General features: G+C 38.9%; 1 protein-coding gene, 1 non-coding gene and 1 pseudogene across 2 annotated transcripts; 2 read left to right on the forward strand and 1 right to left on the reverse strand.

The window, feature by feature from the left end:
* Window positions 1-34,326: 34,326 nt before the first annotated feature.
* LOC110539608 (arylacetamide deacetylase-like 2) lies at window positions 34,327-52,453 on the forward strand (annotated as a pseudogene).
* LOC132652692 (U6 spliceosomal RNA) lies at window positions 51,432-51,538 on the reverse strand. The gene has a single exon (XR_009590269.1). It is a non-coding gene; the product is annotated as a U6 spliceosomal RNA (small nuclear RNA).
* Window positions 52,454-62,022: 9,569 nt separating the features above from the next.
* LOC110542032 (arylacetamide deacetylase-like 2) lies at window positions 62,023-101,678 on the forward strand. Its single transcript, XM_060376937.1, has 5 exons — window positions 62,023-62,160; window positions 81,478-81,700; window positions 94,284-94,353; window positions 96,630-96,801; window positions 101,076-101,678. Exons 1-5 carry the CDS (start codon window positions 62,023-62,025, stop codon window positions 101,676-101,678), a joined length of 1,206 nt encoding a protein of 401 aa, XP_060232920.1.
* The last annotated feature ends 4,382 nt before the right edge of the window (window positions 101,679-106,060 follow it).

A 106,060-nucleotide genomic window follows, 5' to 3' on the forward strand; every position in this document is an offset into this window, starting at 1 on the left:
TACTTAAACCCTTACATTTTCTGGAATCGTACATATTATGTCCATCAAGTTTAAACTTTTGGTGAATTTAATTACTTCTTGTTCTAGTTACTTTCTCTTTTAAAGTAATTCTCAATCTTTCTGTGCACAGATGGTTTGTATGTTCTTTGTGTTACTAAGGCCCCAAAGTAAATTTTGATTTGAGTACATTTGTCAGTATTAACAATATGATCAGTTTTCCCTGTAATGATGATGTTATCATTATAGGTTAACACAGCGAATGTAGTATGAAGTAAATGGAATATGTTTTAATAACCTGCAGCAGTGACAGTGGCATTTATTCTATTTTTCAGATCTCTTTACTACATTTATTTGTGGAAGATACTTGACTTTCCTGTCTGAATTTGCAATAGTCTATTTTCATATCCCATCTGTAAAATCTATTGGAAAACTGCACTGTGTACTTATGAGCAGAATAGATTTATTTTTTAGCTGAAGTGCATATTTTTGACACACTTAGTGATGTGTCTCAAAGACCCACAGTGGTTCAAAAGCCACTTCTTGTGATCTACTGCTGTCATATTTCTAGGTTTTAAGTTGCTGGAATTCAGACTTTTTTAAATGGAAGGGTTATGATTTGAACACAAGTCTACCAAAGAGAACATACCAGGTTACTCTTAACCCACATATAATTTTTGTCTGGAAGCCTTAGGGATATAGAAATAATAGGACGTTTAAGTAGAAGAGAGAAGAACTCAATGAATGGCAGAGACACAGAATGAGTGGCAGATGAGGAAAATGCTACCTAATAAAGAAAGGGTGCAGAAGCCCTGGGAACTTTCCCATGTAGACATCCAATACTTCATATTCTGAGGGTCTGTCATTGGGTCAGCCTAGAAGTTTTCTTTCTACTAAATCATGTTTCACTTCATTTACTGAACAAATAGAAGAGGTGTTTGAACCAGTACCTTTAAATAGAGAAACTGCTACATCTTCCATGAATCTTAATTATGTAATGGCTAACACATTTTTATCAATAATAGTTTATTCTGAAAACACAAAATATTAAAATTGAGATTTACTTTCTCAAGTTTCAAAATAGAATAACATGTAACTATATATGGCTTTTCATATATATGCATATATAGGAAATATAAGTCTTCTTAAAATGGTCATCCTAGTGACTGAGAAACTCTCACTTGATTTTAATCAATATTTATTTCATCATTGCCATAATGGAAATATAGTAGCTCAGTTAATTTCCATGTAAAATACATTTTAAACACATTTTATGAAATAACAATTATTAACAAAATAACATACAAAAATGAAGTACTCAGCAGCAATCCATCCAAGTTACATACAGCATGATATAAGCAATGGACATAAGCTTTGTCTTTTTAAACTTTTTTTTTAAATTTTCAGATTATAACACAATTTTTCTCTTTTTCTGCTTTATCTACATGGATTCCAAAATACCTATGAATGTTCTTTTCATATTCATACTCATATTATTTCATGCATGTGTGATATATATCTATATTCTTAAATATAACCTGTTCAGTCTATATAATACCACTTGTATGCATGCTTTAAGGTGGAGAATTTGGTAATGGATTCACAATTCTTCCCCAGGTAATACCATCTTTACTGCTCTCAGCCTTTTGGTTACTAGTAGCTGTTTTTGTGCAGTTGATGCCTGTGAGCTTTATTATGTTGACACTGGCATGTCTACTGGTGCTATCCTTGTTGGGCAGATAGGCTGAAGAGACACTTTACTGGTAAATATACAGCCATTACTAGGATAGACAGTCTTGCAGAAAACTCTCTGATTTTCTGGCTCTTTAAATATTTCCACCTCCTCTTCCTCAATGTTCCTTGAACCTTCAGTATGGAGATGTTTTGTAAATACATCCATTCATGCTGGGCTCCTCAATTCTGCATTTGCATCTTTGTGGTTTTCTGTAGCGGTATCCATATGTGGCAAAGGGAATTTTTCCTGATGAGCTGTGAAGACTATACTTGCCTGTGGGTATGAGATCAAATGTTCAGACTATTGGTAGGGATTGTGCTAGCTAAATAGATTCTCTTCCAAGATTCATGGCTTCCATTGTACTGAGAAGTTAGCTGGGTTTTCAGAATCAATTATGATTTCCCTCTTACTGAGTGGGCCTTAAGTACATGGAGAGCCTGAGTTATTGGCTACTGCCAAGGTATGTGCATCACCACTACCCTTACGGTCATTGTTCCATGCTGACAGTTGATGTGGTTCATATGCATCATGTGTGAGTAGACATCTATTTTTGCCTCCCTCATTTGGAACATTGTGTGGTGCCTTCTGGTACCATCAAAGCTAGTTCTCAGGAAAGACACATTCAGGTCAGTACCAGCTCAAGGCTTCTGGGCCCTGTTTCTGACATTCATGATGTCTTCAGCCACAGAGTCATTCTTTCTACTGCTTAAGAACAATCAAAGAGGAGTCAAAGATGGCTGTGAACAGCTCACAACATATCTGAGTGACACAGGATCTGAAATTCTTAAATTTGTGAGGGGAGGGGCAGATCATTGACACTGAGACTTTCTGGGCAAGAGGGGACAATCCATGAGCTGGTACAGTCTGGATCCAGGTAACCTGCAGCTCTCTCCATGGACTGAGAGTTGTGAATATTCAACCACCCTGCACTTCTCTCTACTCCAAACATCAGCTTCCCTGCTCAGTGGATGTGGTTGTGTTTGCCCCAAGCAGGAACCTTTGTGCTGGATGACTGAGACAGTAGAAGCGGCGGCAGTAAAGGCCTTTCAGGCCCAGGGCTGCGGCAGGCAGTTGTTCTGGCTTCCCAGGTCAGCAGCTGAGGTTACCTCAAGCAGGAACCTCATTGCTCTGTGGGTGAGACACAAGAGGCTGCTGTCCCAAGTACAGGTCTCCTTGTTGGGAAGGCAAACAGTGAACACCACTGAGTGGATGGATCTCCAGCACTCTCAGTAACCCCTGTGCACCCAAATCTGAGAATAGAGAACAAGGGGTACAGCTGTGCTTTCAGATTAAGCTTGTGAGCTAGTGAGGGTGTCTTCAAGCGATTGCTTGCAGAGCCACAGATCTAGGGTCTTTTTTTTTTTACTAGCAACCAGACATCAGATCCCTCCCACCCACACATGCACTATGGGCAAAACAGTGATCCTTGGGATAGTGTTCTCAACACTGAAGCCCATGTTCTGTGTGTCTACCAGTGGAGTCCAGACAAAAATTTCCTGGAGCCCAGACAGATCTGAATACCAGGAGGACAGTATTACCAGCCTATAGGACACTGAGATATTTAGGACACCTGCAACCTGTGCATGCACTTTGCGCCCGTGAACATTGCCAGCACTCCCTCATGCAATTAAGCTCCACCCTTCCAGGCATCTGCATGCTCTTGCAACCTGTCCCACAAGGCACACTTCCACCCAAACAACCACGCTTGCACACATGCTCCAGTGACCTTTCTCCCTTAGCTACAGCTGAAACACCAACATTCACACTTGGACTGGTGGACCTCTCTTATCTTTCTGAAAAATACTCCAGATACCAGAGACAGATGGACCCAGTCTGAAGTACAGACTCAAAGAACAAACAACAAAGCAAATGACTAGAGGTTGGCATAAGAACACTTCCTACAAAAATCAGGACATCATGGCTTCAGCAGCAAATCCAAAAATCAATCGATAAGCTATTTCATCAGAAAACCAGAAAAATGATTTTAAAGCTCTGTTTATTCAGTTATTATAGGTACATAAAGAGGAAACAAACAAAGGTCTCAAAGAAATACAGGTAAATACAGCCCAACAAATAAAGGAACATATAAAGGAAGGAAATAAAAAATAGAAGACATCATGGAAAGACAGGAATCCACATTAAAACAGATGAAGAAAATGGTGCAAAACATGAAAACAGAATTAGAACCAATAAAGAAAACACAAACAGAGAAAACCCTGGAGCTGGAGAACTTGGAGAAAAGATCAGGAACAAAGATAAGCATTGCCAATAGAATTCAAGAGATGGAGGAGTCTCAGATGCTGAAGATACAAAGGCAGAAATTGATACATTTCTCAAAGAAAAAGTAAAATCGGAAAATTCAACCAGAGAACTCCTTCAGCTGATAAGTACCTTCAGCAAGTGGCTAGATACCAATTTATCTAAAAAAAAAATCAGTTGCCCTCATGTATACAAAAGACAAATGTGTTAAGAAAGAAATTAAGGCAATAATACCTTCAAAATAGCCACTAATAACATAAAGTACTAGGTATGACTCTAACCAAGCAAGTGAAAGACCTGTTTGAAACAAAACAAAACAAAACAAAACAAAAAAACAACTTCAACTATGAAGAAAGAAATTAAAGAAGATATAAGAAGATGGAAAGATCTCCCTTGCTCATGGATTGGTAGGATTAACATAATGAAAATGGTCATCCTGCCAAAAGCAATCTACAGATTCACTGCAATTCCCATCAAAATACCAACACAGTTCTTTACAGACCTTGAAAGAAAAATTCTCAATTTCATATGGAAAACAACAACAACAAAAAAAACCCCAGAATTTCCAAAACGATCCTGTACAACAACAGGTCATCTGGAGGTATCTTCATCCCTTATCTCAAAGTATACTACAAAGTAATAGTAATAAAATTACATTTTACTGGCATAGAAACAGAATGGTGGATCAATGGAATTGAATAGAAGACCCAGAAATAAACCCACACACCTATGGATAATTGATTTTTGACAAAGAAGCCAAAAACATACAATGGAAAAAAAGAAAGCTTCTTCAACAAATAGTGCTGGTCTAACTGGATGTCTATGAGAGACCAAAGGATTAATAATCAGTGGCTATTATTTTAAAGTTTAAAGCACAAGCCTGAACTCAGCTAGGTGGAGACATGTCCAGCTAACTGCAGGGAAGAACTAGCCTTACTGCATTCTTTTCCTGCCCACTAGAAATACAGTTGCTAGGAAACCGGTCCCTGTCCCCTAGGAAAGGAAGCGAGACCTTTAATTGTTTGGGGACCTTCCTATAGCCAGTCAATTCAAAATGCAACATCCCCTTTTGTGTTTCCTCCAATACATGCTTGCAAGGCAGGAATTCCCTTGCTTAGGGCATGCTGGGAGGGACAGGAAAATTTAAATCACCCAACTAACCTGAGTATGAGGCTCCTGGCTCTCAGTGCTTTGGTGGTGAAAGTATGTGAGCCCAAGCTGTAGCTTGTAATAAAAAGATCCTCATGTGTTTTGCAACAGACTTGACTCCTGGTGGTAGTCTTTTGGGGTCTCGCAAATTGGGCACAACATCTACTTGTAGAAAAAATGTAAATAGATCCATATTTACACAAAACTAAAGTGCAAGTGGATCAAATACCTCAAAATAAAACCAGACACACTAAATCTGTTAGAAGAAAAAGTGGAGAAGAACCTTGAACTCATTGGCACAGCATTCATCTTCCTGAACAGAATACCAACAGCACAGGCTCTAAGATCAATGGGACCTCATGAAACTGAAAAGCTTCTGTAAAGCAAAGAATACTGTCATCTGAACAGAATGACAACCTATGGACTGGGAGAGGATCTTCACCAACCTTATTGGAGAGAGGGCTTATATCCAGTATATATAAAGATCACAAAAAGTTAAAAAACAATAAATGAAGTAATCCAATTAAAAATGGGGCACAGAGCTAAAGAGAGAATTCTCTTTAGGGGAATATCAAATGGCAAAGAAACACTTAAAGAAATGCTCTACATCCTTACCTATTAAGGAAATGCAAATCAAAATGACGAGGGGTTTTCACTTTACACCCATCATAATGGTTAAGATCAAAAACTCAAGTGACAATATATGCTAGACAGGATGTGGAGATAAAGGAACCCTCTTACATTGCTGGTGGGGAGGTAAACTTGTACAACCACTTTGGAAATCAATCTGGTGCTTTCTCAGGCAATTAAAAATAGTGCTTACTCAATACCCAGCAATGACACTCCCTGGTGTGGATCCAAAATGTGCTCATGTATACAACAAGGACATTTGCTCAACCATGTTCAGGGCAACTTTGTTGGTAATAGCCAGAGTCTGGAAACAACACAGATGTCCCTCAATGGAGGAATGGATAAAGAAATTGTGGTACATTTACAGAATGGAATACTACTCAACAATTAAAAACATGGATATCATATAATTTGCAGGCAAATGGTGGGAACTAGAAAAGATCATCCTGAGTGAGGTATCTCAGAAGCAGAAAGACACACATGGTATATACTCACTTACAAGTTGATATTAGAAATATAATATAGGACAAACATACTAAAATCCGTACACCTAAGGAAGCTAAGCAAGATGGAGGACCCTGGGTGAGATAATCAATCCTCACTCAGAAAGGCAAATGCAATGGACATCAGAGGAGGGAGAAAACAGGGAACAGGACAAGGACCTACCACAGAGGGCCTCTGAAAGACTCTACCCATTAAGGTATCCGAGTAGCTGCTGAGGATCAGAGCTACATTTTTGGCAGAGTGCAGGGAATCTCATGGAAAATGGAGATAGAAAGACCTGAAAGGGACAAGAGCTCCACAAGCAGCGGAACAGAACCAAAAAATCTGGTCACAGGTTTCTCTAGCTCTTGGGCTGTTAGCTGTTGGCTTTTTCCTGCTGGGATGTCAGCTGAGCCAGGAAGCTTTTACTTTTAGCTTTTGGCCTTTTCCTTCTAGTATGTGAGCTGAGTAGGAAGATCAGCTGGGTGATTTCTCTGTCTCTCTGAGTTAGTAGGTTTTCACCCCAGCATCTGGCCCCTGTGTCTCCAGTGATAAAATATAACTATTGAGATTTCATTTTTTATAGCAACAGTAGTACCCATGTCTTATGTTGGGGCTTTTGTATATAACCTTTGACTCTTGAAAGGATCATTGTCAACCCAGATGAGAAATGGTCATTAAATTTTTATATTTATATTTATATAATGAATTACATGTACCCTATATTTTAGGTAAATAATTAATAGCATATTTCTTTATGGCCTTTTCAGATATCTTTATTGTTATTTCACGCTCACCTCTACTTCTTCTATATTTCCCTCCCCAGTTTCCTATTTCCTGTACCATATTACATGTACCCTGTTATTTTCCTCCTTTCTCCTTCTTTATTTACTTATCATTCTTTCCATAAAGAAAACCCATTTCTACATAAGCATTAAATGGTGTTAGATATTAAACAGTCAACACACACACGCACATGTATATATACATGTGTTTGAGTGTGTTTGTGTGTGTGTGTGTGTGTGTGTGTGTGTGTGTATGTATATAGCACATCCCTGTAAAGACCAGGGTTTAACCTTCTATGTTGCTCCTTGGATGCTATCTACCTTGTTTTAGCCACTTGCCCTAGAATTTACTGTTTGGATGGGCAGTGAACTCCTTAGAAATCTTCTTGTCCAGGATTACAAGTCCCATCAGGCCCAGCTTTCTACGCTGGTGCTAGAATTCAAACTTGAGTCATCCTGTTTGAACCACAAGTACTTTATTGGTTGAGTTACCTCATCAACTCCTGGAGTCTTATTTATAAGGGAATTAATCTCATTAATAATTAACCCACACCCAGGAACTAATCATCTTTTCAAGTTCAAGCTTATGGGGGAATGTAGGCAGAGTTCCTGAGATTGGGTGGCATTGCTTAATTCAGAGGGAATAATGTTACTCACAGGGACTCAGGAATTATATTAAGAAGTTCACCAGCTTCAAAACCAACAAAATAAGGAGGGTAAGAACTTCAGGGTGATAGAACATAAAAACAGGAACTGAGTGGAAAGATACTCAAATACTTGGATTAAAGATGACTCTTCCAGGACAAGGACAGAGGATGGAAGCACATTAACATTACTGTGAGCCATCACAGGTTATGCTCAAAAAGAGAGGAAAAAGAGTGAAATGATGCTTTCTTTACATTTTTTCTTATTTTCTTGCTTTCAAGGCCTCTGATGATACCAAACCATATCTATGAGCCAAGCTACCAACTCAAACATCATTCTCCCCTGGAAACACTTTTAGAGGCACAGCCAAGAACAATATTTTATTAACACTGGGCAGCTAATACGTGTTGACTCATAAATTTAAGTCATCATATCATCAAATCTTCTAAAAACTGGAATGTTTGCTAAAATACTTGTGATAAACTTTCTGGTAATTCTGGTTCAGGCATAATATTCTCCTCGTTGAATGATAAAACTTGAACAAGACTCTACACCCCATTTCTTTCATTTTTGGTCCATACCAGGCAGGTTTGTTAACATAGGCAACAATCCTTAGTAATAATGTTAACATTTATTTTGACTAAATATCAAGTAACATTTTTATAAACCCATTATAAAATATTGTAGCTAGAAAGATTACTTCAAAATTATATAATGCTTGCATTTATGTCAGGATTTCCTACAACTATTTTGTGCTGATGTTAGCACCAGAGAATGAAGGAACACTGCATGGAGTTCTATTTGCAAGTTAATAACAGGTATCTGATCTAGATGAATTTCAACATCTGCTTCAGAATTATACTTTTGCCAAACAAGTTGGAACTGACACTGCAGTGTATAAATTAAGAATCAGCTTCACCTTGTGAGAACAGAAATCATGAAATTTTCAGGTAAATGGTGGGACCTGGAAAGGGTCATCCTGAGTGAGCTGTCCCAGAAGCAGAAAGACGGTATATACTCACTCATATAGACATGTAATATAAGATAAACTTACTAAAATCTGTACATCTAAAGAAACTAAGCAAGAGAGAGGACCCTGACTAAAATGCTCAATCCCCATCCCAAAAGGCAAAGAGGAAGGACATCAGAAGAAGAAGAAAACAGGAAACAAGCTAGAAACCTGCCACAGAGGGCCTCTGAAAGCCTCTGTCCTGCAGACTACGAAAGCAAATGCTGAGACTTATGGCCAAATGTTGGGCAGTATGCATGGAATCTTATGTAAGAAGTGAGAAATAGTAAGATCTGGAGAGGACAGGAACTCCACAAAGAGAGCAACAGAACCAGAAATTTGAACACAGGGTGTCTTCCCAGAGACTCATACTCCAACCAGTACCAGGCATGGAGATAACCTAGAACCCCTGCACAGATGTAGTATATGACAGCTTAGTGTCCAAGCGGGTTACACAGTAATGGGAAGAGAGATTGCCTCTGACATAATCTGATTGGCCTGCTCTTTGATCACCTCCCCCTGAGGGGGAAGCAGCCTTACCAGGCCACAGAAGATGACAATGCAGCCACTCCTGATGAGATCTGATAGACTAAGATCAGAAGGAAGGAGAGGAGGACCTCCCCTCTCAGTGGACTTGGGGAAGGGCATGCATGAAGAAGGGGGTGGGAAGGTGGGATCGGGAGGGGAGGAGGGAGGGGCTTATGGGCGGATACAAAGTAAATAAAGTGTAATTAATAAAAAAAGAATAAAAAAAGAATGAACATTTGGAAACATTTTGATAAAACTACTGATATTATAATTTTCAAAGGAAGATTATCATTTAAAAATATTATTAATTTGCTTTTCACCAGAGTTCTAACTAAAATAAATACTGGTCCCATAATTATCTTACTCTATAAAGACATGAATCTTTCCATTTATTTATTTATTTTTATTTATTTATATTATAATTTATTCACTTTGTTTCCCAGCTGTAGCCCCATCCCTCATAACTTTTCAATCCTGCTGTCCCTCTCTCTGGTTCTTCCATACCCCTCCTCAAGTCCACTGATAGGGAGGTCCTCTTCCCCTTCCATCTGACACTAGCCTGACACAATCTGATTTCATCAGGACTGGCTGCCTTGTCTTCCTCTGTGACCTGGTAAGGCTACACCCCCTCTAAGGTGGAGGTAATCAGAGAGCCAGCTACTGAGTTCATGTCAGAGACAGCTCCTGTTGCCATTACCAAGGAACCTACTTGGACTCTGAGCTTCTATGGGCTATATCTGAGCAGGGGTTCTAGGTTATCTCCATGCATGGTCCTTAGTTGGAGTATCAGTCTGAGAAAAGACCCCTGTGCCCAGTTCTTTTGGTTCTGTTCTTTTCCTTTTGGAACTCCTGTCCCTTCTGGGTCTTTCATTTCCCACTTCTTTCACAAGATTCCCTGCACTCTGCCCAAAGATTGGCTATGAGAAAGACATGAATTATTGATAAGCATAAGTGTTTGATATTAAATGAAGACTTTTCTTATTTGTTTATCTCCTGTTGTCTGTATCCAATTCTAAATTGCTGAAATTCTGAGATTATCTTAGAATATGCAAAATGGATAAAATTGAAAAAGCTGTTCTCCTATAGTCAGAAACTGGCACTTTGATGATGTAATATGTATATGCTTTCATTGTGTATACATAAATCTCCTATAATTCTAGACTGTCTTCTAACCAAATCAGTTTATAGGACAGGAAGAGCCTATTCAGAAGAGTGCATACAGGGAGAATGACAGCTTTAATTTGAGCCCCAAACTGCCTTTATTCAAATGTGATTATTTATGTGCCAATGGGTATCTCCCAGAAGTGCCTTTGAAAGTTGAGAAAGTTGGAGGCTGAAGTTCAGAAGCAGCAGAGTTAGTAGACAATCAATAGTTATAACAGTCCAGGATTTAAGAGAAACAGGCACAGTTCTATGACACAGCCATCGCTAGCTGCTGATCTCAGAGTCTTAATATCCTCCTCCCAGTTTTTCTATAGTTATCTTTTGTTCCAAATGTTCTGTTTCCTTGAATGAAGAAAGGCTTCATAAGCAAGCCCACATCTGTTCTCTTTTAATTATTTCTCATGTAAGTAAACCTCTGGGTGACAAATATCCATGTTTTCATCAAAAGCCCATTACCTATCACAACATCCCATTCTAGAAATATGCTGGCACCCTTTCAATGAATTGGATCCAGGCAAAGGTAAAGCCCTTCTCAGGCTTAATCATGGAAAGAAAGTTATTACAGTGGAACTGATACTTAGTAAATTCTTTCCTAACCAGTTTGTGGTGGCAAAGGGGCCTGTGCCTTCCCATGCTGAGGACATAACTCAATTGCCTATAATCCCCATCCTTAAACCATTCACCCTTCCTCCAAAGAGGCACCTATTGAATTTTGAAAACCAATAAAATAGTCACAGCTTTTGGCTAGCTTATTGTTTTGCTGATTTTTCATTGTCCATGGATGGAACCAAAACTAATGGAAACTGGCAGCTTATACACAAGGGGGGAAGGAATGGCCAATATAGAGAAAGGAACATCAAAATCAGTGTAGACTATTGGCTATAAGACAAACTTCTAGGAAAGCAAAAGGAAAATTTCTGTCTTCTCCAATTCGTGGAGGTGTGCAATGGTATAGTATATGGTCATCAAAACCAAAAACCACTAACTGGCAGATACATGGCAAAGATATCTAGTCACGGGAGGCATGAATGGAGATGGCAAAACCCAGGAAAGCTTAGTAAAGATGTCAAATTTTATAAAGCTCATACAAGCAAGTCAGACAACATGTCTGGAAATAAATAGTGTGCAAATTGGCCGCATGTTTAAGACTAGAAAATTAAATTTTTCAGGGAATAAATTCAGAACAAATCAGCAAGAATGGTAGCCCACGCAGTTGAAACACTTGAAAGTTTATCCTAACATTAAAAAAAAGGGTAAATACTGAAACAAGAATCTTTTGATCCTTAGTCAGAAGATTCTTGCTTTATCCATTGTGCCACTGGCCCAATGCTAAGAAGAGGGCCCCAGAGCTCTTTATAGATATTTATGAGCCACCATGTGGTTTCTGGGAATTGAACTCAGGACCTTTGAAGGAACAGCCAGCATTCTTAACCTCTGAGCCAGAGGGGATAGGAACTCCAAAAAAAAAAAAAAAAAAAAAGACCAACAGAGCCAAAAACAAACAAACAAACAAACAAACAAAACAAAACACCTCAGCCCTGAGGTCCCTGAAGAGAATGATACCCCAACCAAGGACAATGCATGCAAAGGCCCTAAAACCCTGGCTCAGATGTATCCCATAGACTCAGTATCCAAGTGGGGTCCCTAGTAATGGGAGCAGGGTTTTTCTCTGGCATGAACTCAGTAGCAGGCTCTCTGATCGCCTTCCCCTTGGGAGTTTGCAGCCTTGCCAGGTCACAGAGGAAGACAATGCAACCAGTCCTGATGGGACATGATAGGCTAGAGTCAGAGGGAAGGGGAGGAGTACTTCCTCTATCAGAGGACCTGAGGAGGAACATAGGGGGAGTAGAGGGAGGGAGGGTAGGATTTGGAGAGGATGAGTGAGGGGTCACAGCTGGGATACAAATTGAATAAATTGTAAATAATAATAATAATAATAATAATAAAAATAAAATAATTTTAAAAAGTAGAGAACCAAATTAAACCAGGACAACCATATGAGAATAACTCTTATAGGAATCCATAGCCAGGAAGGTGGTCACACATTTTGGGAGGCACATGCCTTTCATCCCAACACTTGGGAGCCAGAGACAGGCACATGCAAATTACAGTGAGTTAAATTTAAGCTGACTTAGTTCTCCAGCTTGCAACAGTGATTCCCCCACCCACAATTTCCTTTTTCTCTGCAGGTCTTCTATCCTCTAGACCCCCACTCCTCCCACCTCAGGTCTGGTCTCCACCCATATTTCTCTTTCCACAACCTCTACTAACTTGTTGCTTCTCTTTAACCACTACCTCTGTCTATTCAATTTCCCCTTCTTAGTAAGATTCAAGCATCCTCCCTTGGGTCTTCTTGGGGTCTGTGCATTGTAGTATGTTTATCCTGTACTATATGTCTAAAAGCCACTCATAAATGAGTGCATAAGATCTGTGTCTTTCTGGGTCTGTTTTACCTCACTCAGAATGAGCTTTTCTAGGAGGGTATGAGGGGTACCCTAATGAGCCTCCTAGTAGCAGGGACAATAGAGACTGAAGAGGAAACCCTATAACTCGACAAGACTCTTGGTGGACAGAGAAGAATACCAATCTACCCACAAAATCTTAGATCCAAAAACTTACCCTGCCTACAAGACCTGCTGGGACAAAGATAGAAGAGATAGAGCAGAGATTAATAATTTTTAAAGTTTAATTAATAGATAAAACTTTTTCTGTGTAAAAACAAAAACAAAAATAAAACAAAACAAACAGACAAACATTTTGCCCTAGAAAAGATACAACCTGCCGAAAAAGAAACCCCCTAGAGTTAGGGTTTTATCTTTCCAGAAGAATAAAAACATCCAACCAAGGAATTTGGAGATAATCAGAACACTGAATATCTGAAGAAAAAGCATGGATCGCCAAGAGAATATGTCTACCCAAAAGCCCCCCCCCGCAAAAAAAAAAGAGTGACACGGCCAAGTGATATCACCTACCTCTAGCTTATCTCTGCTGTGCTCTCTAAACATGTAAGTGGTAAATGGTGTTTATGTGGTCCCAATTCAATTAAAAATAAAGGCTGGCTTAATGGTTGGAGTGAGGCTATCTCCTTCTCTAAACCCATGCATGCTTGTTAAAGGAAAGTCCAAAATCTCTATCTCATATCAGAAAACTCACCTGGTATGGGACAGAGGAAAACAAAAAAGGGAAATATTCTATTGCCATTAATCTTATAATTTTTTGGTTTCCATTTGACTCTTCAAAACTTTTCTTTCATCATCATCATCATCAATACAAATTGTAGCCTGGCCATAGCCCCTTCCCTCATCCTCTCCTGATCCCACCCTCCCTCTCTCTTTCCAACCTATGTCCCTTCCCCAGTTCACTGATAGGGGAGGGCCTCATTTCCTACTATCTGACCCTACCACATCAGGTCTCATCAGGACTGTCTGGATCCTCTTTCTCTGTGGCCTTGCAAGGCCATCTCACCTGGGCATGAGATCAAAGAGCAAGCAACTGAGTCATGCCAGTGAATGCCCTTGTTTCCCTAATTAGATAATCCCCATGGAGATTAAGAGCCTATGGGCTTCATCTGAGCAGGGAGCTAGGTCCTCTCCATGCATAGTCTTCAATCTGGCACATACTCAGAAAATTAGGAATAGTGCTACCTCAAAATTCAACTATACCACTCCTAGGTTTATTTCTGAAAGATGTAAAATCATACAAGGACATTTGCTCAACTATGTTCATAGCAACTTTATTCATAATAGCTAGAATCTGGAAACAACTTAGATGTCCCTCAACTGAGGAATGGATACAGATACTGTGGAACACTTACAAAATGGAATATTACACAGACATTAAAAACAAGGAAATCATGAAATTTTCAGGCAAATGGTGGGAACTAGAAAATATCATCTTGGGTGAGATAACTAAGAAACAGAAAGACACACATGGTATATGCTCACTTATAAGAGGTTATTAGACATATAATATAAGATAAACATGCTTAAATCTATTCTCCTAAAGAAGCTAACCAACAAGGAAGACTGTAGGGAAGATGCTGTGAAACATGTCACAGAAGTCCTCTGAAAGACTCTACTGATCAAGGCATCAAAGCAGAGGCTGAGACTCAGCCAAACTTTTGGCAGACTACATGGAATTTTATGAAAGAAGGGAGAGATGGAAAGACCTGGAGGGGACAAGAGCTCCAAAAAGAGACCAACAAAGCCAAAAAACTAATCCCTGTCGCCCCTGAAAGGAATGATACTCCAACCAAGGACAATGCATGGAGTGCACCTAAAAACCCCTGCTCAGATGAATCCCATAGATTCAGTATCCAAGTGAGGTCCCTAAAAAGGGGAGCAAGGGCTTCCTCTGGCATGAACTTAGTGGCAGGCTCTTGATCACCTCCCCCGGGGGGGGGGGGTGGTATATAGCCTTGCCAGGCCACAGAGGAAAACAATGCAACCAGTCCTGATGAGACCTGATAGGCTAGGGTCAAATAGAAAGAGAGGAGGACCTCCCCTATCAGTGGACTAGCAGAGGAGCATAAGGGGAGAAGAGGGAGGAGGGTATATTAGTATTACCATCACACTGAGGCCTATACATTAGAAAGAGCAGTTAACAGGTGTCTTCAAGACAGCAGAAAGAGACTCAGGTCATTAAGAACTAGTAAAATATATGCCTTTGGGTCAGATGTACACATTAGACAAATGTTTTTAACATGATGAGAAGTACCTTTAAGTCTATCTCCAGAAGACAATCAAAAGGAAATTTAAATCTCAAGCTTGTAATTGGATAATAAGCAGTCAGTGCTTCATCAACTTATCAAAACTCTAGTGATGAATGTCAAAAGTCTGAACTTCTGAAATCTTATAGCAACATAATCACAACACTAGCAGAGAGGAGGGAGAAACTGAAATATCTCCCATTTTAATATGCTTTAATTACTTTTTATCTCATTACAATTTACATTCACATACCTTAAAACACCTACTTAGACACTCCAATCTTCTTTGCATTACCAACTTTAAAACATTTTCCTAGACCCTCAAACAATTTTTTTAGATTCTCATTACTTAAACTTTTATGTCCTCAGACCTTATATAAACTTTATATCTTTCAATAGAGTTATTCACCATTAGACATAGACAACTAACATGAAGCCTGTGAGCAAGGCAAATCTGTTTGCCTTTCTAAATAAGAGACCTAGTACCTGGTAGTTATTCCTAATGAACTAACAGTGGATCTAAGTTTCTGCTTTTTAGCTGCAAAGCTACCATTAGTTTAGCTTTGCTGTCAATGTGATCAGAGACCTGAGAAGGAAAATATAAGCCAAATAAATGTGCCAATCCAAATGACAGAGATCACTAGTCAGCCTACCACATAGGCAGTTGTCCCTGGCTCCTGTGGTCTCATGGCATCATGAACAGAGGTGGTCCAGCCATTAGGCACAGAAGATGAGAGACTGTTTCTGTGGAAAAAGGAACATTAGAGATCGACATCCCCTCATCTTCAGCAATGTGAAACAGTGACTCTGCAGGTGTACACAGCTATGTCCACAGTTTAGGATGGGCCCTGGTGATGGGCCATTTGGGGCAGTGTTGCCCAGTGATTAGCATACCACAATCCAGAGTCATGTTGTCTGTTGTTGTACCCAGATCCTCTTGGAGGCCTTGGAGAGCTCTGCCAGGTTTTTGGCACTCTCTGTCATTATAACCTTACACATGTTAAAATGCCATATTCATCAGATCTTGACAAGCTTGAGGGCCAGCATATCTGAGTCATTCTTTTTCTATCTTTAGTTATCTCCTCTAAATTATGTCCTGTAAAACAGAATGCCATAATCTATAATTCTGGCATATTCCTCAGATAAGTGTTTTAAAACTTTATCTATTTTGAGTAGATCTACATAGGCAAACTTTGTAGTTACCCATCCTAGACTTAATCTTAAAAACATAAACAAAAGACAGGTCAAGCTCAATCTTGCAACCAACTGTAGTCATTAACATAACTTTAAACATATTTCTGAACTAAAATTAAAGCAAAGCTTTCAGTCAGATCCAGTTCATAAAAGGCCTAGAAAATCTTGCTGATCCTACCACATTTCATTAAGACTGAACAGCAAAAAGCTTAAAGGACAAAAGTATCACTTAGCACTAAACAGGGAACTGAACACAGTGGAAGCCCTCAACAAAGATGGCGGTGAAACCACAGGTCCGCCTTCTTTATCTCTGAACCAACATGGTGGCTAGCCACATGTTGCTACAGGCTGTGGCTGGCAATCTAAAACTTAGCCATTAGATATCACTGATTGTGTTGCTACCTCTCACAGTATAGCAAGCACTGTTGACTATTTTAGTTTCCTGCGACCAAAAGTTCTAACATTGCAATCAAATAAGGTTTAGAACAAATTGCATAATAGAAGAGTATGGAACAATTTTAAACTGTACGTGAACTATTCTGGCCATATGAATCCTTTCAGCCAGAAAGGAAAGTATTAATCCTTTCATACAGTGGTTAACAATGAGTTGAATACAACCCTGTACAACCCTGGCTAACATACAGGCTGCAGTCTTCTTCCCCCTTTAAAGAGCATAAGAAAACATTTCACATTGAAGAATCACCAGCCTTTTAAATGAAGAACAACATATTTTACAGTTTTTTTTTTTCTCAAATCATATTTGCAGGTATAAAAAACCAGAGCAAATACAGTTCATATGCACTCTGGCTTTCTCTATATAATCTGACCTTCCATAACATGCTTCATGTGATGATACATTGTAAAAAATGCAGTTTTCTTAATTGGCTCAAACAGTATGGCTTGCCTTCAATGGTAAAAAATTAATAAAATAAATACCAAAGTCTTTTGACCTCCCCAAAAAGGACTGAGAAACTGTTCCAAATTCTTTGTTAGACTGCCCAAGGTCATTATTTAAAATGCCTGATAAACTTTAAAATGTTTCATAGCCTTAAACATTTAAACAGTCTCCAAAACCTGTTCTTGCAATATCAAAGTATTTTTTAGGAGTGAAGTAACAAATCTAACCATAATTTTAAAAGTCAATACCAAATTTTAAAACCAAATTTTACCAGTACAAATAATCCGTTCTCTAAAATCAATACCAATTTAAAATGAGACTTGATTTCTTAGTCTAAAAGGAAATAGGATGATAAATTTTTTTTATAACTAAGAAGTACTATAATCTTTCTGTTCCTTTTCTCTGCCCCACACCATGTGGCAATTTCAAGATGGCAAAGTCACATCACATGGTATGTTAAGCCACAAGGTTGCTATTTTAAAACCTCTGTGCATATATATATATATATATATATATCTCATACAAACATATATGCACATATATATGTTCTAAAGGAGAGTTTAAATTTAACCTTAAAACATAATCAATAACTGTTTATCTATAACCAAGGCACACAGACCATATTAACCATTTAAGATCAGTCAGAAGGAAGCATGTAATGGCCTTACATACATTTAAACAAGTAGACAAAACTTTTCTTACTCCATCCAGCCGTAATTTCAAACACTTTGTCCCATCAGCCTGGGTGAGCTCACGTACCCCTCTCTGCCCTTGGGAGTTTGGGACTTGCTTGCAGTGTTCCCTGTGTGCCACATGATGCAGAAACCCCTTGCCTGCCTCCTGACCTCTGCCCTCTCATGCCGACCCTGGAAGAGTTGTCATTTCCCCTCCAGAAGGCAGGCTAGCAGAAGTGGAGCTCTTCTAAGCAGCAAGAGTTCCCTCCCTCTACCCTCCAGGGAGAAATGCACCCATCAGCCTGGGTGTGCTTGCTCTACCTGCCCCACAATGATGAAGGTGCATACAGCTCCCTCAGTCCTGGTATACGGCTAGCACTGCTTGCCTGGAGCTGTAACACTTGGGGGGGATAGCCCGGTGCCATGCCACCCCTCCCCCGCAGCCACCTTCCCCAATGGGCTTTCCCAGCATTTCTGGAGCTGGTTGCTGTGTGCTGCTATGAAAGAAATGGTGGAAGTGCATCCTGCAGAGGACTAACAATTTCTTTCCTGGCTCCACCCTCGCATCTCCACCCAACCCTCACCAGCTGGTCTGCTGCCGTGAGAAGCAGGGGAAGAAGAATATCTAGTGGGTGGAGGGCTTCGGAGAAACAGGGAAGGGTTAGAGGAAGTCTCTCCCATAGTGTCCATCAGAGTCCAATACAAATACAAGGAACAAAATAGACAGACAAATGCCCCCAAAGTAGCTATTCCACTACTGAAAGCAGAAATAAAAACAAGCTCTTGGCTCCCACTCATGGTGGGGAAGGCAAAAATGGCACAGGGAGTTGAGGAGTCGGGGAGGTCTTGCTTCCTTTGTCAAAAATTCCTCCAGAATGGGATCAGGGTTCCCTTCGGGGGAGGTGAGATATCCACCCTGAATAGATTTCTCATAAACACTAGGAACAAATTAAAAAGAGAGACCCAGACTGAGTGGCCTTGTAGCCATATTGCAACTGAAGCTCAGACCCACGGACCTTCAAGTATCTGCCCTGGTTTCCCTGCCATGGAAGCCAAAAGAACAGAAAGGAGAGTAGATGGTGGGATTCCATGTCCACCAAAACTCTCCAGTTGGTGCTTTGGCTCCCCTGACAACCCCCCCAGAGCCAGGTGTGTTCCCTCAGACCCCAATGGCTGTGACCACTGAGCGCATCTATTCCTAGTAACGTCTTGCTGTTTAAACCAAAACCTCAAGTTTTTTTTTTTTTTTTTTTTTTTTTTTTTTTTTTCAGAGAACAGAAACTATAACCACAGGGACACTGCACAGGGACACTTAGACATTTACCGTCAGCATAAGACCCTCTGGGTTAGGGTCTTGGAGTCTTAGGGATCCCAGACAAGCTCCCAAATGTTATGCCCAGTTCATGAGACTCTCAAAAGACCACCAGGAACCGACTCCACTGTAAAAGAGATGAGGCTTTATTGGATACGAGCTCATGCCCCAGTTCACAAAACTTCCTATGGAAGCAGGAGAGGAATGTGGCGGGGTGGTCTAGGGGAACAGGGTCTTTATAGGAAAAAAAAAACCACAAACAGGGAGTTACATGCCTTGGCATTATATGATTGGGAAAGGAAAATTGACTTTTGAAATGATTGGTTTACTTAAGGCACAATACCATAAAGGGCTCTGGCCTGGCCATCTGAGAGAGCTGGTCTCCTAGCAACTGTATCTCAAGTGGGCAGGAAAAGAATGTTGTAAGGCTAGTTCTTCCCTGCAGGTGATTGGACATGTCTCCACCTGGCTGGTCTTTGTTCAGGCTTTTGCTTTAAACTTTAAGCCAATACCCACTAATTTTTAATTCATTGGTCTCTCAATATATTCCCACTTAAGATTATGACACATCTATTCATAGAGTCTTCACATGACATTAGTACCAGATATGAGTTTCATGTTGTGGATCAGAACTTAAATCGAATCAGAAAGTACTTGGATACTTTGTTGATTGTTGCACCAGTGGGCAAATCTTACTGGTACAGATGTTAGTGTAGTTCACAATAGTGGGTTCATAGCTGAGTAAGACTTATAATTACTTTTATTCTTCAGTAGCTTGCACAACACATTCTAGCACTTTAAAAGATAGGCAGTAGAGAGTCTAGCTTCAATGTCAAAAAAAGCTTGATATCACCATACTCTGTGGCTCAAGTCTATTGTTGTTTTTAATGATAGTATCTTTCCATCACGTTCTTGAGGCTGACAAAGAGTAATGTCAATAATGTGTTTTGTGGTCTGTGGTAGTTTGAATGAAAATGGCCTTATAGGCACATAGGGATTCACTGCACTAGGAGTTATGACCTTTTTGAAGGAACTATGTCAAGGGGATGGGCTTTGAGGTTTCAGATGCTCAAGCCAGGCACATTGTCACTCTCTCTTTCTGTTATCAGATGTGGAACTCGTAGCTATATCTCCAGCACCACGTTTGCCTGCGTGTAACCATACTTCCCTTTGGGACTATAGCTGACTAAATTTTGGAACTGTAAGCCAATCCCATTTAAATGTTTTCCTTTATGAGAGTGGCCATGGTCATAGTGTCTCTTCATTGCAATAGAAACCCTAATTAAACAGAAAGTATTACCAGGATTAGGAGGGTGGGGTGAGCTTTTTTTTTTTAATAATGTAGACATTGGGGCTCTGGTTTAGAAAAGCAGATGAGTGCTTTATGGGGGCCTTAATGGGTCATCATGGGAGAAATATGAAAGACAGTGCTGCCAAAGGTGATTTCATCGGTGAGGGCTAGGCTTAAGGGGTTTCAGAGAAGAACTTAATCACCAAGAGCTCCAAAAAGGTAAGATATTCCTGCCACCAGAGTTTGTATTCTTAGCCTGTTGTGTGTAGTAGGGACATTTTAATTTAGTTATTGAATGACTCTGCTTAAACGATGCATATATAACTGGGATTATTTAAACACATCTTTAATTCTAGCACTTGGGATGTAGAGGCAGGCTGGTCTTTGAATTTGAGAATAGCTTGTCTACAGATTTAGTTCCAGAACAACCAAGGCAACACAGAGAAACAAAACTAAATAATACATAAATAAAATACTTATACTTATATATAAATACTGTATATGTATATATACATATATATTAAACATCTATTATAGTGTGTAGTTTCCATATAATATTTTCAAATAGGTTTTAGTGTTATTTATTTTTTCTGTATTTATTCCTCTACCTTGCTCTCCCATCCTTCACACCAATTTAAGTCTTTCTGTTCTGTTTTTCTTTTATCAGTGAACTCTATATCCCTTCCTTTTGACTCATGCCCTATGTCCCCTTATTAGTTTCCTCTCTTCAATGGCTATTCCAAAGGAAACATATGTAGCCAAAGACTCAAATCTAATATGACAAAGTCCCTCCCTACTGTTTTTCAGAAGAAGTCCTGCTCTGGTGTAGGAGCAACATTATTAGGAGATGATGCAGGAAACTCAATTGTTTAAAAGATTGGATGAATTGATTATGATTACCAGTGGAATTGTCTCAGTCATTTTTTATTTCATTGAGTTTACACAGAAAACATGTGGTATGTCTTTTGTAAGTGGGTCCTCAGGAATACCATCGTTAGTTTAGGAGAGGTGTCACTTTAAGAAAACAGCAAGTCCAAAGTTCAGCAAAGAATTGTGATAGAGTGCATGTTAATGAGCCAAAATTGAGTAGATAGCCATTAAAGTGTCCAAATACAAAATTTAACTTTTAAATGCATAAAAAAACACTGTTAAATTTGCTTGAGAGTTCAGCTGTGACTCATTGAAAAGAATGTTTGACTGACCTGAGAGTTTGTTTGAGATTCAAAAAGAGGAATATATAACATCTCAGGGATGTGGATTTTAAGATTTCTGTACCTAATTATGAAAAACAAATTATCTGCTCAATTATTGCTTTTGTTTTGACTGGTGGTGCTGTCTACATGCTAAGTTTTAGGGCCTAGATGGCACTTCCATCATATAGTCAGTTATGCTAAGGTCTAGGGATGTCCTAAGTTCTGAAGGCCTGTTACACTCAAGAGTTTGGTTGTAGCTATGCATGGTCTTATATGATAGGTTGGTGGTGTCCAAGCATCAAAGGAAAACAATGGATGGTTTCTAAGGCCTCATTCCAGTTTGGTTCACTCATTACTCTCCTTAAGAATTTAGAATGTTCAAGTAGGTTGGTTCCTAGGATGAAACCTTCTGCGTCCTTTGATTGGTACTAGGGTGTTACAGGCTAGCAGATGGATTATTTTATTTACCATTAAAGGATCAATAGACAGGAAAACAGCATAATAATAAGTTAAAGTGTTTACTGCCAGGTGTTTCAGAATCCTGGGTACAGAAGGTGCACCTAGGGCATGGGAAAGCATTATCTGTAAAGGTATTTTTTTTTTTACTTTAGTTTAGGGTGTCTCATTGGCAGATTTTCTGCTCTCCCTTTTTTTCCCATGTGTTCTTTCTATGGTGAAGACCTTATATCTTTTGCTATTCACAAGCAGTGAAATAACTAAAATGTTGACTGACTGAAGTGAGACTGGGTGCCCTAAAGTCCTCTTTTCCTGTAGTATAACAGTCACAGAGATGCTATTCTATGTGAAGAAAAACAAGCTACTTTTAGAAAGATAGAAATTTATTGCCATTGACAAAACAGACAAACATCCACTAAACCTTACTGCCTCTTGCTGGAAGCAGACAGTAATTATTAAAGGACTTTATGTTTCCCTTTCTCCCATCCTAAGGGTCCATCGCCTCATTCTGAAGTGCGCATAATCAAACTGAGGGACAAAGATAGTATTAGTGATGAGTAATGGAATGAAATTAGTTACAACGTTGTTTAGAGACTACAGTTGTCTTCCTTACCATTTCTTGCTCCATTTTTCTTGCTCATCTCTATGAGTATAGAATATGTCAGCAATCTTCCCCCCTTCCATTGATGGCAATGATTACATGAGACAGAAAATCACATTTAATTCACTTTTTATTTTTACCTTTTTTTTTTTTAGAAGCTATTTGACTTCAGGAATGATGTTAGCTAGAGACACAACTAACATTAATTGCACCTGTGTAAGGGGTCACACAGGCTAGTATGTGTTGATTATGGAAATTACACACACGTCATCCCTTTCAGATGAGCAGATAATGAAGCTTCAGTGCTTCGTATCCTCTCATTGAAGCAGTGGTGACTAGTGATGGCTTTATTTTATTGTTGACTGTACCATGAACTACAGAAAACTGCAGCCCACCCGTCAAGACTTAGATGCTCATTCATCATTTATTATAAGTTGTCCTTAAAGCTTGAAGACCAGAGGACATTACTGAAAAAAAAATGAGGGAGTGATTACATTGGCCGAATTTTAGGACTTACTTGATAGAAATTTGATGTAACCAGGAGCTTGGTTATCTGGAGAGATCCTGAGTAGTAATATCAGAACAATTGTCAAACTGTCTCTGATCCCAAAATGAACTAATGTCAAATTCAGATGTGATATGATCTATCATTTAATGACCTTTTATCAGACATATACTGCTTTTTCTCTGTTCCTTTGAGATTTTTCAGGCTAGATTTATTTATTTCATTATGTTTTATTATGGAATTTATCCATAATAACTCTTAGGCTTTTGGCTTATATAATTGTCTTTTAATATATGTGCATATTATGGACTGGTTAATTAAAAATGATAAACATTTAAATACAACCTTCTGTAATATTCATGTTTACAAGTAAAGTCAGCATTGTTATTTCCATTTGGTTTTTGAAAATTTTTCTGTAATGCTGCCAAATTATTCTGTGCATTGAAGACTGCTCTCACCACACCCATCACTCCAACCTCTACTAAACAACACTTTACATTCTGTTACGAGGTCAGGTTTTTGTTTTGTTTTGTTTTGGTTTGTTTGTATAGGTTTTATAGCTAAGGGCACGAAAGTGTTTGCATTCTAGTCAAATGTTCTGTTACAAAGTTAAATCCAGTGTGGAATCTGTCTGGAATTTTACTTGACACAATGTTCTCCTTGTGAAAATTATGTCATGTTTCATATTATTTTTTTTATTCATCCAAAATGGCCACATACATTGATTCCATGTACAGATAGAGCTTTAAACTACATCTTTCTTATACTTTATTTACATTCCCAGAAACTAGATTTTTATATTATGTAGTAACTCTTATTCTATTTCTAATTATTTGTGGAATGTTTAAACCAGTTCCCATAAAGGTTTTATTCATTTTTAATTCCCACAAAAGAGAATGGAGTTTTCTTTTTCTTCAAACTATCACAAACATTTTAGTTTTTCATTATTTTCATATATAGAGAGTGAAATTCTATTGTTTTACTTTCACCTTAATTATTAATCTATTAATAATTATTCTATTGTTTTAATTCCATCCTTAACGTGTTCCTGGCAGTATTCAAAATTTTTCTTCACATTACCTTTGTACATTCATGTCTTCTCTGAAAAACATTCTACTCAAGTCCCTTGACCCTCTTTAAGGTAAATTATTTTCTTTTCCTTAAGGTGATCCCCTTATATATATTAGGCATTAATCCCATCTTATATAGGCTCATTTTAAATTGGTTATTAACTTTACAAACTATTGGAACAGAAAACTCATCCAGAAAACTAATACATAAAGAGATCTGCTCTTTGCAGACAGGCAACAAGGGACAACAGAGGCTTGAAAATAATTGTACATGAGTTCCCCAGAACTAAGGAAATGCCGGGAAGGATCAAGAAATTACTTACATGTTTATTAGCCTTGTGGTCAAAAGACTATAAGCGGTCCTGTTTCCTGGGGAAAGAGGAGGTGGTACTTTAAGACACTGAAGTATAGGTGTTCATTAGGAATATTGCAGAAAAATCAAGATGATTTTCTCAAGATTCTCCTACTATTACCTTATCTCAAAATACTGCTTCCAAAGTACATTTTATAGTTATACATGAAAATTAAAAAGAAGAAATTGATAGAAATCTGGAATTGTCATATCCCAGTGGTATAATTCTGGACATAATTCCTGCCCTGCAATTAATTAATAAAACAAGTGGGAAACTGGGATGTCCCATCTATTTTCATATTTTCTCCACTATGATTTCCAGTTAGGAGGTGAAGTGTATAAGACTGTCATTGACACCATCTGAATGAAACACCATTGACCTAGAATCAGAATACACTTTATTGGGCTTGTTGTAACACCTGTTATATGTTGATCAAATCTGCCTAAGGCAGTGACCTAACCCATGATCCTAGAATATTCATGTGAGCAGTTGCCAAAGAGAAGATAATTTAAATTCACTGAGAAGACGATGCACCTGTTTCTAGATCACCTTTTTCTGAGTTTTGACAATACCTCCTAGCTATCCAGGTGTGTAAAGAGTTTTAAACAAAAACATATCACTTATGCTTGCTGCAACAGTCTAGAAAAAAACTTTTCTAGAGAAAACCTGAGAAAATAGAATGTTTCATATATACCAAAACAGTGAAAGTGATGAAAAGAAAATATGTCACAGAGAGTGGTGGGTTTCTCAACATTTTTCATCTGCACTAATTATGGTAGCAAAAATCTCAGAAAAGTTATAAACTCAGAATCAGTTAAAAGCCTGACAGTGCTATGGTGGTTTGTTCTAATTTCCACAGTGATAGGATCTGTGATCACTTAGGCGATAAGCCTCTACAAGCTGTGGTCTTAGACTGTATAAAAAGGATAAAGTGAGCTGAGCACAATATAAATGCCTCATATATCACTGTTTCCTGATAATGGAGATGATGTAAATAGCTTCTTCAACCTCCTGTTTCCTTTATTTATCTGCTATAAGAGACTATAAACTTGAACTGTGTATTTAAACTAAACTATCCTCTGGTAGGTTGTTTCTCGTAAAAGAACTATTTTTTTTTTTACTTTTTATTTTATTTTTTTGATTACAGTTTATCCAGTTTGTATCCCAGCTGTATCCCTTCTCCCATTCCCTCCCAATCCCACCCTCCCTCCCTCTTCTTCTCGTATATCCCTCCCCCAGTCCAATGATAGGGGAGGTCTTCCTCTCCATCTGACCATAGTCTATCAGGTCTCATCAGGATTGTTTTTGTTTGTTTCTTTGTTTTGTTTTTGTCTTCCTCTGTGGACTGGTAAGGCTGCTCTCCCCTCCGGTGAATATGGTGGATATGATCCAAGAGCCAGTCCATGAGGTCATGTCAGAGATAGTCCTTGTTCCTAATATTGGAGAACCCTCTTGGATACTGAGTTGCCTTGCACTACTTCTGTGCAGGGGTTCTAAGTTCATAGTTCTCTATGCATGGCCCTTGTTTGAAGTATCTGTCTCAGAAAAGACCCCTGTGGCCAGATTTTTTGGTTCTGTTGCTCCCTTTGTGGAGCTCCTGTTCCCTCCAGGTCTTTCTAGCTCTACCTTCTTTCATAAGATTCCCTCCACTCTGCCCAAAATTTGGCTATGCATCTCAGCATATGTTTTGATACCCTGCTGGGTGAAGCCTTTCAGAGGCCCGATGTGATGGTGATCTGTCACTCATTGATCACCAGGGTTTATTAGGCTGCTCTAGCTGGCTAGGCTGGTGTCCACTACCTCCCTCACAGCTCCATGTACATCCCTCTCGAAGCTGTGCTCCCGGTCGAAGAGGACAACCTCCCTGAATAGAGGAGGACCAGTCTTCAGTCAAGGGTATATGAGTAGCTGAGCTCCCCTGCTAGAACCTCAAAACAAGCTCAAGATCTTGTAAGAAATTTTACCATTAAAAGAGGAAAAAAAAAAGAAATCTTAAGATGGATGTTTAATAATCTTTGTATATAGCTTCAGTCTACTGACCCAATAGTATTTTCCGGTTTTCCATGAGCACACAATGTAAGGAGGATCTTACCATCCACAGTTTTCCAACCACAAATGCCACTCTTATATACCTGAATTTTTCTGGACACTCCATAAGGAAAGTTGTAGCTCCTTTCCAATTTATTGTTCAACAGCAAGCTCACAACTGAAGTGATATTAACCATTAAGTGGTATAGCCATCTTTTCAATCAGTTGCATTAACTCATTGTTTCCCATATGATATTTAATTTCCACTCCTTCCTTGATATCCCAAAGCTATGGTTCTGTTGTACCTCTCTTTTGAACTACTGATGAAATTCACACCAGAGGGGTGAAAGAGTCTATTGCTGGTAAAAGAAAACCCTATCAAATGGCAGTTCTAACATTTTGTAAGTTCATTTGTGGTAACTTAACAAGAGAAGAGACTAAGAAACATGCCATTTTCACAATTTCTAAAGTAATATTCTTGTAGATGCAGCAACTCACTAGATTAGTCCCCTATTTCTGTTATAATTATTCTCTACCTATCAGTAGCAGTTAGGCTGAGCAGTTTTAGTAACCTAATCAGTCTTTCTGTTCATGCTGCAAGGCTATTGTTACTAGTCAGTACACAATGCTTTATTTGGTTGAAGCAGACTTTTGGGTTCCTAAATTTGCCTGGAAGGATGACTCCGTAATCTTCTTACATGCTCCTCAAGCTCATTGTTTCCCTCCATGTGCTAATTTATACTTCCTTTTTGCTAGAGTTTCGCTCTTTGTTATCCATTGAGTTCTAGAAAGACTTACAATTTTGATAATCTCCCCTTATTTTCTGTGTGTTAGATGTCTTATTATAAAACTTGCTGCTCTTGTTAAGACATCACAGTTTCTATCCTGACATCCGAGTAATGGATTGCTCTTTAAGCAGTAGTTGCCTCAGGTAACTCACATGTTCAAGAACTAGATGCAGAGATGTTAGTGTATCTACATCCATTGTTCTGTGATTAAAGATCTCATTCAACACACAAACTTGTGTGCCTATAATTACTTTAGACCTACAAATACTAAAAAGTATTTGAGGTCATGACTTAAACATAAGAGATTCCCGAAACCTGCTGATGTAAAGGCTATCATTTCAAGACAGAAACTTTGTTTTCTTTTTAAAAGGGCTAAACACATGCTTGGATGAGGTATATGCTGTTTCCAGGGATTGTGAAAACCTTCCAGACTTTGCTCTCCATTTTATTTATGCATTTCATTAAGTGTAAAATATACTTTTGAAGCTGGTTTCCGCCTTCCACCTTCCTGATGGTGAGTGCTCTCTGTCACAAACAACTCCATATTTGGCTAAGGCTGAGGATCTGGCTTACTTCCGTGTATGTGGACCTATCTGCATTGCCCACGTGGCACGCTGGGGTTGGCTACCCAGAGGCTATTTAAGCTGTGGGCTGGCTTTCCCCAGGGTCAGAAGATTGTTCAAGGTTCCTGAATAAACTGCATTGAGAAGAGAAATATATATATATATATACATACATACATACTATCACTTCATGGTCAATGCTCTAAGCATTCAACCAGTTTCTATGCCACTTACACACACACACACAAAGATTAACCACACTACATTTAAACCAAATTGTGGTTTTATGGTAAAGTAGGTCTTTCAATAACAAAATATTGTACTCTGTGCTTCCTTAGACCTAATCCTCCAGTCTTGTCCTAATATTACAAGAGAATACCAGCTGAAGCCTTCTCTACCCACTGCCCACATCTTTGTTGATTCCCACAGATCGTCCCTTCTAATCTTTTTGTTGCTTTGTTCTAGGCCCCAACTCTAGCAGACACCACCTACTAAATCACTGGCCATGCCTGTCAGAAAGCTAGGTAAGGTTTCCACAGACACAAAGGTTTCCCAAACCACACAAAGGCCAAAAGAAGAAAATAGTATAGACCAATTCCCCTGAGACATAGAAAAAAACAAAAAACTTAATAAAATACTTGTAAACCAAATCCAAAAACACATTAAAAAAGAGCATCCACCAAAGAGACTAGGCTTTCTCTAAGAGATGAAGAAATAGTTCAGCAGATGAAAATCAAAGAATGTAAACCACCATATAAATAAATAAAGTAAAATAAAATAAAAACAGGATCATCTCATTAGATGCAGAGAAGGCCTTTGAAAAAATCCAACAGCCCTCTATGATAAAGTCCTGGAGAGACTAGGGATATTAGGGACATATGTCAATATTATGAAGGCAATTTAAAGCAAGATCATGTGCAATATCAACTCAAACGAAAAGAAGCTAAATCAATTCCAGGAAAATCAGAAACAAGACAAAGTCATCCCATCTTTTCATATTTATTCTATACAGTATATGAAGTTTTGGCTACAGCAATAACAATGAAGAAAATCAAGGGGATATAAACTGGAGAGAAAGAAGTCAAATATCTCTTTTCAGATGATAACAGTAACATACATAAGTGACTGTAAAAATTCCACCAGCAGCTCTTACAGCTTATGCACACTTTCAACATTTTTTAAGTGGATTACTTGGTTTGCTGCTTTTCAGCTTCTTTAGTTCTTTATATGTACTGGATATGAGTCCTCTGTCAGATAAAGGGTTGGTGATGATTCTTTCCCAATCTGTAGGCAGTCGCTTTGTTTTGATGACAGTGTCCTTTGCTTTACAGAAGCTTTTCAATTTCATGAGGTCCCATTTATTGATTGTTGCTCTTAGAGCCTGTGCTGTTGGTGTTCTGTTCAGGAAGTTTTCTCCTGTACCAATGAGTTCAAGGTTATTCCCCACTTTTTTTTCTAGCCGATTTAATGTGTCTGGTTTTATGTTGAGGTCTTTGATCCACTTGGACTTCAGTTATGTGCAGGGTGATAAGTATGAATCTATGTTCATTTTTCTACATGTAGACATCCAGTTGGACCAGCACCATTTCTTGAAGATGCTATCTTTTTTTCATTCTATGGTTTTGGCGTCTTTGTCAAATATCAGGTGTCCATAAGTGTGTGGGTTTATTTCTGGGTCTTCTGTTCCTTTCCATTGATCCACCATTCTGTTTCTATACCAGTACCATGCAGTTTTTATAACTGTTGCTCTATAGTACAGCTTAAGATCAGGGATGGAGATACCTCCAGAAGATCTTTTATTGTAGAGGATTGTTTTAGCAATTCTGGGTTTCTTGTTATTCCATACGAAGTTGAGAATTTTTCATTCCAGGTCTGTAAGAATTGTGTTGGCAATTTGATGGGAATTGCATTAAATTTGTAGATTGCTTTTGGTAAGATGGCCATTTTTACTATGTTAATCCTGCAAAGCCATGAGCATGGGAGATCTTTCCATCTTCTGATAACGTCTTCTAATTTTTTCTTCAGAGACTGGAAATTTTTTTCATACAAGTCTTTGACTTCCTTGGTTAGGGTTACTCCGAGGTACCTTATGTCATTTGTGGCTACTGTGAAGGGTGTTGTTTCTCTAATATCTTTCTAAGCCCTTTTATCTATTGTATACAGGAGTGCTACTGATTTTTTTGAGTTAATTTTGTATCCGGTCACTTTGCTGAAAGTGTTTATCAGCTGTAGGAGTTCCCTGGTAGAGTTTTTGGGGTCACTCACGTATACTATCATATCATCTGCAAATAGTGATAATTTGACTTCTTCCTTTCCAATCTGTATCCCCTTGATCTCCTTCAACTGTCTTATTGCTCTAGCAAGGACTTCCAGAAATATGTTGAAGAGATATGGAGAGAGTGGGCAGCCTTGTCTCATCCCTGATTTCAGTGGAATTGCTTTAATTTTCTCTCCGTTCAGTTTGATGTTGGCTATAGGCTTGCTGTATATTGCCTTTACTATGTTTAGATATGTGCCTTGTATCCCTGATCTCTCCAATACTTTAAACATGAATGGATGTTGGATTTTGTCAAATGCTTTTTCAGCATCTAAGGAGATTATCATGTGTTTTTTTTTTTTTCTTTCAGTTTGTTAATATGGTGGATCACATTGATGGATTCCCGTATATTGAACCACCCCTGAATACCTGGTATGAAGCCTACTTGGTCAAAGTGGATAACATCTTTGAATGTGTTCTTGGATTCGGTTTGCAAGTATTTTGTTGAGTATTTTTGCATCAATGTTCATAAGGGAGAATGGCCTGAAATTCTCTTTTTTTGTTGAGTCTTTGTGAGGTTTAGGTACCAAGGTGACTGTGGCTTCATAGAATGAGCTTGGTAATGTTCCTTCTGTTTCTATTTTGTGGAATAGTTTGAAGAAAATTGGAGTTAGCTCTTCTTCGAATGTCTGGTAGAATTCTGCACTGAAGCCATCTGGTCCTGGGCTTTTTTTTTTTTGGATGGGAGACTTTTGATGAATGCTTCTATTTCTTTGGGGGATATAGGACTATTTAATTGATTTACCTGGTCCTGATTCAGCTTTGGTATGTCAAATTGATCAAGAAAATTGTCCATTTCATTTAGATTTTCAAATTTTGTGGCATATAGACTTTTGAAGTAAGTCCTAATGATTGTTTGGATTTTCTCAGTGTCTGTAGTTATGTCCCCCTTTTCATTTCTGATTTTTTTGATTTGGGTGGTGTCTCTCTGCCTTTTAGTTAGTTTGGCTAACGGTTTGTCTATCTTGTTGATTTTCTCAAAGAACCAGCTTTTGGTTTCATTGATTCTTTGAATTGTTTTATTTGTTTCTAATTGATTGATTTCAGCTCTGAGTTGTTTCTAATTGATTGATTTCAGCTCTGAGTTGATTTCCAGCCATCTACTCCTTTTTTGGTGTGTCTGCTTCTTCTTTTTCTACGGTTTTTAAGTGGGCCATTAAGTTGCTTGAATGAGCTGTCTCAAATTTCTTCTTGAAGGCACTTAGTGCTATGAACTTTCCTCTTAGCACTACTTTCATTGTCTCCCACAAGTTTGGGTATGTTGTGTCTTCATTTTCATTGAGTTCTAGGAAGACTTTGATTTCTTTCTTTATTTCTTCCCTGACCCAGCTGTCATTTAGTAACAAGTTGTTCAGTTTCCATGTGTGTGTAGGCTTTTTGCTATTTCTGTTGTTGTTTAGGTCCAGCTTTATTCCATGGTGATCAGACAAGATATAAGGGATTATTTCAATCTTCTTGTATCTGTTGAGGCTTGCTTTGTGACCAACTATATGGTCTAATTTGGAGAAGGTTCCATGAGGTGCTGAGAAGAAGGTAAATTCTTTTGTGTTTGGGTGTAAAGTTCTGTAATTGCCTGTAAGGTCCATTTGATTCATGACCTCTGTCAGAGATATTTTTTTTTTGTTTAATTTCTGTTTTGTTGACCTGTCCTTTGTTGAGAGTGGGGTGTTGAAGTCTCCCACTATTAATGTGTGGGAATCTATATGTGGTTTGAATTTTATCAATGTTTCTTTTACAAATGTGGGTGCTCTTGTATTTGAGGCATAGATGTTCAGGATTGTGATGTCTTCCTGGTGGAATTTTCCCTTGATGAGTATGAAGTGTCCTTCCCCATCTCTTTTGAGTAATTTTGGTTGAAAGTGTATTTTATCAGATATTAGAATGGCTACTCCTGCTTGTTTCTTGGGTCCATTTGCTTGGAAATTTGTCTTCCAACCTTTTACCCTCAGGTAATGTCTATCTTTGTGCCTTAGGTGTGTTTCTTGTATGCAACAGATTGCTGGGTTTTGTTTATGTATCCATTCTTTTAATCTGTGTCTTTTTACTGGAGAGTTGAGTCCATTGATGTTGAGAGAGATTAATGACCAGTGGCTGTTAGATCCTTTGATTTTGATGTTGGCTGTGGTCATAAGGTTATGTGCTTGGTTGCTTTTTGTTTTACTGAAATAAGGATAATTATTTCCTGTGTTTTCTTGACAGAAGCTAATTTTCTTGGGTTGTATTTTCCCTTCCAGTGTCTTCTGTAATCCTGGATTTGTGTGTAGGTATTGTTGAAATTTGTTTTTGTCATTGAATATCTTGTTTTCTCTGTCTATGAGGACTGAGAGTTTTGCTGGGTATAGTAGCTTGGGCTGACATCTGTGTTCTGTTAGGGTCTGCATGATATCCGTCCAGGCCCTTCTGGCTTTCATAGTCTCTGTTGAAAAGACAGGTGTGATTCTAATGGGTTTGCCATTATATGTTACTTGGCCTTTTTCCCTTGTGGTTTTTAGTATTTTTTCTTTGTTCTTTATACTTACTGTTTTGATTATTATGTGGCGGGAAGATTTTCTTTTCTGGTCAAATTTGTTGGGTGTTCTGTTGGCCTTATGTATTCTTATTGGCTTCTCCTTTATATTGGGGAAATTTTCTTCAATGATTTTGTTGAAAATATTTTCTGGGCCTTGGAGAAGGAGTCTTCTTTTTCCTCTATACCTATTATTCTTAGGTTTTGTCTTTTCATATTGTCTTGGATTTCTTGGATGGTCTGTGTCAGGAATTTTTTAGATTTAACATTTTCTTTGACAGATACATTGATTTCTTCCATTGTATCTTCTACACCTGAGATTCTTTCTTCCATCTCTTGTAGTCTGTTGGTTATGCTTACCTCTGTAGTTCCTGTTTTCTTCCCTAAATTCTTCCTCTCCATTATTTCCTCCATTTGTGTTTTCTTTAATTTTTCCAATTCTACCTTTAGGTCTTGAATTGTTTTGTTTACTTCCTTCACCTGTCTGATTGTATTTTCCTGTTTTTCTTATAGTTCCTTCAACTCTGTTTCTTTTATTTCTTTCAGTGATTTAGTTATTTCTTCTCTGAAGGCCGCAAACTGTTTGGCTGCATCTTCCTGTATTTCTTCATGGATGGCCATAATCTGCTTGTCTTTAACTTCCTCCATTTCTTTACGGATAGCCATGATCTGTTTGGTTCTATCTTCCTCTAATTCTTTACATATTTTATTTGTTTCCTCAATTATCCTCTTCATCAGCATAGATGTAAGGTCATCTTCTTGATTTTCTATTATGCTACGTTGTCCAGGGCTGTTCGCCCCTGGATGGCTGGGTTCTGGAGATGCCATATTGCTCTGTCTTTTGTTGGTTGAGCTTTTATGCTGACCTCTACCCATTAGGCTGTTTTAGGTGTTGGCTGTTAGTTTCTGTGCTTCCTGGAGTCCTGAGGTAGGGAGAATCCTCTTGGCCGGAAGATGATTTTTCCTGGAGTCCTCCTCTGCTTTTTGGTTATGGTCACTGTATGGCCAGTGTTTCTCAGGAATTGCCACTGCTCACCTCAGGTGTATAGACCTGAGTAGTAGCTGTGGTCTTTGTTAGGCAGGCGGGGGGGCTCTCCTCTTATCCGTAGAAGTTCTCAAGACAGCTGCCCCATTACTGGTTTTCTCGTTGTAAATTTAGTGAGCTGCTGCTGTTGTTACAGTTTTCCCAGGTACAGTCCTCTTGAAGAACCTGCTGATTCCCTAGCTGTGGGGTTTTCTCCCAACAGGGAAACTCAGCCTGTTATCCTGGGGCACACAGTTCTGTCCAGGAAAGTGAGAGGAGTGCCCAGCAAGTCTCTGGGCCAGAGGCTGAGTGTTCCACTCTGGGCCTGGAGAATGTGCACCTAGGTTGAATTAGCACCTGGGGGTGCTGCTCTGGTTTGGAGGCTGGTAACTGAGGGCTCCACTCTGGTCTGAAGGCTGGGTGCCTCAGTCTGGACCGGAAGCTGTGTGTCCCTTTCTGGGATGTCGGTTGCAGGTACTACTCTGGTCTGGAGGCTGTGGGTACAGCCCTTTGGAAGGACCAGGGATTCCCACAGTTTTGTCAATCTAGCTAGGGATAACTGGTTGATCCTTGGCACAGTATCTGAGGGCTGCTGTAATGGCTCTCTGGCTTTTGTAGGTCTGAGGATGCAGCTGTGTGCCCCAGTGCCCTAGGGGTACTCAATAATGGTGGCTGAGCACTGCGCTCCTGCCTGTATTAGAAAGCTAGAGCCTAGAGTCTGCATGAATCCAGAAAGTCTTTTTGTGCTGGGTGTACTGAGCGTTAGACCTGATGATCACCCCGCTGTGGGGTTTCCTCCTGCCAGGGACACCCAGTCTTTGCTTTGGGGACAACCGTTCTGTCTGGGGTGGCGAGTAGAACCCACAGGCACAGAAGCCCGCCTGTGGCTCCGCCTTTCTGGCCTTTGGGAGCCTGGGCATCTGCCTAAACTGGGTAATTTTCCAGAGACCTTCTCGGGATGGTGGTATCAGCTGAGTGCTCTAAGATCAGACCAGCCGTTTCCCTCCCTGTGGGTTTGCACTGACAGTGAAACTGAGTCTCTGGTGCCCTGGGGCCCACAGTTCTATCTGAAGTCGAGAATCAGGTGTGCAGGCAGGGCTCTGTGCAGGCACCTGGGTCCCCGGCTCTGGCTCCAGGCTGGCTCCTGTGCCGCCCGTGGAACCAAAGTCTTTTCCAGGGGATGTCTGGGTGACCTAAGGTCGGTCCCAATCGTTTCCTGCTCCGTGGGGTTATCTCTTGACTGGAAAATCCATTCTGTGATGTTGTGGGCCCACAGTTTAGTCAGGGATAGTGACCAGATCATGCTGGCGTGTAGCTCTGGGCTGGCGACCAAGTGCCTTGCGGAACTGGGATCTCTTCCGCAGTCTAGCTAGGTGAGTCAAAGCTGACTGAATTCCCCACAGTGGTGCATCCTCTCACCTGGAAGACCCAATCACCTGTGTTTTATGGCCATGAGTTCTGATTGTTGGTCACTGTGCCGATCCTGTTGTGCTGTTGCTCAGAATGAGAGTCCTCCTGGCGCCGCCATCTTGCCGCACCCCCCACCCCTCCCTTCTTGACTCCAGTACCTGAAACCTCTAACCACAATCCACTCTTCACTGTAAGACAGAGGTCACCAGGGAGCTTGCCATTATTTGATAAGACTTATGATTCAAAGGTCATGAAATACATCAGTGTATCTTCTGGAGAGAGTGAGATATTTACTTGCATAATTTTAACAAGTGCTTTCTAGAGTGTTCACTTTGCTTCTTTAGGATAAGTCATTGAACCTAGAGTTCCCTGATTTGAGTAGCCATAGCTGGCCGGCTTTTCTTGTCTGTTGAGTACAGGTGTTATGGTTTGTTTCTCACGCCCTTCATACGTTTACATGTCTACTGGGTATTTGAATTCCTGCCCTTTTGCTATTGAGTGCATTCCCCACAGAGCTACCTCACCCAGAGTTTTTTTCTTTTTATTCTTTCTTCTTTTAATTCTTCATCTTCTTTTATTGCTCTGTTTAAGTGTTCTAATGATATTTAAACATTGGAGAGAAGAGAATCACTGCATCGTGCCAGACACTTTAGAAAGTACATTCACCTTTTAACCAGGTGACCATTGCTTTGTTCTTTGCAGCCACTATTGCCTTGTGGTACATTCCAGTCTGATCTCTTTCTAAGTTTGTCATGCAATTTACCAACAAGTTATGGAAAATACTGAGTACCTTAATTTTATCAACTTAGATAATGATATTTCCATTATTAATTTTATTTATATGGAATGCATTTTTTCATTTTTTTCCTATATTGAGATAATCTTGTATTTGATTCCTAGCATTAAACTGAAAATTATGATTTTAATGTAGACTTGAGCTTGTTGTGCATTTATTTAATTCATAAAGTTTAAATATATTTTCTATAGGGAAAACTCATTTGTATTTACATGCTTGTAAACATGAGTGCTTGTGTGCTTGTAGGAGTGTGTGCTTATATGTATGTGTGTGCATGTGTGTATAGGTATGGGTGTCTGCCCATGTATTTGTGTAGAGGTGTATGTGAATGTGTGTGTGCCTGTAGAAGTGTGCATGTCTGTGTGGACATGTACGTTTGCATGTGTGTGTGAGTGTAGTGTTGCATGTGTGTTTGAGGAGGTGTGTGTGTGTGTGTGTGTGTGTGTATGTAGTATGTATATGTATGTGTGTATGCTAGTGTGGAGGTATGTTTTGAGTGTTTGTGTGAGTGTATTCTTTTGAGTATGTATGTGTGGTTTTGTGTGCATGTGTGTGCATTTATGTGTGTGTGTGTCCTGGATTTATGGAGTTAGTATGGAAAGGCTGTTTCCCTTTTATAATTCTTTTTTTTAATTTTATTTTTCTTTTTAGTTACATTTTGTTAACTCTGTGTCCCCGCTATATCCCGCTCCCTCATTCCCTCCCCAACCCCACACTCCCTCCCTGGTCTCCTCCCTGCCCCTTTCCAAGTCCATTGATAGGGAAGGACCTCCTCCCCTTTCATTGGATCCTGTTTTATCAGGTATCTTCAGGGCTGGTTGTAGAGTCCTCCTCTGTGACCTAACAGGACTGCCCCTCCCCTGGGGGGGGAGTCAAGGAGCCTGACCTTGAGATCCTGTTAGAAATAGTCCTTGTTTCCCTTACTTTGGAAAACTATTTGGTTACTGAGCTACCACGGGCCACATCCAAGGAGAAGTTCTAGGTTATATCCATAGATGGTGCTTAGTTGAGTGTCAGTCTCAGAAAAGACCCTGTGCCTGGATATATTTGGTCCTTGTAGAGCTCCTATCCTTTCCATATCATACTAACTCCCCTTTTTTCATATGATTCCCTGCACTCTGCTGAGGGTTTGGTTATAAGTCTTAGTGTCTGCTTTGAAACACTGGTAGGTAGAGTCTTTCAAATGCCTTTTGTGGTAGATTCCTGTCATACCTTAAATGCACATCCCATTTGTCTTTCTAAATGAGGATTGATCATCATCGCCCATGTCCACTTTCTTGATTATCTTCTTTAGGTTTGTAGATTTCATTATGTTTATCATATTTTGTAGGTCTATATAAGCAAGTATATACCATGTTTGTCTTTCTCCTTCTGGGATACTTCACTCAGAATGATCTTTTCTAGATCCCACCACTGAAATTTGCCTGCAAATTTCATGATTTCCTCCTTTTTGATTGCTGAGTAGTATTCCATTGTGTAAAAATACCACAATTTCTGTATCCATTCCTCTGTTGATGGACATCTGGGTTATTTCCAGGTTCTGGCTTTTACAAATAAAGCTGCTAAAAACATGGTTGAACAAATGTCCTTGTTGTGTACTTGAGCAAATTTTGGGTATATACCTAGGAGTGGTATAGCTGGGTCTTGAGGTAGCACTACTCCTAGTTGTCTGAGAAAGCGCCAGATTGACTTCCAAAGTGGTTGTACCAGTTCACATTCCCACCAGCAATGGAGGAGGGTTCCCCTTTCTCCACAACCTCTCCAGCATGTGTTATCACTTGAGTTTTTCATCTTGGCCATTCTGATGGGTGTAAGGTGAAATCTCAGGGTCGTTTTGATTTGCATTTCCCTAATGGCTAATGACGTTGAGCATTTCTTTAAGTGTTTCTCTGCCATTCGATGTTCCTCTTTCGAGAATTCTCTGTTTAGCTCCGTTCCCCCCCCTTTTTTTTAATGGGATTACTTGGTTTGTTGCTTTTCTGCTTCTTTAGTTCTTTATATATACTGGATATTAGCCCTCTGTCAGATAAAGGGTTGGTGAAGATTCTTTCCCAATCTGTAGGCTGTCGTTTTGTTTTGATGACAGTGTCTTTTGCTTTACAGAAGCTTTTCAGTTTCATGAGGTCCCATTGATTGATTGTTGCTCTTAGAGCCTGTGCTGTTGGTGTTCTGTTGAGGAAGTTGTCTCCTGTGCCAATGAGTTCTAGGCTGTTCCCCACTTTTTTTTCCAACTGATTTAGAGTATCTGGTTTTATGTTGAGGTCCTTGCTCCACTTTGACTTTAGTTTTGTGCAGGGTGAAAAATATGGATCTATTTTAATTTTTCTTCATGTAGACATCCAGTTGGTCCAGCACCATTTGTTGAAGATGCTGTCTTTTTTCCATTGAATGGATTTGGCTTCTTTGTCAAATATCAAGTATTCATCATTGTTCTTAGACTTAGTTTTGTTTCCATAACTTGATAATCCACCAAATACAGTTTTGTTTTTATCTCTTTCATTTCAGAGATTCAGCCCTATGATGACCTGAACCTATGGACAGCAAACAAACTTGATGCTGTTGTTGTGGGAATAGAGTAAGAGAATGACAATTTTCATGCTGTGATCATACCTTTCCAGACTAGGCTTGATTTACAAAGCAAGTCAACTAAGCTTCAGTCATGGCTGGATCCCTGTTCTGAGCTTAGGTTTAACTTATTTTTTTCTTACCTAGAAAAAGCAGCTACTACAGTCTTGGGATGTGTTTAACCTGAGGTACTAATAAAAACACTGTAAGTTAGATTTACTCATGGACTTAGTAATATTAGATGATCAATGTTGTGACATTCAAATGTTCTTCAATTAGAGTTTTCATATATCATGATTTTGACCCAAATTTCCATCATACACCAAAGATGAGAAGATACATATTACATTAATATTTATTGTGTGTACTCTATATTTATGAAATGTTCATCATGAGGGTGAATGTTTCCTGCCAACTCCATAGTGCAGAACGGGATTTACAGAATTATACACTTACCAGAATACTCTAAAAGGAATCTCTTCACTGCAAATGTAATAGAATCAGGTAAATATACTGGAAGGGTTGGTGATGTCCTTGTAATCCTTGAAGCAACTAGAATAATTATATTTTCAGAAATATCTGACTTACAATCTTTTTAAAATTTTTTTTATTAATTACACTTTATGCGCTTTGTATCCCTCCTGAGGTTCCCTCCTTCCTTCTGTCCCAATTCCTCCCTTCCTACGCCCTCCGCATGCATGCCCCAATCCAAGTCCATTGATAGGGGAGGTCTTCTTTTCCTTCTTTCTGATTCTAGTCAATTAGGTCTCATCAGGAGTGGCAGCAATGTCTTCTTCTGTGGCCTAGTAATGCTGCTCCCCCCTCACGGGGAGGTAATTAAAGAGCAGGTCAATCAGTTCAAGTCAGAGACAGTCCTTGTTCCTAAAATCTGTACACCTAAAGAAACTAATCAAGATGGAGGACTCTTGCTAAAATTCTCAATCCCTATCCAGAAAGGCAAAGAGGATGGACATCAGAAGAAGGAGAAGAGAGGGAACAATTTAGGAACCTGCCACAGAGGACCTCTGAAAGGCTCTGCTCTGCAGACTATCAAAGCAGATGCTGAGACTTATGGGCAACCTTTGGTCAGAATACAGGGAATCTTATTAAAGAAGTGAGAAACAGTAACATCTGGAGAGGACAGGGGAGCAAGGAGAGCAACAGAACCAAAAATTCTGAAACACATTGGTCTTTCCTTAAACTGATACTCCAACCAAGGACCATACATGGAGATAAACCTAAGACACCTGCACAGATGTAGCCCCTGACTTACAGTCTTAAGGATGGTCTGGCCTTCTTGTTGTTATTTTAACACTGTCTAGCACATTATTATTTTGTAGAAGATTTTGAAATGGTTTGTTATATTACATTTACATTAATAATTGTATAATTTATAAGGTACTTGTTATTATTTACCTTGGCATGTGTTCATATTTTTAAATTATATATATATAGTATGTAAGTTATATTTTATTATTTTAAAATATTTAGATACTATTTGAACTATAAAAACCCATGAGAACTACATAAATAACATTACTTATATAACTGAAGAATTCTAATGCTTTAAAATGATAGAGATAAATAATAAGACATCTCAATTGAGGCATGTTCCTGTAATACACACAAACATACGCACACACTCACAGAATAAACCATCCAATAGTATATTCCCTTGCTAATAAATTTACAGTGTTTTAGGAAGACCCATAATACACTTGAATAATATTAGGATATCTTAATTATGGAAAAATATTTAAGTATCACTATTAAATAGTTGTTGTTGTTATTGTCTGTGTTTTTGTTTAAATCTACAGGCTTACTCCTCAGTATCCATTCCTAGCTGCCCTTGAAGACTGTGTTCTTGTGATCAAGTTTTTTCTTCAAGAAAAAAATCCTTGAAAAGTATGGAGTAGATCCTGCTCATATTTGTATTTCTGGAGACAGTTCTGGGGGTACATTGACAGCAACAGCAACTCAAATTGTATGTTGAATTTCTTTACAGGTTTGACTATTCTGCCCTTGGTCTGAGATGCTGAGGCCTTCACTTCTGTCTGTCCACAGGGTTTCTCCTTGGCTGCTTCTAGTCTTTACATCTCACTCTACCAGCTGCACTGGGCACCACAAGCAAACTTCCTTTTACTCTTTGTGTACCTGACTCTACATCTTTGAAATAGCTAATGAAATTCTATGAGGTGGCCTACAAGACAGATCTATAAATAACTCAAGCATTTACGACACGACATTTGATAGCCAGATCACATCTTTGCCAGACCACAGCTTTTTTGGTTGAAGAGACATGGCTTAGCTATATAAGTGTAGCACTTTCCTTCCAACATTCTAGAGGCCATAAAAGTCTCTTTGTATCCTTAGAGTTTAATAACATTCAGATATTCCATGGTAATAACTACAGTCTTCCCAAAAGGTGCCAGTGTGACTCCACAAGGGCTGCTGGAAAAGGTAAAAAGCAAAGGTTTGTTATAGATCCACTTCTGTGCCCTGCAATTTCAAATGATCCTGGTCAGGTGAGACTTGTTATCCATCTACATGGCCAACACTGAGACCTGTGAAACTGTTCCTAGGACAGCTCTTAAGTCCTGGACTAACTCAGGCAACAGGAAGTTTTCCATAAATGCTGTTTTATAAAAGGGTCTGAGCTGGAGCTCCTGATCATCAGAGTTTCTCTGAGAGATTTGGTATATAATATTCTGGAAGAGTTTCAGTGCATTGGGACCTACTGTTTTAGGTGTTTAATAATAAAGAATAGTAGTATGAATATACAGTATGAGGTACAGACAGATATTTCTGTCATAAAAGTTCAGTAGCTTTAGTACAATGGGTATTGAATAAGAAAACCCAGTGTCTCAGGACTGCATTGTAATACTAACATTTTGATCTCAGATACTGTTCTTCCCATTATTCATTCCCTTTAAGGCATCAAGTTTAAGCTAGCATGTTATTATTCAGGCATTTCTTTCTGCTTCTTTTGATTAAACATGTGGAAATTTGACGTACTGTTAAAGGCCATTATTCTTGCTCATTTTTCTAAAATGTGAAGAATTTAATTTATAATTCTTTTCTATTTTGTATAAATGTGTATACATGAGTGCTGGTTCATGCTCAGATGTGTGCTCAAGCATGTAGACATCCATACTTTCTGTATTTACTTTTGATCTCTTTTGAAGTAAGCTGATTAACTCACCTTAAGCTGCAACATTCTGAAAAACTAGGTGGCCAGTGGAATCCAGGAATGCACTTGTCTCTACCTTACATTTGCTCACCTGTGTTCATACCAGCTTCATTCATAATAGCCAGAATCTGGAAACAACCTAGATATCCCTCAACGAAGGAATGGATACAGAAATTGTGGAACATTTAAAAAGTGGAATACTACTCAGCAATTAAAAACAAGGAAATCATGAAATTTGCAAGCAAAATTTAGGAAGTAGAAAAGATCCTGAGTGAGGTATCTCAGAAGAAAAAAAGACACACATGGAATCTATGCACTTATAAGTGGATATTAGACATATAACATAGGATAAACATACTAAAATCTCTACATCTGAAAAAGCCAAGCAAGAAGAAGTACCCTGGGTGAGGTGCTCACTCCTTAGTCAGAAAGGCAAATGGAATGGAAAGACAAATGGCAGAAGAGAAAGAAAACAGGGAACAGGACAGGAGCCACCACAGAGTATCTCTGATAGACTCTACCCAGTAGGGTATCAAAGCAGATGTTGAGACTCATAGCCAAACTTTGGGCAGAGTACAGAGAATGTCATGAAAGAAATGGGAGATCTAAAGACCTGGAGAGGACAAGAATGCCAAAAGGAGAGCAACAAAAACAAAAAACCCAGGCCCATAGATCTTTTTTGACTATGATAATCCAACCAAGGACCATGCATGGAGATAACCTAGAACCCCTTCACAGGTGTAGCCCATAGGAGCTCAGTGTCCAAGTGGGATCCCTAGTAAGAGGAGCAGGCACTGCCTCTGACATGAACTCAGTGCCCCTCCACCCGCCATGGGTTGCAGCCTTACCAGGCCACAGAGGAAGACAGTGCATCCAGTCCTGATGATACCTGATAGGCCACGATCAGATAGAAGGGGAAGAGATGCTACCTGTCAGTGGACTGGAAGAGGGCATGGGAGGAGAAGAGAGAGAGAGTGGGTTTGGGAGGGGGTGAGGAAGGGGGCTACAGCTGGCATACAAAGACAATAAATTGGAATAAATAAAAATATATAAATAAATAAACTGAAAAAGAAGAATCTATTTGGGATCACCCCACCTTGCTTATGAAGAAGCCATCACTTGAATCTCCCTCTGTTTTGCTTTCATGTACAATACTGTTTTCTCTCCGACTCTTCTGATAATACTGCATTTCTTTTTTTTTTTTATCAAGAGACTGTATAACATTCTCTTAGGAAATTATTTCTCTCTTTAATTTGTGGAATCTTGTATCTATTGTGTGTGTGTGTGTGTTTTAGTTGGCCAGATACTCTTTCTTATATTTTCTTAAAATTTCAACTAATCCTCCCATTATAGATAAATTAACTTCTTAGATGAGGGCCTGTCCTTGACCTAAACAGATCTTGAACTCTCTCATGGAGGGCTGCAGATGCAGACATCTGTGGATATGGTATTACTGTAGATGCACATGAACTGCCTAAAGAATGACCCTACAAAACTCACTGCTCATTCTTGCCTGAATTTGCATAAGTAGAAAAGGAAAGGAAGGAAAATTTTCCTACATCTGCAAACTCAGAGCATTTTCTCTTTCTCATAAAGACAGGGATATATACACCAACATTCCACATCTTTTTCTGCTTTATTGATTTTGTAAATTACCCTGTGTGTTTCTCCAAAGTTAGGATTCATGTCTGAATTATTACCTGTAACATGTTAAAGTTCCATTTTAATTTATATGTCAAATTTAGGTTTTTTACACATGTTGTATTTGTTCATACATACACATTATACATGTTTATGATGTGTGTGTGTGTGTGTGTGTGTGTGTGTGTTTTAAGCTAGATGAACATGGTGACACATACCTATGACTGCGCACTTGGGATGCAGAGAATGGAAAACAATATATTCCAAAGCATTATGGTATATACAAATATAGTCTCCTCCTTTTGTCACACAGACACCCCCACACACAATCAGATACCCTAAAATGATTTTATAAAATGTAGTCATTTTTGACTGTTTTAATTTTTTATTAATTATTTTATTTTTTATTAATTACAATTTTGTTTTCACTTTGCATCCCCACTGTAGCTCCTTTTCCTCCCTTCCCAAACTCATCTTCTCTCCTGCTTCCCTACCGGAGCCTTTCCCCTAGTCCACTTATAAGGGAGATCCTCCTCCCCTTCCCTCTGATCCTGGTCTATCAGGTCACATCAGGAATGGCTGCAATGTCTTTCTCTGTGGCCTGGTAAGGCTGCTACCCCTTCAGGGGGAGGTGATCAAAGAGCTGGCCAATCAATTCCTGTCAGAGACAGTCCCTGTCCCCATTACTATGAACCCACTTGGACGCTGAACTGCCATGGGCTACCTCTGTGCAGGGGTTCCAGGCCATATCCATGAATGGTCCTTGGCTGGAGTATCAGTCTCAGAAAAGACCCCTATGTCCAGACTTTTTGGATCTGCTGCTCTCCTTGTGGAGCTCCTGTCCCCTCCAGGTCTTACTATCCCCTACTTCTTTCATAAGATTCCCTGCACTCTACCCAAAGTTTGACTATGAGTCTCAGCGTCTGCCTCAATACCCTGTAGGGTAGAGTCTTTCAGAGGCCCTCTGTGGTAGGCTACTGTCCTGTTCCCTGTTCTCTCTTTCCTCCAAAGTCCATCCTCGTTGCCTTTCTGAATGGGGATTGAGCATCTTAGCCAAAGTCCTCCCTCTTGATTAGCTTCCTTAGGTGTACAGATTTTAGTATGTTTATCCTATATTATAAGTCTAACATCCACTTAGGAGTGAGTACATACTCTGTGTGTCTTGTGTCTTTCTGCTCCTGGAATACCTCACTCATGATGATATTTTCCAGTTCCCACTATTTATCTGCAAATTTCATGATTTCTTTGTTTTTTGTTGCTGAGAAATATTTCATTGCGTAGACATGCAGCACAATTTCTGTATCCATTCCTCAACTGAGAGGCATCTGTGCTCTTTCCTGCTTTTGGCTATTACTAATAATAAATGGCTGCTACAAACATAGTTGAGAAGATGTCCTTGTTGTATACTTGTATGTCTTTTGGATATATGCCTAGCAGTGGTATAGCTGTATCTTGAGGAAGCGCTATGACTAATTGTCTGAGAAAGCACCAGGTTGATTTCCAGAGTAGTTGTACAAGTTTACATTCCCACCACCATTGGAGGAGGGTTCCCCTTTCTCCACATCCTCTCCAGCATGTGTCACTTAAGTTATTCATCTTAGCCATTCTGATGGGTGTAAGGTGAAATCTCAAGGTTGTTTTTATTTGCATTTCCCTAATGTATAAGGATACTGAGCATTTCTCTGCCTTTTGATATTTCTCTATTGAGAATTCTCTGTTTATTTCTGTACCCCATTTTTAAATTGGATAATTTGCTTTATTGATGTTTAACTTCTTGAGTACTTTATATAGTCTAGATATTAGCCCTCTATCAGTTATAGGTTTGGTGAGTATCCTTACCCAATCTGTAGGCTCTCATTTCGTTCTGACAACAGTGTCTTTTGCTTTACAGAAGTTTTCAGTTTCATGAGGTCCCATTTATTGATTGTTGCTCTTAGAGCCTGTGCTGCTGGTGTTCTGTTCAGGACGTTGTCTCCTGTGCCAATGAGTTCAAGGCTCTTTCCCACTTTTTCTTCTAAGAGGTTAGTGTGTTTGGTTTATGTTGAGGTCTTTGATCCACTTGGGCTTCAGTTTTGTGTAGGGTGATAAGTATGGATATATTTGCATTTTTCTACCTCCAGCTAAACCAGAAGCATTTGTTGAAGATGCTATCTTTTTTCCATTTTATAGTTTTGGCATCTTTGTCAAAAATCAGGTATCCATAAGTGTGTGGGTTTATTCCATTGATCCACCAGCCTGTTTCTAAGCCAGTACCATGCAGTTTTTGTTATTTTTGCTCTATAGTACATATTGATTTCAGGGATGGAGATACCTCCAGAAGACCTTTTATTGAAGAGGATTTTTTTTTAGCAATTCTGGGTTACTTGTTATTCCATATGAAGTTGAGAATTTTTCTTTCAAGGTCTGTAAAGAATTGTGTTGGTAATTTGATGGACAGTGCATTGAATCTGTAGATTACTTTTGGTAAGATGGCCATTTTTACTATGTTAATCCTTCCAAGCCATGAGCATGGGAGATCTTTCCATCTTCTGATATCTTCTTTAAATTCTTTCTTCAGAGACATGAAATTTTTTTTCCTACAAGTCTTTGACTTGCTTGTTCAGAGTCACAGTAAGGTTTGTGGCTATTATAAAGGGTGTTGTTTCCTTAATTTCTTTCTTGGCCCTTTTGTTTGGTATAGAGGAGGGCTACTTTTTTTTAGTTAATTTTGGGTGCAGCTACTTTTTTTAAAGGTGTTTATTAGCTGTAGGAGTTCCCTGGTAGAATTTTTGGGGTCACTCAGGTATACTATCATATCATCTGCAAATAGTGATACTTTGACTTCTTTTTTATTCTCCAATTTGTATTGCCTTGATCTTTTTTAATTGTCTTATTGCTCTAGCAAGAACTTCAAGAACTATATTGAAGAGCTATGGAGAGATTGGGAAGCCTTGCCTTGTCTCTGATTTCAGTGGGATTGATTTAAGTTTCTCTCCATTGAGTTTGATGATGACTATAGGCTTGCTGAATACCGCCTTAGCTATTTTTAAGTGTTTGCCTTGTATCCCTGATCTCTCCAAGACTGTCTGTCTATTTAAACATGAATGGATGGTGAACTTTGTCAAATGCTTTTCAGCATCTAAGCAGATTATCATGTGTTTTTTTTCTTTCAATTTGTTTACATGGTGGATTGCATTAATGGATTTTTGTATCTTGAACCACCTTGCATACATGGGATGAAGCCTTCTGAGTCATAGTGTATGATATCTTTGATGTGTTCTTGGATTCAGTTTGCAAGTATTTTGTTGAGTATTTTTGCATCAATGTTCATAATAGAGATTGGCCTGAAATTCTCTTTCTTTGTTGGGTCTTTGTGAGGTTTAGGTATCAAGGTGACTGTGGCTTCATAGAATGAGTTAGGTAATGTTCTGTTTCTGTTTTGTGGAATAGTTGGAAGAGTATTGGTGTTAGCTCTTCTTTGAAGGTCTGATAGATTTCTGTGCTGAAAACATCTGGCCCTAAGCTTTTTTGGCATGGTAGAATTTTGATGACAGCTTCTATTTACTTAGGGGATATAGGATTATTTAATTGATTTACCTGGTCTTTCTTCAGCTTTGGTCAGTGGAATCAATTAAGAAAATTGTCCATTTCACTTAGATTTTCAAATTCTGTGGCATATAGCCTTTTGAAGTAAGTCCTAATGATTGTTTGGATTTCCTCAGCATCTGTTGTTATGTCCCCCTTTTAATTTCTGATTTTGTTGATTTGGATAGTGTATCTCTGCCTTTTAGTTAGTTTGGCTAAGAGTTTGTCTATCTTGTTGATTATCGCAAAGAACCAGCTCTTGGTTTCATTGGTTCTTTGAATTGTTTTATTTGTTTCTTATTTATTGAGTTAAGCCCTGAATTTGATTATTTCCAGATGTCTACTCCTCTTTGGTGTGTCTGTTTCTTTTATCTTTTAGGTGAGCCATTAAGTTGTTTGAATGAGATGTTTCAAATTTCTTCTTGAAGGCACTTAGTGCTATGAACTTTCCGCTTAGCACTGTTTTCATTGTGTCTCATAAGTTTAGGTATATTGTGCCTTCATTTTCGTTGAATTCTAGGAAGACCTTAACTTCTTTCTTTATTTCTTCCCTGACCCAGCTCTCATTTAGTAGTTGTTCAGTTTTCATGTGTGAATAGATTTTTGCTTTTTCTGTTGTTGTTGAGGTCCAGTTTTAGTCCATGGAGATCAGATAGGATACAAGGGATTATTTCAATCTTCTTGTGTCTGTTGAGGCTTGCTTTGTGACCAACTATATGGTATGTTTTGGAGAAGGTTCCATGAGGTGCTGAGAAGAAGGTAAATTCTTTTGTGTTTGGTGAAAAATTCTGTAGATGTCTGTTAGGTCTATTTTATTAATGACCTCTGTTAGAGTATTGTTTCTTTGTTTAATTATTTTTTTATTGAGAGTGGAGTGTTGATGTCTCCCACTATTAATATGTGTGTGGGGGGGGCTATGTGTGGTTTAAGTTTTATTGTTTTTCTTTCTTTCTTTCTTTTCTTTTCTTTTTTTTTTTTTTTTTTTACAAATGTGTGTGCCATTGTATTTGGGGCATAGATGTTCAGGATTGTGATGTCTTCCTGTAGAATTTTCCCTTGATGAGTATGATGCGTTCTTCCCCATCTTTTATTAGATGTTAGAATGGCTACTCCTGCTTGCTTCTTGGGGCCATTTGCTTGGAAAAACATCTTCCAGCACTTTACTCTTAGGTAATGTCTATCTTTGTGACTTAGGTGTTTTTCTTGTATGGAACAGATTGTTGGGCCTTGTTTATGCATCCATTTTGTCAGTCTGTGTCTTTTTATTGGAAAATTGAGTCCATTAGTGTTGAGAGAGATTAATGACCAGTGGCCATAAGATCTTTTGATTTTGGTGTTGGCTGTGGTAGAGTGTTTGTGTGATTGGCTTCTTTTTGTTTTGCTGTAATGAGGGTATTTATTTCCTGTGTTTTCTTCAAAATAGTTAGTTTTTTTGGGTTGTATTTTTTCTTCTAGTATCTTCTATAATGCTGAATTTGTGTGTAGGTATTGTTCAAATCTGTTTTGTCATTGAATATCCTTTTTTTCCCCAAGTATGAGGACTGAGAGTTTTGCTGGGTATAGTAGCCTGATATCTGTGTTCTCTGAAGGTGTGCATGGTATCTGTCCAGGTCCTTCTGGATTTCATAGTCTCTGTTGAGAAGTCATATGTGATTTTTATGGGTTTGCCATTATATGTTACTTGGCTTTTTCTCTTACCACTTTTAGTATTTTTTCTTTGTTCTGTATACTTACTGTTTTTATTATTATGTGGTGGGAAGATTTTCTTTTTTGGTTTAATTTATTAGGTGTTCTGTAGGCCTTTTGTATTCTTATAGACCTCTCCTTTAAGTTTCTTCTATCCTTTTATTGAAAATATTTTCTGGGCTTTGGAGACAGGAATCTTCTTTTTCCTTTATTCCTTTTATTCTTTGGTTTTGTCTTTTCATGTTGTCTTGGACTTCTTAGATGATTTGTGTCAGGATTCTTTTTTTGAAAATTTATTTGGTATATTAAACACCAGACAAGAGTCCATTTGAAAAGACTGTATGACTCATAAACCAACACAGACCTGCTTCCTTCAGAATCTGGATTTGAAATCTAGAGGTTCCACTGGCCTGTTGTCTTTTCTTTTCTTTTCTTTTTTTCTTTTCTTTTTTGTTTGTTTGTTTGTTTGTTTGTTTGTTTCAGAGGCATCAGACACCCTTCATAGATGGTTGTGAGCCACCATGTGGTGGCTGGGAATTGAACTCAGGACTCTGGAAGAGCAGCCAGTGCTCTTAACTATGGAGCCATCTCTCTAGCCCCATGTCAGGAATTTTTTAGATTTATGTTTTCTTTGATGGATACATCAATTTCTTCTGCTGTATCTTCCATACCTGAGATTCTTTCTTCTGTCTCTTGTAGTCTGTTGGTTATGCTTACCTCTGTAGTTCCTGTTTTCTTTCCTAAGTTCTCCCTCTCCTTGATTTCCTCTGTTTGCGTTTTTTTTTAACTTATCCAATTCTATCTTCAGATCTTGAACCATTTTGTTGATTTCCTTCACCTGTCTGACTGTATTTTCCTGTTTTCCCTTCAATTCCTTCACCTGTTTATTTGAACATTACCCTGTTTCTTTTATTTCTTTAAGTGATTTAATAATTTCCTCTCTTTTTTAAATTAATTTTATTTTATTAATTACTCTTTATTTACTTTGTATCCCCCCATAAGGCCCTCCCGGCCCTACCCTCCCTCCTCCTTCTTCACACATGCCCTTCTCCAAGTCCACTGATAGGGGAGGTCCTCCTCTCCTTCCTTCTGATCTTAGTCTATCAGATCTTATCAGGAGTGGCTGCATTGTCATCTTCTGTGGCCTGGTAAGGCTGCTACCTCCTCAGGGGGAGGTGATCAAAGAGCAGGCCAATCAGATTATGTCAGAGGCAGTCCGTCTTCCCATTACTGTGTAACCTGTTTGGACACTAAGCTGTCATAGACTACATCTGTGCAGGGGTTCTAGGTTATCTCCATACCTGGTACTTGGTTGGAGTATGAGTCTGTGAGAAGACCCCTGTGTTCAAATTTTCTGGTTCTGTTGCTCTCCTTGTGGGGTTTCTGTCCTCTCCAGATCTTACTATTTTCTACTTAAGATTTCCTATTTAGATTTCCTACTATTTCCTACATAAGATTCCATGCACTCTGCCCAACAGTTGACCATAAGTTTCAGCGCCTGCTTTGATAGTCTGCAGGGCAGAGCCTTTCAGGGGCCCTCTGTGACAGTTTTCTTGGTTGTTTCCTGTTTTCTTCTTCTTCTGATGACCATCCTCTTTGTTTTTCGGGATGGGGATTGAGTGTTTTAGTCAGGGTCCTCTCTCTTGATTAGTTTCTTTGGATGTACAGATTTTAGTAGGTTTATCTTATGTTATATGCCTATATGAGTGAGTATATACTGTGTGTGCTTTTCTGCTTCTGGGACAGCTCACTCAGGATGGTCCTTTCCAGGTCCCACCATTTACCTGCAAATTTCATGATTTTCTTATATTTCATTGAAGAATAATAATCCATTGTGTAGACATTTCCTCTCTTAAAGCCACAAACTGTTTGGCTGCATCTTTTTGTATTTCTTTACAGATGACCGTAATATGTTTGATTTTATCTTCCCTAATTCTTTATACATTTTATTTGTTTCTTCCATTAACCTCTCATAAGAATAGATGTAAGGTCATCTCCCTGAATTTCACTTATAGGCTGTCCACAGCTACTTGCCCCTGGATATCTGGGTTCTGGGAATGCCATATTGCTTTGCCTTTTGTTGGTTGTGCTTTTATGCTGGCCTCTACCCATTTATCCATCTCAGGTGTTGTCTGTTAATTTCTGGTACCAAATGGAGTCCTGGGGTGGTAGTATCCCCTTGGCAGTGTTCTGAAGGAGATTTTGTCAGCTTTTGACTATGGTCAACTGAATGGTGGTGCTTCTCAAGAAGTGTCACAGTTCACCTCAGGCATATGGACCTGTATTATTACTCTGGTGTTCAGGAAGGCTCTTCTCTCATCAAGAGAAGACCTGGAGATGGCTACCCTGCTGCTGGGTTTCTTGCTCTGAATTTAGTGAGTTGCAGCTGCTGCTGTTAAGCTGTACTTGGTGGATACAGCCCTGGTGAAGAACCACTGAGTCCTGTGGTTTAATCAATTTAGCTAGAGATAACTGGTCACTCCTTGGAGCAGTATCTGAGGGCTGCTCCATAAGCTCTCAGGCTTTTGTAGGTCTGAGGTTGGAGGGGTGTGCCCCAGTACCCTAGCCATAATCAGTAGCAGGTGAGCACAACACTCCTGGGTACAGAAGAAGGCCAGAGATTAGGGCCTCTGGAAACCCAGAAACTTTTCTGGAGCTGGTTGTCCTGAGGGTTTAAACCAATGCTTACACTGAGTCTGTGGAGTTTGGGGCTCTAAAATATGGTAATTTTCACAAACTTGCATGTCATCATTGCGCAGGAACCATGCTAATCTTCTCTGTATCATTCCAATTTTAGTATATGTGCTGTTGAAACGAGCACATAAGATGTAATCTTAAGCATAGTTTTTCTGTCATCTTCTCTGGAGCCCCATGCCAATGTTTTATTTGATTACCATCCTGTGAATAAATGTCTGTGAGTGGGCTAGCATGCTCTATAATTTCATTGGTGAAGGTAGAATGACTCAGTCTCACATCTGCCAAGCAATGAGTAAATATGGGGAGAATAATCACTAGTGTTTATAGTTTATGGATTTATTTACCCTAAGTTAATAAGATAAAGCTATGAATACCATTGTATAAAAATTATTGAGTATTGTTTCTATATTTCTAGCTCCAGAACAATCCAGAGTACAAAGAAAAAATTAAGGCGCAAGCCTTGATATATCCTGGACTACAGTTTATTGACAGCTTGATGCCATCTCATCAAGATTATGAACATGGTCCCTTTCTGTCAAGGGAAATGGCAATTAAGTTGGCAAGACTATACTTGACTGAAAACACATCCCTGAAACAGGCTTTACTGAGAAATGAGCACATGCCTGAAGGATCAGGACACCTGTTCAAGTTTGTTAACTGGAGTGATTTTCTTCCTGACAAGTATAAAAAGAACCATATTTACACTAAACCTATTCTTGGCAAACTAAATGCTTCCTACCCAGCACTCTTGGATAGCAGGCTCTCCCCTTTGCTAGCCAGTGACTCCCAGTTACAGAGTTTGCCACTGACCTACATCCTCACTTGTGAACCTGACATTGTAAGAGATGATGGATTTATTTATGTTGCACGGCTTAGAAATGTTGGAGTTCAAGTTACTCATGACCACATTGAAGACAGAGTCCATGGAGCCATAACACTCACCACACTACCATATAATTTACATTTAGGATTAAGAATAAGAGATAAGTATATTAATTGGTTAGAAAAAAAATTACAAATCAAGTGTGCATGTAGTTAGTTAGTCAGTGGTAATTTTAGGTAATGTTTAGTCAACATGATTATACCTTGAGTTTTAGATAAACCAAAATTTAGTTTAGTGTGAAGATCATTGTGGTTCCTAATCTGATAAAGAAGGACCCTGAAGGGAGAGAAACCCCACAAGGAGACGAACAAAGCTTAAAAGGATGAGGCTAGGAGGTACTGCCGAGACTGATGTTTCAATTAAAGATCATGCATAGGGAGGACCTAGACTCTTTGCTCAGATGTAGCCCAAAGAAATCTCAGTGTCCAAGTGTGTGCCCTAATAAGGGGAGAAGAGACAGTCTCTGACATGAACTCTATTTCCTGTTCCTTGAGTGCTTCTCCCTGGTGGGATGACCTAGCCAGCCCACAGAAGGAAGATCCAGGCATCCCTGATGGGACCTGGAAGGCTAGGATCAGAAAGTAGGGAAGGAGGAGGACTTCCCCTATCTGTGGACTAGGGAAGAGGGATAAGGGGAGAAAGAGGGAGGGGAGGTGGGACTGGGAAGAGATGAGGGATGTGTCTACAACTGGGATGAAAAGTAAATAGATTGTAAATAATAATAACAATAATAAAAAAATAATAATAATGATCATTGTTTATGATGGAGAAATATATTTAACTCTTTTAATCTTAGTCACTGAAGAAGTGAAGGCATTTGCTTATTATTCCCATTACTATCATATATTGTATAGCAATAGATAGTCTCTAAGAATTCAGAAATTCAACTGTCAGGCAGAGTGAATGGAATTTTATGTAAGAAGTGGGAAATAGTAAGAGCTGGAGAGGACAGGAACTCCACAAGGAGAGCAACAGAACACAGGGAACTTCCCAGAGACTCATACTCCAACCAAGGACTATTCATGGAGATAACTTAGAACCCTGACAATGCAGCCACTTCTGATGAGAACTGATAGACTAAGATCAGAAAAAAGGAGAGGAGGACCTCCCATATCAGTGAACTTGGGGTGGGGCATGCATGCAGAAAGGGGAGGAGAAGGAGGGAGGGGCTTATGGGGGGATACAAAATGAATAAAGTGTAATTAATAAAAGTTAAATAAAAAATTAAAAAGAAAAAAAAGAATTCAAAAATTGTAGCTCAGTGTTGCAATATTATATATATGCAAAAAGACATGGCAGTTTCCAGGCCATGATAAGAATGGAATGATAAGGAGGAGAATGTTTAAAGGAGAAAACTTGAAATGACAGTTGTATGGAGTGAGTATTTCTTTGCATTCTTGGCAAGATTGCCAATTATGTGTTGTCTGTACATTAATTCTATATGCTCAATACAAATTACACTCTTTTATTTCAGACCTTCTGAAATTTCTATACTCTTTAATAAGCCCTTCTTTATTGCAGAAAATCCTATCACCTGACCTGCAAATGTTTCCTGTAGTTTAAATATGTGAGCCTTATTTATATTTTAGCAAAATGAAATATAAAGGGAATTAAGTGAACTACATCAATTGCTACACAGTGATTCATAATCCATGGTGATATCTAAGTGACTATATGTGGCAGTCAGATTATTCATGCTGTTTTTATCAATTTCCAAAGTGAGTCATTAGCACATGCAAAGAGTGTACACATAGGAAGTTATATAAGCTGACAGTCTCTAACATATTTGCTTCTTTGTTTGATGAGACCTGCACACTTGTGAGCTCACAAAAACTGCATAGTAAATAATTTTTCTTTCTTTCTGGGAGTCATTAAAAACATTATCTAGTTTTCTGAGATTCCAGTGAGTGGACTGCTTGCATATGATTTCTTTTACTTGGTTTGAGCCTTATCCTACTGCTGAGCCAGATTTTAAGAACATACTAAACTGTATTTATGGATATGATTTACAACCAATCCTCATTAAAAAAAAGAAGAAGAAAAAGAAAGAAAGAAAGAAGAAGAAAGAAAGAAAGGAAGGAGGAAAGAAAGAAAGAAAGAAAGAAAGAAAGAAAGAAAGAAAGAAAAAAGTTTTATTTCAGCTTCTGTTTGAGAATTTGTTCTGGTTAATTCACCTATAATCTCCTAACTAATCTGTAAGATTTCATTATAAGAGTCTCTCCTGATATTTAAACACTGGCTATTTCAAGCAACCAGGGTTCTTTGCTGTTGCTTTTATCATGCCCCTACGATATTCTCTGTGGGGCTCATGGACTGTGCCTCTAGAAAAACTGGCAAGGAACTGCCAAGGTACAGCATGTACAAACCCACGAAATCCCAAATTTGAGGTTACTGTCTAATCCTGAGAACAGACGGTGAGGGACAAAGCTCTCTCCTGCTTCTGTGTCTGCCTCAGGAGCATGTGACACAAAACCCAGGTGGCTAGAGGAGGTCAGTCACATGATCTTCTCACTGCTTATCTTTCCCCAGACAAATAGAGCATTGCCAGCATCCTAAGTCCCATAACATTCTTCCTCAAAACCTCTCTCCATTGCCCAAGGATTATCAATCCCTGTCTCACATGAAATAAAGTGTGGAGCACCATCTGCTTCACCTAAGTACATCTGAGACTGGCTGCTCATTCTGAACTGTGGCACTTCCTCCTAAAGGATTCATCACTAGACCCTCAAACTGGACTCCCAGTCAGTCAGTCACACAGAACTGCCACAGTCATTGCTAGAGCTCAGTGGCTCTGTGAGCTTCTGCTTCTCACCTCCCCCTGCTGTGGTGCTGATCTGCAGGAGTGAGCTGTCAGCTTTCCCTCAGCAGCTAATGGACCCTCCTGAGATTTTTTGCTGCCTGGCTTGTTTGCCAGAGCCCTGAGCTCCCAGAAGCCACCTGGAATGGTATCAACAGGCCAACTAAAAGAACAAGAACACTTATTACAGAGAATATCCCCTTTTTCTACACCCCCAACTGGAGCAGAACTTAAATATTTTGATACATATTTTATTCTGAGTCCTGTCCTTTTCCACCTTAGACCAACAATGCTTGGAATTTCTGGAGAAACTTGCACCTATGGCTCAGTGCCCAGCAGGTTCTCTGAGGAACTTGGAACCACAATTCAACATAACAATTCTTTTTTTGATTTATTTATGAAAGACAACGGTCATCAATTGACCTATGCTGAACCAAAATTGAATAAATTTTTTTGAATTATCCAATAATCATTTAATCATACAAGTAGGCAATATATAATAAAGTTACACATATATTACCCATAACAATTCACACAGCATTATTGAATGTTTTGACAATAATTTAGGCTCAAAAACCACATGATACACAACTCTAAATGGGAAGGCTCCATCAAATTCAGGAAACCCTGAGGATGAGGAGGCAGGAGTGTGGGAACCAGAGGAGAAGCAGGAAACAAGGAGAACAAATCCCTCCAAAGCCACTAAGCAAAGCTCATGTGATCTCACAGAGAAGGAAGTAGCAAACAAGGGGCTTTCACGGGTCTTCACCAGGTCCTCTATGTATACATTAGAGCTCTTTATGGGAATGCTGAGTGTGTGAATGAGTGGGTTTCTGATTCATGTCCCTTCTCTTAGGGCCATTTTACTTCTCTTGGTTTGACTCATCCTAGCTTAGTGTGATGATTTTTGTTTCATGTTATTATACATTATATTTTTATGTTTTTTTTCTTTTAGAAGCCTGTTTTTGTTGTTGTTGTGGTCATTTGTTTTCTAATGAGAGATTGAAAGAGAGTAATAAGGAGCAGATCCAGATTGGAGAGAAGGTGGAGAGGGACCTGGAAGAGTAGAGTGAGAGGAAACTGTGTTTAGGTTGCATTGTATGAGAAAAGAATCTATGTTGATTAAAAATGGGAAAATAAAATAAGAAACTGCAACATCTGATTTTTTATAATACAAATATTTTGACACAGATCGCTTTAGAATTAAGCATATCGGTGATTAGAAATAAAATGTGTGCCAAATAAAAAGTCTATTTTTTTTAAGGCTGTACAATTTTAAACAGCAGGGAAGAATACAATGGAATACTACTCAGCAATTAAAAATGAGGAAATCATGAAATTTGCAGGCAAAAGGTGGGACTAGAAATGACCATCCTGAGTGAGGTATCCCAGAAGGAGAAAGACACACATGGTATATACTCACATGTATAGACCTATAAGATAGGATACATATACTGAAATCTATCTACCTAAAGAAGATAAACAAGAAAGAGGACCCAAGGGATGATAATCAATCCTCACTTAGAAAGATAAATGGGATAGGCATTGGATGTAGGAGCAAACAAGTAACAGGACAGGAGCTTAACACAGAGGGCCTCTGAAAGCCTCTACCTAGCAGTGTATCAAAGCAGATATTAAGACTCATAACCAAACTTCTGGAAGAATGCAGGGAATAAAAAAAGGGGGGGGGGCTAATATTACCTGGAGAGGACAGGAGTTCCACAAGGACTAAATATATCTTGGCACAGGGGTCTTTCATGAGATTGTTTCTCCAAACAAGGACCATGTATGGATGGTACCTGCTCAGATGTAGCCCTTGATAGTTCAGTATTCAAGTGGGTACCCTAATAAGGGGAACAGGGACTGTCTCTGACGTGAACTTGTTGGTGGGGTCTTTGACCCCCCCCCCCCGCAAGGGAGGAGCAGCCATGCTAGGTCACAGAGGAGGACTTTGCAACCAGTCCTGAAGACACTTGATAAACCAGTATCAGATGTAAGGGGAGGAGGTTTTCCCTTATCAATGTACTTGGAAAGGGGCAGGGAGGAGATGAGGGTGGGAAGGTGGGATTGGGAGGGAAAAAGGGAGTGGGATACAGCAGGGATACAAAGTTAACAAACTGTAACTAATATTAAAAAAAAAATAAAAAAAGAATAGTTTTTGCCTCCTGTATTGAGGAGGTTTGTAAGTGGGCATGTGAATTGGTATTGATCTGAGTATGAAGCTTGTACATTTCCATGGCCAAGTCAGAATTATTCCAAACTCCTCACGCAGGAGCCTGAATTTGTTCCTATGTAACCTCAGAGCCACTGTAAGGCAGCGGAGTTATATTGATTTCTTTATAATGGGCCTGACATAAACTGGTAAGCCTGTTCTTAATATTTTGGATTTGAGTTCCCATATATTAAATAGGTTCCTAAAAAATCATTGACTCTGTATGACTTTATTTTTCCAGAGTAATCAACACCAAGAAACATCTCTGGATAAATTATTACCATGATCTGCAGTATGTACTTGTTGGGCCAGGTTGTAATAGACACAGACATAGCCCCACAATATCAATCAATGTCACTTTGTCTGTATAAATCTTTTTATACTTATGCCAGGCTCTTACTACACAGATACTTGGTCACCTATGTTCATTACTACTTTATTAACAATAGCCCCAAAATTAAAACATCCTAGATGTCCAAATGAGCAATGAAAAATGGAAATGTGCTGCATATTATCATTGGACTAATATTCACACGACTGCTAAAAATGATAGTATAAAATATATGGACCTGATATAATCATTTTGACTATTATAATCTAGATATAAGAAACAAATATTCTACATTTTCCCTCACATATGAAGGATAACTTTGAATCTTTAGATATGTATATTTAATTAGACTACCTTTCAAAGTCATGGAACTAGTAATGTCACACATGGGATTGCAAGCGATGGGTGTTAGAGGATAGTTATTATAAGACTGAATTGGATACATTGGAACAAGATAAATGAAAAGTGCTGGAGGATGGGAAATAATGGCCTGCTCTTTGATCACCTCCCCCTGACGGGGGGAGCAGCCTTACCAGGCCACAGAAGATGAAAATGCAGACACTCCTGATGAGATCTGATAGACTAAGATCAGAAGGAAGAGAGGAGGACCTCCCCTATCAGTGGACTTGGGGACGGGCATGCATGCAGAAAGGGGAGGGAGGGTGGGATCACGAGGGGAGGAAGGAGAGGCTTATGGGGGGATACAAAATGAATAAAGTGTAATTAATAAAAAATTTAAAAAAATGTGCGAATGGGGATGACCAGCAGTTACTAAGCATATGACTGGGCACTATGGAGCTGGAGACATGAAAAAAAAAGAATAGAAAAATGGTAGATAAAATGATCATAAATACTAAAGATCCTTGAAATAGCTATATCATGCTGCTAGAGCTTGGAGAGAGGGCTCAGAGGTTGAGAGGACTGGCTGCTCTTTCCAAGGTCCTGAGTTCAATTCCAAGCAACCACACGGTGTCTCACAACCATCTGTAATGAGGTCTGGTGCTGTCTTCTCCTGTGCACATGTACATGCAAGCAGAACACTGTGTACATAATAAATAAATAAATCGTAAAAGAAAAAGATGATCTTAAAGAAAAGAAATGTGCTATTGGAAAATAATTTCCTGAAATATACACACATGTATATATAAATGTTGTTAACCTATACCAGAGGGTCAGTGCTTTCTCCAGACAAAACCAGTTTTGCAATAATTAACCCAGTGCTGGAAATGTGTCACCTCTTCTGGAGGTGTTGGCCAATGGGGTCTCCTGCACTCTCTAAACATTGCAGACTGTCCTGTCGCCATCGCTCTTTAATTGAAGGTAAGATCCTGTATCTGAAGACACCACATACTGGAGACATAGGATAGAGAGAAATCTAGTTGGTACAGATCTGGTAGATTGATCCTTACTGGCTTTCTGCAGTATTGCTGGGAGGTTGTATGAATCCTAACAAGGCAGAAAACTCAATCACTGTGTCATCCCATTTTGGAGCCTGTGTGGTACAACAATGATTGGCCATGGAATATTTGTGTAATAGTGGCTTGAATGTTCTGGGTAACTGCCCACCAAATTTACATTGATTTTAAGCCTGATCCTCAAAACAGAATTCATGCCTGGTACTATAAATTGTGAAAAACAAACAAACAAACAAACAAACAAACAAACAGGAAACAACTGACCCTGTCTACAAGAATTGCAAAAATAAGGAGGGAACAAAGATTGAAGAAATATCCAACCAATAATTGGCCCAACCTGAGACCCACCCCACAGTACAGAGCCAACCCCAGACACTTTTAATGATGCTCTGCTATGCTTGCAGACAGGAGCCTGACTTGACTATTATCTGGGAGGCTACAGACAGCAGCAGATGGAGACAAATGCTGAGACTTGCAGTAAATCTCTGGGTGTACTATGCAAGTGTAGGGGGAAAGATGGAAGGGCCAGGTGTGGACATGAACCTCAGAAGAATAACAACAGAGATAACTAACCCAGTGTCATGGGTGATTACAGAGACTGAGATATCAACAAAGGTACATGCATGATTTGAACTTGGCTCCCTGCTCATATGTGACCAAAGGATGATTTTGTCTTCATATGGAGAGCCTAGCTAGTGTTAGGAGGAGCTCTTTCTAACATGGACTCTGTTGCCTGCTTTTGGATCACTTCCCCTTGGCAGCACTGCCTTGGCTGGCTTCAGGAGATGATATGTTCAGCCCTGCTGCCACTTGATGTGCTGGGAAGGGTTGATATTGGGGAGAGAACATCCCGTTTTGGGGGGAGTGAAAGGAAAAGGGAATGGGGAACAAGAGGAAGAGATTGGAATGGGAGGTGAGGAGGGAGGAAACACCCTTTGGATGTCAAATAAACAAACTGAAAAAGAATCAAAAAATAAAATCAAAACAAAATAAAATCAAATAAAATAGCAAAGTACCTCTGGATAGGTTATAGGCCCAGAAGAGAGTCTGATATTTTATCCTGCTAAGTAAACATACTAAAAAAGCACCATCTATGTCTTTGTTTTTGTGGACATAGATCAGTGTATCTTTTAGCCACCATCAGATAAATCTCATTTGCAGTAAATGGTAAATAATAAGAGACTCCTACCTGATCAGTGTGCCTGGAATAAGAGACTGTGGAACACTCAGCTTTACTAAGACAAACCTTCCACCCAATACTCATGAATAACCATGAAAGAGGATTGATTTAAGTTCCATGAGCAATTAGGACAGGAGGAGATGTACTGTGCAGCTTAGAGCAGAAAAAGGCACCATGTGCAGGCAATCATGAACTGAAAGGGGTGTGTAATTGTTCAAGAGATTAGAACCATGCAAGAGAAGCCTTCTGCATTGCAGAAAAGCAACTGAGAAGGTGCTTAAGAGTGAGACTCCAGCAAGAAAAACAACCTAGGGGTTTCTTGGTGCATGAAAATAATTGCCTAGAACAATTTTCTTCATCTTCAATGTACAGAAGCTGCTGTAGCTCTGGCCCAATAATATCAGGGTTCATTGCAAATTGACAGCCAAACATGTCATTGTTTTCCATGCGAAACTAGGTTTAGAGTCATTAATGCTGTAAGAGTCAGGAGATAATGAATTTTCCTCAGGTTTTCACAGATAACAACTGCAATCAAAAAATGTATCTGAAGATCACAGTCCTAATTGGAGGTTCAGTGAGGTAACAGGCCTGGCCTGGCTCCCCAACTCACTTTCACTTTGCAATGATAAGAACTGTCTGTCTGCTGAAAGCCAGATGCCTGCTTCACTGTGGCTAGCAAATCAACATTAACATAAACAGCCTGAAAATTTCTACAAGTGATCAGAACTCTTGATACCCTCTGCCAACCACAGTAGAAAATCAGAACTCTGCAGTTTGCACCTGGACTTAAAAAGTTTAATCTCCCTGACACACACATTTTTTTCCCCAGTTGCAGTTGAAGTCAGAAACTGAGGAGAAGTAAAATCCAACTGATGCTAGAAGTGGGTGAGTAGGGCAGACTCCTAAATGTTATCTGAGCTCCTGCTCTTTCCATGGTCAAAGAACTGAGACATCTTTTTAAGGAATTTTACTGTAATTCCACATTCTTCTTGTCTGTTTTTCTCTCTCTCTCTGTATCTCTTTCTTTGTCTCTCTCTGTATGTCTCTCTCTAGATTATTTTAATATGGAGAGTGGTCTTAACTGTAGCTCTGGCTTCCTGTAGGTAAACTTTGACCTCCTGATTCTTCTACTTGAGCATCTCATGCTGGGCTTTCAGCAGTACCCCATCATGTCTGGTTTACTTTCCTTTTAGAGGTGCTTATCTTCACTGCAGTGTGACCTGACATTTGAGATCTCTCCAGTGTTGCTTCTCTCTAGTTTAGTCTCTGTTAGGTTTGTAAAAATAAAACAAAACCAAAAAAATTCAGGTATATATCACATATATGAATTTTGGACACATATCTCTTATGAGTTTTTATCCTTAATTTTATTTGTCTGTATTATAGGCTTTAGCCTAAAGGCTAAAGGCTGATTTTTTTTTTTTTTACAGCTTGTCACTACTTTCAGTAAAATAGCACCAGAAAATGGATTTTTGTCTTTCTTGTTCTACACTGATTGTCCCACTAAGATGTGTTTCTCTGAGATTAAAAACTTGCTACTCTCGTAATGTTTCTGCTCTTGATGCAAAGTGTCAATAGATATGTCATGACACATTCTGTTACACAAAGACACACAACTACATAACCTGATACTACAGTGCCCTGAACTTGGAACTTCATGTTCAGTGAGTGTTGCTGTATTGCCATCCTACCTGGGAGAATTTGCCTTCTACCTTTGTCTTACTTTTTAGCAGTTGATATATGAGGAGCCATTCGACTATTCACACAGATAAGGTTGGACACGATTTATCATGGGATACAAAATTCTGTGCTTTGGAATCTTTTGTGTCCTCTTTGCTTATTATATTTATATACCCATACCAGAAAACATTGAAGAACGCTGGAGAGTGAGAATGATAGATGCTGTTGTAAAAACGACATCACTTGTGGTAATATTTTTTCTTCCTGGGAATTTGGGAAACCTTGTGACCAATATATGTGAAATTTCCTTTAGCTAGTGCTTTGAAAGAGAGTATGCTTTTTTTTAGTGCTATATTCACCAAGTAATATTATAGTTCATGTAGTTAACTTTGTTGTTAATCATTAATATAACTTTATGTCTTTATTATCTATTGAAGGACACACAATGTTTGTAAGATGCTATTTCTAAAGTTAATTATATATTGACAACAGAAAAGAAACAACATTCCTAATGAATGTTTGAGTAATTGTTCATAAGCTTAAATATAATCGATACTTTTCACAAAACCTAAGCATATACATTTGCTTAAACTTATGTGTACAATTTATTCATATTATAAAAGTTCAGAGTACATTTAACCATCCACTATTTTAGTACCTTTTTTTTTCTTTTGAAGTATTTTCTAACTTCTGATACTCAAATCAATGTATTCTTCTGCCTGCCAGAATTTGGTTTACATTCATCAATATTTACTGTGTTAATAATTAACTCATTGCTAACAATAATTTCATTACAAGATTATACAAGAGTTATGATGGTCTTCAAATAAATTTTATATTAATAATCAGAAAATTGTCATGATACTGGGATTTTTTAATTTTTCATGTCATTTTATAACTACAAATATTTAGAGCTGGCAGTCCTCTCTGCTTGGGCATTAGCTTGTTGTGCTCTCCCCTCTGTGAAATCCACTAGAAAGCTACATTGTGTACTCTCTTTTTGTGCACAATGTGTGCTGTATTGTCTTGTCATCTCTCAGGCCCACAGAGCTCTATGGCCACATCTTGGCACCTACTGCTGTTCCTGTCTGTTTTTAATGTCTTTAGGTCCCATGCTGTTAAGATCCAGATTTTATAATGACGGTACGCAAGAACACACCATGTTCTCTTTTATTGAAACGTGTTTCTGCCCGGAAGCCTCATGGCTATTGTGACAATAGGAAGGTTCTATTTAAACTCTTGGAAGTTTCCAGCTGTTAGTTCTGCTGTATCCTTTCATCACTTTTCTCCAGGTAGATAAATGGCAAACTGTTAGTCTTAAACATTTTTTTTAGCTTCTATTACTGTTTTTATTTTAGATTGTGTATTTTATTTTGATAAATTTTCAAATTCAATGACTCTTTCTTTGTCATATTTTTTCAATTGAAAGAATACATATTGTACTTTGATACATATGTATTTTAATACATATTGCATTTTGAATAATTTCCTAGTTTTGTTTTAACTTTTCATTGAATCATTCTTAATACACTTGTTTCCTTAAGAACATCCTTTATTTAATTTGTTTTCAAATTATCCATCTTTACCTTATAGAACATAATCATAGCAGTTGTTTTTAAATCATTGGCTTCAGAGGTAGACAATCTTATTTAACATTTTTTATTTTGTTTCCCTCAGTGAGATAGTCTCATTTGCTTTTCTGGGGGCAGGGGGAGCAGGTAATTGTGGTTTGTATTGTGGGTGTTCTGAGTATCGAGTATTGTCGTGTGGTGGTTTGGTTGAGTGTGAATGCTATATGCTTACATCATATATTTTAGTAGTTGAGCCCCAGTCATTGGAGAGTATTCCCAGTTATTTGGGAAGAGTTTGGAGGAGCTGGGTCAGTGGGCACCAGTTTTCAGGTTTCAAGAGACTTGTGATACACAATGCTTTCTCTCTCTGACTCATGGTTTTGTATCACAATCTAAGCTTGCAAAATGTCTTTGCTTTAATATCATGGACTCTAATCCCCTTAAATTCCAAGTGCTTTCTTTTATAAGTTGCCTTGATGACATGGTTTTAACGCACCAATAGAAAAGTAAGTAAGACACTTTGAGCTTTTTAAAATTTCTAATAAGACTATAGACTATTTTGTCACTGCTTTGTTTTGCGAGTCTATCAGTCAGGTTATACAGAGACCAAAACAAACAATATATTTATATTTGATAAAGATAGTCAAGAAGATTACTAGATAAGAATTTTAAAAATTAATTATATCCACATTTTAGAAATTAGTTCTCTCTAACAATTGTCATTATTTTTGATTCTGTATTCAATATAAAATCTCCCAAGAAGGCTAAAATTAACCTGGGGATACATCTGATTTAGGATTAAAACACTGTTATCAGGAAACAGATATTCATAGATACTAAGTTTATCAAAAGAAGAATTATCTATACTTCTATCCTGAGACATTTATATTAATACATGTTCCTAAAATATTCTAGTAACAAATATCTATATCTATATAATTGCTTTAGTTGAACTAGTAGTTAAATGTTAGAAAACTGGTTAGAATTAACCAGTTAGAGATATTTACTTCAGCTATAGAAATAAAGAATACTTTATGAAAAAGATAAGTTACATCTTTGTAGTTTAAAAATAGAAACTTAGACTATTAATAATGTAGTAAGTAATTATATTTTGATATTGAAATGGGTTGAAGGCTAGGCAGATAATGTAATGGATAAAGCATTTGTTGTACATGCAAAAAGCATGAGTTTGGAAGTCTAATTCCACATAAAATTAAATAGAGAGGTATTCATTTATGACCGGGGGGCTCCCGCTGTGGCTTGGGCAGATGAGATGAAAGAATCCTGGAAGTTCATGGGCTAGAAGGACTGGCATATGCAGTGGCAAAGAAGAGCAGACCCTAAGCAAAACAATAAGGAAACTCATAACCAACATCTGAAAGTATCTTCTGGCTTCCATAGAAACATGTTATCTACATGCCTGGACACACACACACACACACACACACATAAAGTTAAACTTCAAAAGTTGAAACTAAATTTAATAAACAAATAAAATGTTGTAAACATGAGTACAAAGAACAGGAGCATAAAATGTTATTTCCTGATTGTATTTTTAGATAAAATTTACAGTTAAGAAGCCCCTATCCCAATGAAAAGTACAAGAAGAAATTTTATGGTATCAAATGAGATTATTTCTGTTTTCAAATATTGCATGCTAGAGATTTCTTTTTCCAATTATAAATAATTTTTATTGCTTGACAGGTTCATACATTCATATGATAAATTCTCCTCTCCTCCTCTGAAACTGTTCTCAAAATTTTCTTTTTCTACCTCTATATCTTCTTTCTCTGTGAGACCTAATTAGTTTAATCAATTTCTTGCCTTGACATGGGGAAGATTATGTACAACAACAAGGGTAACTATACCACTGAAGAAACTAATAACCTCATCCAACCCCAACAATTAACTGTGAATATTTCCTGAGGTTGAGGTGGGACCTCATGAACAACTTCCTCATTCATGACACAGTGTTGATTGTCCCAGTATTATAAAAGTCATAGGCAGATGACATCATTATTGTGACCTGTATGGCAAAAATTATAGTCCATGTTTTAGGACACATAATAAGTCTAATTGTTTTTAGAATCCATCAATACTTTCATATTTTCTATTGCAATAATGATAATTCTTTAAATTCCTTGATATAAATGTGTCTTGACTATATTTGTCTTTATAGTTAACTAATAATATTTTTTAAATTAATTTTTATATTAATTACAATTTCTTCAGCTTGTATCCCAGCTGTAGCCCTGTTTGTCATTCCCTCCCAAACATACCCTCTCTCCCTCATCTCCTCCCATACATCTCTCCAAGTCCACTGATAGATAAGGTCCTCCTCCATTCTGTTTGACCCTAGACTAGCAGGTCTCACCAGACCTGGCTACACTGTCTTCTTCTGTGGCCTACTAAGGCTGGAAGTGATCAAAAATCCAGCCACCGAGTTCTTGTCACAGATAGTCCCCATTCTGATTACTAGTGAACCCACTTGGATACTGAGCTGCCAAGGGCTACATTTGTGCAAGGGTTTGAGGTTATCTCCATACATGGACCTTGGTTGGAGTATCAGTCTTAGAAAAGACTCCTGGGCCCAGATTTCTTGGTTCTGTTGCTCTCCTAGTAGAGTTCCTGTCCATTCCAGATCTTTCTCTCTCCCCCTTTCATAAGATAACCTGTACTCTGCCCAAAGTTTGTGTATGAGCCTCAACATCTTCTTTGACACACTGCAGGGTAGAGTCTTTGAGAGGTCCCCTATTTTAGGCTCCTGTCCGATTCCCTGTTTTCTCCTTCTTCCAATGTCAATCCCTTTTGCCTTTCTGAATGAGGATTGAGCATCTTACCCCAGGTCCTTTTTCTTGATTAGTTTTTTTTTTTTTGGTGTATGGACTTTTGTATGATTATCCTATATTATATGTCTAATATCCACTTCTAAGTATGTATATACCATGTGTGTCTTTCTGCTTCTGGGGTACCTCATTCAGGGTGATTTTTTCTATTCTTACCATTTGCCTGCAAATTTCATGATTTCCTCATTTTCAATTGCTGAGTGTTATTCCATTGTATAAACGTACCACAGTTTCTCTATCCATTCATTCCTGAGTTGAGAGGCATCTGGATTGTTTCAAGGTTCTTGCTATTATGAATAAAGCTGCTCTGAACATGGTTGAGCAAATTTCCTTGTTGTGTACTTGAGCATCTTTTGGAGTGGTATAGCTGGATCTTGAGGAAACACCATTCCTAATTGTCTGAGAAAGCACCAGATTGCATTACAATGTGTTTGTACAAGTTTACATTCACACCAGCAATGGAGAATGGTTCCCTTTTCTCCACATCTTCTCTAGCATATATTGTCACTTGAGTTTTTTTTTTTTTTATTTTAGCCATTTTGATGGATGTAAGGTGAAATCTCAGTGGCATTTTGATTTGCATTTTCCTGATAACTAAGGATGTTGAACATTTCTTTAAGTGTTTCTCTGCTAACTGGCATTCTCTATAGAGAATTCTCTTTTTAGCTCTGTACTTCATTTTTAAATTTGATTACCTGACTTGTTGCTTTTTAACTTCTGGAGTCCTCTACATATTCTGGATAATGGCCCTCTGTCAGTATAGGGCTGGTCAAGATCCTTTCCCAGTCTATAGGCTGTTATTTTGTTCTGACTACAGTGTCCTTTTCTTTACAGAAGCATTTCAGTTTCATGAGGTCCCATTAATTGCTTGTTGATCATAGAGCCTGTGCTGTTGGTGTTCTGTTCAGGAAGTTGTCTCCTGTACCAATGAGTTCAAGTCTCTTCTCCACTTTTACTTCTAACAGATTTAGTGTCTGGTTTTATGTTGAGTTATTTGACCCACTTGGATTCTATTTGTGCAGGGTGATAAAATAATATTTTTATTGTTTTGAAAAGATGAAGAGTCTTGCTCCAGACATGCTTTGCCTGCCTGGGACACAGACAGCAAACCCAGGAGATATAAGCTGTGCTTGGCTCTCAAGCCCCATTGTCTACTATTCTGAGGAGGCCTATGAGTGCCAGCACAGAGTTTTCAGCTTGGAGATTTCTCTTCCTGCTTCCAATATGCCTACCTTGCACACAGAAAGTGAGTCCAATGGAGCGACCTCAAAGCCAGCTAACAACAGAGAAAACCAGATATGTAGTGGTCAGCCTAAGAACACAACCAATAAAATTCAGGGCCATATGACACCACTGAAAACAAGCAGTCCTACCACAGAATGCACTGGAGATACTATCACATCGGAAGTGCAAGAAAAAGATTTTAAATATGACATTATAAAAATGTTAGAAGTCTTAATGCAGGAAAATAAATCTGCCAAAGAAATATAAGAAAATATAGTCAAATAGGTAAAGGAAGTAAATAAATCCCTAATGGAAACATAGGAAAACACAATCAAACAAGAGAAAGAAATGAATAAAACTGTTTAAGACCTAAAACTGGAACTAGTATAAAATGTGCCCACGCACACACACACACACACACACACTATATGATGCAATCCTGGAATGGTAAACCTATTGAAGAAAACAGAAACTAAAGACACAAGCATCACCAAAAGAATATAAGAGATGCAAGAGAGAATCTCAGGTGTAGAAGATACCATTGAAGAAATTGATACACCAGCCAAAGAATGAGTTACATCCAAAATGTTCCTGACAGATAAAACATTGAAGAAATCTGGGACATTATGAAAAGACCGAGCCTCTTAAATGATAGAAATAGAAGAAGACTCCCACTCCAAGACCAAGAAAATACTTTCATCAAAATCATCGAAGAAAACACCCCCTATCTAAAGAAAGATTGTCTATAAGCATACAAAAAGCTTACAGAATAGCCAATAGATTGGACCAGAAACAAAATTCCTCTTGCTACATAGTAATAAAGAGAGTGAACAAACAGAACAAAGAGAGAATATTAAAAGCTGCAAAGAAAAAAAAGCCAAGTTACACATAAAGGCAAACCTATTTGAATTACACCTGACTTCTCATCAGGAACTCTAAAATCCAAAAGGGGCTGGATAATTAATTATCTTACAGACACTAAGAGATCACAGATGCCAGCCCTGACTACTATAGGTTTAAACAACATACAGGGAGAAAAGCAGATATTCCATACAAATGCAAATTTAAACTGTAATTATCTACAAATCTAGCCATACAGAAGATACTAGAAGGAAAGCTCTAACCCTCGGAGACCAACTACACCCTGGAAAACACAGAAAGTAACTTCGCATATGCAAAATGAAAAGAAGGAAAGCACACACATACTCTACCACCACCAACATCAAAGTAACAGGAAGTAACAAACACTGGTCATTAATATCAAAAACTATACTATGATTTAACTCAAATTATTCAGTAACATTTTAGATAATTTATCAAAAAAGCTAAAGAGTATTTTTCCTTCAAGTTTTCTGTCAAGTGATTTTAAGAAAAAGAAACTATTTTGTAGATACAAATGGGAACATGAAACATTATTATTACATAGTAACTTATGGCATTTTAAAACATTTAAATGAAACCAGAAACAATGCAGACAGCATAGTGGGTAAAACTCTTGTTGAGCAGGTATGAGGTTCTGCGCTCTAAATCCAGAATTCAGAGACAGCAGAATAAGGTAGCATGCATCTCTGATAGTGGGAGAGGAAATGAAGACAGGAGAATCTCAAGCTCCAGGGCTAGGAACATCTGCATACACAGTAGGAACAATTGAACCTGATTTGAACAAGGTTAAAAGGTTTGGACCAACACTGCAGTTTATAGCTGACTTCCATAAGCACATATGGTTGACAGGTTTACAAGCATGTGTGCACACATGCACACACACACACCACACTTTTTAATACCAAAATCAATGGTTAGTCAATATGCTGAAAATATTTGAACATACCTAAGATGTCACTTTCAGATAGTTCTTATCACTAAATACTTAATATTTTTATTTTTATTTTTTGAGTACTATAAACCATATTTAATCGTGATAAATATGGGTAATATATTTCCCACATATTGTCTCATTTATTTACTGTTCATTGGCCATTCTTTTCTGTTACAGAACAGGGGAGCAAAAAGTCTTAACAGTACATGCATTTGTAAGACATTTTTTGCAGACTTTTACAGTGTACAGCACAGGATGTGACCCAGAAATGTATGTAGCAATGTGACATTCTGTAGTGACCAGCCTTGAAATAAATACAAGTGTTGAATTATAGAAAGTCTCATATTACAAATAGGAAAATTAATAACAAATATTTTGCAGGTAAGCTTCATTTTTAATAGTTAATTCAAAAGGATGTTTAACAGAAAGTGTTACCGCACTTCAATAGTTTTTCTATAACATTTAATAATAGGATTAAGACATGAGAATAGTGATTTGTATAGAGGATGAAGACTTATAGTCACATATATAAACAAATCTGTTTGCATAATATATTTTTTATTTTATTTTTCTCATTAGTTACATTTTGTTAATTCTGTATCCCAGCTGTATCCCTCATTCCCTCCCCAATCCCACCCACCCTCCCTCATCTCCTCCCTGCCCCTTTCCAAGTCCACTGATAGGGGAGGACCTCCTCCCCTTTCATATGACTCCTTTTTGTCAGGTATTTTCAGGACTGGCTGCAAAGTCCTCCTCTGTGGCCTAACAGGACTGCTCCTCCCTTGGGAGCTGGGGAGGTCAAAGAGCCAGTCATTGAGTTCCTGTTAGAAATAGTCCTTGTTCCCCTTACTATGGGAAACCAATTGATTACTGAGCTATCACGGGTCACATCCAAGCAGAGGTTTTATCTTCTCATGGTCTCTGGTTGAGTGTCCATCTCAGAAAAGACCCTGTGCCCAGATATGTATGGTCCTTGTGGAGCTCCTATCCTTTCCACATCAAACTCCCCTTCTTTCATATGATTTCCTGCACTCTGCCGAAGGTTTGGTTATGAGTCTTAGTATCTACTTTGGAACACTTGTAGGTAGAGTCTTTCTGATGCTTTCTGCGGTAGACTCCTGTCATAGGTTCAATGCATATCCCATTTGTCTTTCTAAATGAGGATTGAACATCATACCCCATGTCCACTTTCTTGATTATCTTCTTTAGGTTTGTAGATTTCATTATGTTTATCATATTTTGTAGGTCTATATAAGCAAGTATATACCATGTTTGTCTTTCTCCTTCTGGGATAGCTCACTCAGAATGATCTTTTCTAGATCCCACCATTTGCCTGCAAATTTCATGATTTCCTCTTTTTTGATTGCTGAGTAGTATTCCATTGTGTAAAAATACCACAATTTCTGTACCCATTCCTCTGTTGATGGACATCTGGGTTGTTTCCGGGTTCTGGCTATTAAAAATAAAGCTGCTACAAACATGGTTGAGCAAATGTCCTTATTGTGTACTTGAGCAAATTTTGGGTATATGCCTAGCAGTGGTATAGCTGGGTCTTGAGGAAGCACTATTCCTAATTGTCTGAGAAAGCACCAAATTGACTTCCAAAGTGGTTGTACCAGTTTACATTCCCATCAGCAATGGAGGAGGGTTCCCCTTTCTCCACAACCTCTCCAGCATGTGTTGTCACTTGAGTTTTTCATCTTGGCCATTCTGATGGGTGTAAGGTGAAATCTCAGGGTCGTTTTGATTTCCATTTTCCTAATGGTTAATGACATTGAGCATTTCTTTAAGTGTTTCTCTGCCATTCTATATTCCTCTACAGAGAATTCTCTGTTAAGCTCTGCTCCGGATTTTTTAATTGGATTACTTGTTTTGTTGCTTTTCAGCTTCTTTAGTTCTTTATATATACTGGATATTAGCCCTTTATCAGATAAAGGGTTGGTGAAGATTCTTTCCCAATCTGTAGGCAGTCGTTTTGTTTTGATGACGGTGTCCTTTGCTTTACAGAAGCTTTTCAGTTTCATGAGGTCCGATTTATTGATTGTTGCTCTTAAAGCCTGTGCTGTTGGAGTTCTGTTCAGGAAGTTGTCTCCTGTGCCAATGAGTTCTAGGCTGTTCCCCACTTTTTCTTCTAACAGATTTAGCATATCTGGTTTTATGTTGAGGTCTTTGAGCTACTTAGACTTTAGTTTTGCACAGGGTGATAAATGTGGATCTATTTTCATTTTTCTGCATGTAGACATCCAATTAGACCAGCACCATCTGTTGAAGATGCTATCTTTTTTCCATTGAATGGTTTTGGCTGCTTTGTCAAAAATCGAGTATTCATAGGTACATGGGTTTATTTCTGGGTCTTCTATTCGGTTCCACTGATCCTCCTTTCTATTTCTATGCCAATACCATGCAGTTTTTATTACTGTTGCCCTGTAGTACAGCTTGAGATCAGGGATGGAGATACCTCCAGATGATCTGTTGTTGTACAGGGTTGTTTTGGAGATTCTGGGTTTTTTGTTTCTCCATATGAAGCTGAGAATCTTTTTTTCAAGGTCTGAAAAGAATTGAGTTGGTATTTTGATGGGAATTGTGTTGAATCTGTAGATTGCTTTTGTCAGGATGGCCATTTTCACAATGTTAATCCTACCAATCCATGAGCACGGGAGATCTTTCCATCTTCTGAGATCTTCTTCAATTTCTTTCTTCAGAGACTTGAAGTTTTTCTCAAACAGGTCTTTCACTTGTTTGGTTAATGTCAGCCCAAGGTACTTTATGTTATTAGTGGCTATTGTGAAGGGTGTTTTTTCCCTAATTTCTTTCTCGGCCCTTTTGTCTTTGGTATACAGGAGGGCTTCTGATTTTTTTGAGTTGATTTTGTATCCCACCACTTTGCTGAACGTGTTTATCAGCTGGAGGAGTTCTCTGGTTGAATTTTTGCAGTCACTCATGTATACTATCATATCATCTGCGAATAGTGAAACTTTGACCTCTTCCTTTCCAATTTGTATCCCCTTGATCTCCTTTAGTTGTCTTATTGCTTGGCTAGGACTTCAAGTACTATGTTGAAGAGATATGGAGAAAGTGGGCAGCCTTGTCTTGTCACTGATTTCAGTGGGATTGATTTAAGTTTCTCTCCATTGAGTTTGATGTTGGCTGTAGGCTCTCTGTGTATTGCCTTTACTATGTTTAAGTATGTGCCTTGTATCTCTGATCTCTCCAAGACTTTAAACATAAGTGGGTGTTGGACTTTGTCAAGTGCTTTTTCAGCATCCAAGGAGATGATCATGTGGTTTTTCTCCTTCAGTTTTTTTATGTGGTGGATTACATTGATGGATTTCTATATGTTGAACCACCCTTGCATGCCTGGGATGAAGCCTACTTGGTCATGGTGGATGATATCTTTGATGTGTTCTTGGATTCGGTTTGCAAGTATTTTATTGAATATTTTTGCATCAATATTCATAAGAGAGATAGGTCTGAAGTTCTCTTTTTTTGTTGGGTCTTTGTGTGGTTTGGGTATCAGGGTGACTTTCGCTTCATAGAATGAGTTTGGTAGTGTTCCTTCTGTTTCTATTTTGTGGAATAGTGTGAGGAGCATTGGTATTAGAACTTCTTTGAAGGTCTGGCAGAATTCTGCGCTGAAACCATCGGGCCCAGGCCTTTTTTTGGAAGGGAGACTGTTAATGACTGCTTCAATTTCTTTGGGGGATATAGGGTTATTTAGTCTTTCTACCTGGTCTTGACTTAATGTTGGTAGATGGAATCTATCAAGAAAATTGTCCATTTCATTTAGATTTTCAAATTTTGTGCCATATAGGTTTTTGTAGTATGAACTAATGATTGTTTGGATTTCTTCAGTGTCTGTAGTTATGTTCCCCTTTTCATTTCTGATTTTGCTGATTTGGATAGATTCTCTCTGCTTTTTAGTTAGCTTGGCTAAGGGTTTGTCTATCTTGTTGATTTTCTCAAAGAAGCAGCTTTTTGTTTCATTGATTCTTTGAATAGTTTTATTTGTTTCTAATTGATTGATTTCAGCCCTGAGTTTGATTATTTCCAGCCTTCTGCTCCTCTTGGGTGTATCTGCTTCTTTTTTTTTTCTAGGTTTTTCAGTTGGGCCTTAAGTTACTTGTATGTGATGTTACAAATTTCTTCTTGAAGGCACTTAGTGCTATAAATTTTCCTCTGAGCACTGCTTTCAATGTGTCCCATAAATTTGGGTATGTTGTGCCTTCATTTTCATTGAGTTCTAGGAAGTCTTTAATCTTTCTTTATTTCTTCCTTAACCCAGCTGTCGTTGAGTAACAAGTTTTTCAGTTTCCATGTGCATGTAGGTTTTTGGTTATTTCCATTGTTGTTGATGTCCAACTTTAGTCTGTGGTGGTCTGATAGAATACAAGGGATTATCTCAATCTTTTTATATCTGTTGAGGCTTGCTTTGTGACCAACTATATGGTCTATTTTGGAGAAGGTTCTATGAGATGCTGAAAAGAAGGTATATTCTTTTGAGTTTGGGTGCAAAAATCTATAGATGTCTATTAGGTCCATTTGATTTAGGGACTCTGTAAGTGATTTTATTTCCCTATTTGGTTTCTGTCTAGTTGATCTGTCCTTTGGTGAGAGTGGGGTGTTGCAGTCACCCACTATTAGGGTATTGCGATCATTGTGTTCTTTAAGCTTTAATAATGTTTCATTTATGAATGTGGGTGCTCTTTATTTGGGGCATAGATTTTTAGAACTGTGATGTTTTCGTGGTGAATTTTTTCCTTTGATGAAAATGCAGTGCCCCTCTATGTCTTTTTTGATTAGTTTTGGTTGAAAATCTATTTTACTAGATATTAGGATAGCCACTCCTGCTTGTGTTTTGGATCCATTTGCTTGAAAAGCTGTTTTCCAGCCTTTTACTCTGAGGTAATGTTTATCTTTGTTGCGTAGGTGTGTTTCTTGGGTGCAGCAGAATGTTGGTTCCTGTTTCTGCACCCATTCTGTTAGTCTGTGTCTTTTTATTGGAGAGTTGAGTCCATTGATGTTGATAGATAATAATGACCATTGAATGTTATTTCCTATTATTGTGGAGTTGGCAATGTTACTGTGAATCATTGCTTGTTTGCTTTTGATTTTTGTTGGTAATTATCCTTAACCTATGTTTTCTTGGGTGTATTTGTTTTCATTGGATTGGAATTTTCCTTCTAGTATCTTCTGTAGGGCTGGGTTGCTGTTCAAATATTGCTTAAATTTAGTTTTGTTGTGGAATATTTTATTTTCTCCATCTATGTTGATTGAAAGCTTTGCTGGATAAAGTTGTCTAGGTTGGCATCTGTGGTCCCTTAGGGCCTGCATGATATCTCCCCAGGCCCTTCTGGCTTTCATAGTATCTGATGAGAAGTCCGGTGTGATACTGATAGGTTTGCCTTTATATGTTACTTGGCCTTTTTCTCTTGCTGCTTTTAGTATCTTTTCTTTGTTCTGTAGATTAAGTGTTTTAACTATGATGTGGCGTGAGGAATTTCTCCTCTGGTCTAGTCCATTTGGTGTTCTGTAGGCCTCTTGTATGTTTGTGGACAACTCTTTCTTTAGGTTGGGAAAATTTTCTTCTTTGATTTTCTTGAAAATATTTTCTGGACCTTGTAGCCTGGACTCCTCTTCTTCAATTCCTATTATTCTTAGATTTTGCCTTTTCATGGCATCCTTGATTTCTTGGATGGTTTGTGTTTGGGATTTTTCTGATTTTATTTTTGCTTTGAGAGAAGTATCAATTTCTGTGAGTGCATCTTCAGCACCCGAGATTCTCTCTTCCATCTCTTGTATTCTATTAGTGATGCTTATCTTTGTGATTCCTTCTCTTTTCTCTAAGTTCTTCAGTTCCAGGGTTTTCTCAGTTTATGTTTTCATTATTGATTCTAATTCTGTTTTCATGTCTTGCAACATTTCCCTCATCTGTTTGAATGTGGATTCCTGTGTCTCCAAGATGGTCTCTATTTTTTTGTTTGTTTCCTCTCTTAGTGCCTCTGCTTCTGCCTCCAATTGTTTGGCTATATTTGCATGCGTTTCTTTAAGAGCTTCTTCGCCCAATTAAAAAATGGGGAACAGAGCTAAACAGAGAATTCTCGACAGAGGAATATCGAATGGCAGAAAAACACTTAAAGAAATGCTCATCCTCATTAGCCATCAGGGAAATGCAAATCAAAACGACCCTGAGATATCACCTTACACCCATCAGAATGGCCAAGATGAAAAACTCAAGCGATAACACATGCTGGAGAGGTTGTGGAGAAAGGGGAACCCTGCTCCACTGCTGGTGGGAATGTAAACTGGTACAACCACTCTGGAAAGCTATCTGGCGCTTTCTAAGACAAATAGGAATAGTGCTTCCTCCAGACCCAGCTATACCACTGCTAGGTATATACCCAAAGTTTGTTCAAGTACACAAAAAGGACACTTGCTCAACCATGTTTATAGCAGCTCTATTTGTAATAGCCAGAACCTGGAAACAACCCAGATGTCCATCAACGGTGGAATGGGTACAGAAATTGTGGTATTTTTATACAATGGAATACTACTCAGCAATCAAAAAGGAGGAAATCATGAAATTTGCAGGCAAATGGTGGGATCTAGAAAAGATCATTCTGAGTGAAATATCCCAGAAGGAGAAAGACAAACATGGGATATACTCACTTATATAGACCTATAAGATATGATAAACATAATGAAATCTATACACCTAAAAAAGATAATCAATTGAGCGGACATGGGGTAAGATGATCAATCCTCATTTAGAAAGACAGATGGGATGTGCATTGAACGTATGACAGGAGTCTACTGAGCGCATCTAAAAGACTCTAACTAGCAGTGTTTTCAAAGCAAAGACTCATGACCAAACCTTTGGCAGAGTACAGGGAATCATAAGAAAGAAGGGGAGTTAGTCTGATGGGGAAAGGATAGGAGCTCCACAAGGACCAAATATATCTGGGCACAGGGTCTTTTCTGAGACTGACATTCAACCAAGGACCATGTATGGATATAACCTAGAACCTCCACTCAGATGTAGCCTGTGGTAGCTCAGTAACCAATTGGTTTCCCAAAGTGAGGGGAACAGGGACTATTTCTAACAGGAACTCGATGACTGGCTCTTTGGCCTCCCCACCCCCGAAGGGAGGAGCAGTCCTGTTAGGCCACAGAGGAGGGCTTTGCAGCCAGTCCTGAAGATACCTGATAAAACAGGATCAGATGAATGGGGAGGAGGTCCCTCCCCATCAGTGGACTTGGAAAGGGGCACGGTGGAGATGAGGGAGGGAGGGAGGGAGGGAGGGAGGGACTGGGAGGGAATGAGGGATCGGGACACGGCTGGGATACAGAGTTAATGAAATGTAACTGATAAAAAAAAATAAAATAAAAAAAAAGAAAAAAAAAAAGAAAGTAAAAAAAAAAAAAAAGAGCTTCTTCGTTCACTTCGTTTTTCTTTGTTTCTATTTGGGAGGCCAAATCTTTAAGGGATTTTTTTGTATCTTCTTTAACTATTTGAATCTCTATGACTATTTCTCTGAGACATTTGTTGGTTTCCTCTTTATGTGCCTCAAATAACTGGAAATCATAGCTTTAAAATCATTTTCTTGTGTTTCTGCTGAGTTGGAGTGTCCAATAATTTTGGAGGTTGCCGGTGAAGCCATGATATCTTGATTTGCGTTGGTTGTGTTCTTTCGCCGACCTCTGGCCATTTGGTTATCCATAGTGTTCACTGTCTGTTCCTGGATTCTGCAGGTCAGACTGGTTTTTCTCTGGTATCTGGAGAATTCTTCAGGAAAATGAAGGTCTAGTGATGTCTAGTGGTTTCAGTGTGTGCATTGGTTATTCAGCTATACCTGTAGGAGGAAAGTTCGCAGGAGCAGAAGGACAAATGCGGGGGAGCGTGTGTTTGAGTGTGTGCTTGTGGGTGTGTCCTAAGGGACAGGGTGTTGGTGAATGAAGAGGCCTTCAGTGTGTGAGAGGGGTGCCCTGCAGGCACTGAAGTTGTTGCAGGCGCTAAGGGCTTGCAAGCGCTGTTGAAGAATGTGCGCAAGTATTGATTTTACAAGTCTGCTGGTCTTTGGTGTCTATTCAGCTGGTTTTCTGCCACTGAGGGGTTGGATGGCCCATACAATCGCCTGATGGGCAGCCCTGTGTATTCTGTGCTGCCACTTGCAGACTTGGGGCCTGGGAAGGGTTGTACTGTGGATCTGAGTCTCTGTGGCTAGCACTGTATTGGGTGTGCGCTCTGGCGGGATGGAGTTTCAGTGGTGTGTGCACTCCTGCAGAGCCGGGTGGGGGTGTGTTCTGCAGGTCAAGAGCTCGGCGAGAGGGCCCTAGATGGGGTGTGTTCTCCTCTGAGTGGTGGCATTCAGCAGGTTGGTACTGCTTTCCACTGCGGCTGTGGGGTCTGGAACCCTGCCTCCCTTCCGCTGCCCGTCTTGGGTCCCAGACACTAAGCTTTGCAGCTTTGGTATCTAAGAAGAATTGTATTGTGGATCTGAGTCTCTATGGTTAGTGCTCAGTGGTTGGAGCTCTGTGATTGGGCCTGCACTCCTCCTGTGAGGAGGTTTCTGGGGATATTGCACTCTGGCCGCTTGGGGCATGAGCTCCACTGCACTTCCTGCTGAGGTCTAGCTGGGGATCACCTCAGCAGGATGGGGGAGGGGATGCTCCACAGGTCCGGAGGGCCCTGAGAGGGACCTGTGTCCAAGGAAGGGAAGGGTGATCAACGGGTGGTTACAGCAAACCGCTGCTGTAAGGGGCCCGGAGCACTGTCTCTGCTGCCTTGATCTGCCGGATATGAGCTTTGCACTCCTCTGCCTGGTGCTGTGTGGGGGTTTCCCCATGGGAGGCCCAGACAAAGGAAGCACCCTATTTCCTTCCCGGAGAAGTCTGCGCCTGATCTAAATCTACTAGCACTCCATGCTTCTGTGGTGGCCCCTCTCCTTTAGAAAGCCCAAAAGTCCAAATTCTAGATTCGATTTACTCTCTACTCACCAATTCCGGAGATTCGTGTCTTCTTTCTCTCCAAAACGGTGCGCTCTCCTCGCTTCCATCTTGGAATCTCATATTTTTATTTTTTGTTTAATTTTTTAATACCTAATATTTTAAAATTACTTATTTAATTATTTATTTGTATCTACTGCTTTTCCTTTTAAATTATTATTTGGGAATTTTATACACTGACTTTTGACCATATTCACCACTCTTGCAACTCCTCCCAGATTCACCCGTGTTTCCTTATGAATATTTGTGCATTTCTTCTTTTCCCACATTAATCTATTCCACTCTGCACTTCCCGTATACTCTTCCTTCAGCAAGTGACCATTCACTGTATATGGCAAGAGATACACCCTTAATGAAAACAGACTGGTTGTATTGTTTTCCTCTGTGGCCTGGAAAGGCTGCACCCTCCAGGGAAAGGTGATCAGAGAGCCTGTCACTGAGTTCTAGGGGAGGGGCATATTGAAAGAAGAGGGAGGGTGGTTGGTGTAGGGAGGAGATGAGGGAGGGGGCCACAGCCTGGATACAATTTAATAAGTTGTAATAAATGATAATAAAATATTAAAAAAATTAAAAAAAGAAAATTGACACTCCTTGTCCCACCAACCCATAAATTGTCAGTAGACCCTCAGCTAGTAATGGCATTTTGTGACCAACTTCTTTCTACATGGCAGACATTGCTCTTGTTTGGACTTGCACAGATCTTGTTCCTGCTGTTACAAGCACCGAGGTCATAATGTCATCTGTGAACAAATGTCATGTTGTGTCAGGAGGACACTGTTTCTTTGGATTCATTCAATATCTCTGGCCTATGTAGCCTCTCAGTCTCCTTTTCAGAAGTGATTTCTGAGATTTGGCAGGAGAGAAGGCAGTATAGATCTTTCATTTAGAGTTGAGTTTTCAGTAGTCTCTTATTCCACACCTTGGTCCGTTTGGCATCTGTGTGTTAATCACAATCTAGTACAAACAGAAGCTTCTCTGGTGAAGATTGAGAGATGCATTAATCTATGGCTATAACAAGTCAATAGGAGGCAGTTTAATACAGTCTGTACATTTAATAGGGTGGCAGTAGTAGTTTCTCTTTTATGGCATATGACCCACTTATTCAGATCCCTGACCAAAAAGTGGTGCCAAGTATGAGCTTTGTCTTCTGGAATGGGACTTAAATCAAATAAGAATGTCATTGTTTGAAACAATGGGAGCGTCTTGACTTCCAGCAGTGATTGTAGATCTTAGGATTCACAGTTGGGCAAGATTGGTGATTACTCTCTTCCTTTGGCAATATGCATAGCAACTTCCAACTTATAAAACTAGAAAATATAGACGAAGTTTCTAGGTCAATGACAGACTAATATCTTCAAGCATTTATTTGTTTGTTTGACAGTTTATGCATTTACCTGACGAATTCCCTTTCTGTGCCTACTAGAATCCATTTTCTCAGCAATTAGGTCTTCGTTTCTTCATTACTTTGTGCAATCCAGTGATCTAAAGAGTTTCTTTCTTCAGCATTGGAAGAAGATTATTTACTACAGAAAGTGTAACACATTAACAGCTGTGAAAAAAATAAAAAGACTACTCCTTCCTCACCAATCAATAACTACCAGTATTTTCTCAGGAAGGGACGGGAATATCCATGATGAATTGTTGAGAGAAACAATTTTGTTTAGGTCTAAATCAGATACCCACATTGAGATTTTCATCCTACCAATATATGTTAGGATATTGAAAGACTCCCAGGAGCCTATCTAGCTGGGGAGACCCCGCTTCCCAAGGAACAGCGAGACCAGCCTTCGGATGCAAGCCGCAAGAGGTTTATTTTGATACACGGGTACCCGGGGCAACCAAGCCTATCGGAGGACTTGCGCGCCTCTCGGTTGGGGTGATGGGTTTTTATAGGGCTCGGGAGCAGGAGGCGTGGTTACAGAAGCGAGAAGCATAGTTACAGGGGTCTGATTGGGTGGTTTGAACAAAGCCATAGTTAAGTCACGTACCCAGAACAGGGAAGGCGGGAAGGCAGATTGTGAGCAGGGTCAGCATTATGCTAGGACTTTATTCTTTCAATATAAAAATTTAGAATATTATCACATTGTATATTTTATTATCATTCAATCTTTTTTTTTTTTTCAATGCAGTTTATTCAGGAACATTGAACAATCCTCGGACCCCGGGGAAAGCCAGCCCACAGCTTAAATAGCCTCTGGGTAGCCAACCCAGGCGTGCCACGGGGGCAATGCAGATAGGTCCACATACATGGAAGCAAGCCAGATCCTCGGCCTTAGCCAAATGTGGAGTTGTTCGTGACAGAGAGCACTCACCATCGGGAAGGTGGAAGGCGGAAACCAGCTCCATCTTTAAGGCATAGCATTCCGCAGCTCTCTACAGTTCCCCCTTTTTGTTTTAGACGCATCAGGCAAGAGTCATTCACTCTTTTATATTTTAGTTCCCATCAATTTTCATGATTTCCTTGTTTAATTGCTGAGTAGTACTCCATTGTGTAAATGTACCTACCTTTCAAGGTATCAAAGCAGATGCTGAGACTCATACCCAAACTTTGGGCAGAGTGCAGGGAATCCTATGAAAGAACAGAGAGTTAGAAAGACCTGGAGGAGACAGGAGCTCCAAAACGAGACCAACAAAACAAAAAATCTGGACACAGATTACTTTTTTGAGACTGGTACTCCAACCATGGACCATGCATGGATATAACCTATAACCCCTGCACAGATGTAGTCCATAGTAGCTCATTGTCTAAGTGAGTTCCCTAGAACTCAGAAAAGAGATGGTCTTTGACAAAATCTCAGTGGCTGGCTCTTTGATTTCCTCTCCCTGAAAGGGCAAACAGCCTTTCCAGGCCAGAGAGGAAGACAATGCATTTAGTCCCAATGAGACCTGCTAGACTACATCAGATGCAAGGGGAGGAGGACCTCCTCTATCAGTGGACTTGGGAAGGAGTATGGGAGGAGTAGGGAGAGGAAGGGTAGGAATGGCAGGTGACCAGGGAGTGGACTACAGCTGGGATACAAAGTGAATAAAATGTAATTAATAAAAAAATAAATTTATACAAAAATAAAAATGTATAATGTTTAAAATTTTGTCTTGTTTTCATAGGCCACATTATTTGAAGAAATAGGTCTCATGAAGTATGAAGACACATTTTTAACTTTATCATTAGTTCACCTATCAAAACCAGTTTCAGATGAAAATGTAACAGTGATTGACACAAATTTTAGTGATGTACCTGTTCGTCTGTACTTGCCAGAAAAGAAGTCTGAAATACTGAGACCAGCTATCATTTACTTGCATGGTGGAGCTTTTGTCTTGGGAAGTTGCAGTAAGTGTATTTTTTATATGTATGTTATTCATGTATTCCTATTGAAATAATTGAAGTGTATTGATAACAGAGTTGTGGACAAAGCATTGGATTATTTTGTTTGTCGATTTTCAGTTTCTCGAGTCCTTTGTATGTTTTGGATATTAGCCCTTTGTCAGATGTAGGATTGGGGAAGATTGTTTCCCGGTCTGCAGACTGCCATTTTGTTCTCTTGGCTGCCCTTTGCCTTACAGAAGCTTTTTGGTTTCAAGAGGTCCCATTTATTAAGGGTAGATCATAGAGCCTGAACTGCTGTTGTTATTTTCAAGAAGTTTTTTCCTGTGCCAATGAGTTCAAGGCTCTTCCCCACGTTCTCTTTTAGTAGATTTAGTGTATCTGGTTTTAATGTTGAGGTCTTTGATCCACTTGGAGTTGAGTTCTGTGCAGTGTGATGAATATGGTTTTATTTGTGTTTTTGTTTTTGTAAAATTATTATTATTATTTATAATTTATTCTCTTTGTATTCCAGTTGTAGTCCCCTCCATCATCCCCTCACTGTCGCAAACTCCTTCCCTCTTCCTCCCCAATCCCTCTTCCCTAGTCCACTGATAGGGGTAATGCCCCTCCCCTCCTGTCTGACACTAGCCTATCATGTCCCATCTGGACTGCTTGGATCCTCTTCCTCTCTGGGCTAGCTAGGAAGCCCCACTAGTAAGAAGTGATCAAGGTGCAGGCAACTGAATTCATGCCAAAAACTCTCTTTTCCTCTTACTAGGGAACCTGCATGGAGACTGAGCTGTCTATGGTCTACATGATCAGGGAGTCTGGGTCTCTTCTATGAATTGTCTTTGGTTAATGCATCACTCTCTATAGTGCTCTGGGGCTAAAGAGGCTAAACAAGAAGGAGGACCCTAGAGAAGATGTTTATTCTCATTTACAAGGGAAAACAGGATAGACACCAAAAGCAGTAGAAGAGAGAGGAAACATGACTGGAGCCTACCACAGATGTCCTCCAAAAGACTCCACTCAGGAGGGGATCAAAGCAGATGTAGAGTCTCCAATCCAAACTTTGGACAGAGCATAGGGAGTCTTATGGAAGAAGGGGGATATAAAAAGACCTGGAAGAAACAAGAGCCACACTAGGAGACCAATGAAACTATTTGTAGCTTTCTACATGTAGACATCTGGTTAGACCTAGCCTATCAAGTGTCATCAGGAATGTCTGCACAACCTTCCTCTGTGTCTTAGTAAGGCTGCCTCATCTCCTCAGGGGGAGGTGATCAAAGAGCCAGCAACTAAGTGCTTGTCAGATACAGCACCTGTTTCCATTACTAGGAGGCACATTTGGAGAGTAAGCTGCTGTGAACTAGATCTGTGTAGGGGTTCTAGGTTATCTCCATGCATGGTCCTTGGTTTAAGTATCAGTCTCAGTAAAGACCTCTGGGCCCAGTTTTGTTGTTGTTGTTTTTGTTGTTCTCTTGCTCTCTTCATGGACTTCCTGTCCCATCCATGTTCTCTATCTCCTCATTCTTTCATTAGATTCCCTGCTTCTGATCAAAGTTTTGCTAAGATTCACAGCATCTGCTTTAATACTCTGCTGGGTAGTGTCTTTCAGAGGCCCTCTGTGGCAGGCTCCTGTCTTTTTCCTTTATTTAAACCCTCTTAGAATATCTATCCCATTTGCCTTTCTTAATGAGGATTGAGCATCTTACCCAGGGTCCCCCTTCTTATTTAGCTTCTTTGGGTATATAGATTTTAATATAATTATCCTATATTATATGTCTAATATTCACTTAAAAGTGAGTATATCCCATGTCTCTTTGTTTTCTGGGAATATTTTTTAATTCCCACCACTTACTTGCACTTTTCATAATTTCTGTGTTTTTAATTGCTGAGTAGTATTCCATTGTGTAAATGTACCACAATTTCTGTATCCATTCCTCAATTGAGGGACATCGGGGTTGCTTCCAGCTTCTGGTTCTTACGAATAAATCTTCCATGAAGTTGGTCGGGCAAATGCCCTTGTATACTTGAGCATCCTTTGAATATATGCCTAGGAGTGGTATAGCTGGGTCTTGAGTTAGCACTATTTCTTATAGCCTGAGAAACCACTTTATTGATTTCCAAAGTGGTTGTAAATGTTTATGTTCCCAACAGCTATGGAGGAGGGTTCCCCTTTCTCCACATACTCTCCAGCATGCGTTGTCACTTGAGTTTTTGGTCTTAGGCATTGTGATGTGTGTAAGGTGAAATGTCAGGGTGATTTGGATTTTCATTTCCCTGATGACTAAAGATGTTGAACATTTTTTAAGTGTTTATCTGTCTTTCGATATTCCTTTATTGAGAATTCTCTTTTTAGTTTTGTACCCCATTTTTAGTTGCATAACTTCTTTTGTTGCTTTTTAACTTCTTGAGTTCTGTATATATTCTCGGTATTAGACCTCTGTCAGATATAGGTTTGGTGAAGAACCTTTCCCAGTGTGTAGGATTCAGTTTTCTTCTAAGTTCAGTGACCTTTGCTTTACAGAAGCTTTTCAGTTTCATGAGGTCCCATTTATTGATTTTTGTTCTTAGAGCCTGTGCTGTTGGTATTCTGTTCAGGAATTACTCTCTTGTGCCAATCAATTCTAGGCTCTTCCCTACTTTTTCTTCTAACAGGTTTATTGTGTCTGGTTTTAACTTGAGGTCTTTAATTCACTTGGACTTCAGTATTGTGGAGAGTGAAAGTATGGATCTATTTGCATTTTTTCTACATGTCAAAATCCAGTTATACCAGCACCATTTGTTGAAGATGCTATCTTTTTTCCATTGTATGGTTTTGGCATCTTTGTCAAAAATTAGGTGTCCATAAGTGTGTGTGTTTTTTCTGTGTCTTCTATTTCTGGTATCCTGTTCATTGATCCATCATTCTGTTTCTGTACCAGTATCATGACTTTTTCATTAGGGATGAAAACACCTCCAGGCAATCTGTTGATGTACAGGACTGTTTCAGCAATTCTGGGCTTTTTGTTTTCCATGTGAAATTGAGAATTTTTCTTTTAAGGTCTGTAATGAATTGTGTTGGTAATTTGATGGGAATTGCATTGGATCTGTAGATTGCTTTTGGTAAGATGTCCATTTTTACTATGTAAATCCTCCCAAGACATGAACATGAGAGACTTTCCATCTTCTAATATCTTCTTCAATTTCTTTCTTCAGAGACTTGAGTTGTTTCAATACAAGTCTTTGTCATGATTTGTTAGACTTACACCAAGGACTTTATGTCCTCTGATGCTATTTTGAAGGGTGTTGTTTCCGTAATTTCTTTCTCAGCCCATTTGTTCTTTTTACACAGGAGGGCTACTGATTTTTTTTTTTTTTTTTTGTAGTCCACCTGTATATAAAAGACAAATTAGGAAATCATGAAATTTGCAGGTAAATGGTGGGACCTGGAAAGGATCATCCTGAGTGAGCTGTCCCAGAAGCAGAAGGACACACAGGATATATACTCACTTATAGAGACATATAATATGGGATAAACCTACTAAAACCTGTACATCTAAAGAAACTAATCAACAGAGAGGAGCCTGACTAAAATACTCAATCCCCAACCCAAAAGGCAAAGAGGATGGACATTAGAAGAAGAAGAAAACAGGAAACAACCAAGGAAACTGCCACAGAGGTCCTCTGAAAGGCTCTACCCTGCAGACTATCAAAGCAGACACTGAGACTTATGGCCAACTGTTGGGCAAAGTGCAGGGAATCTTATATAACAAGTGGAAAATAGCAAGGTCTAGAGAGGACAGGAACCCCACAAGGAGAGCAACAGAATCAGAAAATTTGAACACAGGGGTCTTCCCAGAGACTCATACTCCAACCAAGTACCAGGTATGGAGATAACCTAGAACCCCTGCACAGATGTAGTCCATGACAGCTTAATGTCCATGTGGGTTACACAGTTATGGGAAGAGGGATTGCCTCTGACATAATCTGATTGGCCTGTTCTTTGATCACCTCCCCCTGAGGGATGAGCAGCCTTACCAGGCTACAGAAGATGACAATGCAGCCATTCCAGATGTGATCTGATAGACTAAGATTAGAAGGAAGGAGAGAAGGACCTCCCCTCTCAGTGGACTTGGGGAGGGGCATGTGTGAAGAAGGGCGATGGAGGATGGGACCTGGAGGAGAAGGGAGGGCTTTATGGGGAGATACCAAGTGAATAAACTATAATTAATAAAAATAAATAAATTAAAAAAAAAAACAAATTTTGTTTCCAGCTACTTTGCTGAAGGTGTTTTTCAGCTGTAGGCGTTCCCTGGTAAAATTTTTGCAATCAGTCACGTATACTATCATATCATCTGCAAGTAGTGATACTTTGATTTCTTCCTTTCCAAACTGAATCCTCTTGATCTCCTTTAGATGTGTTATTGCTCTAGCTAGGCCTTCAAGTATTATGTTAAAGAGATACAGAAAGAGTGGGCAGCCTTTCCTTGTCCCTGTTTTCAGTGGGATTTATTTAAGTTTCTCTGTTTAGTCTGAGGTTGGCTTTAAGGTTGCTGTATATTGCCTGTACTATATTTAGGTTAGTGACCTTGTATCCCTGATCTCTCCAGGAGTTTAAAAAATAAACCAATGTTGTATTTCATTAAATACCTTTTTAGCATCTAAGGAGATTGTCATTTGCTTTTTGTGTGTGTTGTTTTGTTTTTTTTCTTTCGGTTTGTTTATATGGTGGATTGCATTGTTGGATTTCTGTACAATGTACCACCTCTGCATTCCTGGGATGAAGCCTACTTGGTCACAGTGGATGATATCTTTGATGTGTTCTTGCATTCTTTTTTGATATTTTCTTGATTATTTTTGCATCAATATTGATAAGGGAGATTGGCCTGAATTTCTATTTCTTTTTTTGGGTCTTTGTGAGGTTTAGGTATCAAGATGATTGTGGCGTCATAGAATGAGTTTGGCAATGTTCCTTCTGTTTCCTTTTTTGTGTAGTAGTTTGAAGAGTATTAGTGTTAACTCTTCTTTGAATGTCTGGTAGAATTCTGCACTAAAACCTTCTGGCCCTGGACTTTTTTTTTTTTTTGGATGGGGAATTTTTGATCAGAGCTTCTATTTCCTTAGGGAATATAGGGCTATTTATTTTATTTAATTGGTCTTGATTCAGCTTTGGCAAGTATAATCTATCAAGATAATTGTCCATTCCATTTAGATTTTCAAATTTTCAAATGCTATATAGGCTTTTGTAGTAAGACCTAATGCTTGTTTGAATTTCCTCAGTGTCTGTTTTTATGTCCCCTTTTCATTTCTTATTTTCTTGTTTTGGATGTTGTCTCTCTGCCTTGTAGTTAGTTTTGATATGGGTTTGTCTATCTTCTTGATTTTCTCAAAGAACCAGTTCTTGGTTTCATTGATTCTTTGAATTCTTTTATATGTTTCCAATTTATTCACTTTAGCCCTGAATTCTATTATTTCCAGTTGTGTACTCCTCTTTGGAGTGTCTGCTTCTTTTTTTTCCTCGGCTTTCAGGTTAACCATTAAGTCACTTGTCTCTGATGTTTCAAATTTCTTCCTGAAGGTGCTTAATGCTATGAACTTTCTTCTTAGCACTGCTTTCATTGTATCCCATAAGTTTGGGTATGCTGTGCCTTCATTCTCATTGAATTATAAGTGTTTAATATCTTTCTTTATTTCTTCCCTGACCCAGCTGTCATTGAGTATTGTGTCATTCAGTTTCCATGTGTGTGAAGGCTATTTGCTCTTTCTGCTGTTGTTTAATCCATGGTGGTCTGATAGGATACAAGGGATTACTTCAATCTTCTTGTATCTGTTGAGGCTTGCTCTTTTACCAACTATATGGACAATTTTGGAGAAGGTTCCATGAGGTGCTGAGAAGAAGTTAATTTTTTTTGTGTGTTTGAGTGAAACGTTCTGTATATGTCTTTTATAGGTCCATATGACCTGTTAGAGGCATTGTTTCTTTGTTTAATTTTTGTTTTGTTAACCTGTGCTGGGGTATTAAATTCTCTTACTATTAACATGTGGGGATCTATGTATGGTTTAATTTTTATTAATGTGTCATTTACAAATGTGTGTGTTCTCATATTTGGAACATAGATATTCAGAGTAGTAATGTCTTCTTGGTGGAATTTTCCTTTGATGTTTATGAAGTGACTTTCCCCATCTCTTTTGAGTAATTTTGGTTGAAAGTCTGTTTTATTAGATGTTAGAAAGGCTACTCCTGCTTGCTTCTTGGTCCATTTGCTTGGAAAACTGTTTTCCAGCCATTTACTCTCAGGTAATGTCCATCTTTGTGACATAGTTGTGCTTTTGTATGCAACCAGACACACTAAACCACTTAGAAGAAAAAGTGGGGAAGAGCCTTGAACTCATTGGCACAGGAGACAACTTCCTGAATAGAACACCAGCAGCACAGGCTCTAAGAGCAAAAATCAATAAATGGGACCTCATGAAACTGAAATGCTTCTGTAAAGCAAAGGACTCTGTCTTCAGAACAAAATGACAGTCTACATATGGGGAACGGATGTTCCCCAACCTTATATATGATAGAGGACAAATATCCAGTATATATAAAGAACTTAAGAAGTTAAATAGCAACAAATCAAGTAATCCAATTAAAAAATTGAGTGCAGACCTAAACAGAGAATTCTCAGTAGAAGAATATCAAATGGCAGAGAAACACTTAAAGAAATGCTCAACCTCATTAGCCATCATGGAATTGCAAATCAAAACAACTTTAAGATTTCACCTTACACCCATCAGAATGGCTAAAATAAAAAAAAAAATCAAGGGACAACACATGCTGGAGAGGTTGTAGAGAAAGGGGAACCCTCCTCCACTGCTGGTGGGACTGTAAACTTCTACAACCACTCTGGAAAGCAATCTGGAGCTTTCTCAGACAATTAGGAATAGTACTTCCTCAAGATCCAGTTATACCACTCTGGGCATATACCTGAAAGAGTCTCAAGTACACAATAAGGACACTTATTCTTGTTATTCTTGGGTTTTGTCTGTTGATGTTGTCTTGGATTTCTTGGATGTTTTGTGTCAGGAATTTTTTAGATTTAACATTTTCTTTTCTTTTTTTTTTTTTTTTTTCAATGCAGTTTATTCAGGAACCTTGAACAATCATCTGACCCTGGGTAAAGCCAGCCCACTTTAAATAGCCTCTGGGTAGCCAACCTCAGCATGCCACGTGGGCAATGCAGATAGGTCCACATACATGGAAGCAAGCCAGATCCTCAGCCTTAGCCAAATGTGGAATTGTTCGTGACAGAGAGCACTCACCATCGGGAAGGTAGAAGGGGGAAACCAGCTCCATCTTTCAGGCGCGGCATTACGCAGCTCTCTATAGTTCCCCCTTTTTGTTTTGGACGCATCAGGCAAGAGTAGAGGTCTGATCTCTGATATTAGAAATAAATTGGGACTTTGTACTGATGTTCATTTAGGTGTCATCCAGCCAAAGAGCATCAGACCCGTCATATACCTTTTTCTCAGAGGCGGGACCTGGGGCAGCAACCCGCATGCAATCAGACATGCTCTTCTCTGGGTCCAAAGCGGCTGACCCTGAGTGCAGTGCTTAGCCTCGCATCCTGAGCGTAACATTTTAGCTTTTTATGGTAGCCAACCATGCTTGGGGAGACTGTCCTGCTTCAATGGCTGTAAAGGCCTGAATGGTCATGGCTGCATTACGCTGTTGTGAGACTCTAATCTTGCATATATACCACAGGCAAACCAAGGTGACCAACACCAGAAGGCCTGCTAACGCTCCCATGCCCGCCCATTCCTTCAGATGATCCATGGCTGCAGCAATCCATGATGATAATCCTGTGGCTAGTCCAAACCCACTAAATCCTGTGCATCTAAAGTAACTAAGCAAGAGAGAGGACCCTAACTAAAATGTCCAATCCCCATCCAGAAAGGCAAAGAGGATGGACATCAGAAGAAGAAAACAGGAAACAACCTAGGAACCTACCACAGAGGGCCTCTGAAAGCCTCTGCCCTACAGACTATCAAAGCAGATGCTAAGCCTGATGGGCAACTGTTGGGAAGAGTGAATGGAATTTTATGTAAGAACTGGGAAATAGTAAGAGCTGGAGAGGACAGGGTCTCCACAAGGAGAGCAACAGAACAAGAAAATTTGAACACAGGGAACTTCCCAGTGACTCATACTCCAACCAAGGACTATTCATAGAGATAACCCAGAACCCCTGCACAGATGTAGCCCAGGGCAGTTCAGAGTCCAATTGGGTTACATAGTAACGTGAAGAGGGACTGCCTCTGACATGAACTGACTGGCCTGCTCTTTAGTCACCTCCTCCTGAGGGGGAGCAGCCTTACCAGGCCATAGTAGAGGTCAGTGCAGCCACTTTTGATGTGAACTGATGGACTAAGATCAGAAAGGAGAGGAGAACCTCCCCTATCAGTGGACTTGGGGAGTGGCATGCATGCAGAGGGAGGAGGAAGGGTGGGGTTGGGAGGGGAGGGAGGGGCTTATGGGGGGATGCAGAATGAATAATGTGTAATTGATGAAAAATTAAAAAAAAGGGGGGGAAAATAATTTAAGAACCTTAAATAACTTTCAAAAGTGGAGGAAAACATGGAGTTAGTCAATTTACATGGAGCACGTCTCACCCCTGGGGGCAATGGTCTCCTGAACCTACTCAGACCTTGGACACCACCACTGCTAGTTCTAGAACTGATGCAGGATGTTCTAACGAGGGGGTTAAGGCTTCTCATAACATTTTCATTGATGGATACATCGATCTCTTCTGTGAGTCTTCCACACCTGAAATTCTTTTTTTACACCTCTTGTAGTTTGTTGGATGTGCTTACCTATGTAGTTCCTGTTTTCTTTCCTAAGTTCTTCCTCTCCATGATTTCTTTCTTTTGTGTTCTCTTTATTTTTTCCCGATTCTATCTTTTTTTTTTTTTTTTTTTTTTTTTTAGTTTCTTCACCTGTCTGTGTTGTCCAGTTTTTCCTTCAATTTCTTTGTTTCTTTTATTTCTTTTCGTGATTCAATTATTTCCTTTCTAAAGGACTGAAACTGTTTGGGTACATCTTCCTGTATTTTTTTTATGGATGGGTATTCTCTCTTTGACTTTATCTTCCTCTATTTCTTTACAGACAGCCCCAATCTGCTTGACTTTATCTTCCTGTATTTATTTAAAAATGGCCAAAATCTGTTTGACTTTATCTCCCTCTATTTTTTTTATGCATTTAATGTTTTCCTCCATTATGCTCTCCATACACATAAAAGTAAGGTCATCTTCAATTTCACTGTCCCTGGATAACTTGGTTCTGGGGATTCCATATTGCTTTGGCTTTTGTTGGTTGTACTTTTATGCTGGCCTCTACCCAGGTGGCTGTCTCAGGGTTGGCTGTTATTTTCTGGTACCTGCTGGAAACCGGGGGTGAATCACCTTGGTAGGGAGCTGGTTTTTCCTGCAGGAGGCCTCCTCAGCTTTTTGGGTGTGGTCACTGAATGGCCAGTGCTGCTCTGGAATTGCTACAGCTCACCTCAGGCCTATGAACCTGTGAGGTAATTGTGGTCTTTGGTAGTCGGGGTGTGCTCTTCTCTCACCAGAAGTCTTGACGACAGATGCCCTGCTGCTGAGTTTCTTGCTCCAAATTTATTGAACTGCTGCTCTCTGCTGTTCTTGCACCATGTTTGCAGGGCACAGTTCTCTTGACAAACAAGGGATCATTGTGGTTTGTTCAGTTTGGCTAGAGAGACAGGTTGTGCCATGGAGCAGTGTCTGGAGGCTATTCCCAAGGATCCCAGGCTTACGTAGGTCTGAAGTTAGAAGTCTATGTCCCAGTACCCAAGCGTAAATCAGTTGCAGGTGAGCGCAGCATGAATGCATGCTGTAGGAGGCTAGAGCCTAGAGCCTGCAGGAAACCAGAAACTTTTCTGGAGCTTTATGTCCCTAGGTTGGACCTGATATTTCCTCTAATGCAGAAATACTTCCAGACAGGATACCAGTCTGTGATGTTTTGCCATCCACAGTTCAGGCTGGGATGGTGAGTAGAGCATGGGGGTGCAGAGCTGTGGCTCCCCCCAGGTGGCTGGGTGCCTGCAGGAACAGGGAAAATTTCCTTAGAACTTCTCAGTGTGTGTAGAGTGTCAGCTGAGTGCCCTGAGGTTAGAACTGATGTTTCTCTCAGCATGGGTTTCCTCCTGACAGGGAAACTCAATCTCTGGTGTCCTTGGGCCCACAGTTCTCTCTGGGATGGTGAGTAGGGCATGCAGGTGGACCTCTGGCCTGGAGGCTCAGTGCCTGCCAGAGCCCAAGACCTTTTCCAAGGATTGTCTGGGTGACCGGAGTTAGATCCCGATTACTTCCTTCACTGTGGCCTTTTCTCTCAAAGAAAGTTCAGTCTCTGGTCTTGTGGAGCCCACAGTTCAGTTTGGGACAGTTATCAGAACACACATGTGTGAGGCTCTGGGAAGGTGACCAAGTGAATGCTGGGACCCAGGAACTCTTTGGGGGTTCAGCTGGATGACCTGAGAATGGGCCCATTGCTTCCCACACTGTGGGTTTCCTATCACCTAGGGAACACAATTGCTAAGGCCCAGAGTTCAGTCTGTTGGTCATTTTACAATCACTGCTGTCCTGCTCCTCAGACACAGTGTCCTCTAAACTCTGCCATCTTGGATTCTCTGAATATCAAATATTTTAGGCACAGATTAAAATTAAAAAATTAATAAGGAGTAACTGCTTCATGTTTATTAATATAATCATGTGAATACACTAATTCTAATGAATATGAAGGTGATGGAGAGAAAAGTGAGATTGCTCAATTGAGATGTGTGTCTCTATTATAGAATGGGGACACCTGCAAAGAAATGACAAACAAATGCACTACTACTTAGTCTTATGAATCAACTTAAAAACTTTAGTAAGATTCTTTGGTATGCTTTAAACTTATCTGTGTTTATATGCTTAGACACATGAGTGCTTGTGTCTGTATATGTGTGTGTGCTTATATGTATGTGTGTGCATGTGTGTGTGTAAGTTTGTATGCATGTGTGTATGGGTATGTGTGTATACACATGTATTTGTATTTCAAATTATTCAAACATATTTAAATTCACTCTCATATTTTCTGAATTTGTCATATCTGGGTAATCCTATTAGTGATGCTGAATTGCTTTTTAGTCACCAAGTGCACTGAGGGCCACTGAAGCATACAGACTTCACAGTGTGAACACACCCTCTGTCCCACTCCTGCCTTCTTACCTTCACCTGAAACCCTTAACCAGAATCTACTCCTCACTGTAAGATTGAGCTCACCAGTGAACTTGAGGTTAATTGGTGAGACTTATGATTCAAAGGTCATGAAATACATCAGTGTATCTTCTGGAGAGAGTGAGATATTTACTTGCATAATTTTAACAAGTGCTTTGTGGAGTGTTCACTTACTTCCTTATGATAAGTCATTGAATCTAGAGTTCCCTGATTTGAGTAGTCATAGCTGGCCGGCTTTTCTTGTCTGTTGAGTACAGGTGTCACAGTTTATTTCTCATGCCCTTCATACGTTTACATGTCTACTGGGTATTTGAATTCCTGCCCTTACGCTATTGAGTGCAATCCCCACAGAGATACCTCACCCAGAGTTTTTTCTTTTTATTCTTTCTTCTTATAATATTTCCTCTTCTCTCATTGCTCTATTTAAGTCTTCTAACGAAGAATATCACTGCATTGTGGCAGACAGTTCAGAAAGTACATTCACCTTTTAACCCGGTGACCATCGCTTTGTTCTTTGCAGCCACTATTGCCTTGTGATTCATTCCAGTCTCATCTCTTCCTAATTTTTTCATGAATTTTGCAACAATTTATAGAAATAATGAGTACCTTCTCTTTTTACCTACCTTGATAATGATATTTCCATTATTAAGTTTATGGAATTAATTTTTTCATATATTGAAATAATCTTGTATTCTATACCTAGCATTAATATAAACTGAAAATTATCATTTTTCTTGTTGTCCACTTGAGCTTGGTATGCATTTAATTAAAAAATTTAAATATATTTTTTTATAGGTAAAACTTATTTGTGTTTATATGCTTGTAAACATGAGTGCTTGTGTGTTTGTATATGTGTGTGTTTATATGTATGTGTGTGCGTTGGTTTGAATGTATTTATAGGTATGCACATGCATATGTGTAGAGTTGTGTGTGTGTGTGGGAATGTGTGTGTACCTATAGATGTGTGCATCTTTGTGTGGACATGTGCTTTTGCATGTGGGAGTGAGTGTATATGTGTTAGGAGATATGTGTGAGTGTGTGGAGGTGTGTGTGTGTGTGTGTGTGAATATGTAGTATGTATAAGTATGTGTGTATGCTAGTGTGGAGGTGTGTTTTTGTGAGTGTGTCCCTGTGAGTGTATATATGTGGTTTTGTGTGCATGTATGTGTCTGTGTTTTTGTGTGTCTCGATGATGAGTACATTTGTGTATGTGTTTGCTGGATTTATTGGCTTAGTATGGAAATGCTGTTTCCCTTTCACATTTCTTTCACTGTTCTTAGACTTAGCTTTGTTTCCATAACTTGATAATCCACCAAGCACACTTTTGTTTTTATCCCTTTCATTTCAGAGATGCAGTCCTATGATGACCTGAACCGATGGACAGCAAACAAACTTGATGCTGTTGTTGTGGGAATAGAGTAAGAAAATGACAATTTTCATGCTGTAGTCATAGCCTTCCCAGACTAGATTTGGTTTACAAAACAAGTCACCTAAGCCTCAGTCATGGTGGATCTCTGTTCTGAGCTTAGGTTTAAATTATTTTTTTAACATAGAAAGTGCAGCCACTACAGTCTTGGGATGTGTTTAACTTGAGCTACTAATTAAAACGCTGTAGGTTAGATTTACTCACAGACTTAGTAATGTTAGAAGATCAATGTTGGGACTTTCAAGTGTTCCACAATAAGAATTCTTCATATATCATGACTTTGACCCAAGTTTCCATCATATACCAAGGACGGGAAGATACATGTTACATTAACATTTACTGAATGTACTCTATTTATGAAACCTTCATCATGACGGTGAATGTTTCCTGCCAACTCCATAGTGCAGAATGGATTTACAGAATTATGGACTGACCTGAATATGCTGAAAGGAATCTCTTTACTGTAAGTGTAATAGAATCAAGTAAATATACTGGAAGGATCAGTGCTGTCCTTGTAATCAATCCTTGAAGCAACTAGAATAATTACATATATTTTCAGATATATCTGACTTACAATCTTAAGGATGGTCTGGCTTTCCTGTTGTAATTTTAACAATACCTAGCACATTATTATTTTATAGAAGATTTTGAAATGGTGTGTTATCTTAAATTTACTTTAATAATTGTATATTTCTTTAGGCACTTGTCATTATTTATCTTGGCATGTGTTCATATATTTAAATTATATATATTTAAAATATGTAATTTATATTTTTTAATTTTAAACATTGAGACATTATCTGAACTATAAACACCCACAAGGGGTCTAAAAATTATCATCTTGAGTGAAGTATCCCAGAAGCAGAAAGACACACATTGTGTATACTCACTTATAAGTGAATATTAAACATATAATATAGGATAATCATACTAACATCTGTACACCTAAGGAAGCTAATCATGAAGGAACCTAGTAAGATGCTCAAACTTCATTCAGAAAGGCAAATTAGATGGACATCAGAAAAGGGTAAAAACAAGTAACAGGTCAGAGGCCTGTTACAGAGTCCTCTGAAAGACTCTACCCAGCTGGTTCTCAAAATATATGCTGAGATTTATAGCCAAACTTTTTTCAGAGTGCATGGAATCTTATGAAAGAGAGGGTGATATATCTGGAGGGAACAGGAGCTCTACAAAGAGAGCAAAATAACAACAACAAAAAAATATGGGCACAAGAGTCTTTTTTGAGGCTTATACTTCAAACAAGGAACATACATAGAGAAAACTTAAAACCCCTGCACAGAAGTGGCTCATGGAACAGTGTCCAAAAGGGTCCCAATAATAGGAACAGGGACTGTCTCTGACATGAACACATGGAATGGCTCTTTGATAGCCTTCTTCTGAGCAGGGAGCAGCCTTAGCAGTCCACAGAGTAAGACAAAGATGCCAGCCCTGATGAGATCTGCGAGATTAGTGTCAGGTAGAGGATCTCCCCTGTCATTGGACTAGGGGAAGGGCAAAGAAAAAGAAGAGGGAAAGAGGGTGGGATTTAGAGAGGATGACTAAGGGGCTACAGCTGGGATACAAATTAAATAAACTGTAATTAATAAAAATAAAAAAAATTAAAAAGGACTATATGAATAACATTGTGTATATTGGTTTATAAATATCTAAAGAATTATAATAGTTTAAAATGATATAGATAAATAATAAGACAGTCCAAATGAGGCATGCTCCTATAACACATACAGACACCCACACAAACAGAATAAATGATCCAATAGTATATTCTCTTAATAATCAATTTACAGTGTTTTAGGAAGACCCATTAGTACAGTAAAATATTATTTGGATGTCTTTAATTATTTAAAATATTTAAGTATTAGTATTAAATATTAAATAATATTATTTCAACACTGATTCAAATTCTCTGGTTTGTGATATGAAATTCTATATTTTTATACTATTCTGACCGAAATCAATTCCTAAGTGAATGTACCTATATATAAGAGACCATATTCTCTTATTTTACACTTAATGGGAAATTCTACCAATATTTATGGATTACTTTTGAGTCAGCAACTTCACAGATACAATGAGGGTGAGGTATCATCCTCTCTCACTCACTATAGTATAGAACCAGTGCTAAGTCTATTTGATAGAATTAAAGGTTCAAAATAGGGACCAATTTAATTGACATATATGTTTTTGAAACTGAAAGAAATCTGTTGTTTTTCTTATTGATGTTGTTGTCTATGTTTCTGTGTAAAGCTACAGGCTTGCTCCTCAGTATCCATTCCCAGCTGCCCTTGAAGACTGTGTTCTTGTGGTCAAGTTCCTTCTCCAGGACAAAATCCTTGAAAAGTATGGAGTAGATCCTGCTCGCATTTGTATTTCAGGAGACAGTTCTGGAGCTACGTTGGCAGCAGCAGCAACTCAATTGGTATGTTGTGTTTCTCTAGAGGTTTGACTGTTCTGCCCTGGTGCTGACATGCTGAGGCCGTCACTGCTCCTGTCTGTCCACAGGGTTTCTCTTTGCTTCTAGTCTTTACATCTCACTCTACCAGCTGCACTGAGTACCACAAGCAAACTTCTTTTTACTCTTTTTGTACCTGACTCTACATCTGTGAAATAGCTAATAAAATTCTATGAGGTGGCCTACAAGACAGATCTAAAAATTACTGAAGCATTTACCACACGGTATTTGATAATCAGATCACATCTTTGCCAGACCACGGCTTTTTTTGGTTGAGGAGACATTGTTTAACCATATAACTGCAGCGTTTTCCTTCCAATATCTGGGAGGCCAGAAATTAGAGAAAGTCTCTTTGTATCCTTAGAGTTTAATAACATTCAGATATCCCATAGTAATAGCTACAGCCTTCCCCAAAAGTGCCAGTGTGACTCCTCAAAGGCTGCTGGAAAAGGTAAAAAGCAAAGGTTTGTTATAGATCCACTTTTGTGCCCTGCAATTTCAAATGATAACAGGTCAGGTAAGACCTGTTATCCATCTACATGGCCAACACTGAGACCTGTGAAACTGTTCCTAGGATAGCTCCTAAGTCCTGGACTAACTCAGGCAACAGGAAGTTTTCCATAAATGCTGTTTTATAAAAGCTGGAGCTCCTGATCATCAGAGCTTCTCTGGGAGATTTGATATGTGATATTCTGAAAGTTTCAGTGCATTGGGATCCACTGTTTTAGGTGTCTAATAATAAAGAATAGTGTTATGAATACACAGTATCAAGTACAGACAGATATTCCTATCATAAAAGTTCAGTAGCTTTAGTACAATGGGTATTGAAAGAAGAGACCAAGTGTCTCAGGACTGCATTGTAATACTAACATTTGGATCTCAGATACTGTTCTTCCCAGTCATTCCCTTTAAGGCTTCAAGTTTAAGCTAGCATGTTATTTTCCTGGCATTTCTTTCTGCTTCTTTTGATTGAAACGTGGAAATTTGAAGTACTGCTAAGAAAGCCATTATTATTGATCATTTTTTCTAAAATGTGAAAAATTTCATTTATAATGTTTTTTATTTTGTATAAATGTGTATACATAAGTGCTGGTTTGTGCTCAGATGTGTGCTCAAGCATTCCTTATCTACCTTTGATCTCTTCTGATTCACTCACCTTAAGCTGCAGCATTCTGACAAACTAGATGCCAAGTGGAATCCAGGGCTGCACTTGTCTCTACCTTACATTTGCTGACCCGTGTTCATAGCAGCTTTATTCATAATAGCCACTATTGAGGGACAACCTAGATGTCCCTCAATGAAGGAATGGATACAGAAATTGTGGAACATTTAAAAAATGGAATACTATTCAGTAATTAAAAAGGAGAAAATCATGAATTTGAAGGCAAATGGTGGGAATTAGAAAAGAGCATCCTGAGTGAGGTATCCCAGAAGAAAAAATACACACATGGAATCTACTCACTTATAATTTAATATTAGAGATATAATATAATATAGGATAAACATACTAAAATCAGTACACATAATGATGCTAAGGAAGAAGGAGGACCCTGGGTGAGATGATCACTCTTCAGTCAGAAAGGCAAATGGATGGACATCAGAAGAGTAAGAAAATGGGGAACATGACAGGAGCCACCACAGAAGATCTCTGATAGACTCTACCCAGCAGGATATCAAAGCAGATGCTGAGACTCATAGACAAATTTTGGGCAGAGTTCAGGGACTCTCATGAAAGAAGGGGGAGATAGACCTGGAGGAGACTAGAGCACCACAAGGAGAGCAACAGAACAAAAAAGAAAAAAAATCTGGACCCAGGGGTCTTTTTTGACTATGATAATCTAACTAAGTATTATGCATGGAGATAACCTAGAACTGTCTTCACAGATGTAGCCCATGGGAGCTCAGTGTCCAAGTGAGTTCTGTAGTAAGAGGAGCAGTCACTGTTTCTGAAAGGAACTCAGTGGCCTGATCTTTTTAACCCCCTCCCCAATGTGGTGCAGGCTTAGGAGGCCATAGAGGAACACAGTGCATCCAGTCCTGATGAGACCTGATAGGCAAGGATCAGACAGAAGGGGAGGCAGTCCTCTTAGTGAGTGACTGGTGGAGTGGCACAGGAGGGGGGGTGTTGGAAGGAGATGATGGAGGGAGCAAGCTGGGATAAAAAGTGAATAAATTAAAATACTAATAAGTAATACTAAGTAAAACTAAATTAATTAATTAATTAAAAAAGAAGAATCTACCGATGCATTTGGGATTACCCTTGCTTCCTTAAGGAGGAGCCATCACTTGACTCTTCCTCTGTTTTGGTTCCATGTGCCATACTGTTTTCTCCCTGACTCTTCTGATAGATAATACTGCACTCCTTTTTAGATCAAGAGACTGTATAATATTCTCTTAAGAAATTATTTCTCTCTTAAAGTTGTGGAATATAGAAACTATTGTGTCTGTGTATTTTTTAGTTGGCCAGATAATTTTCCTTGTGTTTTCTTTGTTTATTAATTTTTTCTTTTTTTATTATTATTGGTTACATTTTATTAACTCTGTATCCCAGTTGTATCCCACTCCCTCATTTCCTCCCAATCCCACCCTCCCTCCCTCATCTCTTACTTGTACCTTACCAAGTCCACTGATTGGGAAGGACCTCTTCCCCTTTTATCTGACCCTATTTTATCAGGTATCTTCAGGACTGGCTACAAAGTCCTCCTCTGTGGCAGTCTGTGGCCTAGCCAGACTGCTCCTCCCTTGGGGGCCAGGGAGGTCTAAGAGACTACCATTGAGTTCCTGTCAGAATTAGTCCCTCTTCCAATTACTAGGGAAAAACCAGTTGGTTACTAAGCTACCACGGGCTACATCCCAGAAGAGGTTCAATGTTATATCCATACATGGTCCTTGGTGGAGTATCAGTCTCAGAAAAGACCCCTGTGCCCAGATATATTTGGTCCTTGTGGAGCTCCTATCCTCTCCACTTTATACTAACTAGCCCTTCTTTCATATGATTCCCAGAATTTTGCGGAAGGTTTGGTTATGAGTGTTAGTATTTGCATTGATACACCACTAGGTAGTGTCTTTCAGAGATCCTATGCAGTAGGCTCCTGTCCTGTAATTTGTTTTCTCATATGTACAATTTACATGCCATTTGTCTTTCTAAGTGAGGATTGATCATCTTACCTCGATCCTCTTTCTTGTTTATCTTCTTTAGGTGTATAGATTTCATTATGCTTTCTTAAGATTTCAAATAATCCTCCCATTTTAGATAAATTAACTTCTTGGATGAGGGCCTGTCCTTGACCTAAACAGATCTTTAACTCTCCCATGGAAGGCTGCAGATGCAGACATCTGTGGTTATGGCACTACTGTAGATGCACATGAACTACCTAAATAATGACCCTTCAGACCTCACTGCAGGTTCTTGCCTGAATTTGCATAAGTAGAAAAGAAAAGGAAGGAGAATCTTCCTACATCTGCAGACTCAGAGCATTTTCTCTTTCTCATAAAGACAGGGATATATACACCAACATTCCACATCTTTTTCTGCTTCATTGATTTTGTAAATTACCCTGTGTGTTTTCCTAAAGTTAGGATTCATCTTTGAATTGTTACCTGTATCGTGTTAAAGTTCCATTTTAATTTATATGCCAAATTTAGATTGTTTTTAAATGTTGTTCTTGTTCATATATACATATTAACTTGTATATGTTTGTGTGTGTGTGTGTGTGTGTGTGCATGTATTTTAAGATCGATGAGCATGATGACATGTACCTATGACCTGAACACTTTTGACACAGGGAATGGAAAACAGTGTATTTCCAAAACAATATGGTATGTACAAATATAGCCCCTCTGCTCTCACACAGGCACACACTCACACACACACATGCACACATACACACACACACACACACACACACACACACACACACACACATGAAATCACACACCCAAAAATGAATTTTTAAGACCTAGTCTTAAGCATTGCTTCTCTGTCATCTTCTCTGGAAACCCCTGGCAATGTTTTGTTTGATTACCATAATGTGAATAAAAGTGTGTGAGTAGGCTAGCATGCACTGTATTTTCATTGATGAAGGTAGAATGACTCATCCTCACATCTCCAAAGCAATGAGTAAATGTGGGGAAAATAATCACTAGTGTTTGTATTTTATGAATTAATTTATGCTGTTATTAAGATAAAACTATGAATAACTTTGTATAAAAATTATTGAGTATTCTTTCTATATTTACAGCTCCAGAATTATCCAGAGTACAAAGAAAAAATTAAGGCACAAGCCTTGCTATACCCTGGACTACAGTTTATTGATAGATCAATGCCATCCCATCAAGACAATGAACATGGTCCCATAATGTCAGTAGAGATGGGAGTTAAATTTGTAATCCTGTACTTGAATGGAAACTCAGCCCTGAAAGAAGCTATACTGAGAAATGAGCACATGCCCGAAGGATCAAGACACCTGTTTAAGTTTGTTAACTGGAGTGACTTCCTTCCTGACAAGTATAAAAAGAATCATATTTACACGGAACCAGTTCTTGGAAAACTAAAGGCTTCCTATCCAGCCCTCTTGGATAGCAGGCTCTCCCCTTTGCTAGCCAGTGACTCCCAGTTACAGAGTTTGCCACTGACCTACATCCTCACTTGTGAACATGACATTGTAAGAGATGATGGATTTATTTATGTTGCACGGCTTAGAAATGTTGGAGTTCAAGTTACTCATGACCACATTGAAGACGGAGTCCATGGAGCCATAACACTCACCACACTACCATATAATTTACATTTAGGATTAAGAATAAGAGATAAGTATATTAATTGGTTAGAAAAAAAATTATAAATCAAGTGTGCATGTAGGTAGGTAGTCATTAGTAATTTAAGCTAAAGTTTAGTCAACAAGATTATTCCTTGAGTTTTAGATAAACTGAAATTTAGTTTAGTGCAAAAATCATTGTGGTTTCTGATCTGATATAGTAGGACCCTGAAGGGAGAGGAACCCCACAAGGAGACCAACAAAGCTTAAAAGGCTGGGCCTAGGGACACAGCAGAGACTGATGTATCAATTAAAGATCATGCATAGGGAGGACCTGACTCCTTGAGCAAATGAGGCCCGAAGACAGTTCAGTCTCCAAGTGGGTACCCTGACAAAGGGAAGAAGAGACATGAACTATGTTTCATGTTCCTTGATTGCTTCTCATGGTGGGATGACCTAGCCAGCCCACAGAAGGAAGATCTAGGCAGCCCTGATGGAACTTGGTAGGGTAGTGTCAGACATTATCAGAGGAGGAGGACTTCCCCTATCCGTGGACTAGGAAAGAGGGATGGGGGAAGATGAAGGAGGGGAGGTGGAACTTGGAAAAGAAGAGGGAGAAGGCTATAACTGGGATAAAAAGTGAATAATTTGTAAATAATAATAATAAAATAAGGATCATTGTGTACGTTGGAGAAATATATTTATTTCTTTTAACCTTAGTCACTGATGGAATGAAGGCATTTGCTTATTATTCCCATTACTATCATGTATTATATAGCTATAGATATTCTCTAAGAATTCAAAAATTGTAGCTCATGGTTGCAATATTGTATATATGCAAAAACACCTGGCAGGTCCCAGGCCGTGCTAAGAATGGAATGATAGGGAGAAGAATGTTTAAAGGAGAAAACGTGAAATGACAGTTGTGTTGAGTGAGCATTTTTTTGCATTCTTGGCAAGGTTTCCAATTATGTGTTGTCTGTACATTAATTCTATATGCTCAATATAAGTTACACTCTTATAATTCAGACCTTCTGAAACTTCTATACTCTGATTAGTATGCATTTCTTTATTGCACAAAATCTTATCATCTAACCTGCAAATATTTCCTGTAGTTTTAATATATATGAGTCTTATTTATAATTTAGCAAAATCAAACTTAAAGGGAATTAAGTAAACTTCCTCTATTGCTATACAGTGATTCATAATCCATGGTGATATCTAAGCAGCTATATGTGGCACTCAGATTATTCATGCTGTTTTTATCAATTTCTTTTTTTAACCTGACAGATAGAATTTTGTGTAATATATATATATATATATATATATATATATATACATACATACATATATATTTTATTTTCAATATCAGTTACATTTTATTAACTCTGTCTCCCATCTGTATCCCACTCCCTCATTCCCTCCCAATCCCACCCTGTTTCCCTCATCTCCTCCCTGCACATTTCCAAGTCCACTGATTGGGGAGGACCTCCTCCCCTTTCATCTAAACCTGTTTTATCAGGTATTTTCAGGACTGGCTGCAAAGTCCTCTTCTGTGGCTTAAAAGGGCTGCTCCTCCCTTGGGGGGTGGGGAAGTCAAAAAGCCTGCCAATGATTTCATGTCAGAAATAGTCCCTGTCCACCTTACTAGGGAAACCCACTTGGTTTCTGAGATACCATGGGTTACATAGAGCAGAGGTTCTAGGTCATAACCATACATGGTCCTTGGATGGATAAACTGTCTTCTATAAGACCCCTGTGCCCAGATATATTTAGTCATTGTGGAGCTACTATCCTCTCCACGTCATATTAACTCCCCCTTCTTTCATATGATTTCCTGCACTCTGCCAAAGGTTTGATAATGAGTGTTAGTAAAATACTTGCAAACCGGATCAAAGACATCATCGATCATGACCAAGTAGGCTTCATTCCAGGCATGCAAGGGTGGTTCAACATACAGAAATCCATCAGTGTAATTCACTCCATAAATAAACTGAAGGAGAAAAACCACATGATCATCTCCTTAGATGCCGAAAAAGCATTTGACAAAGTCCAACACCCATTCATGTTTAAAGTCTTGGAGAGTTCAGGGATTCAAGGCACATCCCTAAACATAGTAAAGGCAACATACAGCAAGCCTATAGCCAACATCACACTCAACAGTGAGAAACTTAAATGAATCCCACTGACTTCAGGGACAAGGCAAGGCTGCCCACTCTCTCCATATCTATTCAACATAGTACTTGAAGTCCTAGCTAAAGCAATAAGACAACAAAAGGAGATCAAGGGGATACAAATCATAAAGGAAGAGGTCAAAGCCCTGCAGACTATCAAAGCAGACACATACTTATGGCCAAATGTTGGGCAAAGTGCAGGGAATCTTATATAACAAGTGAAAAATAGCAAGGTCTACAGAGGACAGGAACCCCACAAGGAGAGCAACAGAACCAGAAAATTCGAACACAGGGGTCTTCCCAGAGACTCATACTCCAACCAAATACCAGATATGGAGATAACCTAGAAACCCTGCACAGATGTAGTCTATGACAGCTTAGTGTCCATGTGGGTTACACAGTAGTGGGAAAAGGATCTGCCTCTGACAAAATCTGAATCACCTATTCTTTGATCACCTCCCCCTGAGGGGAGAGCAGCCTTGTCAGACAACAGAAGATGACAATGCAGCCACTCCTGATGTGATCTGATAGACTAAGATTAGAAGGAAGGAGAGGAGGACCACCCTTATCAGAGGACTTGGGGAGGGGCATGCATGAAGAAGGTGGAGGGAGGTTGCGACCGTGAGGGGAGTAGGAGGGCTTAGTAGGGGGGGCTTATGGGGGATACAAAGTGTAATTAATGAAATAAAATAATATTAAAAAAAATTGTGTTTGGAGCTAAACAGAGAATTTTCTGTGGAAGAATATAGAATGGCAGAGAAACTCTTAAAGAGATGCTCAACATCCTTAGCCATCACAGAGATCCAAATCAAAACAACTCTGAGATTTCACTTTATACCCATCAAAATGGCTAAAATAAAAAACTCAAATGACAACGCATGCTGGATAGGTTGTGGAGAAAGGGGAACCCTCCTCCATTGCTGGTGGGAATGTAAACTTGTACACCAATTTGGAAATCAATCTGGCGCTTTCTCAGACAATTAGGCATAGTGATTCCTCAAGACCAAGCTATATCATTCTTAGGTATATATTCCAAATTTGTTCAAGTACACAACAAGGACATTTGCTCAACCTGTTTGTAGCAACTTTATTTGTAGTAGCCAGAACCAGGAAACAACCCAGAAGTCCATCAATGGAGGAATGAATACAGAAATTGTTGTATTTTTACACAATGGAATACTACTTGGCAATCAAAAACCAGGAAATCATGAAATGTGCAGGCAAATGGTGCGATCGAGAAAAGATAATTCTGAGTGAGGTATCCCAGAAGGAGAAAGACACACATGGTATACTCATATAGACCTATAAGATATGATAAACATAATAAAATTTATACAACTAAAGAAGATAAAGAAGAAAGAAGACCTGGGGTAAGATGACCAATCCTCACTGAGAAAAACAAATGTAATGGGCATTGGATATAGGAGAAAACAAGTAACAGGACAGGAGCCTACCACAGAGGGCCCCTGAAAGACTCTACCTAGCAGTGTATCAAAATAGATACTAAGAATCTCAATTTCTAAAGTGAGTCATTAGCACATGTAGAGACTGTAAACTTAGGAAGTTATGTAAGCTGACAGCCTCCAACCTATTTGCTTCTTTGTTTGATGGGACCTACACACTTGTCAGCTCAAACAACTGCATAGTAAATAATTTTTATTTCTTTTGGAGGTCATTTAAAACAGTATCTAGTTTTCTGAGATGCCAGTGAGTAGACCGCTTGCATATGGGTTCTTTTACCTGGTTGGAGCTTTATCCTATTGCTAAGCCAGATTTTAAAAGCATACTAAACTGTATTTGTGAATTTGATTTAAAACCCAAAGCTAATTTAAAAAAATAGTTTAATTGTGGCTTCAGATTGAGAAATTTTTCTCTCTACTCCAACATTAATCTGCTAAATAATCTGTAAGATTTCATTAATAAGAGTCTCTCCTGATATTTAAACACTGGCTATTTCAAGCAACCAACCAGGTGTCTTTGCTGTTGCTTTTATCATGCCCCTACAATATTCTCTGTGGGACTCATGGACTGTGCCTCTAGAAAAACTGGCAAGGAACTGCCAAGGTACAGCATGTACAAACCCAGGAAATCCCAAATTTGAGGTTACTGTCTAATCCTGAGAACAGGAGGTGAGGGACAAAGTTCTCTCCTGCTTCTGTGCCTGCCTCAGGAGCATGTGACACAAAACCCAGGTGGCTAGAGGTGGTCAGTCACATGATCTTCTCACTGCTTATCTTTCCCCAGACAAATAGACCATTGCCAGCATCCTAAGTCCCATAACATTCTTCCTCAAGA

This window comes from Meriones unguiculatus, chromosome 2 (genome assembly GCF_030254825.1).
Source record: "Meriones unguiculatus strain TT.TT164.6M chromosome 2, Bangor_MerUng_6.1, whole genome shotgun sequence".
Classification (NCBI taxonomy): Eukaryota; Metazoa; Chordata; class Mammalia; order Rodentia; family Muridae; genus Meriones; species Meriones unguiculatus.

Excerpts from the sequence above, each read along its gene's own strand:
- LOC110542032 (XM_060376937.1), top strand. The coding sequence starts at position 62,023 with ATGGGATACAAAATTCTGTGCTTTGGAATCTTTTGTGTCCTCTTTGCT. Across the intron at positions 94,354-96,629 it reads GCTGTTGTTGTGGGAATAGA|CTACAGGCTTGCTCCTCAGT; the intron begins GTAAGAAAATGA and ends TTCTGTGTAAAG. Across the intron at positions 96,802-101,075 it reads CAGCAGCAGCAACTCAATTG|CTCCAGAATTATCCAGAGTA; the intron begins GTATGTTGTGTT and ends CTATATTTACAG.